Genomic DNA, 104,905 nt, shown 5'->3' with positions numbered 1-104,905 from the left:
TATGTTTGATGTTTTGTGGGAGCTCCTTTTTTGGACTGGTGGGGCTCGACTTGACTCCAACACAAGGAAAAAAAGGTTTGGAACCGCTGCATTGGAGAATATGCAAAACCTCTAAGATTTCAGAAACGTAGAGGTTTCTCAGTTGCTGAAAACTCTAAAAGGTTTTTTGTTGAGTTGAACACACTCTTCATGACACATTAAGTGACTTCATTTTTTATTTGTGTTTCTAGTCAGTTTTCCTTCTTTTTTTACCTAATGCATGTCTTTATCAAGTGCTCTGAGTGTTGTTAGGCTGACCTGGCTAAGCATTAGATGTGTGATCAGGTCTTTAGGTGGGATGTGAAAGTGGCTGAGCTCAACTCTACAAGACTAATTCTTGCAGAATTGTGCTTCTGCATCCGAATGTGTCATGCACTTTATGGTTCTGTTTTAAGAAGTAAAAGTTTGTAGCTTAGTGTGGCGGGCAGATGACACATCAACGTGTGAATTACACACGATTGCATCACGTTGTATCACAGTGTTCGTAGGCCGCATTGTATATGGGTCATCTGGTGGTGGATAATGCATTACTACAGTCAACATAAAAACTGATCTCAACACTGGCTGGTCTCATTTGTTCTTCTCGTTGAGAAATGTGAACCAAACTGTCATGCATGGGCTTGTTTAACCAGCTCATAATAAAGTCATTCAGTAAAAAACAAATTCCGATGGGGGGTAAATGCACTCAGGATTATGAGAATGAAAAAAATGCGCTGATCAAGATGTAATATCAAAAGGAAGAGAAAAGAACATATGAGAAATCCTAATGATAAAAATATGATATAAAATCAGTAACTTTGCTTGATACATGTGTTGGTGCCTCAGCTCCATCCCATTAGTTTGAAGCACATAATCTTCATGTTAAATAACCTTTGCTCTGTTCTGTGTTTAACCTGTGCACTTCAATGTGGAGGTTTTATGTATATTGAAACATCAGAACCTTGACATGCAAAGCACACATTTACTGTGAAAGTACCAAAGTTTATTGCAGTTTAAATAATTAACATGTCATCAAGAGGGTGTGAGGCATGTGACATATTAAAAATATACATTGAAAGATTAAGGCAGGATGGGTTTCTCTTGTCCTTTCAAAAAGTGCAAACTTTAAATGACACAATTAGCAGAGCAGGATTACATTTGAAGGCAACTTTCAACAAGGTTATATTTTTTGCATATTACAATTTGTGTTATAATAATCATCTAAAAGCCTAAAAGCAATTACATAAACTACATTCATAAAACTCAATCTGATTATCGATTTTATTTTATCTTTAAAGGAACAAAACTGCTAGTACCAAGCTAGTCCTGTCCAGTGTAGTCCGTGCTGTATCATTCAACAAAAACAGTTAATGAAGGCACATTATCCATTATTTGTAAAAAACAGTGCAACCTTATTACAACTGTACTTTGCTGAAATATTGCTTTTGACATCAAGTATCCCGGCTTGCACTCCGTTAGTCTCATCATTTAGACAATGCACGGAGTCTGCCCGTTAGTGTCCCTAAAAATCTCCCTCAATTGGGCTTTTATGCTGCTTTTTTACTGAGTATAGCAAGTTTCCGATGGAGGAATGATTCAACGTGCGGCCAGATCTGGTTGGTTTCGGTCCCTGAAAAGGTTGCCAACACACCTTTACTCCTGCAAAACAGAAACACATTACACCTGTGAAATTACACTGTCAATATAATGCAAAAAGGGTCTGGGAGGAGAAGTAAATGGACAAAGTGAAGAGATTGAGATTATTGGTGCCAACTGAGGAACTACTTAATCCACAAGGCTGTCAGAAAGCTGAACTTTCTCCCTTCCATGCCCTCCCTCTTTCTGCTCCAGCCTCTCAAGTACACGGAACATTTGAGGAACAATAGCATTTGTTTTAGTCAATCATGTGTCTTTCTTGTCTTGGTTAAGTTCAGTCGAGCTTTACATTCTCTTGATGTACACTGGTGATTACAGTAATATTTAAGTGGTGATTGATTATGATAATAAATAAATATCCAAGTATCCAAGTATTAGAAATAAGTTATGACCAAACAAATTGTCACCAGAGTTCGAAAAGGGTTCAAATACAGTAGAGATTCTCACCATTAACCTCTTAACCCCCACCTGAATCGAGCACATGTTCTCTTGTTTGGCTTGATCCAAATCCACAAAAGAGGAACAAAATGGCAACATAAACGAGATGAAAACGCAACAGAAGAACGACAAGAACGTGACAAAAAAGCGACAAAAGCGAGGATGAAAACGGAACAAAAGAGCAACATTTAGATCAGTTTTGTAGGTCCTAGCTTTCAAATGAGGCATCAAAGGCCAAACTAGCTTATGTTACATGCATTGCACTGATCTTTCTATGAAGTCGGATAAAATGGACTTTTCACCTACAGCAGTCCGTTTAGTGCTGTACTTCATGATGTATATTAACTTTTTCAGGTTCATTTGTTGGGTGGTCTGCCAGGCCTCACACAGGAGCAAATAAGAGCTTGGATTGGTGGCATTCATCTTTGCATACATAAGTTAATTTGTTGAGCTTTTCTCAGTATTATCCCACCTGTAATATTCAAGGACGGGCTCTGTCTGGTTTTCATAAGCCTTCAGTCGGCGTGTAACTGTGTGTGGAGTGTCGTCGTCTCTCTGGACCAGGGGCTCCCCGGTCACATCGTCAAAACCCTGGACAGAGCAGCACAAACAGTCAGTCAAAGGTACTAAGAATTAAACATGAGCATTAAAGAGTAACTAAACAGGTCATTTTTATTTCATCCTATTCAAATTGAGATAAGAAGAAGGATACGTCTTACAACAAGAGGAATAAACGTATAACTTGGTTTGATGGCATTGAACTGTGGTAAGTATTAATTGTAATTTTACACCAGTTGGTGAATATTTCATGAAGAAAAGATGGGGGCCAAAGTTGCTACTGGGTCCATCAGTACAGTATAGCACAACTGTTAAGTAGCTTCTCCCTCTTAGTCTGCAGAGTGGTCAATATTTACCAAGGAGAATTACTATTTGGGAAAAATGCTACTTGTGGGCCCTGAGTGGTAAAGTCTGATTTACGTTTCAGTTATGACACAAATTAAGAGGAACAAAACATGAAATGATGGGACAATCTGACTATTTCAAAAGAAAATTCCACAAAAACATATGAAAAGATTTTTTTCCTGAACAATTAAGTGCATAAAAGACAAGCTGCATCTATTTTATTTGTCAGCATAAAGCTTTCACAAAAATGTAGAGGGTGAAGACATGAAGTAAACGCTAACATACATTAGTGTTCCTCAGAGTTCACAGTCTGACTTATAAAGCCAAGATGTCTGGTACCAGGACAATGGACCCACTTACAGATAAACCAATCATCTTACAGTGTTTTTTAAGTAGACAAGTCATGAGAACCAGAATCATTAACCCAAAAAAACATTTTACACTGAAATCATGTTCAGTCCGTGAGGTGCCACAGTGTTCAGAGTATACTGTAAATCCAAAACATTTCTATTTGAGACAACTTTTTTAAGGATCTTGCACCCTCTTGTGGATAGAGTAACCTTTTCAATTCCAAAGAATCTTGAAGGAGAAGGTGAACCATGATTGGCTCCTTTGTAATGTTTTAAAGGTCCTATATCATGCAAAATCGACTTTATTTGAGCTGTGGCTTCATTCACGCAGCTCTCTGTAATCCTCCTGAATCCTGCTCTCTGAGCAGCTGCGCCGCCCTCTCCTGGTGAACGACTGAGTGTTCAGTTGTGTCGTCACAGCGGAACGGAAGTGCTCGACGTCTGTAATGCAATGTCTTTATTCTATGCTTGCGGCCTGATTTTAATTTGTAAACCACCCTTTTCATTATTTCTGTTGTAAGAAATAAATAAATAAAGTAAAAGGAAAAAAGAAAAAAGAAAAAGAAAGGATGTGCCCGAGGTGCTTCCAGGTCAGCTGTGGCCAAAACAAACACATCCCTGAGCGTCTGAACAGATCAGTCATGTTTGCGCTGCAGCTGTGAAGATGGAGCTCGTTATAACTGGACACACCTGTTCTTTATTCTTACCTAACGATAATGTCACAGAGAAAAAGAAGCGTGTTTGGCTACGTGGACAGTAGTATATACAGTCTATGATTCAACCTTCCTAAAGGAGAGGCCACTCCCGTCAGAAGTTGTTTTTTTCTCCGGGGTTCAGCGACTATCACCAAAATATTGTTTTTCTGTGACTGTCTCTGATGGATGTTTGGTGAACCTTCACCAGAACCAAAGTGGATTAACTTTTATAACCAACGCGAGTCCCATCATGTAAACAGCGATGGACCAGAGCGGTGAGTCAATCCAAACGTGTGTTAGCTTGTGTGTTAGCCATTTATGAAGCTGTGTTGCAGATGTCAACTCCTTATAACTGCATTGTGTAGTATCTTCTCTTATTGCTGTTTATTTATATTACGGTAAAGTATGTGCGGAGAGAGGGGGCGGAGTTAACTGAATCGAAGCGTTGTGTCTTCTGGGTTTGAAAAATACCTCCAGAAAACACTTATATTTATCACAAAAATGAGTGCTCAATAGCGGTAGAGGTACAATCATTCATATAAATGCCCATACTTAACTTTGGAATGGCTAAAATAGCATGATATAGCTCCTTTAATGACAGTCTTGTTTTCTGAGATCCTTTGTTTCAACTGTCTTTTTGTTTGACCATTATGTGCAAAATCACATGGGCAGAGAAGATTTAAAAAAAAATGCATGCAGGGGATGCAAGGGAGGGAAATTGCTGTTTTTTTTTTAAATAAGAGAAATAAAAAAACATTTAAAAAAATGAAAAACTTCTGGCACGACTGCGTTGTGTCAGTTTTGTAGTGCACCATGTTACTCTGAACAATAATACTGCACTGATACGCACCCCCAGTCCAAAACCGTACCCCAAAAATGTACCAAACCTAAAAATGTGTGTGTATAAGCCTTTACTTCAAACTAATAAACTGAAATTAGAGTGTTGTGTGCACCTATACAGATTCATATTGATGTTTTTAAGCCAATAAATTTGCTCAAACAACATCCCTCATAATAACCAGATAAAACTCTGCCCCCAAAATAGATGCAGCACAGAAACTGATTCTATATTGTTATCACACTGTCATGAAATTTGACATTGTGTGCAGTGCATACCCTTTGGATGGAATGTTATAAATGCATTGTTTCCACAGACATCTACCAGCAAGCATTGTCCTAATAACGTGAGCTCACAACACAAAACACAAAAGGTAAGGAAAAACACACTGCATTATTTTACATCTTAAAATCTTCTTAAGTTTCAAATTTTGGAATGCACCAGGATTCCCAGTAAACTAAGCGGTTTTGATGATTCAATCCCGAGCTCCATCATGGACATAAGCCTATGAGAAATGTTTACAGCTCCTTCCACACCAAACACTCGACAAGAGCACTTAATAAGATTATGACTTAATCACCAGCCTGTCTGATGCCCTGATTTACTCAGCCTTTCAGCAGCAGACCTGCTGATATACATATTGATAAAACTCCCAGTAAAGTGACAACTCCAGAAAATCCTTGTCTTATCAATTTAGCCTTTAATCCTGTGTGTTTCTTGCATTGTCAGACGGGACTGTAAAGAACAAACCCAGTGAACAATGGACAATCATTAACTATTAAATACCTAGGCTACATTTCACAATTGCAACACGTCACGAGAAATGTAGAAGGAAACTGATGCAAAACTCGCTTCGTGACTGCCTCTGAATGAACCTACACTTAAATGAGGTTGCTTTGAGTGAGTGAGATGATATTCTCAATTAAAAGCAACATTTTCTACAGCCAGTTTTTGAATCTTCTCCCTTTCTCCACCCCAAGCATTTCATTCATTCAAGCGCCTCATTTACTGTTAAAAATGCTACTGTTTTTATTGTCCTTGCCAAGCTTTTTTCAAGTGGGATCAAAGTTTTATTATGGTTCACTCTCTAATCTGCTCAGCGTGGCTCATTTAATTTACATCCTTTTATGTGAATTGGTTGTGAGTAAGGTTGTCACAATTAAACTCAATTTTGACAGAAAAGAACGTGATGCTTGATACACTCAGTTTTTTATATCATAGTCAAAAAAAGGAACACTTTCATCATAATATAGGTCGGCCTGCATTGACTGTAACTGTACAAAGGACATCCAGGAGCTAAATGACAAGATCAAGACCGGGTAAATCAGTTAAAGTACCTTGGACTCACACTAAACAATGAGCTCACCTTTGATCAACATGTTACTGACATCCATAAACGATCCCAACAAAACCTATGCATCATCTGCAAAGTCTGTGCCCACACCTTCTGTTGAGCCTTCCCAGTTGTGTTGTGTTCAAGTGCTGTAGTGCAAAGTGAAAAAAAAAACAAAAACACACCAATACACTATAAACTTTGAGCGGTAAAACCTATACAGTTCAGCTCTGGCTTAGCTGAATGTAGCGAGTGAGAGGGTGGTCGGAGGCGCAGATTGACAGCCTCGTTTCTGTCTGTCTGCCCCACGCATGTGCAATTGTCCACTCGGCATAAAGGCAGCATTACAACAGTATAACAGCTCTTTCAACACGCTCAGTATCGCAAATGAGAAAAAAAATCTTCACACTCACTTTGTCCTGCTGCCATCAGGCTGCACGTACAGGACTCTGAGGTGGGGGCAGACACGCTTCAGCAAAGGTTTTGTTCCCTCTGCTATAGCTGCAGAGGTTGTTTGTGATGTATGTATAATGTATGTATAATGTATGTATGATGTATGTATAATGTATGCATAATGCATGTATAATGTATGTATAATGTATGTATAATGTGTGTTTTCCTCTTTTGGACAATAATGGTCTATCTGCCTATCTATAAATTTTACCATTTAATTGCAGTATTTTAGATTTAGGTTTTGTCCTATTTAATAGATAGACACTAGATTTAGTATCACCTTCTGGGTATTGAGTTGTTTGACGGCCCTAGTTTTAATGTTTTAGGCAAATGTGTCTGTTGTAATCTAACGGAAAAGGGAAATTCAAAACAGGAAGCAGAGGTGGAAGATTGATACAAATCGTGACTTATTCAGTATGTGTTCAGACCTGTTTTAATTATTTCTCCTTTATCACGTAGCAGTCAAATACCAAAGTTAAATCTATTCTACAAAGCACCCACACTTTTTTACACTGAATATAGAAAATGAAACAACACATTTGGAATACTGACAAACTGTGCACAGGACGTGCTTAGACCCTCCCCCTGTACAACAACTACTGACCAATGCCCTCATTGTAGTTTAGGTCTGTGGTAAATATCTCATTGCCCCAATAGAGAGAGGTAGTACTACCACTGGGCAGTATGTCAAAACACACCTTTTTTATTTATTTATGTTTTACCTCACAATCACCTCAATTTTCAATTACTTTATTTATTTAACAAAAAAACAGCACCGATTTTACTCTAATGGTTCATATTTGAATTCATATTTTCAGTATTATACTTCAACATAGTAACATCAGAATAAGTAAAAGGCCACAAACACTTCATGATGGCAATGTGCAATAAAGCAAGTAAAAAGTGTACTCACGGGGACTTTGGGTGGGTTGAAATCTATATTATACACTCTGCCGCTGGCTGTGTGAGTCCATCGTGAGGACAGTCTCTTTTTAATGGTGTCGAATGGTACATTGAGGTTAATGACTGTGTCCACACTGTATGCGTCATCGAGAGCTTCAGCCTGAAGGATTGTGCGTGGGAAACCTGTCAGATGACATACAGTCAAGGTCACGGACTGGTTTTATAAGGTGAATGTTTATACAGTCAACTGTTCCATAACGGGTGTAATTTATCAAGGCGCGTGCTAAATAGCAAGATGGAAAATTGTATATTGCTATGTAGAGGCATGTTGCACCTAATTTACAATTTGAAATTATGTGTTCAGTTTTAGAGCCATAAATGTGATATGTAAATGAGAGAATGCTGCGTGAGTAAGAATGTGTAAATGACTCTGCTGCTGATCCACTTTTGCAAATGCCACTCGTTTTGCACATGAGCAAACGTTTGGTAAATGACATCCTAAGAGCAATAGATTATGTACCCATATTCCTCAACTTAAATCCTCCTACCATCCAGCAGCCAGCTTTCATTGCCCAGAGCACGCAGATCATGGAGGATGAGTCGTGCCATCACATCATCAGGAAGCAGCTGACCCTGATGTATACAGGCCTTCATCAATAGACCCAGCTCTGACATGCAAAACACACATGATGTAGATAGTCATTGTTAGATATCCAGTTATAACAGTACAGCGATTCAGTAAGGAAATATTCCCAAAGCAGAATAACGTTTTTCTTTAAACACTTGATTAGGGCTGATTGATAATAATCTCAATATGAATATTCATTCAAGTATTGTAGAATATTTATTGATGATGCAGTACTTCGTGTGTGGACTTTCCAGTCAGACTTGAGTGACTAGTTTCATGACTTGGGGCTTGATTTGAGAATTTAAACAACTCTTCAAGTATAAAGCCTGTTATATAAACAATTTCTTCAGCTTTCTTCACATTAACCAGCAGTCTGTCTCTCAAAGACAATCAAATAATAGCACAGGTGTAAAAAAGCAAAACTTCCCAAATTAAAAGTGACTGACCTAAAAGTGAAAAGAGTTTATTTTTTGCTGAAAAATAATGTTGTAATAACTGAAGAACAAAAGTGTAATACTACACAAATGGGTTCAGCCAAAGTTAAAAAAAATGTTCAGCTGAAGAAAGGAATCTCCTGACATGCTTCACTTCCTATATCTACAACACTGACAACAAAGCGGAAAGTGACTAAACCTAAACCTTGTATTTCTTCTCAGAGTCAGTCTTTTTTCAACCAATACATTTCTTCATACTTCATTCATTTCATTCATTCATTTATTTTTTTAATCAACCAAAGGTTCTCACACAACCCCCAGTGAGAGACTCTGGGGGTTGGGTGGTGGTAACTTTAAAGGCAGAGGGGTCAGCTTTCTCAGCATGAGGTCTGTTGTTATGTTTAACCTTAGGTAATACTTTAAAGAATTGGCTCCAAGAGGTTACTTAAGGTGCTCCGCTCAATGATTCTGTTTAAATAATAAAGAAACTTTACTCTATTGAGTAAACAGTAGGCTAAGTAAAATAACGAGGAAAATCAAACCACATTCTAAGTTCTTTGTGAAAAATCTTCCAGGGAATGTCAACAAGGAGGTGCTGCCAATTGTTGTGTGAACTTGATCAGATGGAGACTTAGCACAGTGAATACATTGTTGCAGTGATTTGTGATTCATTTTATATAGCCTGAGGTGAAATGATTGCAGGCGTGTCTTTGCAGAAGAGAGTCCGTGTGTTCATTATAAACAGGCTACACCTGGGTCAGAGGTCTCGTCTGACCTTGGCTGAAAACTTTATTCTCAAGGGAAGTGTGTGCCCCTGCATGATAAGACATGTTACTGAACCAGCCCAAGGTGTGGTGCTCTTATCGCATCAGTAAGTCATGTTAAAACTAAACTTGCTGCATTCACATTGCGAATTTGTATGTTACGACCCATCTTACCAGTTTTTGCGTTGATGTTGTTTCTCAAAATGTCTCCACTTGAAATATGTTTGAGTCCGAAAGTTTTGATTATGCGCCCCGAAACGGTGCCTTTCCCCGATCCTGGAGGCCCCATGATGACAGCACGAAACACCCTTTGCAGCACCATCTCTGAGACAGACGTCGCCTACTTGCCCGGAGAATATAAAGTCCTTGTGATACAGTCAGTGTCGCATTTGCATCCACGGTTTCGACTTCAGTCCGACTTTCTTTTCCTCTACTCAAAGTGCGCAATCGCAACGTAGACGAAAGTGGGCGCGTCTTGAGCTGCTCCCGCTGGACCTTGATCTGTATCTCAGCTCAGTCTCAGAAGCATCAGAAGGGTCAGCGGCCGGAGAGATGAAACGCGCAAGTGCGCACGGTGCCCTGCCATGGTTGGTGATACTACAGGCTGATAACGACTGCAACATCAGCTTATAGCTGCTCATCGTTGATGCATTTATTAATCCTGTTATGCAATTGGTGTGCAGTTGGAAAATGTCTGTTGGTGAAACTGCAATGCCAATGATAAGCCCTTCCCTTCCGCGCCACGAAAGGCTGCTGAATAAACATAGACTATGCCGTGTTGCCATTGGCTTTTCTTTTTCCCCCCATTATGATTGTTTATTGTAATACCCGCATGGTTTATATGCTTGTCTGTAGGCTTTTATATGTTGGCAGATTAAGGACTGGTCAATGCTTAAACACCAAACTACAATCTCACGCCGCGTGAAGTATGAATAACATAACAACCACGCCCGGATGTGACTAATGTGGTGTTTTGGCGCCACCAAGTGGCCATGTGAAAGACCCACGTTTAGAAAGAAGATACAATAATGGAGTTTGACCCTCTCGCTTCGCCGTACAATCGCGTCTCATTCACACACGTGGATTCAACAGACGCCTGGCAGAAACAACAACAACATGGCAAGTCAGGGACTCGTATATGATGGTTGTAATTTCTTTAGACAGCGCTTGGTGCTGTCCACACTCAGCGGAAAGCGAGTTAAAATCAAGAACATAAGGTCGAGAGATGACGAGCCTGGGCTTCGCGGTAAGTTTGCTGTGCGTGTGGCGTCGCAGTTAGCACAGTAGCTAACTGCTAGCTGTTACGCAGTTGGGAGTATGTTTACTGTTCTGAAGAGACGGGTGACTGATTGAAAAGAAAATCATCCATTTATGCCATTCAATGCACAAAATTGCTTCATATTAATAAAAGTTAACATTTATTATTTCACTTAGAATAGACGTTTCAACTTTGGTTTAAAGTTTGTCACCTGCAAAATCTCCCTATTTTTAGATAATATTTACTCAATCATTGTACATAATTCAAAGAAAAATATATTATAACCTGTTTCTGGATCACCAGATTATGAAGCGAGCTTTATTAGGCTTCTGGACAAAGTGACCAATGGATCCAGGATTGAGATTAATCAAACAGGTGAGTTCTACTTGTTTAATAATTATTAATTTTACTAATCAATCACAGTCTATCAACATCTTTTATGTTTTGCAGGAACCGTATTGTTCTACCAGCCCGGATTATTGTATGGTGGATGTGTGGAACATGACTGTAACCCCCAGCGCTCTATAGGCTACTACCTGGAAGCTCTTCTCATGCTGGCTCCCTTTATGAAAACCTCTTTATCTGCCACTCTCAGGGGAGTCACGAATGACCCCATAGACCCAACAGTAAGTACACAAATCCACTTGTCTACATACAAAACTCTGTTTCAGTTCATTTATATTTTCCCCTCATAACAGCCAGACTAAAATTGCCGTCAGAAATCCACTGCCCTCTAGTGTGTAAATGAAATGTTGCAACTGACTGCTTAGGCAATAGAGTGGAGGGTTTCTAGATTTTTTTGAAAACGAAACCACAGTTGGGGGAAGCAATGAAGACAAAAAAAAACACTGCATGACTGTTTTGACATCCAGATGATGCCTTAATCTGTAACCCTTCGTCGTCTTGCAGGTCGATCTGCTGAAGTTAACTGCCATACCCCTTATGAGGAAATTCGGTATTGATGGGGAAGGACTTGATCTAAAGGTAAAATGTAACTTTAAGAAAGAGTAGATGATTTTTACATGTTTGGAGATGACCTTTTGGACTGTTGTTATCATGATGTACATCTCTTTTAGGTTGTAAAGAGAGGGATGGCTCCTGGAGGTGGTGGCGAAGTAATGTTTAAATGTCCTGTACGCAGAACCATCAAACCCGTCCAACTAACCGACCCAGGAAAGATCAAGAGGATCAGAGGAATAGCGTATCCTGATCTAATATATTCTTTGTGCAGTGTTTTGGGGTTTTTCTTTCCAGCACATTTGTAAGGCCCTTGACCATTTAATCTAGATATTCTGTCAGAGTTTCACCTCAGATGGGTAACAGGATAGTTGAATCAGCGAGGAGCATCCTTAATCAGTTTCTGCCTGACATCTACATTTACACAGACCATATGAAAGGCACAAGTTCTGGCAAGTAAGTATTTTACAGTTCATATTATTTGCCATCATTAAAAATCTCTGTATCGCTGTAATAAGTTGTAACTTTTTGTTGTTTTGTTTTAAGATCCCCAGGTTTTGGATTAACATTAGTGGCTGAGACCCTAAATGGTACGTTCCTGAGTGCTGAGTTGTCGTCAACGCCACTCGGTCAGGGGGATCCTGTTCTACCGGAGGACATTGGGATAAACTGTGCCAAACAACTTTTGGAAGAAATATTTAGGGTATGTACTTAATTGTCATACTAAATATGGTGTGGTTTAGCACGTAATGATATTAAGTGTGGTTTTCTTGAGGAAACTACTGCTCTTACTCTTTGCCAATATCCTTCTCGAATCAGTATTCATTTGTCCGTTTCAGATTTACTGAATCTCCACTATCCTATACAGTTTAAATATACCGATCTATGTCCTATCTTCATCTACCATCTTTATAACAATGCTCAGCAGGCTACAGCCATGTACATACTGTATGTTTATATTCCTTTTTGCAATAGAGGCTGCCCTTGTGTTCTACACTCACTGAAAATGACCTACAATCTGGGTTCCACCGAGTGACTTGTAAAACGTCTAGATGAGAATTTAAAATGTATCCATTTGAATAGGCTGTGCTGTAGATAGTTTTTTTTTCTACAATGAATTTGTAGATTTTAGATCATTTTGCCTAAAGTCAGTACAGTTCTATCTGTTCGTGAAGCATGGGTTATGGAATACAACAATGTATTAAAACCAGAGAGGGGCACTTGCAACTGGACTTCGACTCATCCCTTGATAACTCGAGCCTTGACTCGGTCTTGTGGTTTGAGGCTGGTGCACAATGCGCTGCTCATTGGCTCCTCCGCCACATGTCCCGCCTCCCCCGCTCTCTTTTTGAAGGGTCCCTGTTTGTGTGTTCGAGGCTCCCCGATCAGGTGTGGGTTTGTTGACATTATAAGTGCGAGATTCGGACTGTACCCGTGATACTCGTGTACTTAAAAGTACACTGTGGTAAGCCTTCATTGGCCTTGATACTAGCGGAGTAAAAGCGCTACTGTGTGAGTGATGGAGGACACAGTTTGGAGGCGAAGACTGCTTATTTGTTTGTGACCGAGTACAGCTGTGATAACTACTGATATTACTTTTCCAAAACTGAATTAAGAAATTTAGCAGAGGTGGTAAAAAGTATGTGAACCCTTGGTCATAAAATGTGGTGTGGTCTTTATTTAAATCTCAAGAATGACTAAACCGTGTCTGCTTAAACTAGTACCACCAAAACAATTACATGTTATTTATTTTTAGCATCACATAAGTAAGTGAACCCTTGGAATTATTAACTTGTTGACCCGCCTTTGGCAGCAATAACTTCCTGTAGTTGCAGATTATACGTGCACAACGATCAGGATGAATCTTGGACCATTGCTCTTTACCAAACTGCTGCAGTTCAGTGAGATTCTTGGGATGTCTGTCGTTCTTGAGGTCATGCCACATCATCTCAATCGGGTTACGGTCAGGACTTTGACTGGGCCATTCTAGAACGCGGATTTTATTCTTCTGAAACCATTCTGATGTTGCTTTTGGCGGCACGGTAGCGCAGCGGTTAGTGCTCTCGCTTCACAGCTAGAAGGTCCGGGTTCGATTCCCACCTGCACGGGGCCTTTCTGTGTGGAGTTTGCATGTTCTCCCCGTGTCTGCGTAGGTTTCCTCCGGGCACTCCGGTTTCCCCTACCACTAAAAACATGCACAATAGGCCAGGATGAATGATGTGTGTGAGTGAATGTATGGTGGTGGTCAGAGGGTCCGTTGGCGCAGATGTGTGTAGTCGCGAAAGCGCTTCTGACAGTCTCCCCCAGGGGAACTGAAGCTACAAACGTAGCTTTCCACCACCGAGTGTGGAGTGAATGTACAACTGTCTCATGTAAAGCGCTTTGTGACTATATGTCTGTGAAAGGCGCTATATAAATAAAGATCTTCTTCTTCTTCTTTTGTGCTTTGGGTCATTGTCTTGTTGCAGCTACATCCTCTGTTGAGCTTCAGTTGTTGGACAGATGGCCTCAAGTTTTTCTGCAAAAACTTTTGATAAACGTCAGTTATTTTTTTTCCATTGATGATGGCAAGTAGTCCAGGTCCTGAGGCAACAAATCAGCCCCACACCATGATGCTCCTGCTCCATACTTCACAGTGAGGATAGGGTTTTGATGTTGGTGTGATGTTCTGTTTTTCCTCCACACATGATGTTGTGTGTTCCTCCCAAACTATTCAACTTTGGGTTCATCAGTCCACAGTTCTCCCATGAACCTCATTCTTGTTCAATGTTTTGCGTATTGTGGACTTGTCAACAGAGATGTGCCAGTGATTTCTGTAAGTCTTTAGCTGACACTCTAGGTTCTTTTTTACCCCATTGAGTATTCTGCGCTTGCCCTTGGAGTCATCTGGACGGCCACTTCTCCGAAGTGAAGCAACAGTGCTGAACTGTCTCCATTTATAGACCGTCTACCCCTGGATTGATGAACATCAAGACTTTTAGAGATAGTTCTGCAACCTTTTCCAGCTTTATACAAATCAATAATTCTTGAACGTAGGTCTTGGTGCACATCAGCCAATGCACCTCAACAAGGGACAATTCTCAACTAGTGTGTGTTTTTCAGTTGCAAGGGCAGCTTTAAGCCACACCTCAGTGTTTGGACTTCAGGTTTTCTCACACCTGACTCTAGATGTCTGCATGAATTTGTTTCATTAGCTCTTAGAGCAGGGGTCACCAACGTGGTGCCCGCGGGCACCCAGGGGCCCTTTGGGGCATGTCCAGTAGCCCTCGGGACTTTTTCTAAAGTGTAAAACACTTCATTTTCTTGAATCTAATTCTTAAAATTACAGTTATTTCGGTTCTTGTGACTCAGTATGAGTTTAAAATAAAGCTATTTTAATATAATATGGGGTCAATATCCTATAAGTGAACAGTGTACGTTTAAGTCTTTAGGATTTGTTTTTAACTGGTAGCCCTCGAACAACTTAATGCTTTTAAAGTAGCCCTCAGCTGAAATAAGGTTGGTGACCCCTGTCTTAGAGGATCGTTAGCCAGGGGGTTCATTCACTTGTTCCTCCCAGTTTACATGTTATGGCCAATAAAAAATGATTTGGTGGTATTAGTTCAAGCAGACACTGTTTACTCATTCTTATGATTTTTAACAAAGCTCCGACTACATTTTATGACCACTTTAGGCAGAAATGTGAGAAATTCCAAAGTTCACATACTTTTTCTTCCCACTGTAGTTGAATGAATGACACAGGGTCTAACTTTGACTACAGCAGCAGTAGATTGTTCTTTGTGCTGTATTTTACTAACTTCTCATTGCTTTGAGATTGTCTGACTGACTGGCTTTTGGCATAATGCAGATATTGTGGTGTTTTACAATAAGACATCGGTTATTGGTTGTGTGAGAGCACTGGGCTCTTATTTGTCTGGTATTTGTTTTTCATTTACAGGTGTTTGTCAATTTCAGAATGTTTTATTGTAGTTGGATTTTAATTGGTATTAAACATTGAAACCATGGGAGAAAAAAAGAACAGTAGAAAAATAACATCATCAATCATATTTACCTATGCCTTTTGAATCATGTGGAAAAATCAGTATATGCTTCTTTTTTTTACTATTGTACACATTGCTTCTTTTAGTGCAATAATGGAAAAATATATATTCCTATATTTACATGGAAGAAGTGAGAAAAATGGCATATCACAAAAAGTGCACATTTGGATCCAGTGAGTGTGACTTGGTATGTCTCCTCATGGCTCTGCCTCTCAGCCTTGTCATAGGAGCCATGTGAGTCCATTTAACTGGTCAGGGTAGTGCTGATTAACTCTGAAAGAGGAATATTGTTGGACAGACGCGCCAGCTCCCAGCAGAAGAGACTGTTTACCATGCATTTATTCAGGAAAGTTGGACGGCTTATTCTGAATTCTTACCCAACTGCTTGAACAAGCCAGGTGGAGTAATCCTCATATTATCTTATTATTATTGTTGGTTTTGTTCTTTTTCTTCTTTTAGCGATGGCCCAGGCAAGGAATCGTGAAACCTTGCCAACTTTCCTGTTGTGACTGGTTTTGTGGATAACTCTTTGGCGGGCATAGACGCTACATGTATTTGTATTGTGGTTAATGAGTAGTTTACTTGTTGTAAACCAAAGCCACGCATCGATCAACCATTTGTTTTGTTTTTTTCTGCTCTTGCAAAATGGGTGAAAAGTGAGCGAAAATCTGACCATGGCAGCAGGTAATTGTTCTGGATTTTGCCTAGATTGCTGTCTCCCTTTTTTGTAGGTAATGTATTTTTGCTTTGTTTGTTGGAAGTTGTGGCATTTGTATTGATTTACAGCATTTGAACACGTTTAAGGTAAGATAAAGTAAGAAAAAGTAGCAATGTTGATCATAAATTGTTCAGTAATGTTCTTTTTTACCCGTTACCCAACTAGGCGTAATCTGTTCAAACTTTTTCACTTTTACATATAAGATGTAGGAGTTACTGCATGTATCTATACAGACTTGCCAGAACCTTTCCATTGTGCCTGGTGTGGCGTTTCTGAATTCTAAAACCCAGTTGTTGAAGTTTTTCTATGTGTTTTTTGTAGATTTAATATGAAACAAAATTGGGTATAAAGAATGAGGTACAAACAAATCATTTTATCTTAGCTTTTTTGTTCCTCTAACTATTGTAGGAGCAAAACAGTGCTGTGTGAATGAGACCAGTCTTGTGCTATTAAAAAAATGACGGTATTTCCTTTTGCATATTGCTCCACTTGAGAGAATGGAGTTCTTCACAATCAGTGTCACGTTAACGGCGTTGTTGTAATTCAATATATATTTTTGCTGACATGATCTTAGTCCTGTGTAACCTGCTGACCTGCCTTCATACTTGACAATGGCCTCTTTTACAATATGCAACTGTTGGTTTGAAACATGCAGACGTTGCGACACACTCTTAAAATGGAGAAATTCCTACTGATTTTAAGTCATTATGATGGCATGAGACCTTTTATTGAAGGGAAGAATTGACAGTCTCTCCAAAAACAGGGCAAACAAACATTAATGAATTGCAATAAAACGCTTTTTTTAAACAATCCTTTTAATTGGTATTTCTTGAACAGATTAACGTTTCATTTTTTAGGGTTATCATTACATAGGCGCTACATGTAATGCAATAACAATTCCTAATGGGTGTCTGAGTTCTTGACCCTCTCAACCTTCTTGTCGTCATCGTATGTTGTTTTTGCTGCTCAAAAAAAACATGTCACCCCCCCTCTTTTGTCCGCTGTAGGGTGGTTGTGCGGATTCATCCAATCAGAGCCTGGCGCTGCTCTTGATGACCCTTGGCCAACCAGACGTGTCTAAGGTGCTGCTCGGACCCCTCTCCCCATACACGTGAGTCGTCATTCACAAGAGTTTTTACACTCCCATGCCTTTTTTATAGATACAGGTTTCACAATATAGTGCCACAGAAAATGCTTGTGTGTCTGTGGAGCGCAAGCATACATTTAAATAGTGTCACTGTAGTGTATAAATGAATGTTTGTGTGTAGTGTGATATGGCAAAAAAATGTGTACAATATTCTTACTACGTAGCTTCACATTGGTTTTAAGCGGTAACAAGAACCCGCCTCTTCTTATATTTGGTTACATTTGCCTAGCACTCACTCAGAGCATGATAGGCCGATCAGTAGGAGGAGTGGGTGGGGAAATGGCACGAGTCTGTGTAGGCTGAGATGGATCTTTTAAACAGAAAACCATGGAGGCAATCTTTCCAAATGGGCGGGCTGTCTCGGGCTTTGATCATGATTCAATTTTATACAGTTATATCACACATCCCAAGCTGTAGTTTGCTTCTTTTATAGAAAAAAACATGTTTAATTTAACTGTTTACAGGAGAACAAAATGACAATGAACTTTCCATTTTCAGTTATCATGGTACCGGTGCTGTGTTTCTATCAAGTACAGTACTATGATAACTGAAGATTGGCAGTGCCATCACAATGCTCATTCTCCATGGTGACATCTAACGTTTGATATATTTCTGAGCTAGATAGTAACCAAACTTCTAATCCATTACTCTTTTCCTCCCCCCTTTTCTCTCAGGATTGAATTCCTCAGACACATAAGAGACTTTTTTCAGATCATGTTCAAAATTGAAGTCGTGAAACCTCTTGAAGATGAAAGGAAAGGTGGAGACAAAACCCTGATGACTTGTGTAGGAGTTGGATACAGCAACATCAATAAAACTCTTAAATAAACTTTTACACAAGAGTCACTGCATTTGTATAATTTATTATTAGTGCATATTATAAAGTACAAAATGATATTTGGTGCGGCATATCTTTTATATTAGTGATGAAATGTTTGTCGCCGCATAAACTCGGCCCGTGGTCTATTAAATCTTTGAAATTTAGATTGCACAGTCTTTATATAAAATGCAGCAGAGTATAGTTGATCTGCTTCACTGCTGAAGTTCGCACCAAATGTTTTCCATCTCCTCTCAGGTGGAGTTAGTCCTGTCCACACACATGTTTTAGGACCTCACCATAGCAGCCTCCAACTTCAGACTAAAACAAAGGTCAGGAAAAAAAAGTGTTTAAAATAAAGTGGTCAACATTTCATTTGGTTCCTTTGGAGTACACTCACCTCAAGCTGTGAATAGAGTGTGTTTCCAAAAAGCTTTTTGTATTCTCCTCTGATGTCCATCAAATCAATTTCTGAACGGCCGACAAGTATCCTGGTCAGAGTGGACTCGGTGGTTCCTGCGCCCTGCAGAGTGTCAGTGAAATATTAAATAAGACAATGCAAAACACCTGTGGCACTGGGACCTTAGACAAATGCTGCGTTTGACCCCTATGTGAAACTCTTGACTGTAAGCAAGGCCAAACACACATAATATATTTTCTTAAGCGAAGTCTGACCCAAACGCCAACCCATCAGGACCTGAACTATTTTTCTTTTTATATCTTGCTCAGGACTGTCCTGGAATTATGGATTTATAACCAGAACATTTGTGATTGTTAAAGTGAGCAGAATGAGCCGGGGTAAACTAGGTCTAATCGATCAAAGAGGAGAAGCAAATAATGGACTGCATTAGGATTGTGTGCATTGTGTGAATGAAAACTTGATTGGCATTGGTTGCAGTTTCTATGTTGAATTTAAAATTGTATCATATGTTTGTTTTTAGTAGTATTTGTATATTTTTTCAAAGGAAAGTTCATTTTAAACGATGTTTTGCAGATTAAGATTTTAATTTATCTTAACTTTATTATGAAAAAACACTCTTTGTTGACTATTTGGCAACATCCCCTTCAATGTAGGGCATACTTCGAGAAAAAAAGTATAGACTTAAGACCAAAAAAAATGTTGGGCGCCACTGAAGTTTTATCTTATGGCTGTCATGAAAAGCCATGAGCCACCAAAAGTGCAATTTTTTTAATGGCAGATTTTTTCAGTCCTCCATCCATCCATCCATTTTCTTCCGCTTTATCCGGGGCCGGGTCGCGGGGGCAGCAGTCTCAGCAGAGATGCCCAAACTTCCCGGTCCACACACACCTCCTCCAGCTGTTCTGGGGGGACCCCGAGGCGACACCAGGCCAGCTCGGAGACATAGTCCCACCACCGTGTCCTGGGCCTTCCACGAGGCCTTGTCCCACTAGGACATGCCTGGAACACCTCCCGCGGGAGGCGACCAGGAGGCATCCGAAACAGATGCCCGAGCCACCTCAGCTGGCTCCTTTCGACGTGAAGGAGCAGCGACTCTACTCCGAGCTCCTCCCGGGTAACTGAGCTCCTCACCCGATCTCGGAGGGTGCGCCCAGCCACCCTGCGAAGGAAACTCATTTCGGCCGCTTGTATTCGCGATCTTGTCCTTTCGGTCATGACCCAAATCTCATGACCATAGGTGAGGGTGGGAACGTAGATCGATCGGTAAATCGAGAGCTTTGCCCTCCGACTCAGCTCCCTCTTCACCACGACAGACCGATACAGCGACCGCATCACTGCTGACGCCGCACCGATCCGTCTATCGATCTCACGCTCCATCCGTCCCCCACTCGTGAACAAGACCCCGAGATACTTGAACTCCTCCACTTGAGGCAAGGACTCCCCACCGACCTGAAGAGGGGAAGCCACCTTTTTCCGGTGGAGAACCATGGCCTCGGATTTGGAGGTGCTGATCCTCATCCCGGCCGCTACACACTCGGCTGCAAACCGCCCCAGTGCGTGCTGAAGGTCCTGGTTCGTTGAAGCCATCAGAACAACATCGTCCGCAAACAGCAGAGATGAGACTCTGAGGCTCCCAAACCAGACACCCTCCGGCCCCTGGCTGCGCCTAGAAATTCTGTCCATAAAAGTAATGAACAGAACCGGTGACAAAGGGCAGCCCTGGCGGAGACCAACACGCACCGGGAACAGGTCTGACTTACTGCCGGCAATGCGAACCAAGCTCCTGCTGCGGTCATACAGGGAACGGACAGCCCTTAGCAGAGGGCCCCGGACCCCATACTCCCGGAGCACCCCCCACAGGGCACCACGAGGGACGCGGTCGAACGCTTTCTCCAGATCCACAAAACACATGTGGACTGGTTGGGCGAACTCCCACGAACCCTCGAGTACCCGATGAAGGGTATAGAGTTGGTCCAGTGTGCCACGACCAGGACGAAAACCGCATTGTTCCTCCTGGATCCGAGGTTCAACTATCGGCCGGATCCTCCTCTCCAGCACCCCGGAATAGACCTTACTGGGGAGGCTAAGGAGGGTGATTCCTCTGTAATTGGAACACACCCTCCGATCCCCCTTCTTAAAGAGAGGGATCACCACCCCGGTCTGCCAATCCAGGGGCACTGTCCCCGACCGCCACGCGATGTTGCAGAGACGTGTCAGCCAAGACAGTCCTACAACATCCAGAGACTTAAGGTACTCAGGGCGAATCTCATCCACCCCCGGAGCCTTGCCACCAAGGAGCTTTCTCACCACCTTGGTGACTTCAGCCCCGGTGATGGGCGAGCCCACCTCCGAGTCCTCAGCCTCTGCTTCCTCATTGGAAGACGTGACGACGGGATTGAGGAGGTCCTCGAAGTACTCCTTCCACCGCCCGACGACATCCCCAGTCGAGGTCAGCAGCCCCCCACCCGCACTGTAAACAGTGTTGGTGAAGCACTGCTTCCCCCTCCTGAGGCGCCGGATGGTTTGCCAGAATCTCTTCGAGGCCGACCGATAGTCTTCCTCCAGTCTCCAGTTTTTCAGTCCTGTTTCAGAATATTTAGTATGGAAGGAGGAGATTTTCAAGAATTTAACCATACATATTAACATATTATTATGGCCCCAGGCCTCCAGTCTCCATCCAGTTTGTATTAGTTTTGGTTGTGTGGCTAATTTCCATTTGTCCTCCATGGAAACCTGGCTGAGTGAGCCCTGGCCTGGGAATGGAGGACTCTTTCATGCTCGGTTTTGGTTGGCTGCTCATCCTTGGTCCTGATTGGTGTGGTATCGGAACGCCTGGCCCCAATCAACCACCTGCAGCAGCCACGCCTACAAAAGGCCACACCAGGGAACATTCAAAGCTGCTGGTCTTTGTGGCCAGTATGCCATCCTGTGTCCCTTCGTTATTTATCTAAACGTTTGTGTGTCCAGGGACACTCGTGTTGTTAAGTGTGTCACTTCTTGGGATGTTCACTTTTGTAATGACGTGGAATCAAGTGACACTCTAGTCATGACTTTGGGGTTTGTTAGGCCTAACTTTGGTTAGTTCGATTTTCTTTGTTTAGTTTGAGTAACTTAGTTTTGGTTAACCATGGTTAATATTGTACTGAGCCTTTGTTGGGTTATTATTGTTAACTCCTTTGTTAAATTGACCTTTTACATTACCTTTTTTAAATTACAACTTTATTTAACCTTTTTACATCTTGGTTTTTTGTTACTTCCCCTTCAAGCAAAACAGATTTTCAATAGCACTTTCCAAGTTCCAAAACCACTCATTTGTGGATTACTTAGACAAGCAACAATATCAACATTCATTTACTTTTCTTTTTTCTCCTGAAGTCATTTTCTATTGATTTTTTTCCCCTGCTTCAATGCAGATACAAGGTCACAAATGTATCATGTTGGAGCTAATAGGTTGCGTTCACGATTTGGAATGTGATGATGTCATAATGTCAGGTGGAGGGCGGGGCCAATACAACCCTATGGGAGAAAGTTTTTGCAAGAAATCTCCAAAACGAAAATTAAATGATTTTCCTCATCAGTATTTGATAGTGAGTGGATTCACAAATCTCCTGTATAATTTTTATATCTGGAAGTCTTTTCTATTGGCCAACATCATACTCATGTTTTTGAAAGTTTTGGACGCCTTTCAGAGACAATAATTGGACATTGGTTTATGTGATAGGAGAAAATTAACTTTGTGGATTCTTCCAGGATTATACTGAGATATTAACCAAAATTTAAGACAAATTCGCCAGTCACCATAGTTACCGTCATAGAATTTCCAGTTGCCCTCCACCTCATGGGCTCTTTACACTGTTGTGATGTCACGTGAACACAACCTATTATCCAGAGCAGTGGCTGTAATGTCACAGTCAGCATTTTGCCATTGCTGCACTGACTCTCTGCTTTCTATTGTGCATTGTATTCAATGTACATTCAACATTCCTGCTAAAACTGGCAGATCAATACAAGCCTGGGTCAAAACCACGAAGAACGATAAATAGATTTGGATATTTTTACCTGAGCAAAAGTGTAGTGGTGCAATAGAGTGTTAGTGTGTGCTTACTTTCATGCTTTTGAACAGTTTTTCAGCCAAGTATGCCGGGACGCTCTTCACACATTTAACTGGAGACACAAATGTCAAAATGTCAACTTTAAATTTCATGTCATTTTTAAAAAAAAAGGGGAAATTTTCTTACCAACAGCAACAAGCAGGTCTTCCAGATTGCCAGACATCTCACTTTCTATGCTTTCCTGTAGAGTTTTCTTGCTCATTTCTTTGTATTGAACAAAAGCTGTGAAATGTTTACGCTGTTAATGTTTGTGTACGTTATCGTCCAGGAGTTTAACATTGCTGTAAGAGGTTTTCAAAGTCATCAAGCGGACTGGGACATTGGAACATTGAGAACCTCTACTTTATGCAGTTAAGTATTTGTATTTATTTATGCCCAATTGCACTCACTCTGTCGCAGTTGAGGAACACTCCTGTGGCATAAGATATCAATGAATTTGTCTTCATCAGTTCCCCACTTTTTCTCTCCAGCTTCATACAAGGCCTTTGTGGATTTAAACAACAAAGCACAAAAAATATACTTGTAAATCCCCAACGCCCCAAAAATGTGCCATAAACAGCATTTTTAAAGGGCATACCTTTGCATCCGCCTTAGCTTTGGCAGCATCTACATGTGTGCTCTCATCTCTTTTGCCCTGTGGGAAAATGAAGTAAATGATATCATGTGTTCTATATGATGAGAGACACTTGGATTTAACCTGTCCACACCTCTGCGAGAATGAGCAGCGCTTTGCCGTACTCTCCAGACACCTCCCCCTTTAGGTCATGAAGCAATGCTTTTCCAGTTTCTTAAGTCACACCACAGTTACCAATAGTACGACACATTTAACAGAACGTAGTGTGCCAATGAAGACAAACACTCACCTGCCAAGTAAGCCTCAGACAAAGCTTTAATTTGTCTGTTGGATCTGGAGGCAAATATTTCAGTCAGTATGCTCTCCGTCGTTCCAGCGCCCTGTGCACAACACACACAGATTACACTATAACACTTTAAACAATGACTGGCTCGTCCCATGTTGCTGCCATGTCCATGAAAAATAAAAAATGTGTGATTTGACATTGTCGTTTTGAGTGGGGGGAAAATAACGACAAAAAAAAGGAAAGGCAAAACAACTGGACTCACATTTAAAGATTGGGACAGTAAGTATATTGCAAATCTATCGGTCCCACCTTTATTGCCTTAATGACTTCTTGGCAGTCATAAGCTGCTGGCGGTGTGACCAAAGCAACCAGGACATCTTCGAAATCTCCATGGGTGTCTCCCTCCAAGTCATCCACGAGTTTCTGAAGGAAAAGTGAAGTTAGATGACGGACATTTTTATAATCCGTGCTGCCAGGTTAGATTTCAGTCACCCTTCCTGTTGCTTTTTCATACGCTTGAGCAATGAGCTGCCGCTGTGCATTACTTCTTTGGGTCAACACTTCAATCACAACCTTTTCAGTTGTACCTAGAAGCACAGGTGGCAATGTCTCAAAATGTACGTACACAGTTGGTCACTACAGAAGGCAACTTTTGTGGCATACCAAGACCCTCAATGGCCTTTCTCAGTGCAGCCACATCTTCATGAACTTTGAAATTCGGGTTGTCTTTCACAGTTCCTCTTGTGTTTGTCTGAATCACACAATGGATAAAGAGGAAAAATGACATCAACTCTGGATTACATGTTTTGCATAGCTTTCAATGCAACTTACTGTGATGGTCAGCGAGGAAGGGGAGTCCAACAGTAGATCCAAGTCATCCTACAATGAAGAAAAATGTTTGCTTTAATTTGTATTGTATTGTATTAGAATACAAGTATTTGGAGAGGGGATGGGCTCGGCCTACTCACCCAGACAGACATGGTGGTGGTGGTGGACTCAATAGGCCTGTAATGTATAGTATAAATATTAAAAATAAGAGACAGTAATGTTTTTGTTTGTTTGATTGTTTATTGTTATTTGTGTTTACCGACAACGGAGTTATAAGCTATATCGAATGCTGTCAACTACGAATCAAATAAACTCAAAATAGATGCACATCCTGGTATAGCTAGAGAGAGCAAGATATCAGTCAGTCATTCACAAATCAAGAACTAAAAGAGACGGCAGATGAGGAAAAGCCAGGCCGAATCTCTGAAGTCGCTTTTTTCACTGGAAAAAAGTCGCAAAAGAAAATTACGACCCACGTTGCCCTGATTAGAGAGTAGTTTCCCAGACAGCAATTAGGTCCGGGCCAGCTCCGTTTTCAAGTCGCCAAATCCTCCTAGGAATCAGATCCGTATTGCGGATCTGAACCAGTTCCCCATCAGACTCGTCTTACTGAACTTACTCCCACTATAAGAATCATAGCTCCGGAACAGCTCTGGAGCAGCAGCGTAAACCGGATCTCTGGCCACCTGGCGCACCCTCAACATCACCGACTCGGAACAGCTCCGGAGCAGCACCGTAAACCGGAGGGGCCCAAATTCAAATTGTTTGACAGTTACTCCTTTTTTTAAAACGTTTAATCAGTTGGGATCAGTTGGGATCACTCTCACAGTCCTTCAGCAGCACCGAGGGACACTCGCCACATTCCTGGGTAAGTCTTCATCCTATACTGTTTTAGACGTAAAACATTTATGGCTTTTAGACCATGTAGCTAAATCATACAATTTGTTTGTTAGAAAACTTGAATGGAAATCATACAAAACGTCGAACTATATTGTGTGTCTACAGTTGATCCGTTGAAGAGCCAGTTTTTAACTACTACCGGAGGCGCGCGCTAACTCCCCCTTTTCATATTTACAATATGCACCAGAACACAAGTAACACAATGGTTTCACAAAACAACTGTTAGACAGTAAAGTCAAAAGTTTAGCATTGAATGAACACAAAACTAAAAGTGCACCGCGGTCCCGGTCCTGTCCGGGATTCGCATTTGTTTCAGGGCATGATACGTAGCTGTTCTGGCCGCTAACGTTTGTGCAAATGTGTGATCCACATCCTTCATCAGAAACTACTCCGTTAAATGCTCATTTTTGTAGGTCTGCGGGTCCCTGTGCGCCGTGTGTCCTGTTAAAGAGGCTCTTTTCCTGGTGTTTACGTGAGACCAATGGGTCTCATACACTTTTTTTTTTTAATCATGTTTTATATCTCTACAGGTTTTGTACATAATTTGAGGTTTTCACGGACGTTGGGTGGACTTCCTTTACATGTAAGTGGAACATATCAGAGAACAATTACTGCAGTTATTTACTGTTATAACACTCTCTCTGTAACATTGTGGTTTTGTAGGACCAAATATAAAGATGGAGCAGGCTCACTGCATGAAAAGCTGAAACACTGTTTGGATTCCACTCATCCACAATCGTCCCTTTAGGAACCCGGAGCTACCGCAATGAAAAATCACTCAAGACAGGTCAGTCACCAAACTTGTGTTTTGAATTGCTTACACTGTATGTTGTACATTATATATCAAAAATACTATGAGAAAATCAATTCTTTTTTTTTGTCCTTTTTTTGATGAACTTTTTCTTATTGGTGTGATGCCATTATTGCATTTATAGTTTTATCAGTATACAGGCATAGCACACTTTTCCCCCCATTTTCTTTTCCCCAATCCCCTTTGAGATGGGCATCAAATCAGTTGATTCATCAAATGATACACAAAACAAAATCAATTATTTTAAAGATAGACACTCATACAACATCCAATATATGTGTAGTTTTATTTTTTATTTTTTTATGACCAACATGTTCAGGACTGAGGCTGAATTCAGAAGGACTACATCTGGACTAAGATGTTCTGTGATTGTCCATGAGGCTACACACTGGACTTCACATGTAAGTGATATTTAATGGACATTGTTTTTCCTTTGACCAGTACATGTCTTGTGTCTGACGCGTGTTGTTGTTTTCGTGTTGGCAGCCCTGAACCAAATGCTGTTCCTGATGAAAACATGAGAAAGAGAATTTTCCTCTGGAGCAACAGAACTGTAAAGACTGGGTTTTGGAATCACTGAGAGACTGAGGGCTGACTTTTGGACACTGGTGAGGAAGGATTTTGAGCTTTGCTTTGTCAGCTACAACATAGTCCACTGCAGTGTTCTTTATAATTTGCTTTAGGCTTATCAATCTTATTTCTGGGGGGCATTAAAAGGATTAAGTCATTAAAGGAATTGTATGACAATCATAAGAAGGAAAAAGTTCAGATGAGTTTGTAGGTCTTAGCTTACAAATGAGGCATTACACTGGCTATTAGGCTGTAAGCTCCAGTTGAGAAGGTTTTAGATTTAGGTAAAGCCAAACAAATTTTAGAGAGCAAGATCACTAAAAAAAAACACTAAAATGATGATCCAAATGCACAGTTTCTTCTCAAGACTTGCCGTACATGTGTATGTAACAGCATGTAGAAACATGTAGCAATTTGAAAAACATATTACACGTTTTCTGTTCCGAACAAAGAGTTTTTGCAATTTTGTTACAGCCTGCGTTACAGCCTGCAGTTATTTATTTATCTATTTGAATATTTTTGTAAAACAAAATAAATAATTATTAATTATGTGCATAACAGTTAAAAGAAAGCAATATATTTTAATGAAAGTAATTCTTTTATACTTTTATACAATTTTGTGTAAGATTCCTTGTTGCTAACTTATGTGATTCAACATAATTATGCTATTTGTAAATGTTATACATTTCTGCATGAGTTGTTTAGAAATAAACTATTTTATACATGAATGTACGTGTGTGTGTGCTAATTTTACCATAGGCTGTAATCCGTTTTACACCTTTGAACCGGATTTAAAACAGATTCTGTGACACATGGCCAGATCCGGATAGGATCCGTCCCAAATATGCTAAAATCAACACTCATTTCACGTATCTGCACCAGACCCGTCCCGGATCTATTTAAAAATAGCCTCCGTTTTGAACATCTACACCGGAACTGTACCGGATGTAGCAAGTTTTTGAAAGATCCGGGGCAGTTCTGGCCCGGCTTCTCTCCGGATCCGTAAAACGGATCCATGCAGGTATTGGGCCATTGGAAAAAAAGACAAAGGCCCGGGTTGGGATAACGGAGTTGGGCCAGATCTACTGCTAGGTCTGGCCCGGATCCGGTCTGAATGTATTTTGCTGTCTGGGTAATTACCAACTTACCAAGTGAACACAGGATCAGAGGGAAGACAAGAGAGATGCCAAGGCGATTTTTAAGTGTCGCGAAGCAGAGACGCCGCACCTTTTCCAGTCTGAAAATCCACGCTGGCAACGCCCATCTGCAGCAGGAACAAAGTTGACTCACAGCATGCTCCTCCTAGTTTGTAGTTTATCAGAGGAGAGAGAAGTACACCCAGTCAGTCAGTCTCATGGAATGGTCATTTCTATCTGGCTTTGGATTTGTTTGGTACTTTAACTTGCGGCATGAAAGTGCATCTGCTGAAAGTGCAACGTTCTGCTAGTGGAAATATGTATTGCAGATAAGATCTGTTAAGCTGTTTTGTAGTCAAAATGGCGCTGAAGATGAATTATTATTATCATTATTATTATTATTATTATTATTATTATTATTATTATTATTATTATTATTATTATTATTAGCATTATATTTTAATTATTTTTTCTTCTTTAAATTATTATTATTATTATTATTATTATTATTATTATTATTATTATTATTATTATTATTATTATTATTATTATTTCATAAAAAAAGCAGACGTCTAAAGCGGACCATGATTTACTTGTACATAGAAACTCGTAAAAAAAAAGTCTTTCCCAGCTCTGACGACGAACGCAGAATCCCTGGGTTTGATCTTGTAGGCTTCCATTTGATAGATTGCTACGTACGTAGAGCGCAAATAAACATATTCGTCGTTCATTTTACTCCACATCATTAAAATGTGTTTATTCGATTTCCCTTTGGTAAAACGTAAGCGGTACTGAACTATACTGAAGGGGAAGTGAAAAGACGACAGGTAACCTACGTACTTCCTGTTGTTACCCATCTGACAGTGCCCTGTGGTTGTAGTCTGTAGAGAACACGGATACGTCTCTGACCGATTACCGATTAGGCATTTACTGGTGTTGACTACACAATGTTGGCTATGCTTTTTAGATTAACTTCATTTTGAGCCCTTTACGATCATGTTGAACGAGTTAAATAAGCTTGATAAGGTTCTATTTGCTCGTCATATACATGCTATCGACCATCTAGCAAGCATTAGCATTAGCATGATAGCAACAACAGGACTCTTCCCCATGGACCTCCCCACGGTTAAACCATCTACCTGTTTTCAAGTCATGCATTTATCTGTGTTGGTCTGTTGAGCACCGCGGCAGTGCCACGTTTAGATCTTTGGCAGAAGTTCTGCTCTCGGGATCTATGCTTGTGTTTATCTGGGTTGTAGCTCCCTTATTCTTCGTGATTATTTACGGTGCTTCTTAATAACGTGCTTGTCACACTTCTAAAATAAGAGGAGACGCTTTTTCATGTAGAGCCGAGCTCGACAAAAGATGCTGTTCGAAAAATACCGGAAATATAAGAAGGGCTCACAAGGAGGATTACTGCTGGATTGTCTGACAGTGAGTGGCTATCGGACAAAAGGAAGAGGTCCTCTTTTATATTCTCAGCTGTAACATTTTTACTCAATAATTGACGAGTGGTGCGAGACCAGACCACTCTCAAAATGATGCTGAAGATGCTTCTCTTTGCTTGCCTGTATTCTGGCTGGGCAAAATGTCAAGAGGGTCAGCACATGACACCAGATGAGAAGACGGTCATCAGGTGCAGCTTTTATCACTGTTAAATGTATGGCAAGAAATATTCCTTAAACCTGTAAAATACAATCGATGTGTCTTATTTACAGGGATCAGATCATTGAAATGTTCGACCACGCCTATGGAAGTTACATGGTAAAGTTTACATTACGTTATGGAATCTGTCTTCCATTCCCTAACCCTGTATATTTTAGTTACTTTTTCAATCTGCTTACTTTGTTGTAGAAATATGCATATCCAGCAGATGAGTTGATGCCACTAAGCTGTAAGGGTAGAGTACGTGGACAGGAGCCAAGCAGAGGTGACATTGATGAATCTTTGGGCAAGTAAGTCTTTCTTTTATTACTCAATTCAATTATAGTTTTCAATGCTTAATGCAAGAGTCATTCTCTCTAGGTTCTCTCTCACTCTAATTGATACCCTTGATACACTGGTGGTGAGTGCTGTTGTTTGTTGTTGAATTTTTCAATGAAAACAAATGATTGATATATTAATGTAATGTTTTATGTGTTAAATGGTTTAGGTGTTGAACAAGTTGGATGAGTTCGAAGATGCGGTAAAAAAGGCAGTGAGCGACGTGCGACTGGACAATGACGTTGTGGTGTCTGTGTTTGAGACTAACATTAGGGTCTTGGGGTAAGCACTGTGTTACATATCAACTCTCAGGCGGCTGAATTAATTCATGTCCTTCTCAAATATCCAAACCGTTTAGAGGCCTACTGGGGGCCCATGTCATGGCCGACCTGTTTCGTCAGCGAGGAGAGAGAATGCAGTGGTACAAAGATGAACTCTTGCACATGGCTAAAGACTTGGGCCATCGTTTACTACCTGCCTTTAACACCACAAGTGGCCTTCCCTACCCAAAGGCACGTTTTTCTGCTTGTCAATAGACATATTATTAAGACCAATGTAAATATGAACAGACAGTAGCCATGCAGTTCTGTGCATGCTTTGTGTTCATCCAATATTTCATATTTTTATTGTTTAGGTAAATCTGCGGTATGGAGTCCTAAACCCACTTGCACGCACTGGAACTGAAACAGACACATGCACCGCCTGTGCTGGAACCATGATTTTAGAGTTTGCTGCTCTGAGCCGATTGTCTGGAGAATCTGTTTTTGAGGTTGTGCTTATTTTCCTGCCTGTCCAATTAAAAACAAAGAATAGAAGTCACCAATGGCAGTATATTTACACTATGCTGTATTGTATCACAGGAACATGCCCGAAAGGCTTTGGATGTTCTCTGGAACAGGAGACAAAAAGAAAGTGATCTGGTGGGAACTGTGATCAACATTCATAATGGAGAGTGGATCAGGAGAGGTGAGTTAATTATGTGAAATTTTAACTTCATATGTAAGACATAGGTTCTAACCTTTCACGTGTACTCTACTCTGTAGTTTATGTGTTGGACATTTTGCCTCATCCTAATTTGCAGCACTGATATTAGCCTTGGCAACAGGTGGATTATGAAAGACCAGTGGGAGGGAGTTAAATTGTAATAGTAACCATTTTTGTTCTAAAACCACCCTCAACTTGTTCAACTACAATATTAATGACCGTGTTTGCCCTACCCAATTAAAAACCTTTCATTTAGAGCAACAAAACACATCTTGAAATGTACTGGAATAAAACCTAATGTATTTCTCATCTTTGTAACAGACAGTGGAGTTGGTGCTGGTATTGATTCCTACTATGAATATCTGATGAAGGCTTATATTCTCCTTGGCGACAATGTTTTCCTGGAAAGATTCAACATTGTGAGTACAGCTTGTCGTGCCTCATATCTGTTAAGCGTTTCATGTACTTTAAACATAATAACAGTCTGTTGCATTGTTTTATTTTTTAAAACAAATACAGCATTACAGTGCAATCATGAAGTACATCAGTCAACCTCCCCTCTTGCTCAGTGTGCACATGCACAATCCAACCGTGAGTGTGCGCAGCTGGATGGACTCCCTGTTGGCGTTCTTTCCTGGTTTACAGGTCAGCAATGCTGTCAGGTTTTAATGTAAAGTAACTAAAAGAGCTTGTGTGATTAAAAAAAGACTAAAGAAAGCATGTGTACTGGCAACGCATCACCTCAACAATTATTTATTTGTTTGGGACAGTGTACATAAAGGTGGGTTCACACCAATCAAACACCCCGTCGCTGTTTGGGGGCAGGGTGTTTGTATGTCTGCTCGGGTTTCCTCTCATCTACATTGAAGCAACCCTGTATACTTTTGTATTAATGGGAACTCGATAAGTGGGATTTTTAGAATTCCTATTGGTTGACTGTTGTGCTATGTTCCTGTACTCAAAGAGCGCAATGCAGTCTGACGAAATGTTCCCATTCTTTATTTTATATTGATCGACTGAACAGGTTTTAAGAGGTGATCTGAAACCAGCCATAGAGACCCATGAGATGCTCTACCAAGTAACTAAACAGCACAAGTTTCTTCCTGAGGTACTGTGTTGTTTATACTGTAAGCACAAATGGTTGTTATTGTTGATGTTTATTCTATGTGCTTTGCCTCACCCAAGGCTTTCACATCAGAGTTTAGAGTTCACTGGGGCCAACACCTACTGAGACCAGAGTTTGCCGAAAGCACTTACTACCTCTACAAGGTGAGCGAAAGATTTATTATAAAAATAATCCCTACATGTTTCCTTTTAATTTATTTCTTGGCTGATTACATTTTCACCTGTTTAGGCGACTGGTGACCCATACTACCTCCGAGTTGGACAGTCTATAGTAGAAAAGCTCAATGTCTATGCTAGAGTGCCTTGTGGGTTTGCTGCGGTGCAGGATGTTCGCACTGGAACACATGAAGACAGGTATTGTTCTTGGATTTAGAAGATCCAACTGTATCTAATATTGCATTTGCATAGACAAAACAGTTAGACATATGAAATGGGCCGTAATGATCTGTGTCCTAACTATAATGTGTGGATCTTTCTTTAGGATGGACTCCTTCTTTTTAGCGGAAATGTTCAAGTACTTGTACTTGCTGTTTTCTGAGAAAAGCCAGCTTTCTATCAACATTGATGACTACATTTTCACCACCGAGGCTCACCTTCTTCCTGTCTCACTCTCCATCAAACAGCCACCCTGTCAGGACAATATCACAGTATGATATACATTAAAGTGTATATTCAAAGTCTTGCTGTATGTGTAGATGCTAATGGGCCTTTACTATGTCTTTAACAGTCTGTTGAGAGCTCACAGGAAGAAGATTTATTCACACACACCTGTCCCAGCACAGACACCTTGTTTCCCAATAACCCTTCCTTTGCAAAAAGCATAAGAGACGGGTACAAGTACCTCACGGGTGTGGGTCGGGCATTTCAGCCTCTTCCAGTCAGGTATGACTGCATTTATACTTTTAAATTAATGTTTTGTGAACTGTTTTTTTTTCCTTTTGCAGAGAAATTGAACTGCCGTTACATGACAATGGGATGGAGTCTGTAGAATTCTTAAAAAGTATGGGTATTTCTCTCATGCCAATCAATGACGCGAGTTCCAAGGTAAAACACAGCACCACATTATAGAAACTTAAAACATATTTCTCAGTCTGATATTTGAGTTGATGTAATTTGCCTGTTAATTAGAGCCTGTACAATTAGCTCAGACAGTTTTGTCATTGTCCGTGAACAGGTTCACAAAGTAGGAATTTTCTTCAGCGCAAACATGTAACATTAAACATAAGAGTTGGTGGAGATAAATAGTACACTATAATGAAAATAGATTAAGATAAAATATGATCCCAGAACAACAGCGTGAGTGGAGTTACAGACGCATTAAATATTAGCAGCAGATATGAGTGAGGACATACCACAGGGTGCAATAGAGCAGTGCAAATGGTTGGAATAGGTTTTTATGTGTTCATGAGTGATGTTTTTTTTCTCTCTTTTATAAGTAACATGTCATCTTTTCTATTAGGGACATAAAGGAGTGTATCAAATTAAACTTGTGGCTGAGGTAAGCCAAACAACTGAGGAGGAAGAGGTCGTCCCACTTATTGTTCAACTTATATCCCCGCCTTTTTTGGGCCGGACCGTTCTTACAGCCGGACCAGCAAAGTTTGGATTGGATCTCACAAAACAAGAACATGGGGTAAGCCTCAGATAAAACGGTGCTGTAGTTCTTGCAGTAATTACAATGTAAACTGTTGTCTGCAGATGAAAGGATCTCTTGTAAAGGCCATGCCGTACAAAGCCTGTGGGCCACTGGAGAATGCTATGGATATTAAGGGGCACATTGCACTGGCATTACGAGGCGATTGCATGTTTGCTGCAAAGGCTCGTCAGCTTCAGGATGCAGGAGCCGTTGGCGTCATCTTCATAGGTTTGAATGACATGTGATCATCTTTATTTTGGCTTTGGAAACCCAAAATGACTTCTGGTAAAAAAATCTCCCCAGATCACAGAGAGGGAAGCAACAGCGACGATTCTCCACTTTTTCAAATGGTGGGAGATGGGGTATCAACCGCGGACGTCACAATCCCTTTGGTTTTTTTATTCAGCCGGGAAGGCCAAGTACTTCTCGACGCTTTGGACGAACATCACAATGTGGATGTTTTGCTGTTGCCAAAAGAGAGGCAGCTCGGAAAAGGTAAAACAAAATGATAAATTAGTTTGTCTTTTGCCCACGTTGAAACTAGAGCTGTCGAAGTTAAAACTTTAACTCGCGATAAATCAAAAATATAACAAATGCATTCATTATGGTTTAATCTCAAATTATTTGCATCATATGTTGCCAGGTTGATGATAAATGTGAGAAAATGCATTAAATTAGAGCGTTTTCTGGAGGCCTAGTACTTATAATGAATATATCAAAATGAGCTACAATTGATCCCTATTAATCAAATTTCAGACGTGTATTTAGGAAGGTTCATTGACTGACGGCTTAAGTTATAACACTATCTTCAGCATCAGAATATAATACTAGCCATGCATTTTTTTGTTATTTTTATAAATGAAGTTTTATTAACTTCATTCTTTGAGTACATTCAGTTGAAAATGAAGAGGGGTAGGAGGATTAAAAAGTGTTTTATTTCCCCAGTATTACTATGGTATTAATTAACAAATCATAAGTTCTTCATTTATTAATAAACTATACAAACATTTAAAATCAGGCGGTGGTTCATATTCAGAGAACCTACATACATACATTCATACAATATATGGTATAACATGCTCAGTAAAAAAGGAGCAGTTATTGTTCTCAAATCCAAATCGTGTACTGAGAGAATCAGCAGAGGGATATTGTCTATTAACTTTGAAATTAATCACTTTCTCTTTGGCGAACTGTGAATTCAAATATTTCTTTGTTGAATATATTACGGATAACAGAATTGTTCAGTTTAGAGTCATCTAACTTGTAACTAGTCACTTTAAGCGAAGGGAGATTTGTTTGAGTTTCATTTCTGTACAAATTTGAAGCCATTAATACTTCCGACCTGCGAGATGATTCTTCCCTCGCTTGTAGAGCTTGAAGTTCCGAATATGTCAGAAAAAAAAGCAAGTCTCTAAGCCCATTCCTTTGCGGAGTTATGCAAATTTAAAGAAATAACCAGAATGCTCACTCTTGCCACTGGGGGGCAGCTTAAAGAAAGAAAGGAAAGAATTCCACACGTGTCCACAAACGACACATTATAGCCACGTGGTAAATGGACAGTCTGCCCTCAGGCGACTGTGGCGACAATAGTAGCTTATCACTACAGAGTGTGGAGTGAATAATGACTACAATGTAGCAGAAACCTGAGGTGGAGGCTTGTAAAGTGTAAGCTGTTTTTTAAGAGGCCTCAGTCCAGCTCGTCATTATTCATTTATTGAAAAAAGTTTCCTCAATAATATTTTCCCAATTAAAATATATTTCATTGGAGATTTTTATTATGGACCCCGGCAATACATTCCCGATATATTTTAGCCCCCTCCAACCCTTGCACTAGAGTTTTCAAATGAACAAAATATTTCCAGAATAGTCAGCACAGACCAGACTCCCTCATCTAACCAATTATAAAGTACAATGGCTCAGAGCATGTGGGGACTGAATTTTGTAAATCGATTTCCAATATAGTAAAACCTGTTGATGAAATGATGAAAGTTTATGAGGGACCTTTTTTTAGGTCACATCTGAGTGTTTGGTCCATATCTTTAGTAATGTGTGTGCCTAAGTTTTAGAAATGTTATAGCCATGTAATTTGTTAAGCTAATTATTGAAAACGAAATCAAAGCTCTCCCTATGTACTTACCCTCGCTCCTGATCAACTGTCATTGTTTATCCACTTGTTCTTTTGATGAGTAGACAAACCCGAGAAACCGACTGAAATGAACATCGAAATCCGTCTGACTGAGGATGGACAGCTGGATGAGGCGTTCCAGCACACCCTGGAGCTTGTCCTGGAGAAAACTGCAGAGGCTGTCAAAGAAGCGCTGGAAAAGAACTCACAAGAAGAGCAACATCCTCCGCCTCATAAACACAGTACGAAGGCAGAAGATTTCGGCTCTGGTTCAGAATCGTTGAATCAGAGCTCAGACAGTAACAATGATGCTGGCTCTGAACCCTGAGGTTTTCTACAATACCTTTTTGTTGATGGGATGTGCCTCAAAATCACTCATTGCCTCAAGTTCCATTCTGGTTTTCCCTGCATGTTTACAACCAATGTAGGTGGAACAGTTGTTGCAAATGCAAAACCCTATTAGAGTCCAGATGACCACTTTTAACAATGGGCACTTACATGTAATCTTTATGTTGAGGGCTGATGAACTTGGAACTCACCAAATTAAAGAAAAAAGTGCAGCCACATAGTCAGTAGTGTTGATAATGTACGCAAAACGCTGGTTTAATGATAATGTAACATTTTAAGAATAAGAAAATAAGGTTAACAGATATGTAATATTGTTCCTAACTCTAGATGCACTTTTTTATTTGAACTGTACTGTTGAAATCGGTGAATGGAGTTTTTTGGCCAGTAGGTGGAGTAGCTCCAACGCAACACATTTGGGGCCAAACATAAGTTATATTCAGGGAACAGTGAGAAAGAATGGATGCAGCTGAGGTTTGTTTGTGTTTTCTGCTCAGTGTGTTAGTGGATTTTTAGAGAAATGACTGTGATAAATGAATTTTCTATCTTGTTACAGTATTTAATTTTATTTTTTACACGCACACACACGCACACGCACACACACACACACATATAAATATATGTATTATATGTAATATGTATATGTACATGGTGCACCTTTTTAAGATGAGTATTGTTTCTATTAGAGATGTACCAAAGTTACATTTATGTTCTTTTTCACATCTCTGTCTTCTATGCACTTTGGTTTGTTATTCTACAGTAGTACATTGAGCACAATGTGTGTAGTGCTTTTATAGCATCAGCCTCATATCATATTGTCTATGTCAGTGGTCTCAATCTTTTAACATCACCTCATAAAATATTTGACCTTCCAAGTACCATCCCCATGGGGCATTCTATTATTCTTTTTTCACATGTTTCTATTCCCTACATCCAACAACTAGATGAGAGCTGCTCTTTAGAGCCACCATGAGAGGTTCTTGTACAAGTCGGATCTCTCTTGTTGGTTTGAATGCATCTAAAACTAAGACCATTTAAGCCACTGACGAAGCTTCTTGGATGAAAGGCAAAACGTCCTGCACTGAAGTTACAATGTATAGACGAATTCAGAACTCGTGTCGAGTGGTTTTCAAACTGTGGTACGGGTGCCACTGGCAGTACTTAGGCTTCTCTTTGTGGAGCTCTTTTTAATTGGATGCTGTGTCATTTTTCTTTGCACAACATTTGGTTTAAACTTGGACACAGAGTTTTGTCAAGATTTAGTCCAAGCTTAAGGTCAATTTTTAGACCTGGTTTATTTTGGATTTGGTCTTGTCCAGAAACCAAATATGTCATGAGGTGGTACTTGATGAGAGAACCACTGACTTGGACAATGTGGTTTGTGGGTGACAATGGAGGCAACGTCAGTGACAGGATCATTTTACTTAATATGTTTTCCTATTTTCAGGATGCAATATCTGTTCTGAGAGACATTGTTGGATTTATGTGAAAAAGAAAAGAAAAACATCCTTTCACTCTCATATACAACATTCATGTAAATGTTCAATACAAATGATTTGGTGTAGATTATTATCATTATTGTAGTAGTGTTAGTAGTAGCTAGTAGTAATTTAATACAAGATCTGTTTTATAAATGTGCTGCTGATACGTTAGTGACCGAATGGTTTTTGTCTACCTTTTTCTTTTTTAAGACTTGCCATTATACTTACCTCAGGACCATGAGAGCCTTTTCTCAACCTTTTCTAAGTCCATTTACTTCAATAACATTTTTGTACAGTTTAACATGTGCCAAAAGACAAACCACATATTTACATGATTTTCAACTGTCTGGTTATGAGCTAGCAATTCTAGTCAATAAATCAAAAATATGATGTAGTTGTCTCCCTATATTTGTTATCTTGTGTATATTTGTGCCACATTTGTCCTTAGCTATAGTGGGTCAGCTTTATAAGTACATAAATTGAGAACCTTTCAAGTTACAATACTTTTAAGTGACTCTTTCCGCCGAAAGTAAATCTGTAAGTGACAAGAGCTTCATACTGACTGAGGAAAATGGATCAATGCATAATTCATTTAAATGGTAGTTTATTTTTCATTTGTATGTCTCTCCATACGCTTCGATATTTATCAGACTTTAATGTTAACAGTTACTTTTATGTGAGATAGATGGTTGAGAAGTATTTGGGTCATTACGTTTTACTTGTAGCTACTTAAAGCAACACCATCTAGAATTTTACCCAATAAATAATATTGAAAAACAAGCATTTATTTTACGACAGACATTTTCGTCATTGGAAAAATACCATATAAATGTACAAACAAGCATGTGCTTTTGCTGTGAGCGGCTCACCTACACCAAGACATGACTGTAACTGTAACTTTACCGGGAGTGGGTACGTCTCCAGCTCGTCTCCATGGAGAAGCAGAATTTGATATATTTAAATAAGTCATGTCCTCATCTAAATCTATTCTTTGCGGGAATAGCATTTTCTGCGTCGAGCTGGTCATTCGGAGCATGCTTTGTATTGATGGCAACAGTATCGTCCCAAATGTTATGCAGTGTAGCTTTAAGTAAAATAATATTACAATGCAACATTACTCTTACTTGTGTAAATAGTCTGGATCCTCTACCAACCTCTGCCTATGTCTTTTTTTTACATAGATACAACAGCAAAGAGGAAACATGTCAGTGGACACAAAAATACCTACACACATACTACTTAAATACAATAAATAAATATAAGAACAACACTCATATAAAACAATTAGTAGGAGGAGCCAAGTTTAAAGTGATACTTTTCTGGGATATACATTGTTTGACCAGCCTTTTATTTTTATTTCAATTGATAATACAAATATATCCAAAGTACCAAAGATGTGTACATTTGATCATAAAAGGGAAAGAGCTGTGAATGTTCAGCTTTATATTTTAATATGAAAGTATCACTTGCACAAAATGAAATGGGCTGACAACAAAAAACAAGAAAGAAAAAAAACAAACTTGAATGCAGTGTTAATTTCGTCGACTAAAATATTTAGTCTTAATTTTAGTCAAAGTGATATTTTTGTCGACTAAAATTGGACTAAAACTAAATTAAAAGTTTCTCGTGAGACTAAAACTATGACTAAAATGTCCAGATATTTTAGTCGACAAAAATAAGACTAAATAAAAATGAAAGGGAGAGACTAAATTCATCCAAACGTCTACTGACCGTCTGAAAGAGCCTCAGATCATGTAAATTCTCTGCCAAAGGATCAGCTCTGAGCTTTGTTCATGTGGAGCAGAAACATGAAGCAGAGGAACAACATTAAATATGATCATAATGAATAATATCAATGCAAAGTCGACTAAATTAGTCTTAAATTTAGTCGACTAAATTGACATGCAATTTTAGTCGACTAAAACTAGACTAAAATTGAAAAGTTTTTTATGACTAAATCTCGACTAAAATTAAATTACATTTTAGTCAAAAGACTAAGACTAAAACTAAAATAAAATATGCTGTCAAAATTAACACTGCTTGAATGTATTTCTTCTTTCAAAGCAATGTCAACAATCACTGTTGCTTTCAGGGACCACTAGAAATGGGAATTTACTGACTGAAAGATTGACTGAGGCAGTTCTGTTTCTGCTTTTGTTTTCTTAGCAGTAATAGCCTGTTTAATTAGAATATGTATTACTGTATAGCTGCTTAACCTCGATGTGAAATGCACATTTTGCGCGGTGCCACATTTGACCCGCTGTGCGTTTTAGCCACAGACATGTTACGTTTTTTCCATAGACTGTATCTTTCGCTTAACTAACGATGAGCGATGCACCTCCGCGCAGGAACCCACAGTTATGGCGAGTGATTGGCTCATGAACTCGGATTCCCTGAAGGCATCAGACTCAAGAGAGGACGCGCACCTGCCCCTCCTCCGTGAGAGCGGCTCCGCTATCTTTAGCCACGCCAGGTCCAGGATTACAGTGCGCAGTGAGCACGGACAGCTCCTCGGTGCAGCAGCGCACACACCATCGGCTTAGCGCTTTGCTCTGAGCGTTGTTTTTCGAGTGACTTTCTCCGCAGGAACCCTCCGAAAGCGAGCGTACGAGAGCAGAGATGGGGGAATGACAGCAGGCTCGGGCTTCGGTGTTCATCCCCGACAACAGATCCAGGATGCTGCTGCTGTCCAGTCCGCGATGTGCTCGTGTCGGCCGGGCCTCACTGCTGCTGCTGCTGGCCGCGGCGCAGCTCCATGTCACCACAGCAGGTCTCCAAGGTAAATACAAACCTCTCGATCCGTCTCATCAGGCTGAGGACGTCCTCTGCGTGAAACACTGATCAAATGTTCTCTCCTAAGGCTTTGTTTGGTTAAATGTGTTCTTCTTGGCTGTCATGGATCAAGCTTTCAGACTGGTTTTGCAACTTATAGTCAGCACTTGTTTGAGGAGATATAGAAGGAAACAGACAGTAAAGTAAAGGAAGTAAAAGGAAGTAATACAGTAGAGGTTTCAAACATACTTTTATTGTTATTATGAGTTTGACAATCAACATTTCAGGATCCTGAAAACTGTAGCCTACATTCCATTGCTACATTGTCAAATATGAATGGATAAAACTCTATGTAGGACTAATAATCTTTAAAAAAAAAAAAAAAAAACTTTCATATAGTCCGGTTCACTATGTTTAGATTTTCGTGGATGAAAACGATATATTTTTGGCAACCTTATAATGAGAAAAACAATGTTTCCATTTCTGGTCATCGCTATGGTAACTCCATGAAAAATATGATTGGAACGACCATGTGGAATATTGGCCAAATTACTTTTTAGTCCTCATATAAATCACTATTTTCACACCATTTTGTGTACATATCACAAAAGACGGCAACATTGTTTGTCTGATTGCTTAGTTAATAAAGATTTCAGAAATGTATACTTTATAGACCCCCTCACTTTACTTACAAATGAATGTCATTTTTGTCAATTCATTGCGATATGTTAATTTCCTATGACTGGTTCCCCCACCACGTTGGCAGAGCGTGTGCCTGAGTGTGTCTGAGTGGTTCGGGGCTGCTGACGTGCACACGCAGGTTATTAGTTCTCACCACAGCATCAGAGCGGCCCGTGGGAGAGGGCAGCTGGAGTCAGCCACATGTGTCTTTCTCAGAGAACAAGGACACGTCAAGCCTACAGTTTCTAGCACACATCGGAAGATCTGATTATAGGACAGACTGAGTCAATGTGAGTGATCTGTGTCCCAGTTGTTAAGTGTGGCACTTGTGCAACACCCTGAACACCCTGGCATTTCATTATAATATGCTTCTTAAAGATACATTATGGAAAAACTTTGATATGATGATTAGCCTATTTGACCTAGTGACCCAGCGGCTGTATGGCGCCTCTGTGACACTCCAGTTTTCTGGTAGGTTTTCTCTGCTGATGGGGTCACTACTGGGTCACTAAAAGGTCCGGCATGAAATGGGAAAAGAAAAGAGCCATGTTTAGACTTTTTTTGAATGAAACGAAAGGAGACTTTTGTTTTGTCTGCGTTTGGTTTTAACCTCTAAGGCTTATTTAGTTCATAAGAAGATGCTTGTTCAAACTAGTATTTGTTTGTAGTACAATGCAAGTACATTTTTTTGACCAAAGTGATTGAAGAAACAAAATTCAAGCTTCTACGATAAAGTGAAGCTTCAGAAGAGATTATTTTTTATTATTATATTATCAAATTCTTACATATTCTGTGGTTAAAGCTGAGAATGTTAAGAAAATAAAGCCCTTATATTTGATATTACGGACAGGACGTGTTGATTGGTGCGTGATGTCAGTCTCCTTCCTGCAGTGCCTCCACGGTTCAGCTGAACACAGCTTGTGAGTTACGACATGTTCAGAGGTGTCGCCACTCAAGCTATTGTTCACATATGGTGTGTTGAATAACAACACATAATATTCTCTTGAGTGAGACGTATTGCAAATCCATAAATCATAGAAAACCCGTCTGGTGGACGGTGGACTTAACTACAAAGATTTAACACATCTGAAAGACGGGCACGACGGCAACAGCCCATTGATAAATTAAATTTTGTCTTCTTCTGTAATGTCTATTTTTTACTTTCTTGTCATAGAAAAGTGGTTTCTTAATCTCAGTGGGACTTTCCTGATTAAATAAAGGTCAAATAGAAAATAAATAAGACAAAATAAAATGTTAACAACACTCATATCTTTTGTCTTAAAGGAACTATACCTGATTTTTGTTATAGTATAGGTAATCTAGACATTTGTTGGGGGAGAAACCATATAATTAAAAAGCATTTTCATCATTCCGTTTCATAAACTTACAGGCTAGTTTTCTGGCATTTCTGTGAAATAGACTCTGAAAAGTGACCCTGCAAGTTGTGAAATGTGCCTATAAACTCATCCCTGTGAAAAACTGGGAAGCTACAAATATGTTAGAAAAGTTAGGAATGGTTTTGGACCACAACTAACTTTTTAATTTAATTTTTTCGCTGTAATCATAAACTCTGGTATAGGGCCTTTAAGAAAAGGAAGCTAAAATAGATGGGACAGCAACAGGATTGTAATGCAGGGGGTAATATGCTGATTAATCACAACAATCAATTACTGAAATATTCATCAATGAATTTCATCAAATATTTGTTATATGCACAAATCACGGCATGCACTGAAAGAAGACGACAGAATGATCCCTGAAGTATCACCTCTATTGTGCTCCTTTGGTAGTAATGTGGCTATTATTTAATGCAAAAACTTTGTTAAAAAACTCCAGTTTTCAGGTTTAACGCAGTTTGCTTTATTAATATAGGCTTGATTCATTAATATACCTTTAAATCAAAACAAATACATTGATAACTAATGTTGTCGAGCTTTTAATTTTTCTGCTTTGTGAGTAAAAACTATGTTGCTCAAAGACTATCCAAAATCTATTTATTTCTATCTAATTATCAAGAAACTACACCAAGACGTTTAAACCTGGCTCCGTCCAATTTTTAAGATTTTTCCCCCAAAATGTGTATTATTTTGGATTTTTGTTTACGTATGAAATGCCTTATTTCCAAAGTATATATTTTTAAAATTCCTATTCACCTGCAGTGGATAAGTGAACCTTAAGAGTCGCTCTTTGCTGTATAGCTTGCATTCCACCCAACAATGCTCTTTTACCTCCTCAGTGCTGCTCTGTGTTCTCTGCTGTGTTCTGTTTAAATGCCACTTGTGTCATTCACCAACCCCACACTGTGATTATTATTCTAAGAACCAGTCGCCGTGGCCTTTTCCCCACCATTAAGCCTTCTCCCTCTCTCCCTCCCGTAAGCAAATGGCCTTGCATTTTCCAATCAGCTCTCATAGCCTGCGGCAGAACCAGTCATGTGTGCAGGGAGGGCAGCAAACTAAGGCACACTGTGAACACATAGGACATGGTATATGCATCACAGAGTCAGGTTACTGCTAATTATTTGTGTCTGCAAAGATTGGATGGCACTTTTTTTCCCCTCCCGTTGACTGCAAAAGCTTTTTAATCCAATAACAGAGCGGCTATCAAGTTAGTAGAGCCAATGGTTGCGTCGAAATGTGAGGGGGAAGTGCTGTGTTGCCATGGTGAGGTGCAAGGAAGTCATCAGTAGTGACATCTGGACAAGAATGATGGATTAATAAAGAAAATAACTGGAGGGCGAGTTGGTGTTGGTGGGAGTTTTAGGTCAAATAATAAAACTAATGGATGTGGGTTTTTAAATCAATACTGCTGATAGCGTTTGTTCTAATAACCAACAATGTTTCAAACGTCATTGAAACATAGGGAGAAGTTACTACGTACTCAGTTTTACTGTAAATGTATGGAGTATGATTAACTAGGGCTGCAAAATACACTATATTTACACAGTCGCAATATATTTCTAAGTCTGAGGTCTTCCCTCTGTAATTTACACATTGTTTGCTCAACACGGCCTCTCCTGAAACAAAGACACAGGGGAATTTAAAAATGTGCCAAAGTTCAGTTTTTCATTCATGTGTTTCCTAATGTAGTTCAATATAACTTTATATCTTTAAGGTCTGGAACAGTGCTGCCCATGATAATGCTGTGTAAAATGTAAATTGCCGATGTGGGAATCCCTTTTTATATTGCTTGATTTCTTTATGTATTTAAAAGCCTGTAACCACTTAACTGCCACCTTAGGGTTAACAATTATTTATATCCAAATCTCAAAACGTATTGACTGTGTGATACCTAATTTGAAAGCCAAAACCTCCTTGTTTCTAAAAATATGTGTGAGATCTGTGTGAGTGAAACACAATTTACGTTACATTTGCCATTCGTATCACTCATTATATCCTGATTAGGGTTAACTAACCTTAACCCTAACCCTATCCCCCTGATCAGGGGGGACGGCAGGTAACAGGTTAAAGACAAATGAATATGAACAGTTTTGTTATAACATCTGCTTATACTGTATATCAAATAAATAGATTTTCAAAATAAAACAAAACTTAGCCTTTTTTAATCCTGATTTTGTACATTTAATGGAATTAAAATAGTTTTCTCATTGTGCAGCCCTAGATAACAGCTGATTTTTCAGACTAATATTGTGATTGCGATTCGATTTGCAATTTTTAGATATTTTTTTACATTTCATAAATTTAAATGCATAAACTTCTAAAAAATAAACTGGTGGCATGGCGACTCGTAAACAAGCAGCAACTTCCCTCTCTCTTGGTACAGTGGTGTTTTCTGCCTTTTTCTGCAAACTTAAGTCATTTGCAAGTAGGGGAGAGTGTGGTTGTAACATGGGGAGAGTTGTAAAAAACACCCCCAGTTCCACCACTCAGGGATAAGACAGGAATCAAAAGATTACATCAGTGTTTACCCACTTCCTTCCTGATCCCACATGGTGGTTGTCAAGGTTGTAAACAGGTTCATGCACATATTTTGAGGTAAGAAAGTACATTTTTTGACCAAGACTATATTTTGTTTAGTGACGATACTATTGCACATAAAACCATATGACTTACACTAGATTAAATTGTAGTTTCTCAGGCTAAATGTGATGCACATTTCCCCTGCTAATCTAAAACCATTCTGCTTATAGAGCTCGCTAAACAATGGCTGACAGAGGTGGGGTGGGTTGTAACACAACCATCCCTTTCATACAACTTATCACACTTTATTTATTTTATACTTTTACAAAATGCCTAATCAGTGGAAAAGAAAGACTGACAGAGGTGCCTTCAAATGCTTTTTAAAAAAGCATCTGATGACATCACAAAAAGGGCAAGTCAGTCAGATCAGTTCCAAAGGCACATGGGATCTGCCATATAACACTGAGCAGACACTGCAAAACACAGCAGAAAGTGTTACAACCATACCCGATCTCCCCTTGTTTGTTTTTCTGTGCTCCACATTATCCAGTAACTCTACTGGATACATTTGTTCATCTTTGCTGTGTTTTTGTGAAGTTCAGCGGATTTTTTACTGCATCGAGTCCGCACTAGACATGAAGTAAACGTGTTTTTAAAGTAAACAAACCGCTCGCTTTTGAGCTAAAGACATTTGAAACCTACAAACTTCATCAGAGGGAAGAAGTCAGAGCTGCTCAGGACTGGTTGTGCAATGACAAATAAAGCACTTACTTTTATTTGTTGCAGTACTGAAGCTGAGATCGTAAGGCTCGACAGTTCTGATTGTTGAAAATCTATCACTCAAATGCCAGAGACAGAAGAAAAACAGCCCTCAGCCTCTTGAGGTCAGGTTATTGCTGTAGTCAAAGCCTCAATTGCAGCCCTATTGCCAACTGTTATTTTGCTGGATAAGTAATCATCAATCACTATTAAAATAATGTAAGAATTGATTAATTAGTGATAAATATGAAGTAGTGCTGACCTGCTTTCTACACAAAGTGTTCAGGGAGAGCAGCAGTTTAAGCCTGGCAGATGTTCTTAGTGGTTTTAAATGGCTCTGTTGGACAAGTGATGTGGTCAATAAAGCTTGAGGATGTAGCCAGTGGAAACCATTGTATGCGTTGACCATGTGCGTCAGCCTTGTAAAGATGTATGGATACAGTCATTGATCCGCTCTGCTGTGGTCGCGGGCTCCGTCCTTCTTTTTCTCTTTTTGCTTATTTGCTATAGCTTTTGACATATGAGTAGCAAGATTTGACTCGATACATAACAGCCTTTTTTAGGATTGTAAATGTTGTCTTAGTATTGTAACAAAATTTAACAATGACCAAATGCCTGAACGGAGTTGCTCAACAAATATCCTCTCCGGGCCACCTGTTTGTCATTGTATTTTGGTCCGTCATTTATTTGCTCTGGGTCGTGCTGTTCCCTGCTAATGATGATGCCAGTAATGATCCTGTGTTCAACGGCGCCACTCATTACGGTGACACGATTGGAGCGTAACAGACAGGCTTACACAGCAGAGCACAAGGAAAAGCATCACTTTCAGACTTCTCAATCAGCATGATGTAGAAAACTGCAGTCATGGTCCACCACGGGAAATAATAATGAAGCGGCAAGGTTAAATTTTCCTTTGCCAGCAGTTAAAGTTTACTTATTCTTGTGGTTTTAATAGATCAGGCCACACTTTATGCCCAATTTAGGCAAAAATGTACTGTAAGAAATTCCAAAGGGTTCACATACTTTTTCCTCCCACTGTAAGTTAATTAAAAGCTCGTCGTGAACAGGGCGGGTCTGACAATTCTCTGACTTCCTGTTTCGTGCTGGAGGAAAATGTGCTATGTTTTGCCACACATCAGCGCACATGGTCAGTTTTTCTGTTGCAAATGTCACGCTTACAATGTGGCTCTATAGTGCCACTGCCGAATTAAGTTTACTTTTCTGAAAATGTATTACCTTAGCTTGTTTTGGGTGGTGTGTCAAAATAATCCCTTTCTGTATGTAATTGTATATTTATTTATATTTTATTGTGAATGCCTTACTTATGTATAGGCCTTTTTTGTTATTGACATGTGAACAGAGGGTCACATCATGGATGAATGCTATACACCCAGTAAGTTTACACATTTAATTCAAACACATGGATGACTACTCTACCGCTCCCGCTTGATTTGGAGTGGCTCACTTCCTGTTTGTCCAAGTCCATCAGGAAACGTGCGCAATGAAAAAACAAAAGCCTTTTCCTCCTCTTCCTCCAAGATTCGTGTTTGCACTAGCAGCATTTGAACTTGTGCAACAAACAGCTATAGGGAGTTATTATAGTTATTATAGGGAGCTATAGGGGAAGCATTTAATGGTTGGCTAATTACTCAAAATTCAGTTGCAATTATGATTTTTACACTAATCGATGACAAAAATACTATTTACTGTAATCCTAATTATTATTATTTACAATGTGTTAAACACTTTCCAGGCCTTTCAGAGCGTCCTATAGCAGTTCAGATGCTTAGGTCAAGCATTTGACGAAAAACAAGGGAAAATACGTAAGGGAGCGAATGGATGCTGGAAGATTTTTCCAGTCACGAGGGGGGGGGCTCTCTAACACTGACTCTAGGAACAATGAAGAAGACCTGATTGTTGTGACGAAGGCTTTATTGTGAACTGTAAGGCACTAAATAAGTCATAGGTATAAGTATTTGGATATTGAAAGTATTACATTTAAAGATGTTCATACATCACACAATGATGTGTCCTTTAGGGGCAGCGACGGACGAATCGGCACAGGCTGTTGTAGACCACATCAAGAGAGTGTAGATAAGTGGCAGTAGTGTTTGAATATATAACATCTGCATAGTCCACAATGGCTAGCAACAACTGAGAGACTATTCTTCTCCTTATCTGAAAGTCACACAGACTACGGATTGGTATAATGTTTGGTATAATGAGAATTAAGTTTGTTAGTAATGGCTTGTACCTGAACTTTGAAAGATCTGTCTCTAGCCAAGATAGTTAAATTTCCCGGCAGGGTAAGACTTCGATATATTAAGCAGGAGTTTATTAAACAACAGCCACCGCTGTACGGAATCAAAGTCATGTTGTAACGAATCATTTATGTCGGGAATATTTGGTTTGGAGCAATATATAATTGTATCATCGGCGCAAAGATGTCACATTCTGAACAGCAGAGTGGCCGGTCATTAATACAAATGGAAAATAACAAAGGCCCAAGTGAAGAACCTTGGGGTATTAATCTAAACCTGTAAAATTCGACTGACTGCCCCTGAAGGACACACACTGTCGGCGGTGATGGAGATTAGAGTTAAACCAGAGAAGAGGTGATGAACAGGAAAGACCAGTTGAGTGTAATTTATCCAGGAGCAGGTAATGGTCAATTAAATCAAATGCTTTTGTAAGATCTAAGAAAATGGCGCCGGTACATATATTGTTATCAAAGTTAGAAAAAATCATGATCATTCAATCATCACATGCATTTCTAAACATGTTTGTCTTAACAACAGGAAGGTGTGTAGTGGTTCAGGAACCTCTCTTCTCGCATTGCATCTCTTTAAATTCACAAAGGTTAAGTGAAGAAGCACGTTTGCTTGCATAAATATGAGGCACGTGTTGGGTATAAATAGACACCACGAGTGAGACCGAAGTGAAGTCAATGAGAAGAAATAATTCAACAGATAAATCATGACTCATGTGATATCGGAAAGGAGAAATCATTTGGATTAACAAGCAGTTAGTTTTAGCAGGTGGTATCAGTAATGACATGCGTTAATAACCTACATGGTCGACATGTGACCATAGCACTTTGTACCTTTTTATTTATTACGTTTGAAGTTATAACAAAACACATTTTGCCGTCTGTTTTAGTGTAAGTATTTTCTCACACAGTTCTATTGATTTAAGCTTTGATCAGAACATTGAAACAATTCAAATCTATCGAAGCATTTTAACAACTTTTATTGTTGGCAATGACCACTGAAACTGGCCGTGCAAAGCAAACCCACCTTTAGTTCCCAATTCCCATCCCACCAGTTGAGAACCACTGCCATATACCAACTATATGTATGCAATAATATATTTCCACAGTGGGAGGAAAAAGTATGTGAAACCTTTGGAATTTCTTATTGTGCATTTCTGCTTAAATTGGTCATAAAATATGGTCTGATCTTTGTCATACTTGTATTGGCCATAACATGTAAACATTCACAGGAGAAATTCCAAAGGGTTCACACACTTTTTCCTCCCACTGTGCGACTGCTCTGACCATAGACCACTTCATAGTCTCTTCACTCAACAGCAACCCGATTCTCAGAGCTAAGTCTGTTTGATCGCCTGCCGAGCTGTTCACCGGTCCCCGTGGTTCTGTGCTCAGCGGTGCTAACGACAAGCCTCCACCTGCCGCGGTGTTTTGACCCACTTGTCTTTATCCCGGTGTGCACGGCACGTTTTAAAATACCATGAGCTGTCTGGGTTTCTCGGCCCAAGCATCAACAAAATCAGGTCAAGTGCCTAATTAGCCTGATTATACCACCATGATGATGCTTCCACACTAACCAACCTCAGTACTCCAATTGACAGAGGAAAAAAGAAAAGTATGGTATGTGTCGGAATGTGTACTGATGAATTTTGATGTGGGCTTTACTTTTTTTTTTTACTACAATGTAGGCCAGTCATGATAATAACTATATCAACTCATTGTTCAATAAATGACAGATAAACAATACATTTTTGGGCTCATAATGTGTCGGGATGATTTAAGCAAACAAAGCTTGAGTATGCATGGAAGTTAGCAACATAAATCATATTGTGTGGAGTGAAAATGGGGGTCTGAGGTTGGTAGAGCTGGTCGTCTCATGATTGAAGGTCGGTGGTGCGTATCCCGGCTCTTGAAGGCGCACACTGTCATTGTGTCCTTGGGCAAGACACTTTACCCACCTTGCCTCTAGTGTCTGCGTTCATTGGGGCATGAATGACAGTGTGAATGGAGTTCCTTGAGTAAAAGTGCTATATGAATTGAGACCACCTACCATGCCAGAACAATCATACTTTCAAGATCCTCAAACACGATTTCATCTCAATTTCATCACCGTTTATGTGGACGTATTATCTCTATTATCTACCTTTTTCTAAGAGGTATCTCAAGCCGTCTGCGGTTTCTGAAGTTTCTCACTTAAATCCCCCATCAGAGCATGATGAGACCGGCCAATAGTAGGAGTGAGTGGGAAAAGCGTCTGTTTGAGCTTGAGATCTGCAATGGAATGAAAAGACCATTGGGATATGACGATATGCACAACAGCCGGTTGTCACAGCGACCAGATGACAGTTCCATTTTTATCGCCACAACTTGTGTGTTTGCTTTATTCAGCGATATTGTGTCAATGCCACAACCTACTGCATCATTACATCAGTGTTCGTAAATATGCTCTTCTGTATATTTGGCAATACTGTTTTCGCTGTTTTGATGTTTAAAGGGGCTAGATGCAAGTTGGCCATTTTATGCTCACTACTGCCACCACAGGCCATACATGTAACTGCACCTTCTATATTAAAGGATCTATATCATGCTATTTTAGCCATTCCAAAGTTAAGTATAGGCATTTATATGCTATATTGTACCTCTACCACTATGGAGCACTCATTTTTGTGATAAATATAAGTGTTTTCTGGAGGTATTTTTCGAACCCGGAAGACACAACGCTTCGATTCAGTTAACTCCGCCCCCTCTGTCCTCACATACAACTTTACCGTAATATAAATTAACAACAATAAGTGAAATTGCTTCACGATGCAGTTATACGGAGTTGACATCTGCAACACAGCTTCATAAATGGCTAACACACAAGCTAATATGCTAACACACAAGCTAACCCGTGTTTGGATTGACTCACCGCTCTGGTCCATCGCTGTTTACATTATGGGACTCGCGTTGGTTATAAAAGTTAATCCACTTTGATTCTGGCGAAGGTTCACCAAACATCCATCAGAGACAGTCACAGAAATACAATATTTTGGTGATAGTCGCTGAATCCCGGAGAAAAAAAACAGCCGAGTGGCCTCTTCCTGAAAAAGGTTGAATAAACTCCCGTCTTCGTAGCCAAACGTGCTTCTTTTTCTCCGTGACATTATCGTTAGGTAAGAATAAAGAACAGGTGTGTCCAGAATAGGTTATAACGAGCTCCATCTTCACAGCTGCAGCGCAAACATGACGTCTGTTCAGACGCTGGAGGGTATGTGTTTGTTTTGGCCACAGCTGACCTGGAAGCACCTCAGGCACATCCTTTTTTATTTTTTTAATTATTATTTTTTTATTTTATTTTTTTCTCTTTGTTTCTCTCTTACAACAGAAATAATGAAAAAGCTATTTTACAAATTAAAATCACGCTGTAAGACGTTACATTACAGACATCGAGCACTTCCATTACGCTGTTACGACACACCTGAACAGGTCAGTCGTTTACCAGGAGAGGGAGGAGCAGCTGCTCAGAGAGCAGGATTCAGGAGGATTACTGAGAGCTGCATGAATGAAGCCACAAACCACTTTGGGGGTGTTTTTGATAAGGAAATAGCATAACAACATGGCTAAAAGCTCCAAAAAGTCGATTTTGCATGATATAGGACCTTTAAGCTCGTGCATGACGGCAATTTGGAACCGAAGCAACACCTTTTTGAGTAACAGGTTTGAGCTCATTCTACACATTAGGACATTGCTGGAACACATCGGGGGAGAAAATACTCTTTAAAGAGTCCCTAATCCCTTTAAAGTAGGCTACATCTATTTTTGTATCATTGTTGTAAAATTGTTTTGCAAAATATTCCTGTTTATCATTTGCAATATATCCTAAGTTATCATATGCAGCATGCATATCCGAATATTGATTATGACCAGTATTGCAGTATTGTCTATATAGGCTCTCTCTCTATATATATAGTCGCACAGATGTTGTCCATCTTCAATGAAGGTTCTTGAGTCATCTTCTGTATTCTGTTGTGGAAGTGTCGAACGTTTCGCCTCTCATCCAAAAGGCTTCATCAGCACACTGTAGTATTGGCATCCATGTTTACATTCACCAAATTGTATTGATTAAATATAATTGACCTATTTAACGACATTCTTTTCCCTCTTTTTTTTGCCGTAGCTGCTCCCAGATGCCCGTCCCGTTTAGACTGTGCCAGAGAGGGCCGACATTTCTGTACGACCGGCTCCTCCCAGTGTGGTCCCTGTCTCCATCCTCTTGAGGAGAACGAGGACGGGCTCTGCGCAGTTAAAAAAAGACACCACCAGAAGGGTAAGGATGATTGCTGCATATTTTTATGTACTAGTTTAGATGTTTAGGATGCTAGGGAAAAAAAATACAATAAAGTACATTTTGACATATTAGTTTGCACGTCATACTTGAATACTTTCTAGCATAAGTCACATAGTTGGCTCACAGTCAGGAAATTGAAATGGATCTATCTTTCATTTGAATCGCCAGTCAATGTCTTTATCGTTTGATTCTTTTATCCTCATCTCCATTTCTGCAGTCCTCTCGTCAGCGCTGCCATCCATCTTGGCCTGATCCCTCGCTGCTTTTTTCCCTTTTCCTTTGCCTTTTCTATCATCTCGCTTCTGTGGTCTCTGCACTCTCTGCACTCTCTGCTCTCTGCGTGCTCTTCTCAGCTGATCCAGTTTTTTGTTGTTGTTTTCTTTTAATCCGTCCTCACACGCACGCGTCCAGCCCCCGCGCATGAGCGACTGTAATCACGTAGATTGCATGTTGTTCCCTTGGACTCGTGCCTGTGCCGTCAGTGCTAAGCTGCAGACCTTCATTTTCCTTCATGGTGCATTGTAAACATTTTATTATTCAATAGTTGATACGCGGCTGATGTAACAGCACGGCAACCTAAAGCTAATGAGCATTCTGTATGGAATGGAAATGATGTATTCCCCTCGCTAATAGTGGGTAAACCCAGTTAAATTCTAACCTGGTAAAGGAAAGAGGTTGCCAGTCTGCTAGACAACAGAGCTCATTCACTTCAACTTTATGCATACATAGCACATGTAAAAGCAGTTCAGTGACCAACATGCTTGACAAATAATAAGCAATAAGATAGAAATAGCAAACCAAAGTATACTCCATTGAAGGCCAGGGAGAAGAGGTCTGTTTACAGTCCCGGGTCTGCAACCTTCAACGTCAAAAGAGCTACTTTGACCCATTTCAAACCAAACAAAAGTCTAGCATAATTTTTTTTATTAATAATGAATCATTTAAAACTAAAATTCTATGTAAAAGCTTTGAACAGTATAGGAAAGAGCGGATCTGAAGGGTCCCTTATTGCAAAAGTGGAAAAAATAGATGCACCACTTATCACTTATATGAATACACTTCACTTTTCGTCAGATATCCAATAGACGCTTTAAAGTAGGGCTGGGCAATTAATCGAAATTTCAATTGAAATCGCGATCCCTTCTTTGATCAATCTCAATAATCATCATTTTTGAGTGTTAAATGATTCTGGAGGAGATCCTTTGTTATTGTTTGAGCCGAGGTTGGTATAAAAGATATGTCTAATTATCTTTTTTTTTTACAATGTTTTGCAAATCTAATCACAATTATGTAAACTTGCCCCTTCAGAATAACTGCAACGATCGAAAGTAGTTTTCTCTTTTTGCCTTAAACCACACGTGTCATGACCACTGTAGGTGAGCGCATGCAGGATTGATAATTAGAATGACTTTGCAACACGGGGGGAGTCTGCCGCAGTTTGAACTTGGCACGAGATACTGACCCTATGCAGTTACGCTGAGAATGCACTACTGTGGGGGAAGCTAATTCTGCAAAGTAGTGACTTTTTACGGAGAGTGGATTTATAGTTCTATTTAGAAGCAGATATTTGTGACACAGGTCATGAAGGGATTTACGTCTCTGTTGTGGGAGCCGAATCTTTGCAATCTGTTCATTTCTTTTTTCTTTTCATTGATCTTTTCCATAACTTACCTGTGACCTAAGCGCAGAGCAGAGGCGGGCGGACGCTAAAGTATTTCCTTGCATAAGCCTAACATTATTTTTGCTGCAATATAAGTAAATAAAGGAAAAAGTAGTGACCCAAATAATGAATCAAATAAAAGGGCAAAAATTAGAAAAGAGTGCTTAGCGAACGTCGGATTTATGTTTTGGTGTTGATGATGGAATATATACCCCTAATAGTATCACTTTATTTTACACTACCTTAATATATAATAACTTGTACCTATGTAGTACGTACACAATGGAATAACTTGTATTAGTACTTTGTAAGTACATAATGTAATAGGACACGAGACCCTTAGAGTTAGGGCTTAAAGTTAGGGTTAGAGTTAGAAGGATGTCTTATTACATTATGTACCTACAAACTACAAATACATATTATTCCATTGTGTATCTAAGCCATAGGTTCAACTTATTACACATTGTTACAAAGCCCATTACATTGTACTAAATTTAGTTAGGTACAAGTAATCTAGGGTGGTGTAAAATAAAGTGTTACCAAACTAATAAAGCCTTGAAAACCTTGAAAATTCATATATTTCAAACAATACACCATGCAGATTAAATGGCCTATTGTACATGTTTTTAATGGGAGGGGAAACCGGAGTGCCCAGAGGAAGCCTACACAGACACGGGGAGAACATGCAAACTCCACACAGAAAGGTCCCGTCCAGGTGGGAATCGAACCTGGGACCTTCTAGCTGTGAAGCGTAAGCGCTAACCACTGTGCCACCGTGTCAAGTAGCATCAGTACAGTTCAAGTAATATTCAAGTAGAAGTAAAAAGGACTGTGTGAGGAAACTACTTAAAAGAAGTTGCTCCAAGTACGGTTACTTCAAAACGTTACTCGAGTACGTGTAGTCTGCTTGAATCAATGTAATCGTTGTTTTCACTTCCGAAAATTGGTTTGAATTGTGCAAAAGATCAAATTTCGTGATTCATTTGCGTTTAATATTATGTTGTTTATGTTGGTTAACACAGCCGGCAGCTGCATCTGAACATTCACACTGTGATGTGGTAAAAACACCAATTCCTCAAACGTCAAAGTATCTTTTTTTTCCCACCTTGGCATCAAAACAAGTGTCAAGTGTTGTTTTTTTCAATACAGCATAGAGCTCCGTTTAACAAGAAGAAGCACTGAATCACAACACTCTCATTGAACTGGCAAATTATCGCAGGGATCAGCTCACGATTCGTTTTCTTGATTGTCCTGTCAGCCCATGAGCGTGATAGTTTTCAGTGATGCTGTAGATTTTGGTCAGCTTCTCATCGCATCCTGCTAAGCTTCATAAGCTGTTACATAAGGGGGATCTGCCTGGTCTCAATCAGGTCGCACTCAAAAACATGAGTATATTAATTCTCTACCCGTCGGAAGGCTCGCTTTTACGCAAATATCATCCTGTTAGACGTGACAATATTGCACAAGCGCAATTAATCAAAATCAAATTGAAACTCCAATCTTGCAATTAGTTTAGTTTATTTGACGGGGACCATGTACAACATACATTTAACTTAAAGAAAATATACTTTGTACCAGAATCCACATATGGCCATACTATACTATACAGAGCATGTGCATAATAAGATAAGATAAGATAAGATGATACTTTATTGATCTCACAGATGGAGAAATCAATACAAAGTATACAAATAACTATAATAATAATAATAATACAAAGTAGTTCAATCAATTAACACACTGTGGTTGTTGTGTGCATGGTGAGTATTATTAGTACAAGGCCGTGGGAACCTAGGGTGCTGAGGGCGCTATGGCACCCCTGGTGGATAGTTTGCGAACAGCAGGCAATATTAATAATAGGGAATAAGCACAGAAAAGGCGTTTTTGGGGTATATTTTCAAATCAAATCAAATCAATTTTATTTGTATAGCGCTTTTCATACATGTCATGTAACACAAAGTGCAATTTTGTCCCTCAGCACCCCCTAACTAAAATATCTTCCCACGGCTCTGTATTAGTATGGTCTCGATTGAGTTCCTTCAAACTCCTGAACCTGTGACTATTTTTCCCACGCACTCAATTCATACTCCCGTCTGATATGACCCTCCACAAACACTTTTACAGTCACTCATACATGGCCATATATTTTGACGTAGGAACAGGAGTCACGCATTCTTTACAGGAGAGAAACATGCTGCTATTTGCTATTGAGGTGTGTGCTGCCATCGGTAAACACACTGTGCCGAGCAGTGTTTAATATGGTTCTCTCTGACAGCGCAAACATAAGTCAGAGATGCACGAAACCCTCCCTGTGAATTCAATACCAACTCGAGGCGGTGTCAACAATCGCCTCGTCGTTACATCATGAGTCAGGTCTGCGTGATTTTTGATGAAATATCCTGTTAGTGCAGTCTAGTTTGTGATTTGTGTTTAATTTGGGATCCATGTTTGAGGGACTATGAACTGCTAAAGAATCACATGCGTTTCAGAACATGTTTGTAAAGGTTTAAACTACAGGGACAATGTTACTGCAGTCTTTCTTTTTAAAGTTTGAAAAGTTTGTAAAGCAGTTAAACAAACACTTCTGTATTACTAACAATTTGAAACAATATTTGCAGTTTAATATTAATAGGTCTTCTGTATACTGTACTGTTAAAATGTGATGTGATGTGACGTTTCATAATATATCAATCAGAAGTACTACAATAACTTATAAGTCAATGTTCACCACAATAATAAACATAAAAAGAAGGATTTACAATATTTAGTGCATACTTGTATATAAATCAGTAGTAAACAGTGTTAAAATGACCCAGTAGTTGCCAATATTGTGTGATAAAGTGGGATATTTATCCAAGGTTGAACTTTTCTTGGAATATTTATTGTGTTGACTCAAGGTAGGGCAGATGAATAAGTTACAGTAGAACGACCTCCGACTCGGAAGCTGATTCACTACATATGCCTGAACTGCCTTTACACATTAAACACACATATTATAAATGTGTTAGGTGACATTTAGAGACACTTGGTACACCTGACACTTGATTGTGTGTTTAGTATCAGTTCTATTTGTCAATGAACTCGTGATCTTGAAACTGTAGCCTGATACCAGGTGTGCTTATAGTTGTATCCACTAGAGGGCAGTGATAACTATGTTTGGAGGGTTTTATGAAGTGAAGTGAGAAGAGGGTGCGTGGGTGGGGGTGGTTACAGCTGTGGTTCTGAAACTGTGCTACTCTGGGTTATTTCTAGTTCACAGGGTCATCAGTAGTTTTGGACTTTATTCATTTGAACTGCTTGAACCGAGCACATTTTCTCCACAGTGACAAAAATATGACCCAAAAAAATACAAAAATATGATGAAAAGGTGACCAAAAAGTGACACACATATAAGGAAAAAGTGATACAAATATGTCGAAAAGTGACAAAAATATGTCGAAAAAGCGACAAAAATATGTCGAAAATGTGATAAAAATATGTCGAAAAAGTGATTTAAAGATATGACAAAAATATAATGAAGAGGTAGCAAAAATATGATGAAAAGGTAGCAAAAATATGATGAAAAAGTGACAAAAAAGTGACAAAAATATAACGAAAAAGCGACAAAAATATGACGAAAAAGTGACAAAAATATGACAAAAAAGTGACACAAATTTAAGGAAAAAGTGACAAAAATATGAACGAAAAAGTGACAAAAACATGAACGAAAAAGTGACAAAAATATGATGAAAAAGTGACAAAAATCTAACGAAAAGTGACAAAAATGTACGTCGTCGAAAATGTATAAAAAAGCAAAAAAGTAACAGAAAAGTGACAAAAAATGAAATGGAAATGGAAAAAGTAAACAAACAAAAAAATCAGTTTTATAGGTCTTTCAGATGAGGCGTTACTCTGGCCTATAGGATGAACATTATAGATTTGGGTAAAGCCGAATTGGAGAAAATGTGCTTGGTTAAAGTGGCGGTTAAAAGGTTAATTAGTGATCATATTTTAGACCTTTTACAGACCGGGTTTAGTCCTGATTTAATTTTGATCTAGACCTGGTGATACTTGGAAGGTCAAATATTTTAAGTGAGGGTAAATTGTGTAAGACGTTGATGATGCTGCTGCCCTTGTCACATTATCAAATACCACTGTAGCTGAATAAGAGGTTACGTTTTCTCTTAATTGAACTTCTTCGGTCAAGTCAACCTTTTTGTTGAGATGTTAATGAAGTTAGCTTGAAATAGAGATGCCTTTTTGATCTTCGGAGAATGGAGTGCATTGGGAGTCTTGGCACTTGTGAATGTGTTTAGAGAGTCGAGATCCCAGATGTGCACACCGCAAGTGTGGCTCCCTGTTGAGCTGTTTAGTGTTAGCTGGTGGTGGCTCGTTCTGCCCTGCCCTTGTCTCCGGAGGTTATAGGTCATTATCGTGCATGTGACGAGGCGCAGAACACAGGGGAGGTGTGTAAAACCAGCCACGCTGCGTCAATGTGCACACATCACACCAACGATGGACTTAGGGCCGTCCAATTGTAAGTGAGTATTAAGTGAACATACCAACAACCAATGCAGTAAAGCAGTATCTAAACGAGCTACACAATTATCCACAATCCAACCAAAACATTGCAAAAGGGCCACATCCATCAAGGCGCTACTTTGGAGTATCTTTGGAGATACAAGCAAACTGTCCCCATTAGTATTGATCAAAAAGCACCTCAAATATTCCTGAATTCATACATTTTCATCCAAAACTCCAGGACAAGACTCTTCGTAAACTGCAGTGTACCCAAGTCATTCCTGGGAGCTCTGCAGGAGTTTGCATCAACCTACAAAGTCCAGATGGTGTGCCCCGCCTCCACATACACCTGCCACGGAGCGCTCTGAATGGCCATTAGTAGAAGGGGGTAGGAGGACAACAAAATAGTCAGTGAAAGTGCAGGCGCGTCATATCAAACATATTAGCGCAGCCAGATGGCCGGCCTTCTGCAGCCAACTGGCACCGTGAGCTCTGATGTTCTGTGGGTGCCATAAGAACAATTTCATTTTCTGGCACCTGACTGTTGTTTATGAATATCACTTTTTGTTTCTCATGTTGCATACAGTTAGTCTTTTAATTTACACGGTTCACACGCAAGAAAGAAACAAAGAAGAAAACCCGTGATGACATTAAATATTTACTTACTGCTGGGTTAAAGATAACAGTGAGGAGTCGCAGGCTTCTAACACTTTGTTTATTTTATTGTATGTTTTGCCTGCCCCGTTAAAAATCACATTTTATTCAAACTTAATTAGCTGCACAGCTCTACAGTAATTCCTAGGCCGGTGTGTCACCAGGTTTGCCACCTCTATTAGCAAATAGCCACAGGTTCTTTTGTCATGGCAGCACTTGAAGACCACGATAGAGGCAGGGTATAGCTGATTGCCCCGGACCCCCACTGTGAGCGCTCCCCCGGCCACACACATGCACCATCAGACCCCCCCCCCCTCCCACAGTCGTCCCGGAGAGAAGGGCTTGCCGCTTGGAATGCGATCTGTCTGGATTAAGGGGCTTTTAAACGACACATTTGTATTGTCTGGGCCTTTTTACCAGCTCACAAACAAACGACACACTCCTGGCCCATCAATTCAGAGACGGCTCTTTGAAAAGCACCTGGTAGGACTCCACAGGCATGGAGAAAAGCCAAGTGGCCAAATCTCTCCCCCCCTCTGCCATATTTTGAAAGTTTACTTTGCACCAAGGATTAATACAGTAATACAACTTCTCTTAATTTAAGTGGGGGCTAAATTTGGTCCTTTTTAAAGTGCATATGACAGGTTTGAATGCTTGTGAAAATATGACTTATTCAGATGGATCACATCAGTTGCATAATCCTTATTTTATTTCAGTGACGTAGCAATTTTAGTGAAGAAATGTTTGGCAAAAAAGTTATTTTTGTCTGAGTTTTCAAGCTACTGACGGGAAGTGACATAGAAGGTAAAGTTCCATAAAAGTTTGACTCATTTCCTATTGACTTAACATGGTCGGCACGGCAACAGTTTAAAGTTGTTTACCGTCTTCTGTCACTTGCTGTCGGTGTCCAATAAGGAATCGAAACTATAAACGTCACAAAAATGACCCAATTAAGATAACTGGATACAATCTTTAGCAAAATCTTGACTATTATCATTTTAACCATGCGTCAGAAACATTTTTGTCTAATGTGTCATTATGCGCTTTAAGGCAGTGGTTTAAGGCAACAAAGATACATAGCGGAAACGGGGCATTTTCTTTGGCCGCGCCGGAACTAACACATTTGAGCTACAGAGCGTCTGGTGAAAACACACCTTTTATCCACGGCGTTCAGATAAAGCACTCTCCCACCTATTGTTTTCTAGCTGTTTTGATGTTTAATATTTAGTTTGTTTGTTTGTTTTCCTCTTCAACACTACTTGTTTGGGAATATGATCACCTTAATTTCTACTTCGCTGGTTATGTTGTCATATATTTACAGCTAGATACTATAAGAAATATTCTATCTATTACATAGCCACCAATGGAAAAACACTGCTTTAAGGGCTTTGATTCGGATTTGTTCGGATTCTTTCATTTGTCAGTAATAACAGTGGGCAGCAAAAAAATGAAATGAAATTGAAATGAATTGAAAATGAAATGAAATTGAGGTGCAGCATTCTTGCGTTTGATCCTTCGCCCGACAATGTGTTTCCACCAGGGTCAAAGGGAAAGCATGTGGGCTCTCCTCATTTTAATGTAGTACTGTTTTCACTACATATCACCATTGCAATATCATCTGTTACTCAGTGGGAGACTTAAAATTGTTTACGTACTGGAATTTTGCTATTTCCATCTGCCCACCCAGAACCGACTTAAAGCTGCAATACTTGAACTACTCTGTTATCAAACTGTGAAAACGTCAAATCTCTCAGCTGTTTCCTACATGCATTTTGAGCTCTCACAAACCATCACACACCCTGTTGTTCAGCTGAGTTACGTTACAGGCCATTATTTATATCGTCGACTAAAATGTCATAATTCTACTCCAAGTAATATTTTTGCCGACTAAACTTGGACTAAAACTAAATTTAAAGTTGTTTATGAGACTAAAACTATGACTAAAATGTCCTGATATTTTCATTGACTAAAACATGACTAAAGAAGAGACTAAAATCATCCATGACAGTCTGAAAGAGCCTCTTCATTTAAATTCACTGCCAAAGGAACAGCTGAGCTTTGTTCATGTGGAAAACAAACATGAAGCAGAGGATTAAATATGATAATAATGAATGTTATAAAGGCAAATTCCACTAAATGTACATGCAATTCTAGTCGACTGAAATTGAGGAGAATTATTTGACTTATTCTTGACTAAAATTAAATTATGCTTTCATCAAAAGACTAAAACTAAATGAACCCTCCTAACCCCCGCCAGAACCAAACACATTTTCCCCAGCTGAAAAAAAGCGTCAAAATAGCAGCGAAAACGAGGATGAAAATGCAACAAATAAGTGACAACAAAAGCGACAAAGAAGCTACAAAAGAGCGACAAAAACATGCCTGCAGAGCAACAATAGCACAACAAAAAAGAGACGAAAACACGGAAACCGCTGCTGAAATGTGACATAAATGCGGCGACGGCGCTTTATTCAATCTGATGCTCCATTTGAAGTTGACAATAAGAAAGTGGTGCCGTAGCCTTGTGGTTGGTCAATAGGTGAATCTTAACAGTGTGTCGTCTTTTCTGTCTTCCAGCTAAAGTTTACCCCCATGACCTCGATGAAGAGATTGACTTCCTGCACACGGTCATAGAAAAGCAGCAAATGTCAGAGGTCAAACCAGGACAGAAACAAGACATGGGTGAGATTCAACTTAAACGTTTTCATTATTGTATTATTCAAACCATTTTAATGCGTGATTGCTATTTCTTTCAGCTGCTATCTCATTCCAATCCGACGGCGGGACGACACGGCCACAGGTCCCTGTGCCCAAACAGGAAACCCAGAATGTACAAACCTTCACTACAGCCTCGGCCAATGGGACTACTGTCCTGTCGACAACCTCCAAAGTGGGGGTCAGAGTTGGACCAATAGTGACACCGACTACCAGCAAAGACAAGCTTGTTATCAGTGAGTACATTTTTTTTTTACTATCATCATTTGGGGACTATGAGAGAATATGCTTCAGAACTAGTAACCAATATTAATATCAATAAAGAGACAGAAATTGTATTGTTTCATCTTAACACTTGACTATATTTCCCTGTTTGCTGAGCATGTTCATATACTTGGTAATTAGGTGCACAAATGCATTATTATGTAGCGGTTTCTTAGTGCAGCCATAAGTGGGTACTATCAGTGGTGGAAAGTAACTATGTAAAATGTACAAATTGTAGGTACTTTACTGTACTTGATTGAATTTTATGTTAAAATACTTTTTACTTTTACTTCACTATATTGTAGAGCCTGTATCTGTACTTTCTACTCCACTACATTTTTAAACTGGGTCAGAAGTAAAAGTGTTTTATTTTCAAAGTGACCTCTCTACGATGAACTGGTTTAGTCCCAGTTTGGACTTGGTTTAGTGGTTTACTAAACCAACTTTTTAGACCTAGTTTAGACCTGGTTTAGTTCCTCTTTTGACTTAGTGGTTTACTCGTTAAGACCTGGTTTGAGTCAAATGATTAAAAAAAAAATCTTGCACATTAAACTCTTAAATACTTCTATTTTTTACTTATAAAGTACATTTTACAATGTATACTTTTATACTTGTGCCTAAGTCAAATTTTTATCAGATACTTTTTTTTACTTTTACTTAAGTACATTTTTGGTCCTGTATCTGCACTTTTACTTCAAGGAATAGTTCACCGTGTTTCCATACTGAGATATGTTCTTACTTGAGCTTAGACGAGTTGATACGTACCTGTCTGGTCTGGCGTGGTAGCTTCCAACTTCACCCCGTTTGGAGCTATAAGAATACATTGGGAGAAGCCAAATGCTAACAACATATTTGGTCTTTTTGCGTGACTGAGGGCACGCACAATGACCAGACAGGCACGCATCAACTCGTCTAAGATCAGGCAAGAACATATTTCAGTATGTAAAAACGATGAATTATTCCTTAAAGTAAGAATATTGAGTACTTCTTCCACCACTGGGTACTATGTGGTTAGCGACTAACTGTGTACCTCTCTTATCTCATGTGCAGTCATGATCTCGGTGTGTGTAGTAGTCGGGACGGTGGCAGTGATTCTAGCAGCTGTCTGTGTTGTGAAGTGAGTACCACATTTTATTTTACTCTTTTTATGTATTTTGTTTTCTGAACTATGACTTGATGGCTAGAAATTTAGACCAGAAGCATGATCTGCTGTGTTTTATGTAAAAAAGACTGAGGTGTGATGCCCCCTGCAGGTTACAGAGAGACTCACGCCTGACTCAGAAGGTGGATTACCCTGCATTTGGAGGAGCGACTGTCGCACCTGTCAAAGCCAACGGAGCCTCAGTAAGCAGTACTCTGAAAATAAAAGTCCCTTTAGTTTCCCTGTGTTCATTTTGCATTCGTTCGAAGGTTTTGGTGCTGCATTTCAGACATGTGTAGGTGTTAGTTAGGGGTCGGTCATAGTGACAAAATGAATATCTTCAAGATTACCCTTTTGCGTTTCATACCAACAGTTTCGACATAGACGATATATTGTCCGCCTAAATGAAGATTATAAATAGACTCGTTGATGCATTGCCTACTAATGAACAAATGATTGTCTGCAGTTTGGAGACCAGCGCCTTGCTCAGAGTGCGCAGATGTTCCACTACCAGCATCAGAAACAGCAAATGCTCTCAATGGGACAGTTAGTATTTGTTTTTGTTTCTTTACAAAAATTTTGTAAAAACCTTGATGCTTTCGCCTGAACTCCTACCTGTGTTCTTTTAAAGACAAAAGCCTGAGTCGAAAGCTGTTGACACCGACGTTACGTCTGATGAGGAAGACGTGGGAGGAGACTTCACAGTGTATGAATGTCCCGGACTGGCCCCGGTGAGTGACTTTGGTTCATATTTAGGCCTGAGTTTGCCTGGTTTTCGCCTTCATAACCCTCTAGTCCTATGTTGTTGTTATGATGTTGTTTACTATGTTGACGTCTGTTATCTCTCTCTCTCACAGACTGGAGAAATGGAAGTGAAGAACCCTTTATTTGACGACTCGACTCTACCTTATCAGGGCAATCACAAGTGAATGCTAAATCGATCCACACTTGACGACGGGCCCGCACGAGTCAACACTGCATGCACGATAATCTAAACGAGACAAAAAAAAAAAAGAATGTCGCAGAGGACATAAGCTGATTCCTGAATGTTTCCTCTCTCCCTTTACTGTCCGCTTTTATAAATCCACTTATGTATATCAGGTACCTTGGTCATTTATGTCACCTTTCTTGTCGTTGGAAGATTTTAGATAACTTTTATGTGTTTTATCTTTCTATAAACTGCAACTTTTATCACTACAACGAAAGAAAGAAAAAAAAAACAACAACCCTTATTTTTGCAGCTACTTCCAAAGAATGTGTAACAATAACCGGCATAAGCTGAGAAACCGTTGTTCTCTCTATACTTTTGTCATGCATATCTGGCAACCTCACTGCTCTCCTTAACAGATCGCCAGCAACTTCCCAACACACAGCTCACAGTTTCTCTTTTCTGTAAGGGTACACGGACACTGACATTGAATCAAGTGCTTGAAGGTGTTTCGTTGCATGGTTGACTGTACAGTATCTCGGATCAATGCTTCTGCCTCCTGTCTCGTATTGTTGCAGGAGGAGTGTAAAGTAAGTCGTTTTAACGCCAGGTATCGGCTCTATGGTGGAAGTGTAGTCTGTAAATCTTTATAACCTTGTGCAATGTTTCCTTTTTCTCTCTCTCCTGTTCGCTCGTCCGCCCAAAGCTAACCCAGTGCTGCAGAATGAATAAGAGTGAAACCATTCACTTTTTATAATTATTTGTACTTGCACACTGAGGACTGGGAATAAAACTTTTTACCACACACGTCCAGCACACAGGAGTCCTTATTGCTGACATTAGCTGCACACATTCTGATTGAATTCTAGACCGTTTATCAGTGTTTCTGTTGGTGTTTTAGTAGGACTCGGGTCTGGAAGACGGTGATCGCTAGTTGTTTGATTTTGTGAGGTCCAGACGCCCAGGAAGAAAAGCAGCCGCAACAACACTGGTATTGTTGACCAAGTGCCTTTGTGTTTACGTCAAACCCACTACAGGTGTTTGTTACTAAATAGGACCGTTTTCTTTCATCAGAACAAAGCACTAATCTCAAGTTAGATTAGATATTTTTGGGCAAATTTGGTGATGATACAGTAGAGCTGTAGGAAAAATCAGACCGCTCCTTTTCTAGCTTGTTTTTATTTTTTTTAAAGAATATATTTTTACAGAATCCTCTGGTCACATTTACTCTGCGGTGCCAATATTCCTCTTGAGGCCTGAGTGTGTAAGATTTTTACCCTATATTTATATCCAGTACCTAATCGCTTCACCCAAACATGACTTTACATCTTGATATTATCTCTTGGTGAATCAGGTCAAAGGAGACAAACCGTCACACCACAGTCTTTCAGTATGGTTTTGATGATTGTGCACTCCACCCACACCCAGAAAGTCTGCTGAGGTGTTGGGGGTGGTGAGAATGAGCTGATGTGTTTCGGGTGGGATCCTCGCTGCATGGGCGTCATGCTGCCAGCCGTTAAGATCCTTTGTGAGGGGTGAGGTCAGAAACACCATGCAGGGACGGGGTCGTCAGGAGAGATTCAAAAAGCCATCCGACCTGTTTGCGGGGGGTGGCTCTTGTTCAGACTCTGCACCTCAACTTGACTGACTTCTGTCTGAAAAAGTTTAACAAACAATAGGCAGCAGAGAGTCACTTGTAAGCCACTAATTTGTTGTATATGCACGTCTAATGGTCCACTCATTCATTCTTTATTCAGTACAGACAGGTCCATATTCATTTTTCCTATATTTTACTTTATGCAAAATAAAGATAGCTGGTTTTAGGTTTTGCATTTACTGTAAGTGCAGACCTGAGGCTCTTAACATATTCAGTGCAAAGATAACCTGCATTGCCTTGCACTCTGCTTGGTCTCAGAACTGTTCAAAAATAGATTTTCACATCCTTCTTTCCGTTCAGCCCATCAGCCCTGAGTGACAAATGTGAGTTATAGGCACAAGTTGAGACACATGCATTGAATTTGCATGAAGGTAACTATTTCCATTCCAAACCAGCTTATACTACATTGTAATATATTCAATAATTTGTGTGTTTAGTATGATTGGCACATTCTTTGATGATGCCAAGGCCATTTAACCAACAATATAGTCGTTGGATAATGCTTAAGTGCTCAATGATTTCCTGTTATACTTAAAAAATACTTCTATATATCCTCAGATTAAAGTGATGTGGCTCATGTCTTTCAAAGGGTCGAAACCTGTGACAAGCCCAGAACCTAAACAGTGGGATACACACAGAGCTGCTCTTCTTTCATCTGCCTGCACTCTCTCTTTTTGTTTGCCTGGGCCTGGCACACGGCTCGCAACAGATGTGCAACCGAGAACACTTTAAAAGAGCACCTCTGAGCCAGCAGCATCTGAGAGGGGGTTTGGGGCTTAAATCTTTGCATAGACCCCGACACATCTCCTCCTCACTGTACCCATTCAGCCTGACCCCTGTCCACTGTGTTCCCCCCTCCCTGCCTTTGCATGACAATACCTCCCCAAGTCCATGGCCCAGAATGATACTTGTCGAGATAGGGTTTGATGTCCTGAAAGGCATTGAGCGGCTTCAACCACACCAAACAATGATCTGCTGTGTCTTTGATGAGCTTTGCAGATATCAGTCACACTAACACATACAGGCAAACTTGTTTCAGAAATATGTGTCTATTATTGTGTGTGGGTGTCCCCCCCATGTCCATAAGCAGAGGCAGGTCAGTTACATTCACTCAACTACACGTACCTGTATGTTTAGTATGATTGGCACATTCTTTTATAACTCCTAGGCCATTTAACCTACAATATAGTCGTTATATAATGCTTTAGTGCTCAGTGTATATGATTTCCTGTTAAGAAATACATTTATAAGTGATGTGGCTCATGTCCTGGGTCTAAACCTATTACAGGAGTCCAGTTACTTAAGAACATGTACTTGAGTAACTTTTTAAAGAAGAGACTAAGAGTGGTTTATTTCATTCAGTACGTTTTACTTCTACTTGAGTAAAATTATAATGAAGTATCTGAATTGTGATATTATATATATTTTAACCGTCTCATGCATCTTGTTCTTTAGAGTTTTTTGTTTTTCTGTATTTTCTGGGTATTTTCTTTGGGAATGTCACAAACTCCACATGATTTTCTGTTTTGTTTCACACAATTTATGTCACTGAAGATAAACCAGACTTTTTTCGCTCTTAAAGTTACACAGTTACTCACAGTATAGGCCCACTCTTGTTTTACTCTTACTTGACTTATTGTTTGGGTCATTACTTTTGACTTGTACTTGAGTAAAATAATTCCATAGTAATGTTACTCTGACTTGAGTACATATTTAGGCCTCTCTATCTACAGTATGTATATCTGGGATCTGCCATGACCCTCTGCGCCTTTTCGCCGGGTCCAGGCAGCGCCGACTGGAGTGAAACCAGTTTGTTTCGGAGTCAGGGAGATGGGTGTGGGGCGGAATCAAAGACTTGAGACTTTTTTGTTTCTATCTGAAAAGAGGCTAATGGCCGGCCATCGCAGCCTGGGATCTGAATCCACAGGGTGCCCCCAGGCCAGGAGGCGCAATTGTCTCACTCTCTCTTCCCGCAGTGCGTCTTCCTGCCGCATTCTGCGACCACATCTGCACAGGCCCGGGCCATTACAGTGACCACCAGCAATAAAGTCACCAGTTAATGCTATAGTAAACACGTAGTGCCGCGCGCAGCAACAGACATGGGTGTAAAGGCTCCAGAATGACCTCAAATTAAGGATGCCCATTATCAGTCTGCGCATTTAAAGCGTTTCCAAAATGAGATTCATGTTGAGTTCCTAACTGTCAATAAAAAGGCTAACTTATTTTAGGCCTACTGGCTCAAAACAAACATTTGAAGTTTGATCGGCCTTGAACTCATAATTTAGCCTGTTGGTTATTTCAGATTGGCTCATTATGAACCCATAGCTTTGCCTAAACCTGTTGATCACCTGTAGATCCTTTCCATTTAACTTGTCAATGTTTGGCTAATTTCAATTGTTTTTTTTGAGTTCAACTAACATAACTGAAGGGCATTATTACAATTATCTGAATGACACCTCAGTTGATTTCAATATCAAAACATCTACAATGCAAACAGCATGTAATTTCCTTTTAATGTAGCCAATCATTTTAGTGGTTAGCTATTTAGACCAACACTACTGAAAGATAGGCCTATGCGAGGCTGTTTAGGCCGGGGCCATAGCCACTAGACCAGCAAATGAAAGCCTATGGCCCAATAGGTTTAGATATGGTACTTTAATAATCCGGTTTCTGTGGACACGCCTCCCATTTAGAGAAAACAAATCAAGGTCATTGACAACTTCATCATCAGCTGTGAATGATTCTCCGCCGGCCAATCAGCGCTGAGTATCGGGACCGTCCATCAAGCGCCTCCTCATCTGTGATTGGAAAAACCTGTGTGGCCAAACCAGGGAGCCACATTTGAGTTGGAGCAGAGGCCCGAGAGCGCAGGACTTCATGAATGGACCGAGGGCTTGCTTTTTGGAGTTTTAGTCTGGAGAAGTTTGAAGAAGTGTTTTATTGAGCCTACCTCGGTTGCCTTTTTGCTTGATAGTGAGCGGTAAAGTGCGCTTGTGTCATTTAATTGTACAGCCTCACTGACTCGCCGCTTGCCGTGTTTGGTTCGTGTGGGGTGATCATGTCTGAGAAATCGCAGAGCCCTGCGGTTGAGTTCCAGAGTCGGGCTTACGACTTCAGTCGAGGCAACCCGTGCCCTCAGGCCCTGGGACAGGAGACTTTTCAAATCCCCCCTGGACTCCTGTCCGACCACAACCTGCTCTACAACAAGTCCGCGTACGGAGGAATTCCCTCGCAGACCTTCTTCCCATTTGCCCCTGTGGGAAACGACTATCGGGGGTCGGACCAACAGCAGGCCGTGGACCTGGCCCAGCCTAAGCCTTGGTACCCGTTTGCAGCGCCCGAGTACGTAAGCCAGGTACCTGGCGCTGCAACTGCGACACAGCCCGCTAATCTGAGCCCCCCGATCGCTCAGACCCCGCAGGTCAAACTCCCCGACATCAAGGTGGAGAAGGATAATGAGGAGGACTACTCTGCGGAGGTGAAGATTCAGCAGTACCCCACACCCCAGACCATGTCGCACGGGGTCTTCTACTCTGCGCCCTGGAACCCGTCTTTTTGGCCAGGGATCGCGCACATTACGCCTCCGGGCAGCGGTAGCAACCTTAACCCATCCACGCCATCCTCCACGTCATCTCCATCCATGTCCCCCTCTCCTCCGAGCAGTGGGAACAACGGGGCAGCGTTTTTTGGGAGTGGGACACCCACGAGTACTACAGGACCGAGCCAGAACCCAGCCTCCTCAGCCAGGAGCAGCGGGTCCTCCAGCGGCGGCTGCAGCGACTCGGAGGAGGTAAGAATGACCTCAGGAGGCTTTGGGTTTGCAGCCTTTTGTTGTCATAAATGTCACCCTTTAGCTAATGCGATATAAACTAATGCAATTCTAAATGTCATGTGCAGGATACTCTGACCACGGAGGAGCTGGAGCAGTTTGCAAAAGAGCTCAAACACAAGCGCATCACTCTGGGCTTCACTCAGGCGGATGTCGGCCTGGCCCTGGGAAACCTGTACGGTAAGTGCGCAGGGGTGAAGGCGCACGGTTACACCGGTGTTTCCCAACCTTGAAATTAAAGAATGTTTAAATATTCTACATTCTGTTTACCTGTGTAAAAGCTGGGCATGTTTCGTTGAACACAAAGTTGATGATGTTGCAGGAATTGAGGCACGCATGAAGATAAATAATCTTCCACCTCTCACCTGATTTCTTATGAACACTCACTCTATATCCAACTCATGAACACATTATAACCTGTTCAGCCATGTGCACTGTGGTATGTCCACATTAATCTCTAGCACTTAATACCTCTGTTAATTTGTAAATCCTTTTCACACTGTCCTTAAACTATAAATATTATAAAGTTAATAATTATTAAGTTCCATCTTTGCCCATAGTTTTACATTTTTAATTATCCCTACCAAGTTTTGTTTCCTGTAGTTTGTGAACCTGTTCACTGATAATGGCAATAAAACCCGATCTGCACACTTATGTCACAGGACACTGTTTGTGAAAGACTAGTTTAGAACATAGTGACTTCAATATGTGGCTGTCTTGTCTCCTTAGGAAAGATGTTCAGCCAAACGACTATTTGCCGCTTTGAGGCTCTTCAGCTGAGTTTCAAGAACATGTGCAAACTGAAGCCCCTGCTCCAGAGATGGCTAAATGAGGCTGAGACTTCAGAAAACCCCCAAGATGTAAGTGCCACTTTTTAAGAAAATATATCAACTCATTCATAAGTCTAAATGGCCTTTGACAAAAGCTGTCTGTTCCTTCTGCAGATGTATAAGATCGAACGTGTGTTTGTGGACACGAGAAAGAGGAAGAGAAGGACAAGCTTGGAGGGAGCCGTACGTTCAGCTTTGGAATCATATTTTGTCAAGTGTCCCAAACCAAACACTCAGGAAATCACCCATATCTCAGACGATCTCGGCTTGGAGAGGGATGTAAGTACATTTTATATTTGATGCTGTTTTGTCCAGATCTCAATAGTTTGAATAATGCATGTTTTTGTCCAGGTGGTGCGTGTCTGGTTCTGTAACCGTAGACAGAAGGGTAAGAGGCTGGCATTGCCCCTGGATGAAGAAGAGGGTCTGTACTATGAACAGAGCCCTCCTCCTCATAACATGGCGCCTTCTCCGATCCCTAACCAGAGCTATGCTGCCCCCAGCTACACTGGAGCCTCTTCTGCACTATATATGCCCACTCTGCACAGGCCGGACATCCTGAAGCAAACTATGCACCCTGGCCTGGTGGGTCATTTGACTGGATAAACTCTGAAGCAGAGAACCAGATTCAGTGTTATGAAATGCCTGTGTGTCTGACACTTGAATGTACAATGTTTTTGTGGTGCAGGGGAAGCTTCAATGAGCTTTTGTGCTTGGATTTTTTTGTTTTTTTTCAGTGGTTCCAGTGAATTGAAGCAACTTTTATTTGCACAAAAAGTCAATTTGTATATATGAGGTTATTTTGTGTTTCTAAGAATTAATTGTGTATTTCTCATCTTTTAAATGAGTCAAAAAAAATGATGTGCCAGTGCAGCCTGCGTTGAAGGACACTTGCATATAGATAAAAGAAATTGTCTTAGCTTTTTAAACAAAATGTTTACCGTCTTATTTGCAACTACTTGGTCTTACAGGAATCTAGACATGACTTGTCAGCTCATACAGATGGACAAACTGAGTGCCTTTACTACTGCATGTGAACTGTCATTTTTGTGACATTTGTCAATAGACTATAAATGGATTTTAATTATTTATTGAACTGTGGGGCAGCTGCACAGGAATGTTGACTGCTCTGCAGCCTTTTTACTTGTCCACATCTTGACAAATTGAATTCGAAAGTAAAGCCTTTGCACATTTCACTTGTCTTGTTTGTCTCATTACCGCAGAAAGGAAGTGATCTCTTCATATAAAAAGTAAAACTAATCTTTGAGTTGGCACAAAAGTACATTGGTTTAGATTTTAGTTGTACAAAATTAGGTGTTTTACCACAATCTCATATTGGGACATGAAACAGTCTGAATTTAAGTAATTTCTACACAAGTATAACATTTATTTCTGTTAACTCCAAACGACTATATAACAAATATTGACAATTGGTCAAATACATGGGTCATTGCTCTTCACTGTCTCGCCTGATGGCAAACTCTGCATCCCTTTTCCTCAAGCATAGGCGTCTGGAAGGAATGTGAAACTAACTTGGTAAACTCCGGATTTCTGTAGTTTTGACACCCCTCGAACTTAAAGCTAATGGTAATGGTGAGCACATGATTCATACATTATTCCAGGTATGTAAATCTGAGTAGACTTTCTGCTGAGGGAGAGACTGTGTGCAGATTTTGCAAAGTCTCTCTCTCCAGTCCACATACAACTTGACTTTCCACTCTTGCCTCCACCTAAAGAAGTCTTCATAGCGTTCCCTATCTGCTGCCAGCTCCTGCATGTAAGTCACTAGTTCCTTTGCCGAGGAAAAGTCGTCAAAGTGAATAAAAGAATTAGGCGGAGCCACAGCCCTGTAATCCACAGGGGTCGGCCCCAGCACTATGGGAACTGCTCCGCTCTGGTATGCGTTCCTCCACAGCTTCTCTGTGATATAGTCCTTTGACAGTGAATTTTCAAATGCTAAGTAGAAGTAGCAGTGAGAGATTGTAGGCAGCAGGTCTGCCGCGGAAAGAGGGGCTTTCTTCCATCGGCCATATACTGTGATATTTACAAAGGCACTGAGCTGACTGTAAGCTTGGCTTCTTTTTTGACGTCTGTTGAAGTTGCTGACCACCCAACACACCAAATCTGTTTTATTCATAGGAAGGACTTCCACTTCTCCATCATGTGGTTGCAATTCACCATATGGGACTGTGATATCTGCATCTCTTCTGTAGCTCATGGTCAGGTTAAAAAGATTTGCAAAAGGCTGCAAGTTGCCATTATTTTCTGGAGCTTCTAGGGACAGCCAAACCCACCTCTGTCGATGCGGACGCTCCAGATGAAGGGGCAGTTTTTCTTTCTTATAGGCAAGCTCCCTTTGGTGGAAAACCACCACATCAACTTTTGAAAACTCAGAGCGCTGGTCAAATACTTCACACCCAGGGATCTTAAACAGGTCCAAGCACACGTCCCCATTCAGAGGATATGCTCTGCCAAAGGGCCAGTGCCAAAGCAGAATGGAGAGAGGAATATTGTTGCTCTTGGAAGCACTGACACTTGTTCCATTTTTTGTCCACATTTGGAGCCAAGTTTCAGATCCATTCCAGCGGTCAATCCAGCAACACAAAAGGCAAAGGTATATGGCACAAAGTATGACGTACAGGAAGTGCCTCTTGTAGCCTCGGGATGTGTCACAAGTCTGAAAGAAAAGAGGAACGGGTTTAACAACAATTGTGATTATAATGAGATGTAATGATTTAATTTTATTCACAGACTTCACAAATCTATAATTCAGAAAAAATTGACATTGACATCCAGGCTGTTTTTCACTTCATCTTGTGTCTTGCTGAAAGGTTGTGACAGTGTGTACAACATTATGGAGAACCACAATAATTTATCTGTATTTCTTTTTTTTTTTTTCAAAATGTAAACAGAATGCCTTTTACAAATTGCCACATCCAACTAACCTAACCATGAGTTGACAATAAAGCTGCAATTGAATAATCTGAAGATTAGAAGATGTGTTGATGGAGTAAACTTGAAGTAAATACTTATGAAATACTTATGCAATGTACAAAACACTCTTACAGTCCCTAACGTAAAAAAAAAATGTTTCAACAGGCCTAATTGATTAGTTGTCAACTACTCGATTAGTTGTTTCAGCCCCAGCTGACATTCATCTGTAAATAATAATTTATCACAGTGACTTTCTCCAACATTAACTGCTGCATCACTAAATCAGCTTTTAACTGCAGAGATTTGCCTCATGCGTAGGCAAATAAGGTATATGTGGTATGTAAGGTATATATCTAATAGAAATAAATAAACTCATACAGCAGGACTCACCATCATGTGATGTGTGTCTTCCTCTGTGTGAACCAGAGCATGGAGGGACCCACAACTTGCTGCTTTGACAGCTTCCTTTATTTGGCTCAGAAATATAGAAAAAACAGACTGTGCAGGAGGTGTCACTTACCGAAACCAAAGGTCATGCCTTTTCCCATGCACACTAAATATAGTGATCGCTCCTCTTGTTGTTGTTTTTGTTTGTTTGTTTGTTTGACTGGTTGGTTGGGTGTGTTTGAGTGTGACTTTAGGCTTTTTGATTATTTCACACAGATATTTAAACTATTAAAAAAGTTAAATGTCTGTTGTGTAGGCTGAAGAATTCAGCCGTAAATAAATCATATCAAACAGAGGAGACTGAATGAGTGTTTTCTGACTTCATTATTTAGATGTTTTGGATCAGAAAAACTTTCAGGTAAAGGGGTCATTGTGGTACAAATGTCTTTATTGACTGTAACATTTTTTAACTTAGACTTGTGGAAACCACCATGTCTCCTCGATTTATGTTCTTGATCAGGTTCAACTTTTAAAAATAAAAAAAACTCTGTATAGAAAACAGAACAAAAGGCGTTTTTTGTTGGTTTGCCATTTATCAACCACTTCTCCCACAAAAGATTTCTGTGCATCTCAACAGGATGTGGTGCAATATTTATGCGGCAGCGAAACACTTTTCTTACTTTGCCGTTGGAGACCTGTCAGCTCTGACTTGCCCCTTTCCTCTCAGACTTTAATGGTTTGGTAAAAACAAACACAGACTAAGCTAAACATACAAATAATTAGAATAGTAGGCTATCAAAATATACTTAGGTAGATATTTGTGTTTACATATTCACAGCATATATCACAGAGATGTGACATTTGAAGAGAAAACTGAATCTGCAACCCTGCATCTTGAGGTGCAGTGATCGATTACTCACAAACAAATGTATGTTTTGAATCATTGGTGACGTGGTCTACACCATAGGTCTACACCCAAAGGCCTGCGTGTGTATAGGTGTAGGCCATGACTCAGTTTTGGCTTTTACAAGTAGAACCTATCATTAAAAGTACAATAATGTAATGGTGCACTCTCCACCCCAGACGAGAAAACACACATCAAAAAGGCTCTATAGTTGACTAAGAATACTATTCTCATAGAAGCTGGCGTAAATGACCACAAGAGGGAGCTGCATTCCCACACTGCCCCCAAATGGCTACGATTACTCTGTAGGCAAAACGTTTCCAGCACTTGAAACAATGGTTTTGTCTTTCAGTGATGATGGTGAAAAGCCAAATTTGAACTTTTTTTTCTAGAACTTATTCAGGTAGGAGAAGACAAAGGCATGGATGGCAGAATTTATTTATTTTATACAGTTAAATGTGTCCAAGACAGAAGCATATCATGACTCCCCAATAGCTTCATATATGTATGCCGTACAGGCTACAAAATCTGTGTAAAATTGTAATTGTATAATTTATGAAACATGTGTAAACTCCACCCCAGTCCCTCCCGCGCAGAAGCTGAAAAGTTGATTCATGCCTTTGTCTCCTCCGGGCTGGATTACTGTAACGCCCTCCTCGTCGGGATCTCAAGAGCTCCAGCACGCGCAGAACACCGCTGCCAGGATCCTGAGGAGGACGCCCAAACACATCACCTGTCCTCCGTGAGCTCCACTGGCTCCCCATGTCAATGCACTCATGGCCACGCCCCGGACTATCTCTCTGAACTTCTGACCCTCACAACCAGACAGGGGCGGATCTAGAAAAAAAAATCACGGGGTGGCAAGCGGGGTCAGGGATCATTTCTGGGGTAGCAACGTCGAATGTTTATAGTGACAACTCACAAACATTTTCTCTGTCCCGAAAACAAATCATCGGACAATGGGGGGAGAGAGCATGTCCAGCAGCAGCCCCTGTGGAACACCCTCACGAACCCTGGAGTCTTACAAGACGGGGCTCGAGACATTTTGATTCCCATTTAGAACGAATAAACTATAATGTAGTAAATGTCTATTTTTTTCTCTGTTATAGCACTTTGAAATATATATTTGTAAAGTGCATTAGAAATGTAAGGTTTTAGCCTATATTGATATTAATATCTTTCTTATGTTATATATCACTGATGATGGTTTGTTTTCTGGTTGCTGCTGTTGTAGGTGTAGATGAGGGGTATTTTGAAGTATCAGGCTGCTGCTGCATTTTGCTCCCTGCTCTTCAGCCCCTTTCACTTTACTGTCCTACCCAACAAAGCCTATGGGTCTCTAAAAATGTTTTATTGATTATAGCCATCAAGACTGGATAACAGTGATAAATTACTTATTACACTAATGTAGGAGGGAGCATGGTCAGGTTCCCTCCTACGTTAGACTTGTTGTGTCTGTATACCTCCTCTCGGAGGCTGAGGTCTCAGGATCAGAACCTTCTCATGGTCCCTCGTACTCGTTTTAAGACCAGAGGAGATCGCTCCTTCCAGGTGGTCGCACCGACGCTCTGGAACGATCTTCCGCTTTCCTTGCGGTCACTTGATAGTGTTGATGTTTTTAAGAGTAAACTGAAAACCTATTTGTTTCAGAAAGCGTTTTAAATTCCAGTGGAATATGGGTTGTTTCATGACCACGTTTTTTGTGACAGTAAATGTAAATGTACTGTATTTTTATTTTTTATTTTTGTGAAGCACTTTGTGACTTTTGTCTGTGAAAGGTGCTATATAAATAAACATTACTTACTTACTTCCTTACTTACTTAGTTGATAATTATTTGAAATGCTCCTTACATTGCGCATAAATGCTCAGTGATCAACAAAGTCAAGTTTTGTACAGTTTGAGAGAGAAAAATGAATGTTCTGTACTTTAGGATGTGGTTTGATTTAGCTTTATATAATAGACCACTATAATCAGGTTCAACATTTTCTCTTGCGGATATTTGTTTCAAAAATGCTTCCCCAGCTGAGAGAAGAGCATGTCTCTCATTCTCTGTGCTACAGGTTTTCACAAACTGTAATTTGGCTTTAAACAGCAACTAAGCAATCGATATGCCCTGACGAAGACACACCAGTGTCGAAACGCATGGGCTGTCCATTCCAATAAGGACTTTTAATTATTTTTCTACAACAGGATGCCTCAGATCCTTTTTTTTTCTTTCACTTTTTGTCCCCTGTTCTGTTATATTCTGTACATTTAAATCTGTGGGCGGATAAACAATGTGTAAACCATTATTTATGTCACCCTCACAAGGTAATCCCTCCTTAACCCCGGCCTTAAATCGCCATTGCAATGTAAACAACGGAAAACATAATCCTCAACCTTCCCAAATCTGTCAGTTTGCAAGATTTTGACCTTATTGAATGTCACTGGGATTGGTTAAATTCAGCTTTCACTCACTCAGAACTTGTTGGATGACGACCAATAGACTGGAGCAGGTGGTCTATTTGAGCATAGAGCTTCGCTGGACGGCACGGTGAGGCATCGGTTAGGGCTGGTGCAGGTCCTGGCTTCGATTCCTTTCTTTGTCCCCGTTGTCTGCATTTACTTAAGTTTCCTACCACTAAAAACATGAAAAAAAAAAAAAAACATTGGCCAGGATGTGCATGTGTTGTGGTCAGAGGAAACGTTGATGCAGGTGTGTGCAGTTGCAGCGCTTCTGTCAGTCTACATAAGGGAAACTGTATGTGGAGTGAAAGCACAAATGGGGTAATTTGTGTCATGTGAAAGGTGCTTTAAACAGAAACCCAATGAATCATTAACCTTCTCGACCAACTGGAACAATGTCAAACAATTACAATATTCTAGGATTGCACACACCAAGCAACTGAGCCTATCCTTTTTTCAGAACCCCTTCTTAACCTTGGTTCGGTTGGATGCATTGTCCCTTTTCGACACGGTTTATCGTCACTGAAACCCCAGTGTCCATGCTGGATTCCAGGCAGGTGACGGCACTCTCAGTTACTCGTGAATGCTGAAAAACCACTCCAGTGCATTCAAAACAAAACACTGAGCAGAGACAGGAGATACCCAAAACACCAATGACAAGACACAACATTTACTGTGACATGTCTTGTGTTGTTTTCCTATTTGCCAGCACTGCACTATTTCAGTATACTGTGGGAAATAACCTTTCAATCAAATGCTATTTTCGTAAGAAATTTCACACCCCCAAAAATCCACAATTGTTGAACCTGTGTCTGTAGTTATCATTGACAGTAGGAGTTTAGCAAGTGTCTGCTTTGAAATGATCACCTAAAGAAAATGACCAGAAGGACATTATGTAAATCTAGTTGCTAAGGATTGAGAATATTACCTTGTGTCTTGTGTCTTTATGTGATGATTGTATGTGATTATTACAGTCTATCTTATGAGCATGAAGAGAAACTGACTTTTAGCCTCTGTATTGTTATGCATGTGATGGTGATGAAAGAATAAACTGTGTGATTATCTGCACTGTAGATATTGCACTTTACCTCTGCTCTTGTCCCTATAGGACTAGAGATGGAAATGAAGTCATAGGTGGAGGTCGGTAGGGCCCATGACGCAGGCTTGCAGCCTCAAGTCTTCTCCAGGGCAGCTCTGGCTACAATAATGGCTTACCATTTCAGATTGTGAAGTGAATAGCAACTATATAACAACAGCTATATAAGATAATGCATTATTACTATCATTGCTAACGGTCATGTCTGCACATCAATGGGTAAAATATTGCCAAGTTACAGTATTTTCTTGTAATACTTTTCAATTCGGTGGCCTATAGCTCCATTGAACTTTGGATTTCTTAGAGTATTTTACCCTTTTTTTGCATTTCCATTTTTCGGCTATAGGATGGCTGCATCTATAGTGTCTCACACCAATCACATGTGTTCAAACTGATCCATTCCCCATGTGCCCATGCACAACAACAGACAACATAGTTAGAATCACTGGTTGGAGCTGGGATCACTAGGCCGGCCTCTAAACCAGGGGGCTGCTATCTTCAACACCGAAAGAGACATTTGAAGAATAATCATTTAGTCTACAAACAACAGGACAATTTATTGGTATCATTTACCGTAGATACTTGAATCAAAGTTTCATTTTTTTTGTAATTATCATTGGTATAAATAGAATTTAAGAAATAAATAGGTTCAATCAATTTAACCAACTGGGAATTTTATAAAATGTGCTTTGATGGTTTAAAATCAAAGCTTTAGAGCAGCCTTTCCCAAAGTGGGGTCTAGGGACCCCTGGGGGCCCATAGAGGCACTGCAGGGGGGCCTCCAAAGGTGGACAAACACATGCATCTAAAATTGACTGAGTTTGAAATTAAGTTCATGTGTATTAGTCTAATTATAAGAAAGCCTTTATCCAGTAATGACTATTGTTTGTCAATTGTTACACAAAAATATATATTCATAAAACTGAGGGGCCGTGTGGAATCATTGGATCGACAAGAGGGGCAACGACACGCTGGACTTTGGGCAGGGCTGCTCTGGCGTGATTGGTTGTTTATACCAGCTCTAAACTGATGCATTAGCATCAATAATGGCGGAGGACAGATGCACTATCTTTCATGAACCCCTAAACAATATTTTACGTTTCCATGCAGCCAATCTTTTCTGACTTGATCTCAACTTTCAAAATCTCCTTTTAGATGAGTCCTGGTCTCAAAGGGGACACCGGAGGAACATACAAGCTTCCCACAATAAATCAATATGCACAACATACATACCTGGATCTATTCCAAGCCAAAACCAACTACACATGTAACTTTGTCTGGATTAAGTCCTGGTAAATCACGTCAGTGATACAGTATATGATTTAACAGACTAATCTGTCTTTCATTTGTCTTTCATCTGACGTAAGCGCAGATAATTGCCATGACAATAGGAAGACAGTCATAATGAGAGTGTGTGATGGTGACATGAAGACAGAGCTCATGGACAGAATATGCTGGAAGGCTGCACAGAGCCAGATCTGCTGGTCTGACTGGTCGCGCTGCGGGGTGTGTGCCTCTTCACAGGTGTGGTGCAGGACGAGGACCAAAAACACACACAATAGACGCCAAGAGGAGCAGGTGCAAACTCAGAGGATACAGTGTTTACTCACGTAAGTCGTGTTATGGATGTGTAAATCTAGCAAATGAAGTGTCATTCTGTGATGTGTTTGTTTTGGACAGATTTTTCAGGACCTGGAGTGGATCTACAATAAGAAATCAAAGGAAGCGCGGAGAACAAAAGATGGCAGAATGTCCAAAAATAGAGCTCTTTTTGAAGGTAAAGATCAATCTCAGATGTTCATGGATTAAGAGGATACTCTCAGTGATTTTTGATTAACAACCGAACATTAATACATTGATGATAATCTGCTTTCTCTGTAAAAACAAAAACAAAAAGTTATACAACTGTTGGCTCACTAATACTAAATTTATGTTCAGCCTGATTTAATAATGATTATGTAGAATGTGTTCACTTGCATTTTGGAGTATATTTTCAAGCAACATCGATTACAATTGTACAATGACAAATAAAGCACTTTCTTACAAGATTGCTGTGGTCCGGCATAAATACAGGTTTGCTCTGTCAGAGGTGAAACTGAGCACAACAGGCTAGACTGGAATAGTGTGGGTATATCTTTCTTGATAAGATTTCATTATAACACTGAATGTTTGTGTCTTATAGGCCAGTGGTGACGCTGAGAGTGTGGGAAATTGTCCGTTTGGTCAAAGACTTTTCATGATTTTGTGGTTAAAAAGGGCCAACTTTACCGTCACGACCGTGGATATGAAGAGGTACCGTAAATACGCAGACACAAATAAATGCGTAAAGCTTACTGTATAATCTGATTAGCCGTGAAACCTAGACTGGCCACATAAACCAGGCCCTGTATGTTTCCTGTTCTAATTCTTATATTTATCTGCATTTTAATGGGGCTTAAAGGTGTAGCCAACTTTTTAGGTGAAAAAAAAAATCCTAATAATTGCACACATTCAACCTTTTAATGACTCGGTGGCGTTATGGGTGCAGCGTGGCACCTTTGTTTCCCTCAGAGTGGCCTCTATGACGCTCCAGGATCAATTGTTTTTAGGGGTATGTACCAGAAACGGGCCAGACACCCCAAAACAATTGATTCTGGAGCATGATAGAGGCCACTGTGAGGGAAAGCAAAGGTGCCATGCTGCCCCCATAAAGCCATCGAGTAACTAAAAGGTGAAATAGACGCAAATATCAACTTTTTTTTAGTGCACGTTTAAAGGTACACTGCGTAACATTTCGGACTACACTGTTGTCGGCAAAACAAAAGCTGGAGACGTACCCACTCCTGGTAAAGTCATATTTTAGGAAGGGTGAGCTTCATAAATGTTTGTTTGTACATTTATGAAGTATATCTGTCATAAAATAAATGCTTGTATATCAATTTTATTTATTGGGTAAAATTCTACGCGGTGTGGCTTTAAGTAGTGACATATATAGAACACAAAAAGAACGAACAAAAACTAAAAATGCCTGGTGTACTTAAATATGGTGTACCTTGGAACATAACATCCTAAAAGACTTTTTTTAAATGGGCGCACACAAAACCTACTTTTCGTTAAGGGGAGACACTACAGGCAAAAGTCAATTTTTTCAGTTTTCAGGTTTTGGGCCAAATTGGTCTCTGAACATACAAGCTTTGACCCGGAAACAGAAAATATGCCTAATCTTCACAATAACATGTTTAAATATTGCGCTGATTCAATGTTCCCCCATAGACTTATATGGGACAATGCAATTTCAAGGGCCTTTTTCCAAACACTTTTTTTCTGTCATTGTGGCAACACAATGTCCACGTCTGTAGGACCTACTATTTAATCCCTGGCCCCATTTATTGAGTTTTGAATGTCAAAAAATAAGGCGAAAATTATTTTTTTACAAATTTTTCCACTAAAAAACAGCTTGTTTTAAAACTAAACAAGATATCCTAAATCCCCTCTGAAAAAGTCTTGGTAACTCATTCATCAATAAAATGAAACCATACATTTGAATGTAGCTCTATCCATTATTCAAATTTCGTCGCCGAAAAGATGGGAAATTTGGGGCATTTTTAGGCATAAAACACCTTGTTCTTATATGAAAACATAAAATGACAGAAAACTTGCAATGTATTTTTTTCTCACATTAATACCAGTGATCTACAGCAAAAGTTTCAAATTGGTATCTGTAAATATACATTTTTTCCCTATTCACCTGCAGTGTCTCGCCTATATACCATGTACCAAGTATGGTGCAGCACTACAGAATGGTTTGTCTACTGTTGCGTCACTTTAGAATGAAACAGGTCATAATATGGTAGAAAGCCTTCTCTTTTTTTGCAACCTGATACCGAACTTTCAAAATTGCAGATAGAGTTGTTTACTCTTTCTACAATTCATATCCTCATCATAGAGCCCCCGATGTGTTGAAGAATTTGGCCCCTGGATCCCAGCCCCCGTTTCTTCTCTTTAATGGCGAACTCAAAACTGACACCAACAAGATCGAAGAGTTCTTGGAGGAGGCACTAGCACCACCGCTGTGAGTGCCTTTTGATTTGTGCTGTAGCTACAAAATTGCGTGGAATGACAACAGAGTATCTTGTTCATGTGTTGGCAGATATCCAAAATTATGTTGCTGTCACAATTCATCCAAAACCGCAGGCGAGGACATCTTTCGCACATTTTCAGCTTATATCAAGATCGGAAAACATGGATTATATGAACGTAAGTGTATAAGGGACATGTTTTAGCACTTTGAGATGTGTTTGAAATGTAAAGTGAAGAATATGAAGTATTGTTACTGTTATTATTTCAGAGCTGGAGAAAAAGTTTCTGAGGTCACTCACAAGGTTGGACCAATACCTCACGTCTGCTTTGGACCATGATTCGAATCACCCACGGACCTTTCTAGATGGAGACACACTCACCTTGGCAGATTGTAACCTCCTGCCCAAACTCCACATTGTCAGGGTAAGGGGATTTAAGAAAATACATTCAGTACTTTACATTTTCAATCTCCATCAAACTGAACTGTAAACAGAAAGTTGCAACAGCTTTCTAGAGATGATTTTAGATTTTGTTTATCACAGATTTTAATCAATCTACACTTACATTATGTTCTGGTTTCCATGTTCCACATTGTTTTACATGGATACTTTCTTTGCCTTTTTTTTGTGGGGAGCGGTGGATTTTTTTAAAAATCTCCATAGAGCCCATAATGGTCTGAAAGAAAGCAGCTTTATAAAAGTAAACAAAAAGCTAGCTTATCAGCTAACCCCATTTGAGACCTACACATTTCTTCATCTGAGACTCTGAAGAGGCTCCAAGAGCCCCTCACACCGGCAGCACAGTGGAGGCTTCACAAGAGGAGCTACAGGAAACAAGGAATGGACAAAGGAGGAGATTTTGAAAGACGGTTGAGTTGAGGGAGCGGAGGGAGCGGAGGGAGCTGCGCAGGAAGAAGAGGAAGGAGGAGATGGAATAGCTGACCAGTGCAGGACACCACGCTCTGAAACAGGGACAAACCCACGAGATGCTGCATCGTTTTAGAGGAGCAGAGGCAACGGAGGGCAGCCAGCCAGGTTTCCTTGCAACGGTTTCCCCTAAACCTCCAACAACATGCTGGTCAGATGACCCACAGTGGCAGTGCGGCTCAGTGGCACAGTGGTAGTACGGCTCAAGGGCACAGTGGCAGTGCGGCTCAAGGGCACAGTGGCAGTGCGGCTCAGGTCCAACACCTGAACTCTATTTTGTTGTACGCTTGTACAATGACAAATAAAGCACTTACTTACTTCAGTTAAAAAGCTCTTGGATTATTGTATATCTTGCTTAGTTTTCCCTTCGCTTGATAGAGATTTTGTAAACAATAAACAATTTCTGATTCTGACCCGTAAAAAAAGCATTAGGCTGTGCTGCACCTGATTCTTTTTTTTTTTTTCTTCTTCTTTCTTCAGGTTGTGTGTAAGAAATACCGTGGATTGGACTTCGAAGACTTGAAAGGAATCTCACGGTACATGGCAGAAGCCGATCAAAAAGAGGAGTTTAAATATACCTGCCCACCAGACTCCGAAATACTGCATGCTTACTCTTCTGTAGCAACTTATTGGGACAAATAACAGGACATTTTTTACTCTCTATATGAAATGAATGAGAATGTGTTCAACAGCTTTGAAGGAAAAAAAGTAAACTGAACTTACCTGAAATTGTAACAACTGTTTTTGGTGAATTCCAAAACAATGTACCTCTTCCTTCATCACTTGTATTAACAAACAAGCTATTAACATTGTAATATCAAGCATATTTGTAAAAGCATGTAATAACAAGTGTATTAGCAAGCACATTATGCTCACAATGAATCATTTAATAATATGTAAAAATGCTATATAATAGCATGAAAGTGCTTTGGTGTGTCTAAATGAAATAAAATCCAGATTAATCCTTAACTTCCACTTTGATTTGATAACGTAGCTCATGCAGAAACAACGGCAGAACATTTCAGTGGGCTTTCAATGAGGGGATGATTAGAAATTATACCAAGAAATAAACATTTTAAAACCACAAACCAGGAAGCTCTACAGCCCACCTGATTTTTTTTTTTCTGTTATATTGTAGGCTATGTGGAATAAAATTGTTGTCAGGCAGTTTATTGTAAAAGCAGACGTTTGTGAAAAAATATATTTGTGCTTCTACTTCTGAAGCCCATTTTATCGATCATAAACTACCAGGAAAGTTATTATTGTTTACATTGCTCCCTGAAAATTGTGAAACGTGCATATAAAGCATGTGAGGAAGGAATGTGTTTTTAGAACATGTACACTGGTAAAAAATAAATGAAAAGGGAACACTTGAGCAACACTCCAAGTGTTACCTTGATTTTATATATAAATAATACACACACCACATCTTAAGACCTAATAAACTTAATTTTTGCTATGTGATTTTTTCTATGTTAAATTTTGCAAACAGAGGAAATGTAATGTGCGTTGTTTAGAGTGCGCTTCTGATTGGCTGAGGGCTGTCTGTATCATAGCAACATCACGCATTCAAATTTCTATTGGTAGAATCATGAGTTATGGGCGGGACAAAGATGGTGTGGATGATGTTAGTATAAAAAACTTTTAGCTACCGGTTAACTCCGCTGCTGCTTCAATAGTTGTCGACAGCACATATTGTACTGGGAGCAAAACAAATGAAAAACTCAGAACGTAAGTTTGCGTTTTTATGTGTTAATCGTCAGAGTGCAGGGACCGACGCTGTCAATTTGAGGAAGCTGGAGTGTCTTCCTCGGCTGCTATGCTAGCTGCTGCTGTTTTGCTAATATGCAACTAGCTCACAGCTGGTAGTCCAGAATCATGCAACATCTGACACATATTGAAAATGCTTGTACGGCTGTGACCCAGTTGTGTCATACGTGTCAAGGTGCTTTGAAAATGTTCTAAATGTAGCTAAGACGGGTTTCTGTCAGTGGTTACTCCTGTATATGCTGCTCCTGAACTTATATCAGCGTCACGTGATCAACATTGTTTTCGATCTGTCAATGTAACTACGTATTTCATCAATTTGTTTATAGTATGGAATGCAACGGTTCGGATGAAGACAGTGAATTTTGTGGATGGACCAGAAGTGTAAACTAAGATTTTCCTCAATATTTAAAATGTGTTTCTTGTTAATAGTTCTTGGCTTATGAATGCATTTCTATTTAGATGTTGGTCAATAGTAAAAATGAATTTGCAAAGCGAGTGCAACAGTTTGTGGAAGAGAGGATGCACACCACAATGGTATGTTATTGTACATTTTTTCCATCCATTTATTAATGCATTATTTTGACTAAATGTATTTTTATTTGTAGCTTACAGGTGTGCTTATTGGAGCTGTTGTAGCCATTGCACTGACTGGGATTGTAGTGCTCTTTCTCTACAGAAGATACAGACAAGCTCGTGAGTTGTTTCCTGTTTTTGATGCTGACCTAAGACAAGCTTCTTTGCTACTTTTATCCCTTCGTCTGACTCTATGAAACATGGCAACAGGTGAACAGCAGCCGGGCGTCCCACATTACCGCTTCAGGAAAAGAGATAAAGTGCTATTCTATGGAAGAAAGATCATGCGAAAGGTTTTTTTATTCAGCAAACAGATTAGATGGATGAAGCAGGAAAACTAAAACAAGTGATTGGTACTTCTTTCAGGTCCAGACGCTTTCATCTGTCCCTACCCCTTCCTCCTCATCGACATCTGTATCCAAGCCACTACAACGAATACGCAAGAGAACCAAAGTGCTAAGCATAGCGCGCAAGTATGCAACTGTTTGTTACTCCATTATTTCTATGTAATTATCTGGTAAAGGTCAGATTGATATTACAGTGTGAATATGATTAGCACAGTAATATCAATCTGGAAAGGCACCAGGCTAAAGGGTTTGTGAAGAGGACAACATTTTACTGGGATATTTGCTGATGATTTCATCAAGCGCACTTCGTTTTAGCTAATCACAATCAGGTTTCATAACGTAGCTTAACAACAAAGCACTAAAGCAATGAAATAATTTGTTTTAAAAATGTGATTAAGTTAGTAGAAGTAAACTTTGTGTTTTTCCGTTGTGGATATATGGAGCTGCTGATCTTTACACAACGCATTTCAGATCCTCGGATCTGACAATAAAGTATCTGTTTATCGGTCTATCTGCATCACAAGGTTAATTTGACATGCAATTGTAAAAAAAAAAATGCTGCATCAAAATTTCAGATTGATAACACAGGATAAACAGGTACAAAATTTCTTGGAGTAATAATTGCTGAGAAAGTTGGAGACCACGCATCAGATACAGACAAAACAAAATGGCTAAGAACATTTTGGTTATGAACAATTCTAATCTTTGTTGTGCCCTGACACGACCATACCTCACTAATTGTGTAGAAGTCGGGGATGATAATTTCACCTGTGGTATTACAATTAAAAGCTGAAAATATGGATAATTCACAAGCAAGAATTTGTATTTTAAAAAATCTATGAAAATAGGGGTGGGATCAGATAAGTGCTACATCATCCCACTCCCATTCAAGCATAACAATAATTGATTGTGTATCCATTGTATTTCTGTTCATAATGTGTGAAACAAATGTACTTATGGAAAAATGTATACATATTATACCGGTTTGTTTAAGCTGCTCGGATTCAAAATGATCTGTTTTTGTTTTTGTTTTTCAGGATCTTGCGAATTCGTAAGGACCCCCCAACTCTGCAACCTAAAGAACCACCTCCCTCTCTTTTAGAGGCAGATCTAACAGAGTTCGATGTGCAGAGCTCTAACCTACCATCTGAGGTCCTTTACATGCTTAAAAATGTCAGGTACTGTTTTAATGAATGCGAGACTTACACCTCGCTTGAACTCCTCCGCTTATTTTTCAGTCATGTTCTTGCCTGTGCTTGTAGAGTCCTTGGTCATTTCGAGAAGCCCCTTTTCCTTGAGCTTTGTCGTCACATGGTGTTCATTGAGCTGCAGGAAGGTGAAGGTCTTTTCAGGCCTGGGGATGATGACGACAGCATCTACGTTGTCCAGGATGGACGACTAGAACTCTGCATACATGAGAATGTATGTAGGAGAAGCTTATTAGAAACTTGCTGCTTTTAAACCACTTTTAATACTCACTCTCACTTTCTCAGGATGGCACCGAACCACTGGTAAAGGATGTGCTGCCAGGAGACAGTGTCCATAGCCTGCTGAGCATTCTGGATGTTATCACGGTACACATTTTAGGGGATCAGTTCAGAAACAGTTCGGATCAGTGACATAGAGTCCATCTCTATATTAATATGAAAAATACTTTGAATTTCAAGTCGGATTTGAGTCCAGTATCTAAGTCCATTATCTCTGAACACACATCAGTTTTACACTTAAGACACACAGGGAAGAGAGTGGTTAAAGAAATGCCGTTCATTTAGATTTGTAATTTGTACAAAGTGCCTTCCATATATAAAAGCATTCTTGTCTTATTTACCCCTCTTCACTTTCCTAGGGTTATCCTGCGCCTTATAAGACTGTGATGACACGGGCAGCTACTCGCTCAACCGTATTACGCCTGCCAGCATCTGCTTTTGAATCTGTGTTTAAAAAATATCCAGAAACCCTTGTTCGCGTCATTCAGGTATGGCCTATGACATGACAGGCAAAGACATATTCCAGTTTATCCCCTGCAACTGAATTTTGTTTTGCAGATTATTATGGTGCGCCTTCAAAGAGTCACATTTTTGGCACTGCATGACTATCTGGGTTTGACAACAGAGCTCTTTAATCCAGTATGAAATTGATCAATTAATACACGTTTTGAATATTTTCGCTCATCAATCTGGTTTTCTGACTTGTGTAATGCTCTGCGTTTGCTTTCGACAGGAGTGTCAGGCAGTGCCCTTGACAAACGTGAACACTGTGATATGTGAGGCCAGTTCTGGGAAGGTGACTCGTCGGCTGCACTTTCAGGATGAGTTACTTGCTGGGACCTCAGAGCTCCCGTCTGATGCGGGTCAGCACCCTCTACTAAATCTAAACTGCATCAGATTGTCACATTTATTTATTTTTGACTGATGGCTGTGATTTATTATGGTTGAAGGAGATGGCGTTAAAGACAGCCTGTCAAACAGCTATAGGAAGCAACGATCCATTTCTGTGCCCCTCGACTGCACAGGTAGGTCACCAACCACCATGGGCGTGAGCAGTAAGCAGTCACAGATATGGAATGTCTGTGATTATTACGCTAAATCAACATTATGGTTCTTCTCTTATTTAGACTTTAAACTGGACTCATATGTTGCAGGTAACGACCTAAATATGGTGTGTGAGCGAGCTCGTGTCACGATTGATGAAACTCCACCTAGTCCGGTTTTACCCAAAGTGAGAGGCATCTTTTAGTCTCCGTGTTTAATCCTTAACACTACACACCGGATTGCTTCATGCACTAACGTTCATTATTTCTGTAGTCCAGTCTTAAGAAAACCGTGACCATGCATCACACACCAACAGAGGTATTTCATTACACTGACAGCGGAGGGCAGTCTGACGCCATTCATCTCAGCAAGAGCAGCACAATCCTACAGGCCGCAAAGAAGGATCTGATGGGGATCTTTCAGCTGCAGGTGGGGACACGGTGAAAACCTTTTGTTCATACTTTCCTGTTTTAATAATATCACACTAAAAAGCACATACAGTTGTGGGGAATATTGGAAGTTTCTCTTATTCAAAAAACTGAAACTCAACACTACGTAAAACCTTGTTGTGCAGATCTTATTGCGGCATTACATGTTTATGGTTTATTTATTGGAAAATGTATGTTTAGATATCTGATTTGTGCAGTCATATTTCTTTTTTTTTTTCATTGGTTTTTCACAAATGCAATGCACACACATACAGTGGGAGGAAAATGCATGTGAACGTGTTGGAATTTCTCACATTTCTGCCTAAATTGGTCATAAAATGTGGTCTGATCTTCATCAAAATCACAGGAATGATTAAACAGTGTCTTAAAATAATACCACCCAAACATTTACATTTGATCATATTTCTATTGGCCACATCATAACATAACATTCACAGGACGGCATGAGTAAATGAACACGGGAATCTTGCTGAAGTGCAGCAGTTTTGGTCCAAGATTCATAAATTACCCCAAGGACCATGATTACCTATTTGCTCTCATTCAAAAATAAAGCATTTTTCAAAAACATAGTTTGGCCTCTTCCAATGCCCAATTCACCAAATACTTCGAATAGTGTCCACTTCAGGAATTTCAGTGTTATAGGGCCATTTTGGCTCAAAAATCGACTTATTGGTCCACCGACCCAAAAAACAACAAAAACTGGTTTAATATCAGTGCATTTTTATGAACTCTGCAGAATGGAGCACACAAGGTTTAAATATTTTCCTTCTTCAAAAATCTAGTCAAATGGCTCCACATGGAGACGGGTCCCCGAGGGCCGGCCCATGCTGGCAGCTCACTGCTCACTAATTTCTGGACAGAGATTTCTCTACAGATATTGATACAGTATAACTTAACTTATAACTTAACTTGAACCAAAATCGGGAAAAGCCATATTTAATATGACAAATCAAAATATAATCCGTCAATGCTTTTGCCACTCAGTCCTGAAACAACTGCCTTCTACAACATAGACCAAGGGTTCACAAAAGGGAGTTGCGGGACACTGACGTGGAGGCCGCCAGATGAATTTGATGTATTTTTTATTTAAAAACTATATATTTGTTTGTATATTTCAATATGTGGCATTGTTTCACCATCAAAACAAACCGTTAATATTGATAAACCAGACTGCATTTTATTTTGAGTAATAATACTGTTGCAAATATCCATCCATCCATTTTCTTCACCTGACCGGGTAAATCACATTGCACCAGCCCCTATGGCTCCTCCTGCAGGTGGTGGGTCCATAGAAGGACGGCCTCATAATTCTAACTGGGCCTGTTGGTCTCTCATAAGGGGCGTCTGAACCGCTCTTTGTCTGACCCGTCACCCAGGACCCGTTTGCCATGGGAGACCCTACCAGGGGCACAAAGCCCCCGACAACAGAGCCCCCAGGATCATTCGGGCTCAAACCCCTCCACATTAAGGTGGCGGTTCCAGGAGGGGTGTTGCAAATATTGTCCTTTTTTCTTTTATTATTATTGCATGCGTTGTATTTGCAGGACCCAAGTTTACTTGATGGCAGGGTGACCTTGCATCAAGTAAAAGCTGGATCTGTTGTTGCTCGTCAAGGAGACCAGGTAAAAACTACAAACATTTGGCTTCTGTCGATTCATGCAGCACCAGTTCTCACCTATATCTGTCATCATCCTTTCAGGAAGTAAGCATTCAGTTTGTCATATCTGGACTTCTCCATGTTTACCAACGTATGATTGATCGCGAGGAAGAGACCCGTTTGTTTGTGACCCACCCTGGAGAACTTGTTGGTCAACTTGCCGTGCTGACGGGGGAACCGCTGATATTTACTGTGCGAGCTCAAAGGGACTGCAGCTTCCTCTCCATCTCAAAAACACACTTTTATGAGTAAGACGCATCACTCCGGTTTGTCTCGCACAAAATGTGACGCACAAATTTATCCCTTTTGTCTTGACCTTCAGGATTATGCGCGTAGAGCCCAAAGTTGTGCTCAATGTGGCGCACACAGTTGTGAAGAGAATGTCCTCCTTCGTCAGACAGATAGACTTTGCTCTTGACTGGATGGCAGTGGAAGCTGGAAGGGCTGTTTACAGGTAATGTTTACAGCAATAATTACATTTTTAATTGTGATAATATTTCTATGGTGTGTGTTTTAGGCAAGGCGATAAATCTGATTGCACCTTCATCGTGCTTAGTGGCCGTCTCCGTTCTGTGATCTTGAAAGAGGATGGAAAAAAAGAGTTGATAGGAGAATATGGTCGCGGAGACCTGATTGGAGTGGTAAGTCATCATTTCCTTGGCTGTAACTAGGTTTTAGTTCATTAAACTCAACCGTGCTCGATATGGGTAATTTTTATTCAAATATAAAAGCACAGGAAATTATACCAAGCTGCCCACATGTAATATGTGCAAAACAAGATCTTTTTCTTGTTGGCAACGCTTCTAATAATAGTAATGGTACGGATGCTATGGTGACTGTTACGTAGAGGAGGGAGGCGGCCTCATGGGGATGGGAGTAAGATCGATATAAAGGTTTCTAGCATGCAGGACATTTTTGTTCTGTGGTGACGGTGTTGTTGTCAGTACAGCGTAATAGCATGGAAAGATGTGTTCAGTCTATTTACTCTGAAAGTAATAGAATGTCACGTGTTCCCATTAACAGAGGTATTAATTTTGTGGAGCATAGAAAGAGGCTTTAAATGATCGTTTGTGTAATAATTTCATAATGAATAAGGCTTTAATAAGAGGAGGAATATTCTTTTCAGGTTGAGGCTGTCACCCATCAGAACAGAGCTACCACGGTCCACGCAGTTCGAGACTCTGAATTGGCCAAATTACCAGAAGGAGCGCTGAGCTCCATAAAAAGGAAATTCCCTCAGGTTGGTTTGTCTTTCCTCAATTTCAGTGGTGCGTTTCGTTGATATTTAGGTCAGAGTCGAACAAATGATTCTGTACTGCTCTCAAGAGAAATGTGTTTGTGTAAGTTCTCTGTAGAGATCAAGAGAAATTGTTTAGGACGTTAAATCAAGGCAATGCCCACGGAGATCACGACGTCTGAATGAACATCTCTATTCTCTGCTTTATTAGATTGTTACCAGATTAATCCACTTACTTGGGGAGAAAATCCTCAGACAGGTCAATGGTCCGCTTACAGGTAGGTGTAACTTCAACATTTCACTCTCTCGGCTCAAAGTGTTTGTTCTGATCATGTAACAACACAAAAATAAAATGGATTCATAATGATGTTTTTATGCACAGCCCGCAGTTTGGCCCTGCCTGGTAGCAAGTGGGATTCAGGAAACCAAGCTTCCAACCTTTCCACTGTGGCCGTGTTGCCTGTTTCTGAGGAAGTTCCCCTCACTGCGTTTACTTTGGAGCTGCAGCATGCCCTCGTTGCAATAGGTAAATGCACTTTGGTGTCGTATTACATTGTTTAGCACATTGGTCTGATAGTTTGCTCTCGTCTTGTCCTTTTGGTTTCAATACGTTGTACATTGAAATGTTTAATTGACCATTATTTATCCACCCATATAGGTCCCACTTTGCTGCTGACCAGTGATGTAATCAAGCAGCGTCTTGGAGTGGCAGCACTTGACAGGTATTATGGCTGTTTCCTTGTTTTGCTGCTATCCCAGGTGTGTCATTAGATTCTCTTCAGGCACACTGTTTTGGGAACATATTTATAAAAGAAATTCTGCCAGATAACTCGATGCACCTTGTCCCTAAATGGATTTCTATCTTTTTGTCTTCAGTGTTCATGAATACCGTCTGTCCAGCTGGTTAGGCCAACAAGAAGACATCCATCGCATAGTGTTGTATCAAACAGACTACACCTTGACTCCGTGGACTCAAAGGTGCATCCGTCAGGCTGACTGTATCATAATCGTGGGACTCGGGGAGCAGGATCCGGCCGTTGGTGAGGTGAGACGCTCATAGATCATGCGGAGAAAGTTGGTTGACACCTGCAAGCTTTTCTTTATAGTGCACAACTGCAGATGACGGTGACGAGTCATATTTGGGGTGCGAGGCCTAAAAATGTTTTCTGATGCAGTAAGCAAGTCTCTTGTAGAGCGTAAATAGAGTTATTTTTATATAGAACTCGATGGACGATTCGATTTGACACCCCCCCTCCCCCATTTAAAACAAAATAACTGCTGACTGTAAATATAATTGTTTTTAGTTAAAGTGCATCAATAAACCTTAAAAATTAGTTAAGGCAATCACTGTAAAAAAAAACAACTGAAAAGTGACTACAATGTGAAGTTTGTAACAAAGATTTTTTAACATCCAAATGATTAATACTATTGGTTTTACTTACCAGCTCCATTTTTTTTAAAAATGAAATAGATTTTTTGCCCAGCCCTTGAAATCAGATAGTATCGGATATCGACTGATACTCAATCCCACTGCATCGGATGCAATAAAGTAGGGCTGAACGATATATATTATATATATATATATCTGCACTCTTTTGTATTATGATTTCATTTTTCTGAAAAATGCTTAGTTTTCACCTAACCCATAGTTATATCGTATAGTATTGTATCGATATCGAGATGTCTGCCATGAATATCGAGATATGAAATTTTGTCTATCGTTCAGCCCTACAATAAAGCTGGATTAGTGCATCTCTAGTTAGTAGGCGAAGAACTGCTCCCCCAGAGGTTCAAACTAGTGAGGGGTAGATGATGCCTCAAAGTGTGTGTCGCACCCTTTCATAATTGTATCACACTGTATCACACAGTGTTGATAGGCTCTTGTTCAACCTGCTGCTGCGCGTTGCTTATGACACTATATGATACAAAATTATACGGGGAAAGTGTTGGTCAAGTGACTTTTCTTAAAATGCCCATAACACAGCTCAGCCGAGGTGTTGCTTTCTGTGCTTGATAGTCGTGTCAATACCTTGGGTCATTTCGTCCATCACTACTTCAAACCTGACCCTGTGTCTGTCTATGGCATATAGCACTTGCTGTTCATTATTTTTTATTATGGCGAGGTTATATAACAAACTTTTTTTTTATCTCTACCAGACCAGACGCATTCATTTTGATTTCAATGGATGTTCTCTGTTTAATATATGTTCAATATATTTTGACGGCAAGTCACAAGGGAAAAGGAATATTGTTTGTACTGTATAGGCTTTTCATAATGGTTAATTCTCTCCATTCTCTGTGGTGGTAAGCTTTGGACATTTTGTAGCCACAGCTGCCCTTGGTGTAGACAGTGGCTGCAAACATGCTAATGCTGCTAATGTTCCTCCCACCAACCACACACTCACATGCCTGTGAACCAGGCGTCTGGTATTTCCTTACAGTTTCTCATTCAGATACTAACCAGGCCTGACCCTATTAGCGTCATATGTCTGATGAGATCAGGCTTTTACGAGGTGGCAATGCAAAGTAGGGCTGGGCACAAAAAAAGAAAAAATATTTTTTAGATTTTCTTTTATTGTATGATATTTTGGATGTTTACATTTTTTTGTTACAAACTGCACACTTTGTGTTGTTTCTGTTTTATTTTATTATATCTTTTTTATTTTTTTTTACAGTGATTGCCATTGCTACTTTTCAAGGGTTGTTGATGCACTTTAACTAAAAACAATGAATATATATATTTTTAAAAACAAATTTACACTGAGCAGTTATTTTGTGTTAAATTGATTAAAAAAAAAAAATGTTTTATCAAAAAAACAGCTCTAATGCAAATGTGACTTGCACTATACTTAAAACATGCCTGTTCCCATTCAACATTAACATTACTGGTGGTCTTTTGTAGATGGTCTTGCAAAAAGTTGTCTTTGATAGGAGTGCAGTATGCGGAATAAAGACTAGTACATCCATCTAGGCAGGACTGAGGAGTAATTGCTGTCAATGGTAAAAAACAAAAGCATAGATAATAGAAAAGAATGTGTCCCCATTTAACAGGAGATGCCTGGAGAAATGAAACACTGGATCGATATTTGCACAGCCACAGCGTGACTCATCCTTCATCTTGATTTTCATCTTTAGGCACACACTTAGACCTTGTTTTACTCAAGCCAGACGACCAGTCCCTCTCAACCTTGATTTTGGAATAATCCTTGTTTGACAAATAAGCACAGTAAACTTTACAAACAAATATTTATGTGCCTTGTTTTGACGTGTTAGACTCTCAAAGATTTTCTGCATTTTCTAGTTAGTTGGGAGATGCTAAAAACAATGCATTTGTTGCACTGCTTTACACATGCACGTGTGTTGCCTGTGCTGCAGCTGGAGCGCATGTTGGAAGGCAGTGCTGTGCGGGCTCAGAAGCAGCTGGTGTTGTTGCACAGAGAAGACGGCCCTCCACCCAAAGGAACTGTGGAATGGCTAAATATGAGGAGCTGGATCTCCAGACACCTGCACCTCTCCTGCCCCAGAAGGATCTTCTCAAAAAGGAGCCTGCCCAAGCTTGTAAAAACTTATATTCAATGATTTTTGCAAGACTACTTTTGGCACATCTCCAGTTTGAACTTCCTTTCGTGCGTTTTTTTCAGCATGAACTGTATCAACGTGTGTTTGAAAAGCCAGCTGACCGCCACTCAGATTTCTCCCGCTTGGCTCGAGTCCTAACTGGAAACACTATTGCAATTATTTTAGGAGGGGGAGGGGCAAGGTAATGTACCTATCTAATGCTATTGCATGAGGTTTTATTCTGTGCATTCGGAAATATCCAGCTTCATTATGCTTCTTGTACATGTTTCTATTTATTTTCTGATGCTTGTCTTGCCCAGAGGCTGCTCTCAGGTGGGCATCATGCGTGCTCTGTCTGAGGCTGGGATTCCTGTGGACATTATTGGTGGTACATCCATAGGCTCCTTGATGGGTGCACTTTATGCAGAAGACCGAACCCACGGCCGAATGAGGATTAGAGCGAGAGAATGGGCCATGGTTGGTGCCAAATGTCTCTTCACCATCGATAGTGTTTTTAATTTGACAAATGATCAAATGTAAACACTTCACTGACTAAGCTTTTATGTTTCTTTGCAGGAAATGACATCAGTGTTTAAAAAGGTTTTGGATTTAACCTACCCAATCACGTCAATGTTTTCTGGTGCTTCCTTTAATTCAAGCCTCAGCAATTTGTTCAAAAGCAAACAAATAGAGGTGAGTGAGGATGAAAATAAAAAAAATAGGCACTATTGTCAAATGACACTCATTTGCATAATGTTGTTTTCTTGAAAGGATCTTTGGATACCATATTTTAATATTACGACTGACATCAGCTCCTCTACTATGAGAGTGCACACAGACGGTAAATTAATATTCATGGACTATACCTTTGAAAATGGTTGAACTCAAGTCCGTCTGCTGTTGTAGGTTCCCTGTGGCGATATGTTCGGGCCAGCATGTCTCTCTCTGGGTATCTGCCTCCTCTCTGTGACCCCAAAGATGGACACCTGCTGATGGATGGAGGCTACATCAACAACCTGCCAGGTGTGTAAAACTGGACCCTGATCACTTTTTACTCGATGATTTATTCTCTCTTAGTCGTCCATAGAGATTTTGTCGTTGATGAGACTGCATTAAGCCGTACTGTTGTTCCAGTGTTACCGTTTGACTTGAGAGCGAGCAGACGTGATGTCCACAACTAAATCTAGCCAGTCAAATTAGCCTGATTGAAAACCTCTACAATGATGTATAATCGTCACTTCTCAGTCTCACCTGTTTGTGTTTCATCTCAGCTGATGTAGCACGCTCCATGGGGGCCAAAGTGGTGATAGCTATTGACGTGGGAAGTCGCGATGAAACCAACCTGACTAATTATGGTGACTCACTTTCCGGCTGGTGGCTGCTTTGGAAACGTCTCAACCCACTCGCTGAGAAAGTAAAGGTAAAGGATTGAACAAATGGAAGAAAAATATTGTGGTTTTTTATTAAAGGAAAATTGTAAAGGCTGAAGACCTACATTTTGACATGGTAGACAGAAAAACACAGACATTACTGCCACACAGAGATTTTTTAGTTTTAGTGAGCCTTTTAAAGCTGTAAATTGCCATGGGCTGTATGTTCCATGTCTGTGTGCCTCTGATACACAATGCTCTGTTGTTACTCAAATGTTAGTTTAAAAAATATAAATAAATTCATTAAGAGGGAAGGAGCAAGACTGTTTAAAACTCTTAAGATGAGGTAGATTTTCTGAAACCACTGATTATTTATTTGGGGGGTTACCCTTCACTGGAAGTGACTTGCCCTGATGAACACCCGGCCAAGTCGAAACACGTTGGCGTCCCGCATGCAATAAAGGACTTTTATCTCCACAATCAGAGTGCCTCGGACATTGCATTTTTCCTCTCAGGCCATGTTTTCATGGATTTTGCCCTCGAGGAGCATCTGATCATTTTTTAATTAGTCTGAACCCACTGATGTACTCATCTTTATCTTGATTAGATAATATGTACAAGTTTGTTAATATGCTGCTTAAAATCTATGTTTGAATCAAAGATGACTCTGAAATACTTAAACTGTTTTACTTCATCTAATCTTTATCCATTAATAAACACAAATGGACCCCTACTGGCTAATGAGAGAGCTCATGCCGTCATTTTATATTGACGTATAGTCTGACAAAGTTTTGGAGCTATGTACCATGGCTCAGGAGAGTATTGCTGGAATTTCACATTTTGTTTTAGCATGAGCATATAACACTGCATTGCCGACGTATAATTGCACTACAACTTTGTATGAAGTGCTCTATAAATGAAGTTCTGATTGATTAATAATTGCTCTGTAATTACTACATACATGCATGTCTGATGTGCTGAAAGTTGAGACCCTCATCCAGCTGACGTTCTCTCCTCCACCAGGGCAGTGGAGCCCTGAGAAGTGGAGCAGAAAACAGGAGCATCACGCATATGTTGTAACTGATCATACTTTGCTGTAGGTGTTGAACATGGCTGAGATCCAGACTCGTTTGGCATACGTCTGCTGTGTGAGGCAGCTGGAGTTGGTGAAGAACAGTGATTACTGCGAGTACATCCGGCCTCCGATCGACCGATATCGAACTCTGGAGTTTGGAAAGTTTGATGAAATCTCTGTAAGTTGTATGTTTGACTTTTAATGCTTTGTCGTCTTGATTCATGTTCATGGTTTTTTTTTTGTATCACTTCTTGACAGGAGGTGGGATACCAGCACGGAAAAACAGTGTTTGATGTGTGGCGTCGCAGTGGAGTGGTAGAGAAAATGCTGAAGGACAGACACCAAGAGGAGTTTCACAACACGCAAAGCAAGAACAATGTAAGGACTGTAGAAATAATACTGTAGGAACATAAATTAAAGAACCAAAGTTTGATTAAGCTTTCTGACTACTGGTAATGCGGGTAATGTCAAGGAAAAGTGGATTTGAAAAAGTATTAGAACTATAAACTAGTATAAAATGTAATTTATATAGTATCTTACAACATTCACATGGTGCACTGTCGGCCGCTTCACAGAATAAACCCAAGAGTCAAAACACCAATAAATCAATAAAACATAAATAAAAAACACAAAAGTCCATAAAACATTAGTCGATTCGATAAAAAGAGGATGGTGCTCAGTTTTAGCAAATTAACTCTTCAATCTTATTTAGGCTAGTGTAAAATATAAAAACATTATTGACACTATGACTTTACATATTTATGTGTGGCTTTCTGTGTTCCTTTAGGTGGTAACATGCCCCAATGCTTCTTTCACTGACCTGGCAGAAATAGTGTCTCGCATCGAGCCTGTTAAACCAGCTGTAATGGATGGTGAGTTTAAAATATTCATTTCCACATCGAAAAACCTGACATTGTTGGCTCTTCAGATTTAAAAACCCTCCATCCTCCTAACATCTTCCTTCTCACTCACTAAACTGTCCTTTTCTTCTGAGTCATTCAGTCACCAACACCACTGCCTTTCGGCTTCCGTGGGTTTTTATATTTTTACACTGTGCTGTTTCACGTATGATGTGAATCTTTCCTTCCTGGTGTCCACTGCTTCCCTCTCTTCAGAGGAGTCTGACTACCACACTGATTATGAGGATGAGGCCCAGGAGAGCGCACTGTCGGACATGGAGCTGTACAGTCGCTCAGCAGAGCACACTGAAGGGGAGGAGACTGCAGACACGGTGCGAATCTTTGGGTGTAGGGGTGAAGGCTCAACACTGGGGCTTTAATAACTCGTAATTTGTCAAACGGGAATCCTGTAAAATGGGATCCTGGCCATCTAATATCAACCCAATGTTCCCAAAAACGTTGCCTAAAGTCTGTATAATAAACAATGTGCTGATCTTTAAGGATGAAGATCTGGATTGTGGAGACAGCTTTTCTCATCCACTCCACCATCCTCCATCAATACCCAGTGGCGCTCAGGATGGAGCTTCAAACCAGGACATTGTGTCTTAGCAATCCACTACCAGACGAGCCAAAAGAGTTCGGTCTCCACAGGTTACTATGCACACACACCCTCTAGTCCCTACTTTTCACTCTACAGTATTCAACAGGGATTTCCTTGTGAGCCTCAAGGCCGCCTTAGCCTTTTTCCTTTGAAAACCTTGTTAGTACAGCAGCTCTGTTTTATTGGTAAAATATTGAATTTACCAATTACTAAATAGCTTAGTCTGCTACGATCAGAAATATATTCATCAGTGTGCAATAACCTACCATCTGTAATTGGTTTGACTTGGAAAGATGCTGCATTGTTGTCTTCCATAGATGACAGATCTTTGAATATTGCAGCAATAATGGGGAATGATTAAGCTAAAATATACTGTAGAGTGCAATTCTAAGGGGAAAAAAGATCATTGTGCGCAGAGGATTGTGTGACCGTGGTGTAGGACTGTCTCATGTCAAAAGCACTATGACAAGGAGGAAGTCATTGCTCCCAAAGCACTAGTTTTTTTCTTTTTTCTTTTAGTGTGCGTCTCCCCCATCTTCTTTCTGGCCTGAGCCCATCACACACGGACTGAGCATCAGACCATTTGGATCTACTGTTTGTGTGAGCTCTGAAGCTCAGTCAGCCTCTAAACTGCAGGCCTGATCTTCCCAGGAAAATATCCACATTAGTCAGGGTTATTTTAAACCCTTTTCATAGATTTAAATGTAAATGCAAATGCACACAATGTAAATGTATTCTCTTAGCTTTTTAATACATTTACAAATATTTAATGAAATACATTTTATGAATTCCAAAATTATATTTACTTTATTGTTTAGTAAGTGAATGATGACTGGATCATTCCATAAAGGCAACGTAATGCATGTTTACTAACTTGCCTAATGAGCTAATATTGCTAAACTGCTAACAGAAGCCTGATCAGTTCTGTATTTGTAGCATTATGAAACGTACTATGTTAATTAATGTAAATAATTAATATAATTAATCAGTTTATAGTTTTAAATACACTTAACACTCTAAATGCAGATCAATGCAATTTTTGTACAACTTTTGTACTGTAGATGATGTGCCACAGATGCTGAGACAATGCCTTTAGAGAAGTGAGGATAGAGAAAAACACAAGGTACGGTGCAGCTGGCTGTGTGAACGTGAGCACAGAGAACTGAACAGAGTGACTCACTTATCAGGTGATGTCTTTGCACTTATGATTTTAGTGCTTTGGATTCTTTTCCAAAAAAAAAAGCAAGCACAAAGAATTGTCAGGCAAATGGTTCTCTGCTTTGTTAAATGGGGTTTGTAATGGATGGGGTGATTACGTAATGAGTGGAACTGTGCCACTCTTTAATGCAGCCTTAGCTCGCCCCACTTCGGATTACCACTTGTGCCCTGACATTTAGCAAATGTCCATAATGTTTACTGGTATGCCTGTTAACACCAATTTGCTATTAATGTCATGTTAAAAAGACTGTTGTTGTTTATGATTTATGATCATTAAATTGTCACGAAACCAAGTCATCTGTGTTTCAACTGTGCTTAAGTACTTGAATTACTGGTGTCAGCAAGTTCTTTGGGGTTTTCTTTTATCAATAGGAGCCGTACCAGACTAACAGTTTAGTTTATTGAATAAAACTCACAGACACGGGGGGAACATGCAGCACAGCAGTACTCCACCAGGCCGGGTTTCAAACCTAAGACTTTTACTTTTCATTGTCACATAAGCAGAGGTGGGGAAGTAAGAGTTATGTTTCTTTAAAATAATTTTACTTGAGTAGAAGTAAAAAGCAGTGGCCCAAATATTTACTCAAGAGTAAAAAAGTACTTGGAGAAAATGTTACTTGAGTCCTGAGTAACTGTTTAAGGGTAAAAGTCTGATTTATGTCTAGTAGTGACATAAATTATAAGAAAACAAATTGTAATATTGTCAAAGAAGATACCATAGAGACGTATAAAAGGAAATAATTATGAAGAATAAAGGAAACGATACATCTATTTTCCAAAATGAAGATTTGTCACTTAAAGATTTACCCACCGTGGAATGAGTTACTCTTTTTTTTTATTTTTAACTCAAGTAAGATGGAGATACCAGGACGTCATTTTAATATTAGTCAAGTAGAAGTAAGTGAAAAAAAAACACTTGCAAAAGTACTGTTACTTCAAAAGGTTTCCCCGGGTATTAAAAAGCATTACATTAACTTTGCCAAGATCAAATATCATTAAAAAGCATTACATCTACATTTATTGGATAGTTATGACCTTGCTCAACAAAATGATGGTCTAAAACATTCAGTTACAGTTCTGCCTGAAACATATACATTTGCTCAAAAGTTTCCCGTTTTGTCTAATTTTCTTTCCTCTGATGAAATGTTTGCAAATCTTAAGAAATTTATGATGCGCCTTTTTTCTGCATTTGTGGTATTGAAATATAATATTAGGGCATTAAAAATGACATTCAATTTGACTTCTTTCTATAAACCCTGTACTTTCAGTGGTACTTGAGACCTGACTGATCAAAAGATGGTAAAACCTTCATCTATCTTATCACCAAACCCTAACCAAAAAAGAAAAAGCTGGTTTGTTGGGGCACGGCTGTCACACCTATAGCTTTGTTTATGCCAAAGTGAGCAATGCATCCCCATTCCGGATCGGAGGATGATGTAGCATTATCGACGTATCCTTTAATGAGCTTTTTCAATCTCTCTCCTCCCCGGGGAAAGCAGCCCTGCATCAGCTAATTAATGAGCAAACTGGGAGGGGGGAATTTGGGTCACGACAACGAACTGAGCCGCAAAGAATAACTGGCACTGCCCTCAGTCGATACATCACTGGGAAGTAGACAGACTTGGGGCTGCCAGGAAATTTGAGTTGTCTTGTCTGGCAGAATAAATAGAGTCGGTTTAGAGGTTGTGTGTTGGCGGGCAGTGACACCACGACTGAAGCGAATCACAAAATGACAGACTACAAGTGATCTGATGGGATGGAGAATTGGTTTAAGGGGAGGCGGTTCCATGGGGAATGAGTAAGACAGTTTGCTTTGCACGAGGTCAGAAATACAGAAATACACATTAACTCGAGTGTCTAACCATCTTTTAATGGCAGGTACCTCTTCCACCCTCCCTGTCCCTCCCCTGTTCCTCTGAGCCCGTGGGCATGTACACTAAATGGGGACAAAAAGGACTGAGCCAGGTAAGTAGGTCACACACGTTGTGTTTTGCAGCAAGTGCACCTTTCTACGACAAAACCAAAATATCACATTTTAAAGGGATTGTTTAAGAAAATAGGCTCTTAGTGAATTAGGGATCGTGTGTAAAAGGCTGAGAGAGTCTTATTATAGTGAGGCTTAGTGCTGTTTTCAACCAAATACAACAAATATTTAACAGCGAATAACCATTTCAACTAAGACCTTGGTGAAGACAGGAGTCGTGTGTCAAGTGAGAGACAAAAAAAGAAAGGTAGGCTCTAATGTGGGCACATTACTACTTACTTAAAGAATCTGGACACTAGTCAAGCCTAGTACTATAGTGGAGCGGCTTAAGCCTGTTTGTTTTTTGTTTTTTTAACCACCATAAATATTCAACATGGGTATAATTCCCAACAAGGTTTCAATTATGATGCCAGAATGATTGTATGACTATTATACGCTCAGTACGGTATTGTGTCAGCTTTTAGTGCAATGAATTGTGGATTTAAAAAAAAAAAGATTATACACATAATCCACTAAACACACAATGTTGTTTATGTGCTGTCAAGCAAAACAGTCTGATCAAAAATGATCTTATGATAAAGGTTCTACATCTTTGATTTTACGCAATATATAATTAATAGTAAATAAGTTTCTTCGTCTTCACTCCTTTTCGAGCTAAAATGTTCTTTATTTTGTGCCAATTATAGGGGCATAAGAAGTATGTTACATGAAATTTAGCCTGTACCTTTGTCTCTGTGTTTGTTCTTGTACACTGTATACTTATGTTTATATGGCTTGGTCTGTTGATTGTGCTTTATTCTTCTTCTTGGAGAATGGTTGAATCTAGATGGAGTAGGTATCTGCAAAAGAAAGTTTCTCCCGTTGAATTTACACTTTAAACTGTGACATTTACATTAAATATGAAGGTCAGATGCTTTGGGAAAGGGGGAAGTTGTCAAACATGGGTGACAAAATCACTTCTGTGCTTTTCCCAAGAGAGGCAAAAGCTGCTTGTTTTTCCAATATGTCTCTGCCTGCAAATGCAGTGCACGACAAACTGACAGAAGAGCAGCAGCTGAGCCCTCACAATTACCCTGTTGAGATAATATTTAGATATATTTCAAATATTTTGTCATTGAAAAGTAAAACATGCCTAGTAAAGTCTCCAACAGTAGTTCTTCTGTTAGCGATAATAAAATTGGCGTAAAGAATGAATACAACAAAACTTTAATGATCACTAATTTACTGTGGATCTCGTTTATTTTTGTCTTTTTGTCTTTTTGTTCATTACCTGCCGGCCCTTTTGACCTTTTTGGATATAAACCCTTCCCACATAATTGTGTTGTCAAAATGTTGTCGTCATTTGAAGTTATGGCCAAAATCCCTCTAGTGACCTTCACTGCCCAGTGACCACCGCCACTTACTTCATTTACGCCCTGGCTGATTTGTTCAGAGACCCTTCACTTTCTCCACAACAGCATCAGTATTCTGTTTTATTCACCGTCTTTTCTATTGAAATTGCAATTATTTGATTTCAACCCAACACATCAATAGAAACGGCTTGCAAACTGCATTATCACCATGTTATATTCATCCTGTTATTACAGTTTGCTCTAAACTTGACCTCTACAGAATATACTGTGTTTGTCATTCAAAGTAATCTACATAGTATTTTGTACCTCTACAAAATGAATCCGTTTTTAACAAATAAGTAGAAACAAACATAAATTAGATCTCGTGGGATGAGGGTTCCCCTTGTTCTTTATTCGCTAACATGAGGATGGAAAAACTTGAAAATAAATGCTAATATAACGTGACATTACCAGGTCCCAGTTCAAAACTATTTTTTTACAACACCACACAGAGATCACTTTCACAACATTTTTGAAACTTTGACTTGTCACTAAGACAACAACATTAAATTTACATATGCTTCAGTGTATATTTCTGTCCATCACCAACTCTGTTAAGGCCGCTTGATAAGTCTGTCCTCTCAGGGTTGAAAATGACCAGAACGTCCTACACAAACATATAATACAGTGTATTCAAGTACTTATTGTATTTGCAGTTTCTTGCGTTTGCTGGGAATAGCACAGAGTATTATAGATTATAGGTGCTGGATTCACTAGAGGACACAGCCATTATTTACAAGGACCTCCAGCAGTTGTCTTTGTCGACTGTGAGAAAAGCCTGGCAATTTAAAGGGTGTTGGTTATCTGGTGTTTTTTCATCCTCTTCCCCAAGTTTCAATCAAATCCTTTAGTGTAACTACAGCCTGCACAGGATGAGCTGATAAGAACCAAATTAGATCGAGTCTGTCAGCACAAAG

The 104,905-nt window shown here is 39.9% G+C and overlaps 9 protein-coding genes across 9 annotated transcripts; 6 read left to right on the top strand and 3 right to left on the bottom strand.

Moving 5' to 3' along the window:
* Positions 1-1,029: 1,029 nt before the first annotated feature.
* Positions 1,030-10,129, bottom strand: ak3 (adenylate kinase 3). The gene is made up of 5 exons (XM_079582032.1): positions 9,588-10,129; positions 8,136-8,255; positions 7,598-7,770; positions 2,585-2,703; positions 1,030-1,677 (listed from the first exon to the last, which is right to left on the bottom strand). The coding sequence occupies exons 1-5, from the start codon at positions 9,733-9,735 to the stop codon at positions 1,566-1,568; spliced, it is 672 nt and encodes a 223-aa protein (XP_079438158.1). The 5' UTR covers positions 9,736-10,129; the 3' UTR covers positions 1,030-1,565.
* A 256-nt stretch (positions 10,130-10,385) lies between these two features.
* Positions 10,386-18,376, top strand: rcl1 (RNA terminal phosphate cyclase-like 1). Its single transcript, XM_079582006.1, has 9 exons — positions 10,386-10,659; positions 10,975-11,046; positions 11,122-11,297; positions 11,581-11,655; positions 11,748-11,872; positions 11,959-12,084; positions 12,175-12,331; positions 17,394-17,497; positions 18,208-18,376. Exons 1-9 carry the CDS (start codon positions 10,530-10,532, stop codon positions 18,359-18,361), a joined length of 1,119 nt encoding a protein of 372 aa, XP_079438132.1. The 5' UTR covers positions 10,386-10,529; the 3' UTR covers positions 18,362-18,376.
* An 11-nt stretch (positions 18,377-18,387) lies between these two features.
* On the bottom strand, positions 18,388-28,038 carry anxa3b (annexin A3b). The gene is made up of 14 exons (XM_079582019.1): positions 28,001-28,038; positions 24,712-24,748; positions 24,575-24,622; positions 24,407-24,494; positions 24,236-24,330; positions 24,053-24,166; positions 23,747-23,837; positions 23,591-23,670; positions 23,461-23,517; positions 23,273-23,366; positions 23,010-23,105; positions 22,877-22,935; positions 18,751-18,873; positions 18,388-18,671 (listed from the first exon to the last, which is right to left on the bottom strand). Exons 2-14 carry the CDS (start codon positions 24,721-24,723, stop codon positions 18,615-18,617), a joined length of 1,014 nt encoding a protein of 337 aa, XP_079438145.1. The 5' UTR covers positions 24,724-24,748; positions 28,001-28,038; the 3' UTR covers positions 18,388-18,614.
* Positions 28,039-28,874: 836 nt separating this feature from the next.
* On the top strand, positions 28,875-36,758 carry LOC306982906 (ER degradation-enhancing alpha-mannosidase-like protein 3). The gene is made up of 20 exons (XM_079582589.1): positions 28,875-29,624; positions 29,707-29,752; positions 29,843-29,943; positions 30,014-30,053; positions 30,141-30,253; positions 30,330-30,483; positions 30,606-30,740; positions 30,832-30,937; positions 31,277-31,374; positions 31,475-31,600; positions 31,980-32,063; positions 32,141-32,224; positions 32,310-32,434; positions 32,562-32,727; positions 32,808-32,962; positions 33,025-33,124; positions 33,540-33,713; positions 33,779-33,944; positions 34,020-34,211; positions 35,907-36,758. Exons 1-20 carry the CDS (start codon positions 29,527-29,529, stop codon positions 36,167-36,169), a joined length of 2,526 nt encoding a protein of 841 aa, XP_079438715.1. The 5' UTR covers positions 28,875-29,526; the 3' UTR covers positions 36,170-36,758.
* A 3,204-nt stretch (positions 36,759-39,962) lies between these two features.
* On the top strand, positions 39,963-65,076 carry npdc1a (neural proliferation, differentiation and control, 1a). The gene is made up of 9 exons (XM_079552246.1): positions 39,963-40,446; positions 52,228-52,377; positions 61,790-62,126; positions 62,368-62,378; positions 63,242-63,308; positions 63,445-63,535; positions 63,799-63,878; positions 63,964-64,063; positions 64,190-65,076. The coding sequence occupies exons 1-9, from the start codon at positions 40,344-40,346 to the stop codon at positions 64,259-64,261; spliced, it is 1,011 nt and encodes a 336-aa protein (XP_079408372.1). The 5' UTR covers positions 39,963-40,343; the 3' UTR covers positions 64,262-65,076.
* Positions 65,077-68,951: 3,875 nt separating this feature from the next.
* pou5f3 (POU domain, class 5, transcription factor 3) lies at positions 68,952-71,287 on the top strand. Its single transcript, XM_079552344.1, has 5 exons — positions 68,952-69,707; positions 69,815-69,926; positions 70,476-70,606; positions 70,691-70,855; positions 70,928-71,287. The coding sequence occupies exons 1-5, from the start codon at positions 68,976-68,978 to the stop codon at positions 71,180-71,182; spliced, it is 1,395 nt and encodes a 464-aa protein (XP_079408470.1). The 5' UTR covers positions 68,952-68,975; the 3' UTR covers positions 71,183-71,287.
* Positions 71,288-72,102: 815 nt separating this feature from the next.
* On the bottom strand, positions 72,103-73,969 carry fut7 (fucosyltransferase 7 (alpha (1,3) fucosyltransferase)). The gene is made up of 2 exons (XM_079551974.1): positions 73,901-73,969; positions 72,103-73,253 (listed from the first exon to the last, which is right to left on the bottom strand). The coding sequence occupies exons 1-2, from the start codon at positions 73,904-73,906 to the stop codon at positions 72,183-72,185; spliced, it is 1,077 nt and encodes a 358-aa protein (XP_079408100.1). The 5' UTR covers positions 73,907-73,969; the 3' UTR covers positions 72,103-72,182.
* Positions 73,970-79,850: 5,881 nt separating this feature from the next.
* clic3 (chloride intracellular channel 3) lies at positions 79,851-84,089 on the top strand. Its single transcript, XM_079551767.1, has 7 exons — positions 79,851-79,953; positions 80,024-80,120; positions 80,526-80,635; positions 82,269-82,394; positions 82,473-82,579; positions 82,671-82,825; positions 83,809-84,089. Exons 2-7 carry the CDS (start codon positions 80,085-80,087, stop codon positions 83,968-83,970), a joined length of 696 nt encoding a protein of 231 aa, XP_079407893.1. The 5' UTR covers positions 79,851-79,953; positions 80,024-80,084; the 3' UTR covers positions 83,971-84,089.
* An 847-nt stretch (positions 84,090-84,936) lies between these two features.
* pnpla7a (patatin-like phospholipase domain containing 7a) lies at positions 84,937-99,563 on the top strand. Its single transcript, XM_079582555.1, has 36 exons — positions 84,937-85,059; positions 85,425-85,479; positions 85,558-85,632; positions 85,704-85,791; positions 85,882-85,964; positions 86,038-86,144; positions 87,056-87,196; positions 87,281-87,440; positions 87,512-87,592; positions 87,865-87,993; positions 88,064-88,144; positions 88,239-88,368; positions 88,456-88,530; positions 88,660-88,736; positions 88,823-88,978; positions 90,543-90,620; positions 90,698-90,903; positions 90,978-91,109; positions 91,173-91,296; positions 91,782-91,895; positions 92,104-92,170; positions 92,275-92,418; positions 92,551-92,614; positions 92,769-92,937; positions 95,268-95,450; positions 95,534-95,652; positions 95,771-95,927; positions 96,027-96,143; positions 96,222-96,291; positions 96,357-96,473; positions 96,722-96,870; positions 97,921-98,073; positions 98,154-98,273; positions 98,683-98,767; positions 99,011-99,126; positions 99,296-99,563. Exons 2-36 carry the CDS (start codon positions 85,426-85,428, stop codon positions 99,401-99,403), a joined length of 4,029 nt encoding a protein of 1,342 aa, XP_079438681.1. The 5' UTR covers positions 84,937-85,059; position 85,425; the 3' UTR covers positions 99,404-99,563.
* Positions 99,564-104,905: the final 5,342 nt, after the last annotated feature.

This window comes from Gobius niger, assembly GCF_951799975.1.
Source record: "Gobius niger genome assembly, chromosome: 2".
Classification (NCBI taxonomy): Eukaryota; Metazoa; Chordata; class Actinopteri; order Gobiiformes; family Gobiidae; genus Gobius; species Gobius niger.
This window is presented reverse-complemented; position numbering and strand designations above follow the sequence as displayed.

What these genes read in the sequence shown, in the direction of transcription:
- anxa3b (XM_079582019.1), bottom strand. An exon ending in CTTCCTCGCTGACCATCACA is followed by an intron (nt 24,495 to 24,574) that starts GTAAGTTGCATT and finishes TGTGTGATTCAG; the next exon opens with ACAAACACAAGAGGAACTGT. An exon ending in AACTGTTCAAAAGCATGAAA is followed by an intron (nt 18,874 to 22,876) that starts GTAAGCACACAC and finishes GACACTCTGCAG; the next exon opens with GGCGCAGGAACCACCGAGTC.
- npdc1a (XM_079552246.1), top strand. Translation starts at nt 40,344, where the DNA reads ATGCTGCTGCTGTCCAGTCCGCGATGTGCTCGTGTCGGCCGGGCCTCA. An exon ending in AAAAAGACACCACCAGAAGG is followed by an intron (nt 52,378 to 61,789) that starts GTAAGGATGATT and finishes TCTGTCTTCCAG; the next exon opens with CTAAAGTTTACCCCCATGAC. An exon ending in AATGTCCCGGACTGGCCCCG is followed by an intron (nt 64,064 to 64,189) that starts GTGAGTGACTTT and finishes TCTCTCTCACAG; the next exon opens with ACTGGAGAAATGGAAGTGAA.
- ak3 (XM_079582032.1), bottom strand. Translation starts at nt 9,735, where the DNA reads ATGGTGCTGCAAAGGGTGTTTCGTGCTGTCATCATGGGGCCTCCAGGA. An exon ending in TGAAAGCTGGCTGCTGGATG is followed by an intron (nt 7,771 to 8,135) that starts GTAGGAGGATTT and finishes GTCATCTGACAG; the next exon opens with GTTTCCCACGCACAATCCTT. An exon ending in CCCGTCCTTGAATATTACAG is followed by an intron (nt 1,678 to 2,584) that starts GTGGGATAATAC and finishes TCTGTTTTGCAG; the next exon opens with GAGTAAAGGTGTGTTGGCAA.
- clic3 (XM_079551767.1), top strand. Translation starts at nt 80,085, where the DNA reads ATGGCAGAATGTCCAAAAATAGAGCTCTTTTTGAAG. An exon ending in AAATAGAGCTCTTTTTGAAG is followed by an intron (nt 80,121 to 80,525) that starts GTAAAGATCAAT and finishes TGTGTCTTATAG; the next exon opens with GCCAGTGGTGACGCTGAGAG. An exon ending in CCAAACTCCACATTGTCAGG is followed by an intron (nt 82,826 to 83,808) that starts GTAAGGGGATTT and finishes TTCTTTCTTCAG; the next exon opens with GTTGTGTGTAAGAAATACCG.
- LOC306982906 (XM_079582589.1), top strand. Translation starts at nt 29,527, where the DNA reads ATGATGCTGAAGATGCTTCTCTTTGCTTGCCTGTATTCTGGCTGGGCA. An exon ending in ATACCCTTGATACACTGGTG is followed by an intron (nt 30,054 to 30,140) that starts GTGAGTGCTGTT and finishes TAAATGGTTTAG; the next exon opens with GTGTTGAACAAGTTGGATGA. An exon ending in TGGAGAGTGGATCAGGAGAG is followed by an intron (nt 30,938 to 31,276) that starts GTGAGTTAATTA and finishes TCTTTGTAACAG; the next exon opens with ACAGTGGAGTTGGTGCTGGT.
- pnpla7a (XM_079582555.1), top strand. Translation starts at nt 85,426, where the DNA reads ATGGAATGCAACGGTTCGGATGAAGACAGTGAATTTTGTGGATGGACC. An exon ending in TCAAAAACACACTTTTATGA is followed by an intron (nt 90,904 to 90,977) that starts GTAAGACGCATC and finishes CTTGACCTTCAG; the next exon opens with GATTATGCGCGTAGAGCCCA. An exon ending in TATGAGAGTGCACACAGACG is followed by an intron (nt 96,292 to 96,356) that starts GTAAATTAATAT and finishes CTGCTGTTGTAG; the next exon opens with GTTCCCTGTGGCGATATGTT.
- rcl1 (XM_079582006.1), top strand. Translation starts at nt 10,530, where the DNA reads ATGGCAAGTCAGGGACTCGTATATGATGGTTGTAATTTCTTTAGACAG. An exon ending in GATTGAGATTAATCAAACAG is followed by an intron (nt 11,047 to 11,121) that starts GTGAGTTCTACT and finishes TATGTTTTGCAG; the next exon opens with GAACCGTATTGTTCTACCAG. An exon ending in ATGACCCCATAGACCCAACA is followed by an intron (nt 11,298 to 11,580) that starts GTAAGTACACAA and finishes GTCGTCTTGCAG; the next exon opens with GTCGATCTGCTGAAGTTAAC.
- pou5f3 (XM_079552344.1), top strand. Translation starts at nt 68,976, where the DNA reads ATGTCTGAGAAATCGCAGAGCCCTGCGGTTGAGTTCCAGAGTCGGGCT. An exon ending in CTTCAGAAAACCCCCAAGAT is followed by an intron (nt 70,607 to 70,690) that starts GTAAGTGCCACT and finishes TTCCTTCTGCAG; the next exon opens with ATGTATAAGATCGAACGTGT. An exon ending in ATCTCGGCTTGGAGAGGGAT is followed by an intron (nt 70,856 to 70,927) that starts GTAAGTACATTT and finishes GTTTTTGTCCAG; the next exon opens with GTGGTGCGTGTCTGGTTCTG.